Source organism: Natrix helvetica (assembly GCF_964273705.1).
Source record: "Natrix helvetica genome assembly, chromosome: 6".
Taxonomy (NCBI): Eukaryota; Metazoa; Chordata; class Lepidosauria; order Squamata; family Natricidae; genus Natrix; species Natrix helvetica.
The window spans coordinates 44670841-44815019 of record NC_138553.1 but is presented as its reverse complement, the minus strand read 5'-3'; the positions used below and the strand labels follow the sequence as shown (position 1 = coordinate 44815019).

Below are 144179 nucleotides of genomic sequence, written 5' to 3'. Positions count from 1 at the left end.
GCCCTGATTTGCTTTGGAGATTAGATTGCCCCTCTCTTCTTTGTGGCAGCTCCTCTGATATTGGAATACTGTTATCACGTCACCCTTAGTCCTTTTCATTAAATCAGACATATCCAATTCCTACAGCCATTCTTCATATGTCTTTTCCTCCAGTCCCCTAATCACCAGCTCCTTAAATTTCTCTCAAAGAAGGAGAGGACTTGGGATTGTCCCTGATGGTACTGTAAAGTAGTGCTCTCCAATGGGTTTTAGAGCAATCGTCTCTTAATCACTTTTATTGGAAATGCCTTAAAACTTACTTTTTGGTCATGAAAAACATCCAGAAGGACAAGTTTCATTACACTGGATGATTTTCCTCCAACCTGCAGCAAAAGATTTATGTAAGTTCAAAATTTAAAGGAAAGCTTATTTAACTTGGAAATGAACAGCAAAAGGGTGATTAGAATGTTGATTTTGGAAAGATTTTAAACTGACTAGGGAGTCAGATTGACTGGAAACAAGACTGAAAAAATATAAATTGTTTGTTTAAAATCCTATTAAAAATGTATGAAGGTCTGTGTTGAAGTGTAAGAAATCTCTTCCTGGGAAATGTTCTGGGTGAAAGAAAAACATGATAAGAGAAGACCTTGCAGGCTGGTTACTAGAGGCAACCAGGAAGAATTAAAGATTATAATTAAAGGAAAATTCCCACTAATACAGAATATAGAAAAATTTAAAATCTCGGGAGGAGTTTAAGGAGATTTGTCAATAATGTTCTCAGAACTTACTTTTTGACAATCTGATAGAATAAAATGGGCTTAAAAGAAGAAAAATAAGGCTGTTTGAGATATGGATTTAAAACTGATAGGATATAAAATGACATTGACAAAGATTTTATATAAGACCAACAAATAAAACCTCCTGAAATTGTAATAGTTTAAAAGAGCAAGTAATATAACAGAAGACTGGCTTGGATGTGTTGATCTTAACTCAGAAAAGTAATAAAGGAATGCCTGAGAAAAGCAAAAGAGAAGAAATCAACTTTGGGAACATGACCTAAAAGAAATAATCAAGACTCTTAAAGCAGACTGATTGTGTACAATGTCACGATCAAAGATTTGCAAGAAGCTTGGGTTCGAATGCAGCAAACATGACTGGGAACACCAAATTGATAAAGTTCTTGAAAATGAGCAAGTTGAGATTCTGTGGGACTTTCAGATCTAAACAGACAGACATCTGGCCAACAGCATGCCTGACATCACTATTGTAGGAAAGAAAAAACTCTGGTTCATTGATATTGCAATACCAGGTGATGCCCGAATTGAAGAGAAACAGTTAGAAAAAATAACAAAATATCATGATTTGCAAATTGAAGTTGAGTGACTATAGAGGAAGAAATCAATGGCTGTACCAATAGTAAGGAGTCCTTGGAGCAATACCCAAAGGGCTGCCTATACACATGGAAATTTTGAACTTATTAGACCCGAATATCCTGACTTTGCAAAAAGCCACCCTACTTGGAACTGCCTATATACTCAGCTGCAACCTTAATAGCTCTTAGGTCAGTAATGGCTAACCTTTTTCTAAAGACGTGCCAAAATTGTGAACACATGTACCCCATCCGGGCACACCGGTGCCTGCCGGGAGCACTGGGTACCATTCCGGTATGGTGCTCCGGAGGGCCCATCCACCCGCCCACGTTCCTTACCGGTATTTGAGCTCTTCGAGGCTTCCGCGCATGCACATGGAGCGTACGGTGCCTGTGCAATGCTCTGCCGAGCAGCTGGAGCATCATGGAGCATCACAGGCAGTAAGTACACATGCGTGCCCAGCGCGCGTTCATGTAGTGGACACCAGGCCCGTTGCACTGTACCGGTTGCAACAGGATCCAGAACCCACCACTGGTGTGCATGTCCCACCCACCTGCGCGTGCATGTGCAACCCCCCCCCCCCGAGGCTTTCCTGAAGCCTGGGGAGGACAAAACATGGCCCAATGGTGCAACCAGAAGTTCAGGAACGAACTTCCAGTTGGTCTCTTGGGCCTGTTTTTCATTCTCTCAAGGCTCCGGAGGCTTTCCTGAAGCCTGGGGAAGGTGAAAATGGCCTCCCCTGGCCCTCCAGAAGGCCAAAAATCAGCTGGCTCAGGGCTGCCGTGCCAGCAAATATGGCTCCGTGTGCTAGCTGTGGCACGAGTGCCATAGGTTCACAATCACGGTCTTAGGTCCTTGATTAGGATTTGAACGGTTTAGTTTTTACCAGTCCTAGACTATGAATAGAATTGAAGATTAAATCAGTAGTAATAGTAGTAGTAGTAGTAGTAGTAGTAGTAACAATAACAATAACAATATAAAAATCTTAGTATCCAAGGTTTTTGGGAAGGACTTGATGATAAAAATTACAAAATCAATCTAAACATCTAGCTCACTGTGTGATGAATCATGATAATGATAATACAAACAAAGATTATTTATCCAAAATTATCTTCAGTTGTCAAAAGCAAAATATTTTTTATAAAACTGAAATAGAACTGAATATTTTTATTTTATTTTTGTAAGCCTTTTAGAACTTGTATGATAATCCCTTGTGGGAACCATGGAAGTAAAATGAAAGAAAAATAAATATAAATCCTACTTAATAAGTTATCACCATATTCCCAATTACAGCCACATATCACTGTTTCACTGTCTGACACATTAAATTAAAGTACTCATAAGTAAATATCTTCTTCCTTATCAATGCAACCAAATTATCAGTTCTATACTAATTTCCCAAAAGTAAAATCTTATTACCTCGCATTACCTCGTAAAATCTTATTACCTCTTATTACCTTATTACAGACAAGATATGCTAGGTTCATTGAATGAATCATTAAAAAGCATTTTCTGTAATCTAAACTCTGCATAAGAATTCAAAATTATTCTGAAATTACTCCTGCTATAAACATGGCCAAACTAATTATCTTGCATGACACCAAATTTTAGTCTGCAATGTTGTTTACTTTGTTAGTTTTCCTATTTTGCATTAATAATGTTGCCACATTCTCTATGATGCAAATAATATCACTGTTTTCTTAATTTCTATAGCCATAATGGACTGGTTTTCTTCTTAGGTTATACTAAATGTTCTAACAACATCTCTGTATGTAAGATAATTTAATATAAATATATTTAAAAATACCTCTATTTAAAACCACAACATGAGGATTGAGGAGATGGATTAAAGAGTATTTACATATGTTTCCATCTCTCATTTTTGTGGGTTTTATTTAAAGCCCGGCCCTGACGTCACCGCCCACTGTCGCTCCCAACGAGTTGCAGTCAGGCATGTGCACTGCCCTCAAGCAGAAGACTGTCTGCCACAGAAGAAGGGCAGTGATGTCAGGATCGGGCTTCCGATGCGGCCCTCTCACCGCCCTCCCTCCTGTGGCAGACAGTCTTCTGTCGCTCCCAATGCACCGCCCTCAAGCAGAAGATGTAAATGCGGCCCTCCCACGGCCCTCACTTCTGATTGAGGGCGGCGCGTTGTGAGCGACAGAGGGCGGTGATGTCAGGATCGGGCTTCCAATGCGGCCCTCTCACCGCCCTCCCTCCTGTGGCAGACAGTCTTCTGCTTGCCGACCTCAATCAGAAGGGAGGGCCGTGGGAGGGCCGCATTTACACAGAGCAGGGAGGGCTGTTAGAGGGCCGTATTAAACCGCCCCGGGCCGCAAATGGCCCGCGGGCCGGACTTTGGACATGCCTTGTTTAAACAGTTCATAATCTTATTTTATTTTTTAGACATTCCGTTAACCTAATAACTGTATTGCCTTAATTCCAATTTCCAATTGTTCAATAGTTCCATTTTAGAATGCCTTAATCAGACCCAGTTACATAATTAACATGGGCTCTTTAAAACACAAGCTATATATGGCAAGTTTCTATGTTGCAAAAGAAAACACGTCCTTTCAATATGAATAAATAAAAAAGGTCTGTAAATGAAGCAACTTGGCCGTTACAGCAGAATGTGATTAGATTTGGCAGTATTTGTCGATGTTTTTCCACTCTTTCATGGCACACATTCATTAGATGAAAACTTTCATGCCTGAGTGGATTTCTCAGTCTCTAAAGATCAAATGTATCATAAAAAATTCAGATGGTACAGAAATATTGCAGGCATGAAATTATGTAACTATCATTACCTATAGATCCTCATGACTGTTTTGTAACCTGTACTTCCATATTCTATTTATTCTTGAGAAGAAGACATTAGCGTTTCAGAAGATATTGTATCTATAAAGCTTCCTGTCTTCAGTGGCTGCCTTGAAAATCTACTCTAACATGTGGGGAAATGTTTATATTTTCAGAAATTATGGGCACATAGATTCATATTTTATCCAATACATCAACCCAGCTAAATCATGCTGACCTCTATTATACTCCTTAAAGTATTAGAGCTACCTCAACCTGAATTTTTTCTAATTTAGTACTACATTTCTAAAAACACATTTCTATTCCTTCTTTCTTGTTTTGCTTCTTATTGATTAAAAATAATTTTACTGCTATTTTTTACTGATTTTTGAGATTTTTACTTGATAGATTGTATTATTTCAGGTCAAACAGGTTAACATTTCTATATTTCTTTGCTTTTGTAACTTCCTCTCATATCAGTAAACTGGGTAACATGGAATTGAACTTTATCCCAGCTGAATATATAAATGAACATCTAGTAGTTTGATTTTTCCCTTGTGATGATCCATAACTCTATCACAGGTATTCAGATCTCTTTGAATCCTTATCTAATGTCTTCCTCTTTTCCTTTTTTCTTCAGTTTTTCCAAGTAGTTATTTCTTCTAATCCTCTTCATTGCAAGCCAAATATATTAATTTCTACTTGCTGATTATCACACCATCAATATTCATGTAGCCCAAAACGGTTTGATTAGTTTTTCTTATAGTTCACAGTATTCACAATAATCATCTTTAAATGTATCATACAAAGACCGGGCTCTGGCATTCTTTCCAAATGTTTAGCTTTCACAACTGTATATGTTCAATGGGAAAAAAACCACATTGCTTTAATTTTTCTGATTTTTGTTGCCACAAAAATATATATTGAACCTCTATAATTTATTCCAAATAAATAATTGCCCCACCCCACAGGAACTAAACCCTGTTATTTCTCCAGTCCTTATTTATCTATTATGAATGCAAGAAATCAAATATATTTACCACAATCCCCTTTTCAGTATCATTTTTGAGTTCTCTAAGCATGCTGATTGAAACTATTTTTTGTGTTTACTTTTCACTTTCTACTTTTGCTTTCATAGTGAGATCTTCTAAGTCTTCTTTACTTTCATTGAATAGTTTTATCTTTTAAAATGCAAACTATTTGAGATGCGCTATTTTCAATTTTGATTTCAATTTCTTTGTTCAACCTGCTGTTCCTATTTTACAAGATAAACATAAAATAATAATTATTAATATTATTAGTTACCCTTTATTGGAACTGAGACCATCCTGCTATTTTGAAGATGTTTCAAAGCACTAAATTTGACAGCCATTTTTAATTATGATGGCTACTTCATTGGTTTTATATTTTTCTTATCCATAATAGAAGTTTTGATACTGCTCTGATGTGACATGACCCATTCCAGTCCATTTCAGTTCCCTGATTCCAAAAATGTCAATGTTAAATCTTGACATTTCTGCTCTGACAACTTCATATTTGCCTTGGGTCATAGTTCTCAGATTCCACAAGCGTAATGTTGCGAAGATATACAAATCTTTGCAACATTAAACTTTCCTTTTGCCTTTGGGCATATTAGTAGCTGGATATTCTTTCAGCTTTAATTCAGCCACATAGTAAATATAAGTGAAGATGTATTTAGCCTCTGCTCTTCCTAGGAGTTCATTGCATGTTCACTCAATTACCTCATCGTCCAGTGTCATGCTGATATTATCCTGATTGTGAATGTCCATTTTCTCAGCAAAACACTGGAGTAAGCTGATGTTTCCTTTTCCTTGGATAATGTAGTCTTCTCTACCAAATTATAGTTAAGAGTATCATTGAGATAGGCAACCCCTCTTTAAAACAAGGTGATGATTCATGAAGGAATGCAAAATATAGTTGGCTGCAAAAGAAAACATCAGCCCCCAGGAACATCTTTATTTCCATGAATGACCATGGATTCTGCCTAAAACCTCTAGAAATTCTGAAACAGTTTAAAAAATGAAAGTACTGAAAGTGTTAAGGAGGGATAGTGAAGAGCTGGAAACCCGGCATTCTAGTAGGTCTGGAATTGGTCACATTCTTTCCATGAATCCAATGTCATAATTGCTCTTAATAGTATTTAATTCTTAAATAAGATTGATAGAGAATGGAGTAAAGTAAAGTCTGTCAATCTTATCATTTTCCATCTTCTGGAAAGGACAGAGCAAATGTATTGAGCCACCAAGCAAAACTGCTGAGCCACTGGATTTAGAAGCAATAAATTCATAGCAATCCATGTCCAAGGACTTACTTATTCCTGCACTTTCATTGTGATGAAGGAATTATGTTGATTGGACAATCTGTGTCTAGATGTTAGTGAACACAGTCCCGGGTTAAGCTGGCATCAAATCAGTCACACAAATGTGTCAGGACATGATGTTTTGCTGTCAAATATATTAAAAGGGTTTTATTTTAAGAAATGTCATTGGACATCTTAATGAATTTACTCAGAAGGAAGTCTCAATAAAGTGTACTAAATCTTAACTATATCTAGAATGAGATATAATTTTAGGAAGAACAGTACTTACAGTATGACTTAAAATTATAACAAGTTTCTTAAAAAGTAGATTATGTAAAGAAGAGTGAGCTATGAAATTAGGCATATATAATATGTCCATGATGGCAAACCTATGGCACATGTGCCACAGGTGGCATGCAGAGCCATATTTGGTGGCACGCCAGCCATCAGCTCCAGTGCGCACGTGCACACCAGCCAGCTGATTATTCACCCTTCCAGAAGGCCAGGAGAGCAGGGACGAACTTCCGGTTGGGCCGTTGGGACTATTTTTCACCCTCCCCAACCTCTAGAGGCTTTCCTGAAGCCTGGAGAGGGCAAAAAACAGCCTCAACAGCCCAACTGGAAGTTCAGAACTGATCTGTTTCCAGCTTCCGGGGGGCCTCCGAGGGGCCAGGGAAGGCTTCAGGAAAGCCTCTGGAGCCTGGGGAGGGGTCATGCATGCATTCATGGGGATGTTGTGTGTCTATGCGTGGGGGTGCATTCGCACGTGTGCAGGTGGGCAGGGAGGATTGAGTGGGTAAGAAAAAGGTTTGCCATCACTGGTATAAGTGGTGAATTTTGAAAAAGATTGGTTGATTTGCAAGATAGTAACTTCAGGTCCCTCCTTTGACCAACAGCCTTAGTAGTACAGCAATAATAAACATCTTATGGATTGAGAGAATCACACTCTTGACACCATAGTTACCACAACAGGAATATCCAATAGGATAGCAAAAGGCAAAAAGAGAAAATCTCTTGTGCCAGCAGGTGATAATGTAGGTTTGAGCAATATGTAGGTCTCCAACAATGTTTTGGTTTACCTTTCATTATCTTCACCATACGACATGTTAACGAGGAATATTTAGGCAATGGAATATAACAATGGGCATCACTTTTTCTGAAAATGTAGTTTGTTTCTAGATGCTTCTAGATTAACAATAGGAATCATGATTGCAAATTTACTCAGTCCATTGCTTGGATGAGAAGTAACCAAATCAGTGCTGGGTTCCTACCGGTTCAGACCGGTTTGGCTGAACCGATAGTGGTTTGGTGGCCTGGGTGGCTGGAACCGGCAGCGACCCAGGCCTGCCATGCCCCCAAACCGGTTCCCCAGGTGGCGCTGTCAGCACCGCCATCTTGTTTTTCGGTTATGTGCATGCGCAAAACAATTTTAATTGCACTGTGTATGTGGGCACAGTGCGCATCAAGCGCACGCACAAAGAGCACACACGAGCAAACCAGCAGTAATGCCTGCTGGAACCCACCCCTCAGCCAAATATCCAAAAATCTCCTTTATCAATGGTCAGATATTCAATTTCAGCTCCATTAATCAAATTGTGGCAAAGTAGAAGGAATACTTTAGCAATTTTCTATTTTATAATCTCAGCTCCAGCCAGTCATATATTTTTCTATTTTTTTTTCTTTTTTTTCCCCATTCAACAGATTGAATACACTCCTTGCAACATAAACAGTGTTGCTCATTTGTACCCTGTACTTTCCCAATAAGCTATTTTAAGAAGCCCAATCTGTTACAATATCTGCCGTCCTCATATGTGAATTGCTGAATGGATTGTACCCGAAACTGCAGAGATGAGTACACAACAATTATATATGATGACACAGTTATATTTAATCAGTTTAAATGGCCTGCTCCATACAAGTAAAAGACATTGTTTATTGGCTGTGATGGTGACCGGCCCAGATAGCATTCAAAAGTAAGCAATACTTTGTCAGCACAGATCACGAGCATTGACTATGTTGCTATGGCATAATCTCATGCCAAGAACCATCATTCCCCACATTAGTAGAGTGGTACTGCTAAACCAACTGTTTTGGGTCTTAAGCAAAAACTGGATTGTTTTAAAAAGGATGACGAGATACCCATAGCTATATGGGACAGTTTTATTCTATTCTTTGGTGAACTCATTTTTTATTTGCCAAAGGGCTACCACAGCTGCACTGAAAAAAATCGAGACAATTCCTTTGATAGTAAAAAAGAAAAAAAAATTATACTGCATCTCTTTGACACCATCTACCTTTCTTCAGCCCAGATGTGATAGAACTACTCTCCTGAAATTTTGTTGAACAAGTCTTGGAGGTAGTAATAGCAACATAGGTGTATATGTGTGTGTTAGTATGTTCTAGTATTTCTTATTATACAGACAGCCCAAGCTGCATCTTCTGCCTGAATCTGAATCAATTTGGCTATATTTCCATCAGTATGATAGGTACACTAAGCTTTTATCTGGGCTTCTGAAAGGTGCCTTAATTGCATCTAGTGCAAATGATAACAGCTTTTCTGTTTTTCTTTAAAATATTGGTTGCTCGCTTATTAAGGGAATAACACTCTTAAAACACTCTGCTCATTCCCAAACCAGCAGTGTTTTTATGTCAAGAGCTGCTCTATAACATACCCAGGAAAACTCACTTATCATTCCTGAACTGGCTGACACAACCCTCTGTTCTTCATTGAGATTCCAATTGTCTCGTGGTTAGGGAAAAAACTAACATATTTCTTTTTCCAGAGAATGCTGTTCTTTACAAATTGATTGCCAGCAGTTCTCTGGAAATCTTATAAATGTAGTAGTCTTTGATTTATGATCACAATTGGGACCAGACTTTCCATCATAAGTGACACAATTGTTAAGTGAATTGCACCTGATTTTGTTACCTTTGTGTCATGGTTGTTAAATGAATCAAATGGTCATTAAGTATATCTTGCTTCTCCCATTGACTTTGCTTGTCAGAAGCTGACTAGGAATGACAATCATATAATCTCAGGACACTGCAACTGTCATAAGTACATCCCAGTTCCCAAGCACCCAAATTTTGATTAACTGCAGGGATGCCTCAAATTATGCAGTCGAGTTTCCTGCATTTGGGGAAATTGCAGGGGTCAGCACACACGAAGTGCAATGGATGAGCCTCACCCTGGGAAAACCTCCTTCGTGATCAAGGTATCTCCCCTGCCAGGTAAGGCCAGTTGTAAGAAACTTTTTAGTACCATCATAACTTTGAAATGTCACTAAATAAACAGTCATAAATTAATGACTACCTGTATATCTACTTTCCTTTTTAAATCCTGCAATATTTTTTAAAATATACACATTCTACTGTTTATTAAGTGTGATGCTCAAAATCTCTTGATTGGTGGAAAATGGAAGAAAAAACCATGTTTAGTGGAAAATGCAACAAATTGTTGCAGGTCTTCAAATATTCTTTTAATCTGTATTCATTACCCAAATTCTAAAATCTGCCCATAGAATCTGTAAAACTGGTATTTGTAAAAGCAATAAAAGGTTTTCTCTATGTACTACAACATCAACAGGTCTGCCTTTCTTTTTTAAAAAATCAGCCTCTGAACTCTATATATTCATCATATAGGTTTTCATCTCTGTGATAAACATTCACTAAAACTAAAAGCAGCATATCATTTTGTGAAATCACAGTAAACCACACCAGTCAAGGATGAAGCGGATATAATTTATGAAATATTGGAAATGGACAACAGGATATGTTATTAGAAAATGAAGTAGTGGAAATAGTACCAATTAGTAAGGAACCAGGCCATATGCTTCACCTCTTTTCTTCTGAGGACAAAGGACTGTACTGTTCCTACATCTTCACTTTCCTTTGGAGTAAAAAGACCAGCTCTTGGTTGGGTGGGGGATTTGAGACTCACAAAGTAATTTAAAATGAATTTAACAAAATAGGTGCTGCAGATTGAGAATTGAGAGAATACTGATATAGTTTTCCACAAATGATTTACAAACCACATTACTAGCAACCTTTAATTCAAAGGAATATGGTGTACAACAGAAGTACGGTATGTGTTTTCCTCAAGTAAAGTTATATTTGTTGTTGGGAGCTGAAATAAGTTCAAACATTGGTGGCCCACTTTTTCTCTCAGAAAAATGAAATGTAGAGGCCAAAATAGTTATATAATCAGTGTCTGTCAGGTAATATTACCAAACAGATGTATGTCCAGTGCCCTGTTGCTTGAGATAAGACAATGTCCCACTTGTATTTCTCTCCTCATTTGGGTGTATACAGGTAGTCCCTAAGACAGGGGTGTCCAAACTTGGGAACTTTAAGACTTGTGGACTTCAACTCCCAGAATTCCCCAGCCAGCCATGCTGGCTGGGGAATTCTGGGAGTTGAAGTCCACAAGTCTTAAAGTTCCCAAGTTTGGACACCCCTGCCCTAAGACCACAATTGAGCCTTAATTTTTTATTGCTAAGCAAGATAGTTGTTAAGTGAGTTTTGCCCCATTTTATGATCTTTCTTTGCCACAGTTGTTAATTGAATCACTGAAGTTGTGAAGTTAGTAACACAGTTGTTAAGTGAATCTGGCTTTCCCATTAACTTTGCTTATCAGAAGTTTGCAAAAAGCGATCACAAGATTCCGGGACATTGCAACCATCAAAAATTCATGCTAGTTGCCAAAAGTCAGAATTTTGATCATGTGACCATGGGGATGCTGCAATAGTCATGAGTATAAGTAGTATACTCATATAGATATGTGTAGTCATATCATTTTTCCCCCGTGCTGTTTGTACCTTCAAACGCTCACCAAGTGAATGGCTTGAAGTCAAGGACTACTTGTATTGCCTTACAGCAATTTTTGAAGAGGGAGCATGGTTGATTTCTTAGAATTCTCTAGTGAAATACATATTGTGGTCCATGTGGCTCTAGAATCTGTTTGCTCTACAAGGCAATATCCTAATGAAGAATCCCTCTTCAAGCAAAGGATTTGGAATTTCCAAATATATTGAACTTCGGTGTTAGACAAGAGAAATATTGGGACACAGATGAGTGCATAGGGCAGAAGCTTGGAGATCTTGAAATTCTTATTACATAAATTCTTTGGACTTTCATTTTCCTGCTGTCATGTTCTGTCTTCCAGGGTATCATCACCTGGTGTCGTCCCTTTCTCCACAATGCGAAAGAAAAGGCTTTTATGCCTTGGACTTTTTGGCAATGAAAAAGAAAAAGAGGGGATGAGAAGAAGAAGAAGAACTAGTCTTGTGATTCTTCAATTCCTTCTCTTCTTCCAAATGTATATAAAATATAAATTTTATATTTTTAAATTTTCAGTACCCAGAATATAAGCATTCCACCTCAAAGAATACAAATACAAATATAGCTGCTTCAACATAAATTTTAAGAACAAAATTCTAAACTAAATGTAATACTCTAGTTGGCAAGAATCTGGTCCTACCATTAGTGTGCCACAGAAGAATCATGGTAGCACAGTGTTTAAAGTGCAGTATTGCAGGCTAACTCTGCCCACCGCCTGGAGTTCAATCCTGACAGGGCTCAAGTTTGAATCGGTCTTCCATCCTTCCATGGTCAGTAAAATGAGGATCCAGACTGTTTGGGCAATATGCAAATACATATTACAGAGAGTGTTGTAAAGCACTAGAAGGAAGTATATAAGCCTAACTGCTACTGCTAATAATAAAGAATTCGTTGTAAAGATTGGAATAACATTTCAATTTCTTATTCCAAATCATAACAGATTCTAAGGAAAAAATATTTCCCATACCCAAGTGAGGATAAACATAAAAAGCTGTAATGCACACAGCTTTTGCATGTTTTCTCTCAGTCAACCTAGAGAAATAAAAGCAGGAAATGTACATGCCACAGAAAAATAAACGTCAACATTCTAATGCATATTCTTTTCTAGACTTGTTATCTATTCCTTCAGAAGCAGTATTCTCTTGAAATTAGATGTTTCCATTTGTATCCAAATGTCAGTTTGGGCCTCTGGGGATCAGTTTTAGTCCCTTTCTATTTTCAGCTCTTCTGGCTTGGTTTTAAAAAGAAAGAAAAAATGTCCCCCACACAGAAGGATTTGTTTGTTATGTCTACCTGACAAAAAGAGCAACTGTATCTCAGTGCTCTGGGGTTGTTTGAATTGACAGTCTGTCTATCTGTATCAGTGTCAGTAATCTGTACACTCATAACAAAAACGTCAACACCACCAACCTACAGCCAAGACTAATACAATACAATAGCAGTGTTGGAAGGAACCTTGGAGGTCTTCTAGTCCAACCGCCTGCCTAGGCAGGAAACCCTATACCGTTTCAGACAAATGGCTATCCAACATCTTCTTAAAGAGTTCCAGTGTTGGGGAAGTGAGGCTCTCACCTTGACCAGAGGGAAGGCTAAACCTGAATCTAAGCTTAATTAATGGCACTTAAATTCCATTGCTATCAACCACACCTAAGATTTAATGCTCATTCCAGTGGAGTCAATTTGACTCTGATATATGATTTCATACTTTCTGATGTTATTCCTAGCAGCTGCCATGATTCAGATCCAAACTGAAATTAAACATTTGAATATAGTGAAAACAAATACATCTTACTTTGTGAATTCAGACTTTTGTAAAATAGTACTATTTTCAAGTATGTTGCACAAAATTAAATCCATCAGAAAGATTGGTTATAAAGGCAGAAATAATTTTAAAAAATAATTTCTGAACTTTTAACTGAACAATTGAAAATAAAATAATGAGCCATGAATCTCAACCATTGAGAAGCATCTCATCCTGTCATTTCAGAAAAATGTTGCGAAATGTGTTCATTGTATTTCTTCTGGAGCAAAAGCTGAGCTGATTTTACTCTATATAAGCTGATAATCACCCCATAGCTCAATTAAATTGAGACTGGTGCTACCCAAATTACAAAGATTCCATAATTCGTAATCAAATCACATACTGTAATTGTTGGCACTATTCAGAGGGCTCACTGGTCAGTGATTTTAGCCACACTCATAAGGTCAGCATTAGATAAATGTGTACCCTAAAATAAGTCCATAGCCTGCTTTTTGCAGGGCTGCAACTATGTGTTGTGTTAGTTTAAAAAAAAATATTTTTCCAAAAATATGTTATTCAGTTGAAAATAATCTAATAACATGTGAACTCAATGATCATATTAATTCTTGAGAGCTGAAGCATATCCTGATTAGATCTGAGATGTGATAAACATCCAGTTTATTTTCAAACTTCCTAATGAATCCAACTAAATCCAAAAAATAACAACCAAAAACACTATTCAATATATACCCTAATGTTGCAAAGCTAAAAATAACCTTATGCAGTGGATTCTTCCAACTTTTGCCTCAAAAGAGTATTGGAGAACACACACAATATAAGCATGGCAGTACATTTTAAAAAGAAAAGAAAGGAGCAGTGTTTCCATCTGAATGATTTATTTGATCACAGAGAAGTTAAACCAAGGTTAGCCTCTGTCAGGATGCAAGTGACAGTGATTTGTTGCTCCTATTTGTTGAAGTAGGGAAAACTATATTGATGAAGACTTCTTTATTATTTAAATATATAAAGCTGTCCAACTGAATAGCTATACAATGAACCGTAATTCTTCCTCACCTGGTCTTTAAATCATATGCATCTTACTTCAAGGCACAAAATTGCAAGGAAAGTACATATTAACAGTTTAGGATATTTTTCACTGATTTGTAAAGCTTTCTTTGTTTGGTGATAATTAGCACTAGTATCCTAGCTGGCCTATTTTTCACTGAGATTTTTGCATAGAATAGGAATTCTGAGTATAACCTCCTTCCCTAGCTTCTACCTTTGCTCACTTATTGGATGAAAAAATGACTTCACTTATTCAGGATGTCTGCTTTAGTTCATGGTTTTGCATATAAAAAGGGTTTAATAAATATTTGCATTCAAGAATCAGTTAATTTATTTATTTATTTATTTTTTATTTACTTCGATTTATAAGTCGCTCCCTCTCCACGAAGGGACTCGGGGCGGTGTACAATTAAATATACAAGCATGTGACATGGAGGAGGAATATACATAAAACATTTTTACAATTCATAAATAAAATAGCCATAAAGTTAAAAATAGTAACAATAAAACCAAAACAATTAAAATACCCTAAAATTTGAAATTTATCATTTAAAATTGCCAGGGGGATTAGAGAATATAGTTCTAGTTTAATTTAAGCCAGGCCGGCTAGTCGGAACAGGTGGGTCTTGAGTTTCTTGCGGAAGGAGCGGAGATCGGTAGTTGTCCTAATGTTGGGGGGAAGGTCATTCCAGAGGGCTGGGCCCATCACAGAGAAGGCCCTACTCCTGGGCGCCGCCCTCTGGCACTGCTTAGTGGACGGCACCCGGAGGAGTCCCTCTCTGTGAGAGCGAATTGGTCGCAGGGATGTATGGGGCAGGATGCGATCCCGCAGGTAACTAGGTCCTGTGCCATGGAGCGCTTTAAAGATGGTAATCAACACCTTGAAACGCACCCGGTAGACTACAGGGAGCCAGTGCAGCTCGTGCAGGAGAGGTGTTACATGGGAGTACCTCGTACTCCCCATAATTGCCCGCGCGGTGGCATTCTGGACCAGCTGCAGTCCCCGGGTGCATCTCAAGGGGAGCCCCATGTAGAGAGCATTGCAGTAGTCCAGACGGGACGTCACCAGCGCATGAGTGACTGTGCGAAGGGCATCCCGGTCCAATAGGGGGCGCAATTGGTGCACCAATAGTTAACTATTCCTAAGAGGCCTCTGCAAGTAATAATTTTGTTTTATCTTTTCAAGATGATACCTGACAACATCTTTGTTGAAACTGTCCACAATCACATCAGTTTGTAGGACTCTGGACTTTATTTTTAGTGGCAGATTCCTTGAAAAAAGCATGAATGGAATTTTCAGGGCTACATTGCTCCAAAATTATGTGTGGCTGTTTGGGTAAAAATTAGAGATGGAAAGGGTTCTCTGATGTTGCAAAGTAAAGAGAACTGAAGAACATAGGTTCAGATTGAACCCAAGCTGTTCCTATATCTGGGTTCTTCTTTGGTGCTAGTGTTATGCCTAGAATTGGTTTGAAATTTGGGGTCCTTTTGGATTTGAAGTTTCTGCTTGGTCATGCCTTGGGGTGAGGGAGCTGCCTTAAAGGACTATCTGTTAATTCCAATTAGTCAAGAATGCTGAAACCATGTGTTAACTGGCTCTTTACACTGCGAGCATATTATATCTATACTGCAGGTCCTGCACCTGTTACTAGGTTAGTTCTGAGTATCTGTGCTGTTAATTATGGATTGGAGCATGGGTATGTTCTCAAACAGATATAGTCTGGCTTATTAGTTCATGTAGGGAGAGGTCTCTGTCTGCCCCCCTCCCAAATTTCTAAGATGTCAGGGTGCTGAAACTAGAAGTTACCTACAGCAGTACTGACATTGTAGAATTAATTCCCTACTGTGCCATTACTTGGTTGCTTGATGGCTTCTAGGAAGTTATTAAAAACAGATTTTTCTAAGAGTCTTTCAATAATATCTGCATTTCTATCCAACTTGGGTCTTGGGTTTTATTTCTGTAATTTGAATTGCATAATGTTTTAATACTATTGTCATTTTTATTGTGACAGTATAACTGCTGAGTATTATGTGACTGTGATAGAATGAAAATCAAATAAATAAATAAATAAATAGGATACACAATAAAACATTTATAAATCCAAAGTGAACATGTCACCAGGACTTACATTATCCAGCTCAGAAATGTCAGTTGCAGAGCTTTAAATGTTCAGGTTGTAGTTTCACAATTAGCCCCAAATCCTTCTCCTATTAGATTTTCTGTCTTCTACCGTGTTTCCCCGAAATTACGACATGTCCTGATAATAAGACCATGCCATATTTTTCCTGTGGGCAAAAATATATGCCCTCTCCCAATAATAAGTCCCCTGGACAAACCCCCTCCAGCCAGGCAGACCACCACTCACCAACCTAGCGATATCCCAAAGACGCAAAGACGCAGGAGCCAGGGGGTGCAAAGGTGCTCATATTGCTTGACGCCTTTTGGATACCGCTAGGTTGGTGGGTGGCACTGTGCCCAGCTGGAGCAGGGGGTTGCCGGGGAGCTGCTCTCACGAACAGCCATCCGGCAACGGTCCTTTTCAGCCGGGCAGAGCGCCACTCACTGACCCAGTAATATCCCAAAGGCACTAAGCCGAGTGGCGCTCTGCCCAGCTGGAAAGAGAGGTTGCCCGAGCACTTGTTCTACCTCCAACTCGCGTGCCTCCCAGCCTCACCATGCCCAGCTCTCCCTGCAGGGCTGGGCCAGGGTGCCGGTGACACCATGGCCCCACTGCTGCCGCCACCACCATGCTCCAAGCATAACCGGCTTCCAAACTCCAGAGATCCGCTGCCAAGTCTTCTGGCAGTGGCCGCTCTGGGAATACGCTCTATAGTTGTGGGCTGGCTGTTTGAAGACTCTGATGGGACAGAGAGTCTTCCCGCAGCCAGCCCACAACTATAGAGCATAGTCCCAGAGTGGCCGCTGCTGGAAGACTCAGCAGTGGATCTCCGGAGTTTGGAAGCCGGTTATGCTGGGAGCATGGCAGCGGCAGCGGGAGCATGGCGGCGGCAGTGGGGCGGCGGGAGCAGGGTGGCGACAATGGCAGCAGCAGCGGCAGCAGAGTTGTGATGGCGGCAGCACCCTAGCCCAGCCCTGCAGGGAGAGCTGGGCATGGTGAGGGTGGGAGGCATGCGAGCTGGAGACAGAACAAGTGCTCACACAACCTCTCTTTCCAGCTGGGCCGAGCGCCACGCGGCTTAGAGCCTTTGGGATATTACTGGGTTAGTGAGTGGCGCTCTCCCTGGCTAGAAAGGGGGCTTGCCAGGCAGCTGCTCATGAGCGTGGTCACCTCATGGTGGCTTTGTTGCGCTGCTGCGACAGCGCAACACAGCCGTTTTCGCCTGAGGCTGTGCCCGGCTCTTCGGGTGTCCGCTCGCAAGAGAGCAGCCACCTGGCAATCCCAAACCAATAAGCCCTCCCCAATAATAAGGCCCAAGCAAAATTTGGGGGGGGGGGGTCAAAAGAAAATAAGACCCTGTCTTATTTTAGGGGAAACACAATATAACATCTAGAAGTTGTAAAATTTCACTAATTTTTCCAATTATAATTGGAAAATTATTAATGAACAAAATTTGGGGAATATTTATACTCATCTTTAACCCAATTATATGAAAGGTAATAGTTATAGACTTTGTAAGAGGAACCAGATATGAAGAAACACTGATTAAAATAGAATTACGGAATTTATCTATCTATCATCTATCTATCTATCTACCTACCTACCTACCTACCTATTTATCTAATCTATAATTCAACCTCCCTCAAAAATATTTTAAGTTACTTTTATATCAGTTTAGCCTTTTCTATAGGGAATGATTCCAACATAATGTTGTTTTCAGTTTTTTTTAATTAAGTCTTAAGGTTTTAGACATGTTGTTCCCTTGAAAAGGTCTCTTTAAATCATTTATGACAGGTCTATACATTCCAATCAAAATGTTGCAAGGATTTACTTAAAGGGAGATATTGCTCCATTTTTCAATGGTTTGGTCTGGGCAGGTGCTTTTGTCCCTTCCAGCTGAAGCATGGGCTGATGGAATTCGACAGGACTTCCCCTTCAGTGGCATGCTAAATCAAATGAGTTAGACTTATCTTTTGGTGGCAGCAGATATAAATGACAAGCAACTGCCAGACCACAGCTGCCCTTATGCAATAATTATCTGGCTTTGACAGAATGCACTTTTTCCAAAAACCAAGGAAAGATTTTTTTTATGCATTTGGACTTTTCTCCCTACATAATCTTTTACTTCTAAATTAAAATTACTACTTGCACCAAAAAGGACTGAAGAATATAGTGTTGCAGAAAATGACAGTCTTTAGACTTCTCGGGATACAGGAGGAGTTTATTTGGCAGTCAGGTTCAGAAAGTTAGCACATGGCTAACATTGCAAATTCTGAACAACCTTCTTTATGAAAGCACGCATTCTTATACATTCTCAAAGACAGCGTAACACGGAAACACTTAACTCATTTCTCATTGGTTACCTTGAGGAAAAAGCCTTATAAGGAGATGGGGGAGTCTTACTTCTCCTTTTGTTACAGCTATGGACTACGTGTTATTAACGAACTTTAATTGAACCTTGTGGTTTTGGACTTTTGACAGAGGGACATTTGCTGGAACATGTTGTGGTTGAAGGCTGATGACATTTCCCTGTCCCTTTAAGCAAGCTTCTAACTGTCCCTTTTATGCCACGTCTTCATTCTTATATTTTAATCCATATTTTATTCTACTTTAATAGAACTTCACCAGAGTCAATTTAGTCCAGTGGTTAAGGTACCAGACTAGAAACTAGGAGACTGTGACTTCTGGTTCTGTCTTTTCAAGGGTTTCTTTTTTTAAAAAAAAGCCTCTCCAAAGGATCTTGAAAACTTGTGAGGTTGTTTTGGGAGGGGGAGCAGATGGCCAGCATTTCCCCCCCTTCTCTGGGCACCTGCAGCCTCAGAGCCAGCGGGGAGCGTAAGCAAAGGAGGAGGTGGAGAGCTGGGTGGAGGAAGGGAAAAACTACTGCTACTGCTGTACCTGCGTTGCCCTACTGGTTCGGGGACTTCTGCCCCGCGTGCCGTGCTTTGCAGCCACTGGAGCCCTGCAAGGGGGGCAGAAGTCCCTGAACCCAGCGGGGCAACGCACCTCCAGCAGCTCTCCACCTCCTCCTTTGCTTACGCTCCCCGCTGGGTTCAGGGGCTTCTGCCCCCTCATGCCACACTTTGCAGCTTCCAGAGCACTGCACGGACCTCCTCCTCTGGCAGCTGCAAAGTGCAGCATGGGGGGCAGAAGTCCCCGAACCCAGAGGGGCAATGCAGCTCCAGCAGTAGCAGTAGTTTCCCCTTCCTCCACCTAGCTCTCCACCTCCTCCTTTGCTTACACTCCCCACTGGGTTCGGGGGCTTCTGCTCCCTCGTGCCACACTTTGTTGCCTCTGGAGCCCCACATGGACCTCTTCAGGGCACTGGGCAACCTGGTGCTGGGGATTCCCCCCCCAAAAAAAAAGACCAACCGCACGTCTCTCCACATCTTGCAGCTTTTTCAGGAGTTTCTTTTTAAAAACGCCTCTCCAGACAAACTTGAATGGTGCTGCCCATCTGTCCCCCTCCCAAAGCAACCTCACAGGTTTTCAAGCTCGTCTGGAGAGGCATTTTTTAAAAGAAACCCCGGAAAAAGCTGCAAGAACTGGAGCGATGGGTGGTCGGTCTTTTGGGGGGGGGGGATTCCCAGAACCAGGTTGCCCAATATCCCATAAGAGATCCACGTGGGCCTCTGGCGCATGCAGTGTGGCACGAGGAGCAGCAGCACACCACCCTGATCAATTGGCTTATAGTTGGCGGCAGGCAGCCCTCGCTAGGGTATCCCCCTTCCTCCGCCCAGCTCTCCACCTCCTCCTTTGCTTAGGCTCCCTTCCCGCTTGGCACAGAAAAGGGGCTCAACTTTACAATGGGGCACCTTGGTCCTGGGCCACCGCAGGCTTTTGTCCGCTAGCTGCGTTTCGCTTTGGGTAAAGGAGGAGCAAAGGAGGTCATAAGGCAGAAGAGAAACTTCTTCCCCCTGCCCTCTGGCTCGCCAGCATGAGCATGGCTCAGCAACAACATGAGTAACAACAGCAGCTGCCCACACACCCGCTTTCGGTTGAGGGTAGGCTTGTTTTGCAAAAGCACAACACAGCCGAGGGTTGAAGAAACCACCCGAGATGCTTTTTGCGGGGGAGGGGGATGCCATAACCACAACTTTTATCCCTTTCCCACCCACCTACCCCCGCCCCCCGCATGTCAAGGCACTACGTTGGGGGAACTTGGGCATTACTGGTCTTGAATGTACATGTCCCCCCGCCGACCTCCACACTTTTGCAGATTGGCTGGCTGTGGAGCATGGGTCCTTTTAAAGCCGGGTTGAGTCCTTCCTTGGGATGGATGCCCATACACAAGGGGCACAAGCTAGGACCAGGTGCCCTCATCTGTTTCTCCCAAAGGTGCTTTTTTTCCTCCAAGAGGCAACTGGACTTTCTGGTTTTTCTTTGAAGATGTTTTGCTTCTCCTCCAGGAAGCTTCTTCAGCTCTGAGGAAGCTGCTAGAGGAGATGAAGAAGCTTCTTGGAGGAAAAGTGAAAGGTCTTCAAAGAAAAAGCCGAAGGTCCAGCTGCCTCTTGGGGGAAAAAAGCATCTTTTGGACATCCTGGATGACCAAGAATCCCCATAGACATCCCTCATCCTAGCTTTCTGATGCCTCCTAGCCTTGCTTGCCTTCCATCCCTTGTAGTGGCCACTCTCCCAAAGCCTATGATAGTTGAGCATCAATAAGTCATTTTGTAGTATCAAGGGTGGATGAGGGTTCAGAGGTGGCACACACCCATGGTTTCCTGATTGCCAGGGTTGTTTGGGAAATCTAAGCTGGAAAGACCTGGTCTGTCCCGAACTTTTGAAGCTGGTGGGCTCTGGATAAAAGTCAAAACCTGAGCTTGATGCTGACCTAGAGGTTTTTGTTGAAATCCTGGTTCAAGTTTTAGAGAAAGACTTATTTCACCCTAAACTTGTGACTGCTTTCATCAAACCTTAGAGTGATTTAGAAAGAAAGAGAGAAAGAAAGAAAGAGACAGAGAAAGAGAGAAAGAGAGAGAGAAAGAAGGAAGGAGGGAGGGAGGGAAGAGAGGAAGAAAGTGGGAGAGATACACACAAGAAAGGAAGGAAGGAATGGAGGGAGAAGGAGAGAAAAAAAGAGAGACAAAGATAGAAAGAGAGAGAGAGAGAAAGAAAGAGAAAGAGAAAGAAAGGGTGAAAGAAAGAGAAAGAAAGAGAACATATGACCACAATTGAGCTCAAAATTTTGGTTGCTAAGCTAGAGCATCTTTAAGTGAGTTTCACCACATTTTCCAAGTTGGCCATGCCCATGTCACATGACAGCCAAGCCACTCCCACCCGGTCACGACCACTGAGCCACTCCCACAAAACAGGCCACACCTACAGAAGAGGTCCTAAAAAAAATTGAAACCCACCACTGGTTATGGGTTAGCTGAAGTATTATTATTTGGATTTCCTGAAATCTTGGCAAGTACTTGATTCCTGGTGTAATAAGAATTATGTTACATTCCCCACATTTAAGGCAAACACATTTCGACATTATTTGGTTCAAAACTTAAAATTTGATTCTCATGAGAAATTCTTTGGAATAATCCATATTTCAAAGTAGTTTTAAAACATTTTGGAAAATATTTTGGCAAGGTAAGTCTATGCTTAATTGGGTAACACAACTTCCTAAATCAGGTACCTCGAGTATGAATTATTTACAAGTGAAAAGCCCTCTTATGTCCATGGCTTTTTATAAAACTGCTGAATGGATGCCTCAGGGTACTAGTTTAGTTTCCTTGCTTTAACACAATACCAGGCTCATGTGATTAAAATTAAGTAGAACGCGAGATTCCTAAACTAGTAACATGAGGAAGACATACTAATCTAGATATTCTGCAATGATCCCTCAGCATCATAATATAGTTGATTATTCCATGAAAGAAAAGAATGGAATTTGCTCACTTGAACTAATAAGATGTTGCACAATATTATGCTTATTCGTTTTATAAAATAAAGCAATTTTCATTTCAAACTGGTTCATTTGTTTCAATGAGAGGGAGAGATAGAAATCACTAACCATTTTCGGAAACAGAAAATATTACAAAATATTACTTAAATTGTTATCTATTAATATATTTCAGTTTTAAGAAACATTTTCTGGTTTCCTAAAGCAAGAAAATGCAGCTTTATTCACTAGCAAACTCTGTGGTACAAAATACAATATTATTAACTAGCAACAACAATAGTGAAGGTCAGGTGTACACCTTGCACTAGTCATTATCGTTGAATAAATCACAATTGGACATAAATACTATTGTACCAGGTTCTGACAAACTACAATAACTGGCTGATTTGTTACCATATACAAACCTTAATCAAAGTACAATGTGACTTTGTGTAACATGTCAAAATGTGAAGCCAGACCTCTATTTTAATTTATTCTCTGAGCTTAAAAATCATGTCTGGGAAACTGAATCATTTGATCCACAGAGAAGGAAGTGTACCTACATGAGTAATCACAGTGAAATAAGAGCACTTAGACATATTACGCTCTTTTCTCTTCCAATCTAATTCAAATGGAGCTACCTGTGAAGACCATCTGAAACTGTCAAGCAGTCTAGAATTCAACAGTGCACACACTTCTCATGCCTAGAGTTTTGCTCATGTCACACCACTGCTGCATGAGTTGTACTGACCTCACGTTTCTTTAAGATGTAATTCAAGATGCTGGTTATTTGTTTGTTTGTTTGTTTGTTTGTTTGCCACCTGTCTCACTATGCAGAGTGACTCTTAGCAGCTTACGACTGCATAAAAGCATAAATATAAAAGCATTAGAAACATTAAAATTAAGAACAGTTGAATAAGGGTTAAAAACCAGGAGCACAGGTAGTACAGGGATGGAGTTTTGTCTCTTATTCAACCAACCACTTCCAGCATAGTACACCCTCAGCAGTGCCTCAGGCCAAGATGTTCCAGAGACCAGTGGCCATAGAAGAGAAGGCTCTTTTCCTTGATCCTGCTAGCCAAAATTCCTTGGCTGACAGTGTCCATAGAAGGCTTCTTCTTCTGGAGTGAGCTCCAGCCTAGGAATTTTCAGAACTATCTGTGCCACTGCATTCTCAACCAGCTGTAGCTTGCAAATATTCTTAGCTATCACATTTGAAGCCTTGAATGACATGGGGGCCAAGCTATTTGAGCGACTGCCTATTTTAAGGAAATACATCCATCTCACCAAACTGAATAGATTTGGGACACTAGATTTACCTGTATTACCTGTGGTCATTTGATGGAACCTGGAAATAACCATTTTCTGTACTAGCATCTACTCTATGAAATAGCCTCCATCCAAGGTATAGAAGGCCCCTATCTTCCTTGCTTTCCACGCGACTGTTAAGACACCTTTCTCATCAGGCATTGGGCCAGGATGTAAGATAAGTCCAGCATTTGTGTTCATGAGATGGAATATTAGGGCAGTAGTGCTATACAAGAGTTTTAATTTAGTTGTATTTGTTGTTCTTGTTGTTATATGTATTCTGGGTTATCAACCTAGGCTTTTTATATATAACATGAGCAGCCATACAATTTTTTTAAAAAAAAGGTAAATCATATTTACCTTCAAAAATCAAAGCACTTATCCTTTTAAAAAATACTTTTTGTTTCTGTGCAGCTTTCTCAACATTTTCACATTAAATGTTTGGATGCCTCTTTCCAACACACGTTTTGTACAATGGCAGGCAGTGCTGGGCCTTGGCAAGGTTTGCATGACCCAGTAAATCATTAAATGGGCAGTCATATGGGTTTGATGTGTGAACCCTTTCCATATGATTAGTCTGTGGGTTTGTGAATTGTATGAATGGAGTTACTTAGCTAAGTTCAGCATGGATAAGCATGTCATGTAAACAGCTTTTGTCATCCATTTGATGTAAGAGACTCTATATGCCAGATCATACTATATAAAGCTCAAAGAAAAGCTTGCTATATTTATTTTGCATTTGTTCACAAGGTAGCTGGACTCTGTTCTGCTTGCACAATAGGTGAGGCATCAATATAAAGACAGTTGGTAAGAAACAAGGTGCAGCCTTTCCCTCTGATACATGCAGGATTTTTCTTGCTTACCATCTTTTCTTACTATTTTGTAAGGCCTGTAACCTTTTTACTCCTCCAGGCTATACATACACACATTCAGGTCAGCTATCCAATCACCATTTCCTTTCCTTCTTTCCCATGGCAACCATCCTCTTTCAACAGGCTGTGATTGCTTGAAACATCCCAGCTTTTCCCTTCATCTCATTCTGCCTATTCGATCTTGTTGACTTAATCTCATCATATCTTTTCTAGTGTTCTCAGCATGAGATGGTTTCAAAACCTTCCTTTCTTCTGATTTGATGCTTTGCTCGGTACAGCCTTTGAAGCTATAAATAGGTGAATGTAATTCGTATGTGTAGCTCTTAGTTTTAGGGAGAGCACTGCTAAAATCATCATCATTATATCTCTATGAAGGTAATTCTATATAGAAGACAAAATATTCTTTTGAACATTTTATTCTAGAAGCACTTTCCTTTATGGTCAGTAAAATTCAAAAATATTATTTAAGTTCTGTTCCATTATTGGCTCAGGACTAACCATGTTACTTGGACTATAAGCACTATGTGTAGAACTATATGTAGAAATAATGGTGGGGGAAATTCTCCATCAGTAACAAGGCAGCATTTGCAATGCTACGTATTAAACAAAATGCTGAAGGATACCAAGTGAATTTTGGTTAAAATATAACTGGAGTAAAGTAGGACGTAAAATGAGATTTGGACATAAGAGTGAGATGATTCGGGGTCAGATTAGATGATCTTCAGTCATCTTTATCTTTGCTCTTTGTAAGGTGCAAAAGTCTTGGAAAAAGAACAGGAAACTTGAACTCAGGAAGTTTAAAACGTCAGATCATAGAGCTAGTTTTTCTCACCTAGTCAAACCACATAAGTTAATATTTCCTGCATGATAATTGGCTTTTGCCTAACAATAAGGAGCTTAGCCAATAGAAATGTTTTAAGATATTTCCATGTTTTGCTGGTTTTGAACTATAAAGAGTGTGTCTTAATCAAGATCTTTTGTTCAGGCAAAGATGTGGGTTTACACTGTCTGAGCCTTTCAGCCCAAATAAAGCTTTTCTTGATCTCGAAGTCTGAGTCCTTTGATTTTCTGCAACATTTCTAGCAACTCCTCCCGGGACTTGGAGCAATATTTCACTGAGGATGGAACGGACCGACCGGTGCCCAACTGGAGCCGTCCTGCCCAACCTTCAGGCGCCGCAGAGATAATTTCTCTGGAAGGGGGGCACACGACACCCTTAGGCTACTGGACGGACACCACCGATCCATCAACTGCATGAGATCAAGACAAGCCAATAAACAACCTTGGCTGAGAAAAGAAGATACCTGCAGGCAAGTATTGTGGGAATTGTAGCCCCATTTGGTTGAGAGTGGAAGAGGGGGCCTGATCACCCCCCTGGGTCCGGGAGTGTCCCTTCCTAATGGAACCGGCATATCCTAATGAGATCCTAGAATTGTGTGGCTGGTTAGGTCACTGCAGTTCCTGTTGGTGACCATGATTCTTTGGGACTGCAGGTCAGTGGCAAGTGTCCTAGAACATGGGTGGTGAAGAAAGCATTCCTCAAACGCCTCTTCAATACATGTTACTCTATACATCTTGATCTTTAAAAATATGCCAGCGCTTGCTGGGAGCTCTAAAGATAGATATAGAAAACTTTGGATCTTTAAAAATAGGCCAGCGCTTGCTGGGAGATCCAAAAAGTAGAAAAGAGAAGACACTGAACACCCCAGAACAAAGAAGAAGAAGAAAGAGTTGTATGGTGTGTAGTCCTGGGTAGACAAGATACAACACTCTTAGAAAAAACCCTGAGATATAGTCAGTTACCTGGATGGGTAACAAGCCTCAAGGAGGGAAAGAAAAAAGAAAAGGAGAGTCTCAATGAAACATTTAGTTCCTGTGTTGTTTTAACTTGTGTGTTTGTCTTTGTTGACGTGTTTAAGTGTTTTTTTGTTTTTGTTTTACAAAAAAGAAGAGAGTCTCTGACATCGTGCTCTCCACCTGTGTATCTTTGACATGAAATGGTTGACACTGAAGAAGTAGGAGACCCAGGAAGACAAAAGGTTGAATCAGATATTGGTTAGAAAAAACAAACGGCCCCATTAGGTGTGGCCAGGAGGAAGAAAACCAAAAAGGTTCCCGAGGGGACAGATCAAGTGGCCCACAAACTTGGTCCAAGGGAGCAGTTGAGACAAAAACTCAAATTGCCCCTAAGGGAATTTTTATTGCCAGGAGTTGGGGGGGGGGAGCTACATAAGGTGTGAGTATATGCTTCATTCTCAATGGCTGATTTATATAATTGGAAAAATCAAATTCCTAATTATAGAGAAAATCCAGATGAGATGCATGTCCTTTTTGCATCCATTTTTCTGAACTCACCAGTCTACGTGGGCAAACATACAAAGTCTGATGGAAATTTTATTAACCCCAGAGAAAGGAAGGCTGGTGAAGGGAACCATGAATAAGCCTTTGCAGAAGGATCATGCAAAAGATCTGGACTGGACATGGTTACTGAAGGAACCAGATTGGGAACCTCAGTCCATTCAGCTGCAAAACTATTGGACCTTAGTTTTGTTAGGACTCAAACAAAAGTCTACTTAGGGAAAGTCTATCAAATTCAACAGAAACAGGATGAAAATCCAGGGGAATTCCTAGAATGCATTTATCAAACCTTTAGGTAATATACCAAATTAGATCCCAAGGTTGAAGAACATAAGAGAATGGTCAATATGATCTTCATTGGTCAGTCTGCAGATGACATTAGAGCCAAATTACAGAAGAGGGCCCCAGGAAAGGCATCTCTGAACTTGTGGAATTAGCATACAAAGCATATATTAATTGGGCCCAAATTTCAGAAAAGAAGGAACTTCAACAGGCAAGAGGAAACACATTTTTTCCTCACCAAGGCTCTTAGACAGAAAGAGTGGGAGGCCACGGGACCTGCCGGAAGAATTGTATGAGGAGGGATCGGTAGTTAGAATCCCATGCCTGGTTAGAGGACCAGACCTCCAGTTGGCAAAAGGAAAGATGGTTAATGTCTACACAGACAGAAAATATGTATTTAGAGTTTTACATGCTCATGGGGCTATTTGGAAAGAAAGTGCCTGTCTCTGTTGTGCACAAAACAACCTAAAGACAGGATGAAATGGATCCCAAATTTTACCCTATTAGCCAAACTACTCTATGAATTTACAAAGGAGGTGGTGAAAAAAGAACCCTTTGTTTGGGAGCGGGAACAGAAACAAGCGTTTTAAACCTTGAAGTAAAAATTGTCTCAAGCTCCTGTTATGGGACTTCCCAACCTTGAGAAACCTTTTAATTTGTATGTGGAATCAAAGAATAATACAATGCCACTGCTCTTCTGATAGAGGAAGCTAATAAATTGACTTTTGGACAACCAACTAATTTATAAGTATCAAACTCTCCTCACTCATAATCCTCAAGTGACATTGAAACAGACAAATGCCCTAAATCTGGCCACCCTCTTGGCTAACTAGGGGCCTCATGAGTGAGTCAGATGGTGGGAGAATTAAACAAGCAAAAGAAATCCAACAATATTGTGTGTCCCTTAGCCCACCGTTTCTGAGCACCTCTAGTCATAATATTCAGGTGGAGATAAGTATAGGTAAAACACTGGAAAGGAGAAGAACTTGAAACCCAAGTGGAAGGGCCTGTATACTGTGGTCAGATATTATCCACTTGCAGTAAAAATGTTGGAAACCAAGTCTTGGATTCATTGGACACGAATTAAGCCAGCTGCTGAGGAGTATTGGGAGGCAGACCAGGACCAGGCCTGACTCCTAGGGGTACGCTTGAGGAAGCGCCCCCTATAACTGTCCTATCGGCAACAGGCACCCTACATACAGGCCAACTACATACGGGCCAGAAGAGGCCTTACTGGGTCACACCGGAAGCTGACTCTCCACGTACAGCCAAAGATTTGGAGGAGGAAGACAACATTCCATTTATTAGATATTAAATTTATTAGAAAATCTGGGCACCTGTCAGGAATGGAAAGTCGAACATACATAGCCATAAGTGCAGTTTCTCTTGCTTTAGTGAGTTTGCTCACCCTTATTGTGATTTGCTGTATTGGATATTCATTCTTCTGGAATCGCCCCCTCCCCAGAAAGACAGGTGCTGAGCCTAAAATCTTTGACCGTGACAGACAGCAGTATGAAATCCCTGGAAATACTTATGTTTGAGGAAACCTGGGAGTGGGCTCTCTGTAGTGCTGTATTAGTCCTAGGACTGTGGACATTGTATTTTACAAATAGGGGTTGGTTTGGGGGAACACCTAAGACTGATATTGCCCTTTCCCAAGTCACATATAACCTGTTCAGGATGTGATAACATCCTGAACAGTAGTTCCCAATATTGTGAGAATGCCCGAGTGACCCACCTTGCCGTTGAGGAAGGATCTGGGGATGTTGAGAACCCCAAGGAACAGGGCAGGATCAGGTCACAGGGTGTGGATGCTTTGGGACAGGTCCGCTCCCGCCAAAGGCGCATCATCTATGCATGGGGATGGAACCGTAGGCCAGCCCCAAGACCTAAGGACAAGCCTCTGACAATCCTGGTAAAAAGTGGGATAGAACAAAGGGAGAACAGGCCCCTGCAACAATTGAGAAAAGGGAACTATATGTTAAGAATACTGGAATTGGGTCAAAGCCTAATTAATCAATCTGACACTGCCCTAGGTCAAAAATGCTGGTTGTGCTTGTCTGCTGGCCCTTCATCTTACAATGCAATTCCAATTGAGCCAGATCTTTGGGTAAATACCAGGGCCACGGTAGTCCTTGAGAAAGGTGGTAGATGGAGAACCAAAGCAGCAGAAGCCAAGTAGCAAGGTGACTTTTATAATGCATTCAAAAGGCTGTGCATGAGCTGCCTCCCCATTGTTGGCCCTATAGCTGTTGGTGTGGAAATCCTAGGGTCACCCTCCTTGTGTGTCAAGCGGTATCAGGAACCTGGCATTTCTGTAGGGTCACTGGCAGAAGAACAATGTCCATCAGAAGTATACCTTGGCCTTAGAAAGACGCCCATGGACATAAAATTAACCCACTGTATGTCTCCATCTGCCCACAACCTCTTCCAACAGAAGATCACCTTCTAGCTTCTGCCCCCCCGCCACTAGTAATCGTTGGGAGGGGAATTTGACTACTGAAAAATGCCCAAGGCCATTTCAGCCACCCCGATTCCCAATTTGGTTTTCAATTCAATCCATCACAGGATTATGTTTTCGATTTCCCCCTGGAAACACCAGTTCCCATTATCTGTTTAAAGGTCCAGTTCTCAGGGATTAGCGAAAGGACCCTAAACAAGAAGCTCCATTACAACCACTAACTGCCATGTTTTTGGCAGGAACCTTGGGGGTTTGGACTAATGAAAAGAACCAATGAGCCCATGCCTTTTCCATGAACATAGGTGTGTGTGTAGGAGAAAGTTGAGTCTTCTTCTTATGTGGGAAAATATGTATTTGTGTTTACCTACAAACTGGATTGGGACATGCACTCTGGTACATCTTTTCCCCAAGATGGGTGTGGTCAGTGGAGAACACACTATTCCAGTCCCTCTCATGGGGCATGTTCAGAAAAGGATGCCGCTCTTAATCCCACTGTTAGTAATCCTGGGGATAGGAACAGCAGTTGGAACAGGTGTAGGAGGAATGACACACTCCATAATACAGTTTAGGCAACTGTCAGAGGAGTTGCAAGAAAGCCTGAATCAGATTGCAGGGACCTTGGTTGAGGTCCAAGATCAAATAGACTCTTTGGCAGCAGTGGTCTTACAAAACCGGCATGTCATAGACCTCTTAACAGCTGAAAAAGGTGGTCTGTGTGTATTCCTGGGAGATGATTGCTGTTTCTACATGAATAAGTCAGGCGTGGTCAGGGAAATTGCCAAAGATTTGCAGGAATGGGCATCTAAGATTGGCAAGCGGTTATAGGTGATAGACATGTGGTTTTCTTGGTTGCCTGGGACCGACTGGATTAAGCAAATGTTATTTCTGTTGTTATGTGCTGTAGCCGGCCTGGCCTTTATTCCATGTGCAATTCCTCTGCTCAGGCAGCTAGTTATGAGGTCAGTGAAGGAGATAAGGGCTGAGAAAAAGTTGGTTTTGATGGAAAGTCTTATTGACTGTAAGATTGGCTCCGATCCCTTTGATGAAGATGAAAATTCAGATTCAGGGATATATGTACGACTTGCACCCTGGGGACTGGAAAAAGTGCCTTCAGAAGATAAGATCTGAGAATCATTCTATATGTATCCCTTGTCTTTTTTCTTCTCACTGCTATATATCATTATCCTGAAGTGATTATGTTATAACAAATATTATATGTTTGCATTGCTAATATATACTGCTGCAATATTAATCTTTCCATTTGCTATGCCAAATGTTATAATAAGGCACTATAAGAGGCAAGACTCAATTGTAGCTAAAATAGAGTCTTGAATGGGGGAAGTAAAGTAGGACGTAAAGTGAGATTTGGACATAAGAGTGAGATGATTTGGGGTCAGGTTAGATGATCTTCAGTCATCTTTATCTTTGTGCTTTGTAAGGTGCAAAAGCATCTTCTGAGTCTTGGAAAAAGAACAGGAAGCTTGAATTCAGGAACTTTAAAATGTCAGACCACAGAGCTAGTTTTTCTCACCTAGCCAAACCGCATAAGTCAATATTTGCTGCATGATAATCGGTTTCTGCCTGGCAATAAGGAGCTTAGCCAATAGAAATGTTTTAAGATATTTCCGTGTTTTGCTGGTTTTGAACTATAAAGAGTGTGTCTTAATCAAGATCTTTTGTTCAGGCAAAGATGTCGGTTTACACTGCCTGAGCCTTTTGGCCAAAACAAAGCTTTTCTTGATCTCGAAGTCTGGGTCCTTTGATTTTCTGCAACAGGAGAACTTGCGTGCCTTTCACACTCTCTCACAATTAGCATTACTAGCATAACGTACTAGGAAGTTATGATTCAGAAGCATCAAGTTGCTTAAAAGATGACCAAAAAAACCATGCAAGTAATAGCTCCTATAGATTGCTACTTGTCAATGAAACCTAAGCTTCTAAATCAGGGTGTGACAGCTGTCTTCCTGATTTATTCATACACGTCAATGACATCTGAGCAAAGTATTTATTTTTGGTGTAGATGTAATATATTGTTCTTGTAATTATCTTTCACATAGGGCAGTATTTTCTATTTTATAAAATAAAAAGATTTATGACCTTTATTTTGGTCTTTTTTTAAAATCCAAGGCTTTACTGTTATTTCAGAACTGTGGTTGCTTCTTACTTCGAGTGGGCCAAGGTAAAGTCCAAGTAACCCAGCACCAATTGTGTTGGCCATATAAGAGCTCAATACATATCTACCAAATTGTTCTCTTCATGGCACATTTTAAAAAAAGAGAGATTCCCGCATCCCGCTTTCTATCTCTATTCTGCTGCCTCTGTGTACTTAAAAATAAACGTTGGAACAACCAAAATCCAAATGTTTGGGACTATTCATGCCCATTACCCACACTATTATTTTCCAGTGACTCTTTTAACAGAGATAGTAGTTACTATGAATTCTTCCCTGTGGTTCTTTTTTCTCTCTTTCTTAGTTTTGCTTGCCTTGTCTTATTTTGCCAGTTAACTCATCTTATTGTTTATTGATGTTTAATAAATAAGCTGCAAGTGATATTTTGGCTAGTGATATAAACTGAATATAGTGATTGCTTGTGTGGGATGCAAACTAAACTAGAAAGTATCCGGGGGAGGGGTGTGTGCTACCAGCTACTAACTGCCATACTGTTGTTTCTTATTTGAGAGAGGAGGAGAAGGAGTCGGTTTTTTTCCCCTTTGCCGTCAACAATGTTAAGTTCCTTTCAGTCAGCTCTTCAAAACTGTATAAAAATGTAAACTCATGTTTACAAAGCAAAGGGAGGAGGTCTAATTAGACCCATCCTATACTATCTGGCCAAGCAGGAGTTAGTGGCAGATGGCAACAGTTACATTTCCTAGAAAATTGTTTTCTCTGTGAGCAGGTTCCATGGATGTGTTATAAAAACATCTCCCCCTCCAGATTGAAACTGATAAGAATCAGATGAGAGAACATATTTGGGTGATTTCATGATGTGTGTTTATGGATGGTAAGATGTATTGATTTTGACTGCTTGACATCTGCAAGCCAGAAATAGACTGAACCATTTTTGTTGTAACAAAGAACACATATTTCTATCTCATAATATCTCTTTGGCATTTGGGAAGAAGAACTGCATTGTCTGAAGGAAGATGACAGGAAATTTAAAATAATCCTCCAAAAGGGAGCAATACATATACGTGTACATGTCTATCAAGAAATCTTTGTTCACTAAATGTATACATGTGACACATGCTCATGTCCGTGTCAATGGCAGCAGCCACACTGGGGAAAAAATTGATAGGGCCAGGATAAAACTGTACTTTTATATTATTTGAATAGTCATATTAAAACTGCATGTAAAACACAAATTGATCACTGTCTACATCCATCCAACATTCTCTCACACACATTGAAACCATTTGCACACACATACATGTACAAATACACACTCACACACACTCCTCATTCTTTGCAACAGAAATAGCTAAACATGAAAGGAAGGAAAGATGGAGATAGGGTAAAAGTAAAAGGTAATGGCAAAGGTTCCCCTCGCACATATGTGCTAGTTGTTCCCGACTCTAGAGGGCAGTGTTCATCTCTGTTTCAAAGCTGAAGAGCCAGTGCTGTCCAAAGACGTCTCTGTGGTCATGTGGCCAGCATGACTAAATGCCGAAGGCACACAGAACACTGTTACCTTCCCACCAAAGGTAGTCCCTATTTTTCGACTTGCATTTTTACGTGATTTTGAACTGCTAGATTGGCAGAAGCTGGGAAAAGTAACAGGAGCTCACTCCATTACGCAGCTCTAGGGATTCGAACTGCCGACCTTTCTGATCAACAAGCTCAGTGTCTTAGTCACTGAGCCACCCTAAAGTAAAAGTACTACAGCATAAAAGGAAGAGATGTGATAGAATAAAAGGTTATAACAGGGAAAGAGGGGAAATAGTACTGGAAGAACTGCTTATATATTTAGTAAGCAAAGAGCATCTCTCTAACAACAGCCAATCTTTAGGCTAAGCTTCAAAGCATCTGTGCTTTTCAGCAGGAATGTTTGCAATTATTTGGAACCACTTCTTTCCTTTTATTTTTTAATAATGTCTCCTAATGTAATTGTTGGAATACATGCTGTAATGTATTTTCTATTGCTGTAATTATTCAGCTAGTAGACGGCAGTGTTTAGTTTGCATCTATGGTTATAATCTATGGTTCCTTTATGTTCTGAGGAGAGTTTCCTGTGATAGCTGAATCCATTAAGCAGCAAGGCCCAGGGTGGCTGTACACTGTACACTTTATTTTGATCTGTGTGGCTATGTAACCATCCTCTACTTTCAATCTGTATGGATATTCAATAATCCTCTGCTATCATTTCTATATAATAAAACAGAATTTTCTAAGAATAATTAATGAATGTGAGACATTGCCAATTCACCAGTTTGCAGGAAAACAATGAGCTATAATAGGAAATGATATATTCATGAAAAGAAAAATAATATTCTGGAAATATCACAATGTTGTGAATCTAGAACACAGACTTTTGTATCAACTGATTATCTCACAAGTGAATCTGGCTCTGTGAAAATGTTGGAGATGATGGAAGAGATATAGGGTTTTTAAAAAACTTTTCATTCTGCTTCTTCAAGCCCCTGATTTTCTTTTTGAATAATAAACTGATAAAGAGCCTTTGCTTCTTTATTAGCTAGAATCAGTTCTTTCACATTCAGTATTAAAGTTATAGCATACTTATTTTTCTAAGAAGCTAATGCAACTATGTATGTTAACTTTTGTACACCAATTGTATGCTCTGATTAAATCTTTTAGGAAACATTTGAAGTTTCCATAAATACAGACAATAGAGATACACTTGAAAGAACTATTATTATATTGGAGAGAAAGAGTAGATTACATATATTATAACAATATAAAGATTAACAGCACAAAATATAGCTGTGCACATTATAGATGTGATTATGTTTACGTAAAAGGAAAGAACAATTAGCAGGAGTTGTAGCTTTCTTAATGGAATTGTTTTCCTTAAAAAGCTAGAAAGATGTACCAAAAGAAAAAGAAGAAGATGCTTACAAAGACCGTTGATTAGAAAAGATAGGAATCTATACTAAACCATTGCTGGGATCCTACAACTCTCCAGACAGTTGGCTGTTTTGTTCAACTCTGCATAGCCCAAAAGCCTAAGGCAGCAAACAGCCACATAATATCTCCCAAACATGCTTGCAAATTGTATTAAGTTTTGAAACTTGTATTAATATTAAATATCTGTAGAATTATCATATCAAACTGAATGTTGATCATATCATTGCCCTTGTTAGCAGGACAGTTTTTTGGATGCCATTGAAAAAGCAAATTCTTGATCCAAAAACATGGCTATTATTCAGAATTTCTGATTCCTTGGATCTGTGATACTTCTCTCTGAGTTTTTGTTTACAACTTTTACCATTCCTACTAATCTGGCAAAGGCAAGTGAAAATCCACTATTTTTGCATGTCATCTTTATTTGTATATACTGCAAGCTGTCTTGTAATATTGGAAAGCCATAATCTTTTCACCCTCTATTTCAAATGCAAAAATACAGAAATTTCCCCTCAAATAAGCTGCCTCACTTACAAAGTCCAATATATCCTATAAATGTTCTGCTATATATTGTTGCTAGGTTACCAACAACTTCCTTCAAGTGATAACATGTCACACTTGAACTTGTTACACAGAAGTAAAGATTACAGTAAAAGGATTAGTCACAGCCCTTCCTTTCAAATCTGCTGGTGTTCCCTACCTAAAATTCCCCATATATATTCTTCTAGTTTTTCTGATATTAAATTATACAGTATTTGATATATTGTTGGATTGTCCTTAAAATGCACATAATTCTTTGCTAACTCTGTAAATGATGACAATATTAATGAAAATATTTCTAAGCAGAGCTGCTAGTAACTGTTGATCTTCATTATTCCAGTAGATTAACTTCCTTTGAGAAATTTGAGAAGGGTCAGTATGAAGGGGAAAAATGAGACAACATTTTCAGAAAATATAGTTTAAATTTAGGTTTCAGTGACCTAAAATAAATTCAGCAATGCCCTCCCTGTTACAGCAGGTCCTGGTATTAAGACAATATGCCATGTAGCTGCTCTGACATAAGTGCTTTCTCATATATCATTAAGAGCACTGTTATAAATATCTGAACTTCTGACCTTCTTTAACATTATCTAGACCAGTGGTAGTCAACCTGGTCCCTAATGCCTACCAGTGGGCGTTCCAGCTTTCATGGTGGGCGGTAGGGGTTTGCTGTAACTCTGCTTTATAAATTTCATAAAGTAAAGTTACTTCCCTACTTTATAAATCACCATTACTGTGGAACTGGTGGGCAGTTAGAAAATTTTATTACTAACAGAGATACAAAAGTGGGCGGTAGGTATAAAAAGGTTGACTATCCCTGATCTAGACTATGGTGACAGGGCATGGCATCCTTAATTTATTCAGAGATGGAGGTCAGTGTATTATATGAATACCTAAAGTCGATCAAATGTGATGTTAGGAAGACAAACTTTTAACCCAATGTAGTCCCGTTTTCACCATTTATTTGGGTAAGAAGCCATCCCTGGTCAGTTGTATAATCTGAACTCAATTAACAATGGGGAAGTTGCCATGTTCTGCCTGCTCAGTTCTTCAAGAAAGAATTTGGGCTAGAGAGCAACTGGAGAAGCCAGGCTCTTTATTATATAATTCATTGCCAAATTATTACAGTCAGTGAACACATTTTCCTTATACTGATTAATTGAATAGGCCAACCACATATCGCCAATTTAGGTTACCTTCAGCCATACTTTCTCACTTAAGCCTGGAAAAATTCAATTGTAAATATAATAATTAACACTGTTTGAGAATTGTGTTTGCATTCCCAATGTAGATCATAGAAAAGCCACTGGGTGTTCTGCTTGCCTATCAATTCTGGTTATGAATTGGGAATGTTTTCTACATTACTTGCATACATTTCTGTATTCCTTTTTCTTCCCTTGTGGATTTATTGTAGCTAGGGATAATTTTTCTTTGCTGTTGATAATATCTGGATGGGAGGGGGATTTTTCAGTTCTCTCTCTGGCATCTTCTATTATTCTTTCTTACAGTATTCTTTCTATTACCTACATTTAGATCACAAGTTCTTTGTGGCAAGAAAATTATGGATTTGTTTCAAGTTGGCTTTTGACTGTAGAAAAAGAAATTCATTCAAGGATTTTGTGTTTGGCGTCAAATAAAATAGACCTCAAATAAATTTCAGCAGATGGTATCAGGGAGAACTCTTTCCATAGGTCTGTATTTGATCCTTGCTGCTTCACACCCTCTGAGATCTGGACCTACAATATTCCTTCTTTTAAGGATAGCATAAGGTTAGCCAAGTTTTGGCCGGGGAGATAATGTTGCAGGAATTTAGGTGATAAGACATGAAGGATCTGACAATCAACTTTGAATTGAACCCAGAAGCAGATTGGTAATCAATGTAGCAACTGCACTATTAAATCTGTTATTCCCAGATCAACTGCTGTATTTTGGGTCAATTATAGCTTCTGAGTGGGGTGTATACTATATATGCAAAATTAGAGCATGAATCATGGTTGAATGGAGATTTCAAAAAAAATCTATAAATGGCACATAAGGTACAAGCACTATATAGCCTGAATTGATCTGTTCCAGTGTGATATGTTTGATACTCTGTTATATGTTGCCTGCATCTATAAGGCAACAACTATTGTTTTGTTTTTTTTAAAAAAAAGAAAATACTTTGCAAATCTTCTATCTTAAATCTGTCAGTCTTTTATCTATGGAATGGGAAGAACCAATTATAAGTTGCTGACGAGCCAGAAAATTATTTAGAAATAGTTTTGTATCATTACAATTTCAGTGATTGTCTGAAGGAAGAAACATTAAATATAAGGACCAAAAAAAAAAGATGAAACAAAAATCTGTCAATGTTAAATTTGTAGATATTGAAAACAGAAGCAGCTGCACAATCTGGAGATATTGGCATATAACAATCTGCTGTTCTCCCTTGCTTCATCTGAAAAAGAGTCTAATGATGAAGCAAACGTTATGTATAAATAAAACATGATGGATTGCCAGACTCAAAAATATTCTCATCAAAGCTGGTTGTTTTTCACATCTAAACAGCTTCATTTATTGTTTTAATTTATCTGTATTATTTTGGGATAATTCTACAATAAAACCAATTACACTGCTCTGGTACAGTGAAGCTTAACTATATTGCATGCAATGGAAAATTATGTCTGAATCAGAATTATGATTAAATAGCTTCCAGTAGATGATGATTCATTGGCAGATGATGGGCATCTGCAAATATATTTCTACAGTGTCTGAACTAAGAATAAAACCCTGACAGTTTTTTTTCTTTAATTCTGAAAAAGAAAGACCTAAGCCAGGGATGTCAAACTCAAAGCCCGGGGGGCGGATGTGGCCCACGGGTACTTAGATCTGGCCTGCGGGGCCACCCTGGAAACAACAAAGGACTGGACTGTGGTGCTTCTGCCAGTGAAAACGGAGCTCGGGAGTCCGTTTCCACTGGCAGAGAGCTCAGGCCACCAAAGGCACCCCCGACACGAGTGACATCAAGCTGGTCACGCCCACCCTGGCCATGCCCACCCTGACCCCCAAGGTCAAAAACAACCCTGATGTGGCCCTCAATGAAATTGAGTTTGACACCGCTGACCTAAGTGATTACTGAGCCATATTTATGCTCTTAGAAGACATTTGACTATTAATTTCTCCCTTCAATAAAAAAAAAACCTTATTCAAAGTGATCAAAGAAGAATCTTTATAATTTTTATAAAGATTGATGTACAAAAATTACCAAACAAAAACTAAAGCAAGGCATTATAACTAGAATTATCCCAGACCAAAAATACCCTAAAGTGTACAAAAGAAAATAATCAACAAAATAATTCACAAAGAAAGAGTATAAGAAAAACAGAAATTCAGAGATATTTTAAAAAGTAAAAGTTTGTCCATATGGAATCAGATTGATCACTCTTGCCATTATATCATAAAGTGCCAGTGAGAAAGCTGAGAGTGAATATATTTCAATCCAAAATTTTAGGCTGGAGTGTTAATTTCTTTCCAAAAAATCCAAAATATATTTGAGCTATCATTAGAAATAATGGACAAAAAATAATTCTACCAATTGCATCCAATTTTCCTATGAACGAAGGAAGCCTATTATGTTATTTTATATGCTATTTTTCAATTATTTCTTCAGAATATGTAACAATAGTTATACAAAGATTATTGTGATTTTATTTCTAATATTAGTAATTCAGTTAAATATTGGCAATAAGAATCAAAGAATTCCTATTCTATTCCACTGGAATTTATTTAGCTTTTTGTCATATGGTTAATTAATGCTTGAGACAGGCTATCTATCTCTTATATATATGTGTGCTTTTAAAACAGTTTTAAGTTGCATCTTCTATATAGGAGAGTTGTGTCTATTTCTGTCTTTAGACACCAGATGTTTCTTACCATTTTTAATCTATTAATACTTTCTCATGCAGGCACTCTACTGCTAATTTTTCAGTTTTAAAATCAATATTTAAGTTATGCTGAACCTCCCTTTCCCAATAATTTTCATAAAAATAAATATTCCCACCAGGCACCCCTACATGAATTCTAACATTTTGCTTGAAAATTACTGATATGGTTTAAGCAGAAAGCTCAAAATACCTGCCTTTTTTATCATTGCTTCTTAGGCAATAACACACTCCCATTGGTGGACTTATAGGCAAAACCTGCATTTAGATTTATAAAACAATGCCTTATTAACGTTTCATTCTTTTATTTTCCATAGTAAATTGGAAAATGCCAGTGCTCCATCATTACAGCGCAGCTGACAGAAGGGAGTAAATTAATTCCAAAACCTCTAAAGAAGCGTTTTATTATAGCTATTTAGGGGAATGCAATGGGGCAGAAAAAATCTAGTTTCTATTTAAATGATTGGGGCAGTTTATATTGTGCAAACTTTCATGGACTATTCAGATGTATCAGATGTTCCAGGACCAATTTCAGATGTATCTTCATGAAATGGAGTTTAAGGTATGAAAAGACAAATCTGTATCAGTTACTAAGTTTGCTGTCAGGAGCCTCTTAGCACTGGAAAAGGTTAGAGGTTGGAATAGACTGAAAAGACCGCTATTACCTGTGGAAACTCACTGGGTAACTTTAGGTTCTATCCTGTCTCGGAACCACCATTAACCCAGGGTTGTTATTATGGAGAAAAAATGGAGATGAGTGTGCTATGAATGACAGCTTAAGCATCCGGAGAAAGGTAGAATGTAAATCTAACGAACACTATTTAGAAGTATTCGTGTTTATAGTGCCTACAAATTGTCCAAAGTAATGCAATATACTGAATGTGGATATTTTGTAAGAAATTATATGTGGTGAGTATATGAAAGAAAAATAGCAGTGACGTTGGTTAGCACCTTGAAGCTCCTCTCCCCTTTAATGTTTAATTCCTGTTTTAACTGCCTCCTATGGGAATATATTTATAGAGAGAGTTTTATGTTTTAATTGTCCACTATCCAGAATGAGAAGGGTGGTCTTCAAATTTGATATATTACATAAATAAATAAATAAATAAAACAACGGTAGTAGAATACATATCATTTTGGAATTCTTAAATGAGTGAAGAACATGGGTATTTTTGTTATAACTTGTTTGTTTTTGGAGTTAATTATGAATACTACTAACATGCACATACCTCAAGATTCATTTTAAATTGACATCTCTAAATGATGATTTAACTACTTTGTATCATGACAACAGTTCCAGAGTTACCTTAATATGCTAGGATGAACTTGCAGAATTTACATCATAAGCCAGTATATATTTTTAATAAAAGCTTTACTTGCTGAGAGGATTTCATTGGAAAGACTGCATTTCATCTACATGAGCTATGAAATGATTCACAATGATTCAAAGCTTCAGTGTTTTAACATAAATGTCGTATTTATTCCTCTGGCGTTCTTGCATGCCTTTCAACATGATGCCAGCCAGTGGGAGCTAATCTATTTCTCTTCAAGAATTTGCCTTCCTTCTTCAGGCTTGTTTGTCTACCTCTCCTCCCATACCATATATTTTGTCATCTCTCAATTACCTTTGTTATGACACCAGGGCAGAAATGACTTCAGAGAGAATGAAGTTCCACAGGATAAACGTATAAGTTTGTTTTAGCTAACTTTTTAAATATAAAAATAGCTTAAAGAAATGAAATATGAAAACTCAGATCCTAAAAGGATAATTCATAATACTAAAATGTTTTGGTTTTTAGATTCCAGGATGCTTCACTTAGTTCCTGATTCTAGGTGGTTGAATACTTGGCAATTAAAATGACAACAATCTTTGCAATAGCAGCTTATTTTACAATTGGCTAAAATATTCTAAAGGATTTGAAATCATTCTCCTATGATCTGTTGATTGTCTGGGAAGTATTACTGCTTTCAAATTTGTCAACATGCAAAATAATTCAATGTGTATATTTCAGAAAGACATTGAGCATTTTCAGAAACTTCGAGGATCCTGAAATACCCAGTAGAGATTATCAGGCAGGGATCAAATGTTTGATTATCTCATTAAGGAAAAATACATTTTCTTGTAACATCATGTCTACTCTGTGGCCTAAATGTGATCTTGAATACAGCATTAAAAGCTAAAACTACAAAATGACACCCTCAGAGGGTCCAATTCAGCTTTAATGAAACATCATAGTTTCCAATTATGCAAATCATCTTGCATATGCCTCTCAGTCGCCTATCTCCCCACTGCTGCACTGTTTGAAAAAAGTTCTGCTTTAACATATTTCATTTTCCAGAATAAAAATACAGAACTCAAGCAAAAAAATTATAATCACAAAGAAGTTGCGTGTATATACACATAATGAAAGAAAGAGACTTGAAATGATCAGATAGGAAGACACATTTCCCCTTCACACAAACAGAGCAACTACTAGTGAATTGATTAGATTAGGGTTGTTTTACATATAAGAACAGAAGAAATTGGAAGAATGGGAGAAAGATGAACAGGCGAGATTTCAAATATAGCGGCTGATATTGTTGCTTGGGAAAGATTGCTTGTCTCCTTACATTTAAGTTTTTTATTTCCTCTTACTCCTTTACCTCTTTCCCTAAACTTCATCCTGTTTTGCTCATATCCTCACAATTTTCTTTCCTTTGTAAACACGCCCTTCCTGTTTGGTTCTTGGTTTTTTGGTCTGCTGCTAGAAGAAAAATAATTCATCAGGAGATAAACAGAGCATTTTATTTTACAAACAATTTAATTAAGAAATACTAATTCAATTTTTGAAATATATAATTACACACATGCACACAAATGTGGGACATGTGCAAATTTACTGGAGAGAGGTAGGGCTTATTTTAGCTTGAGTTGGCAGTTTAATTTTACAGATAGGAAAACTGAGCATTGAAAACTGCCACTGGTTTTTGGTTTTGTATCTACACTATCTTTTAGGAGCCAGAATCTTCTTACTTTTAGTGTTGCCATCTTTTTGGGCAGCTATGATTCAGGTATACATACAAAACTATGAAAATACATTTGGTATTACAACAGAATACAAACATGCCATCCATATTTAACATGTTAATCTAGAACAGCATATATATAAGAGAGGCTAATATATAGGGAACATATTATTTCTATTAAATAATTATGGTTATTAGAGAATTGTTCTTCGTTGTACCATTTTTCATCATTCTTAGTAGTTACAGTAATTTTATGCTACAGTTAATTTCTCACATTTTAATACCACTAATCCAAAAAACTATTTATTTTAGTTTGTAGTGTTTTGTAATAATAAACTTAGCAATTAATATGGAATAATATATTATGCTTTGTGATTTTATAGGCATTAGGAACTAACAACAGCATTCATGGTGAAAGCTATTAGGAAATCAATGTTAATCAATTCATCCTCAGTTCAGACAATATACATCACATCATTTTTTTAAAAAAAATCCTTACTTGAAGGAAACTAATGACTGAAACTAAACAACCTTTAGTATCTATTCACTAGAACTTCAAAAAATAATAACACTCTTTGACCCTAGTAAATTGCAATAAATATCACTTATATGAATAATTTGGGTGTTGAAGATGGGTACCGTCTGTACCAGCAATTTTTCTTTTAGCCATCTCCCATTTTCCGCTTAATTTTTCCTATGTACATAAGAGTCTTAAACTTTGCATATAAGTGTTTTACAATTTTCAAACTTCAGTAGGTTGAGATATTTTAGATCATAGGATACATCTTATATAAATAATCACCCTTTCATATTGCCACTAAAAAGAAATGATTTAATCCAGTATACAACCACTTTTAAACACTATTTAGTAAACATGAAGTATCTTTACCTTATTCTATGTTTTGGAGCTGATGGGTTCCATATTCTGATCTCAGGCTCACTCCCTGGGCAGATGATCAAAAGGCTGTGGGAAGGTATTTCTTTTTTCTTGGACAAAGAAATCCAAGATGGGGCATTATTTGTCATTTAAAAGCAACAACTGCACTTCTTCATTCATCAGATGTATTAATGTTTCTTTTATCACTACTGTCACTCTTACATTTTCTACTATGTGGGTCTTCTGAATTGACCATTTCAATTTGCAGCATCGTAAAATTATAAGGTGCACCATTTTGATATCAATACTGCATGTCCTAATGCAGAATTAAAAGAAGATAGAGATAGAGATGGGGGGAGGGCAGGCTCCTAGTTGTGAGAGTGATCAACCATGGATTTGAAATTGCATTTACAACCATCAAATGAATTAGAATTGAAGTATGTTATAGACAGTGATTGGGCTATTGATGTACAATATAGAAAGTCAATTTCAGGATTTGTTGTAATGTTTGCAAACACATTATTTGCTGGAAATCTAGAAAAAAGATTTCAGTTGCCATTTCCACAGCTGAAGCACAATTCATAGCATTGTCAGAGTTGTGTTCAGAGATAACATGGTATATACCCGTGATGGCGAACCTATGGTAGCCCTTTTTGCAGGCACGCGAGCCATCTTCCACCTAAGATCCACCGCTCATACCCGCGTGCCTACCAGCCAGCTGATTTTGGGGTCTGTAGGGCTGGTGGGAGATGCATGTGAATGTGTGGGGAGTAAGGGGAGGTCATACGTGCATGCACGGGGGGAGGGGATGGCACAGCTCCCACACACCCCATTTTTGGACTCCCCCTACCCCGCCTCATCCTACTCATGTGCATGCGACCTCTGTTTTGGTGCTAGCAGGCCTTCCTGAAAGCCTCCTGGCACCAAAAACAGGGATGGCTTTGGTTCTCTCCTAATGGGAGAATATCAGAACTCAACCTTGACTTGAAGTGGGGAGCTGCTCTGGAGCCTCATTCCCCAAACAAGTTTGCCCCATTCAATGTGGTGGGCAGAGGCCTAAAAGAGAGCACCAAAGCCATCTCCAACCTATTTAGCTGAAATATTCCAAGCGCTATGAATCACATGCTCCCTTCAGCTACTTGGAAAAGAGATTGGGAGTTCTTCCTCCCATTCCATTGCAGGAGAGGGGGCCAGACAGGTGGGCTCTCTCAGCTGCTGCCGGTGAGGATAACTGCCTAAAAAGTCCACTTGCCTCTTCTTCCCACCCTCGAGTGGGAATTGCCAAGAAAGGGGCCAGGAAAGTGGCAGCAATTGGCTGTGGTGCATTTGCAAGCTGCCTGAAGTTGAGCCGTCCATCTGGCGACGCAGGTCCAGAGAAGAGCAAGAAGGAGGGGGGTGTTTTCCAGAAAGAGGGGAGGAGGACAACAGCCATTGCTCCTTCACACCTTTCTCCATCCGACCTTTTCCCTTCCTGAGTGTGCATGCACCTCCTAAGCACCTTTGGCTTTAAAAATGGCAACAGGCAAAAGCTCCACTGATTGCTTTCGAGTGCTTTTGGCCATTAAGACGGGCAACGATCAGTTTTTCTCATCCATTTCCTCTGCCTTAAAGGGCAATGTGGATGTGTACATGTATGTGGGCTCATACATGAATGCAGTTACTTGAGGAATAGTACACAGGGTGCCAAAGCCATCCCCATTTTTGGTGCCAGAAGGCTTCAGGGATGCCTGCTAGCACTCAAACAGGGGTCGTGCTTGCATGCGGGGGGGCACTGGATTATGGGTGTCAGCACGCACACGTGTGCTTTTGGCACCCGAGGGGAAAAAAGGTTTGCCATCACTGGTATATACATTTGTTAAAAGATTTGGATATTGAAGTGAAAGAAGCTATACCAATATTTGAAAATAACACAACATGTATACAAATAGCAGTAGGTGACAATAAAATCCAGAAGCAAACATGTTGACAAAAAAAATATTGTAATTATCAAAGAAGCAATGAAAGAAAATGTAATAGATCGAATTTATTGTCCATCGGAAGATAATTTGGCTGACCTCATGATAAAGCCATTGTGTATATAAACCTCATGACAAAGCCATTGTGTATATAGAAACACAAGGATCTTATGAAACAACTTGGTATAAATGCTGTTCAGCTACAAATTGGATGGATGATATTTAAATTTAATACCTGAACAGTGGGATTGTGCAGTGAGCCAGAACACATAGTTATGGTTGATTGGTTGGAGAATGCTGGCTGCTGCATGAGGCAATCTGCATTGTGATTGGTTGCTGTGGGTATGGAAGGTGAGTTCCCCCCCCCTTCCGTTTTTTTCTTCTGTGTGTTCTGTGATTTACATCATAATGTAGTGATGTGCCTGTCTTACTTGCTGTATATATAGGTGTAAATATATTTGTTTATAAAAAGCTACAAATTCATGTCAGCATCTCTGACTTCATTTGGACATCTGCTGCGGAATTCCCTGGCAAGAAGCTATGGCATTTTGGAAGCATAGAGCTTCTCCAAGGAGGAGGGAGTTTATTCCATCAAAAAGAAGCCAAAATTAAGAGAATGTACAGTCCAATCTGGGGGGAGAGAGGAAAGAGGTTCAGGATAGACACATCTGGAATTTCTCAAGATATATCTTGTAGGTTAGAAAGTTATAACTTTAGTTTGGCAAGATTCTGTCCATTAAGTGTAAGGAAGTAAACAATTGGACTCAATTGGATTTTGTTGTGTCATCTTTGGGTTTGAGCCTTATACATTTGCAAATAAACCTCCTCCTATTCAACACACATAAGATCTTAATGAGCAATCCTTGGTCTGGAAATTCCCAAACATTGATTTAAATAGTGTCTATGCACTTTTCTGATATTCTGCTTCCCTGAGACTTTTTAAACTTTCAAAAAATAGGTACTGCATTACAATGTGATATAATGCTAAATAAATTTAACAGGTCACTTTTTATATTATGTTTGAACAGCAGACATATAGGTAATCAGCCAGAGGCTTCCAAGAGATATGTCAAAGCAGATAAGGTGAGTGTCACAGCAGCACGATTGAAGCCTGTCCCCATTGAAAATATCTTTGACATAAACACATATACAAAACAAGTGCTAATTTAATTGTGCTGCTGTGATCTTGGCTGTTTGGACTCTCCAAACTTCATTGACTTTAATCTGCATGTATTACAAGAGGAAGTGCATATCATATGCCCATTGTTAGCCACAGTTATTATATTCCTCCTTCATGCATAGTTACCAACAAAAGGATAGTAATATTCCTTTAGACTTCCTCTTACATAAAAGGAAATATATATGGATGTAAACAATTTCTTGAAAAGCTAAACTTCTTTCCCTTTGATAGTTGTTCCATAGTTAAGTATTGAATATGTGAGTATTATGAGAATTATAATACCACAGTCTTACAAAGTATTACTGAAACTAGTTGCTATGTATTTGATATATGTATAGGATTGCAGTGTAATGAACTGTACAGAATTCGAACATAATTTAGAGGCAGGAAACAATTTGTTTCAGAGATAACAGGCTGGTTGTAATTAAAAGAGAGATGCATGACAGCACTGTCTCTCTTCATTCATGCATTTGGCATCTTGTTTTATGGGACACTTATTTCATCCTGAAATAATCTGTATAAAAGATACCCATTGTAATCAGAGTGGCCAAATACTGCTTAAACGAAAGAAGGGACAAGAAAAAGGACACAGCAGAAAAAAGAAAATAGGAGCAACTTTGTGAGTTGTGTTTCAACGTCCTCCCCAAGATCTTTTGCATTTTATTCTCCATTTTGGTTAGTTACATGGCCACTGGCTCCCACCAGGCTTCGCATGCACCTTTTGACAGCTTCACAAAAAGGTCCACAATACAGAGTTTCATATGTGGGAAACGTTCTTACATTCAAAATAGGGTGACAAACAGTTTCTGGAGAAGGTCTTGTTAAACAGTAGGGAGAGAACATAAGTTATCACACAGTACCTGGCAACAAAGCATCATAGACGTTGAATAGACTAGAACAATTTTATCACAAAAATCACAAAAAAGTAAAGAATCTCTCTGTTATGCAAAATATACATTTTAAGTTCTATTTCATATTTTCTACTTTATATTTACTAATATTATTTTGTGATCATTTCAATAAAAAAACTATAATATATTTAACTGCCCATATTTTATTTCTTTCAATATCTATGAGGTAACAATGAAGTAAATCAAAACGGCAACAAAAAGCATCTATACAAGTCTCTGATTTTTTTCTTCAGCTTACTACTTTCACCTACATTCACACATCTCTGATCCAGATCAAAACTAAATAATCTTTTGGCACATTCACTAGGATTCATAAAAATATAGATACGGCAAACTGAGAGTGCAAAGACTTCTTGCAAAATCCTATGACATTAATGTTCTTAAGTTACAAACTTTGCAAAAATACAGTTGCTATGAGGAAACGTATGTGCTAACATCACTATTGTTAAATTGTGTGCCTTTTATGATCCACAGTATGGCCTGTTGTAATGACCAAGAAGAATACACAAAGAGTTGTGTTGATCTTTTTTCATGGGGTTTCAAAGATGCAGCATCCCTTGGTGTAGATGTCTAAAGCTGATATTCCATGCACACACATCTTATTTACAGTTGACTCATCAATAGTGACTAATAACTGCATCTGCTGGCAGCAGCTGTTAAAATTGGTCCTTAATCCTCATAACAAGCTCAACTTCCATAGAAAATTAGAAGAATCTCTTCAAGGCGTTAGGTGATGATCAGGGCCCATTCAGGAGGAGCAAACTCTTTCCAGTACAGTCCTTGGTATGGCTAAATTCCATTGTCCCTTTTTCAGCAGTCAAAAATCCTTGATAAATTCTGTATAACACTGTAGCCAATAATAGCAGCATCAGATATTAATTTCTTGATGAATCTATTTTCATATTAAACATATATACTGTACATCTATATCTGTAAGTGCTATTACCAAAACAAAATGTACATCTCCATGTATAAGAAATATAAGTATTCAAATACAACCTTGTACATTTTTATATAACATGCATTTTATACAAAGAATGTTACATATTTAAATACACCAGTTTCCCTAGCAATCCTAAACGTACAAAAATCTGGGAATTTTCAACAATCTGAACGGTCTCTTATAATACTTTAAAAAAACTTTAATGTCTAAGTCCTTCACATTATTGGGTGTTTTTCCTCACCAGCCCACAATATCTGCAACTAAGTTCATGAAGTTGCTTAAACCATGTTACCTTGTTTTTAATATAAAGAAAAGGCAATTATAGAAAATAAAATTTGAACATAAAAATGAATGCAGATTGTAAAAGTGTGGGATTGAAGCAGCGAAACCATTGCTAAATCCACCTTTTGAAAAATGTTAAGGAAGTGGCTATACTTGGCATATGCATAGATACATGTATCAAAAAGTGGGGGAAGGAAGCAAATACTTTTAGCAGCTAAACTTACACATGAAAAGAGCAGCTTTAAAGAAGGCAACTGTGGAACATGAAGACAAATGAAACAGTAACACAACACACAAGACACAGCATTTAAAGAAAATAAAATGAAGAAATATTGACAAATAAATTTTGAAAGCCTTAGAGTTAGAGGTTTAAGGATGGTCAAAACCCCATTTTGAAACTATTATCCTCTTACAGCTATGATAAACCTTATATATATATGTATATATTTACTTGGTGCTCTGCATCTAAAAATGTTGAAGAATCCTGGAGAAGAGAAATGACTGCACTACCAAGCAGCACTTGCTAACTTAATATTGCAAGCCTGGACTGTGTTTACCTTTCTTTCATGTTTTGTGCCTTCCCCAAGCCATTAAGAAAGAGATCTGGCCTCTGCTTGCGTGTACCCAGTAATGACAACCTCTTTGCAGTTATCTGTGTGCAAACAACCGGAAATATTCAGAACTCTGATATATTAACCCAGTACTAAAATAAATCAATTAAGAAATAACATTTTTGAAAAAAATAATCTTAAAATAAATCAAAGAGAATCAAAATAAACACAAACTACCCAATCCCACATGCAGACCCATTGAACATCGCTCTGATTTCAATAAGATGGTACAATTAAAACAACAACAAATCTACACAGTCCTAGGTCATCTATGATTCCAACTAATCTGCAAGATGGATTTCAGGAATGGAAACAGAATGGTCAATGAACATGATTAGACTGAAGTCACGTCCTATGCAATTATGACAAGATCTCAGACATATTCAGAACAGGTTGGAATCACAAGAAATGAAAATCCAATGGAATAATTATTAATGGAAGCACATTTATTTAAATATACCTCCCTGAAAATATGGTCATTTATTTACACTGTTCAGGGTTTTTTTATTGCTGTGGTAATATAGGACAATAACAGAAAGACGAGGAAACAAACCTACTGTACTTTAGAGGATCTTACAAGCAAATTAGGATCTTCAGCTATCCAAGTGCTACTGCTGGACACAAGCAAGTATAACATAGATTTATACTTCTGCAATAGAACTTGGTTAATGCTATAGCTATTCTGTTAGTTAATGAGCAGCATTTAAATTGCAGAAATGTAATCAACGTATAGCCTCTGGTTTACAAGATAGATGGGATGGGAGATCGAGAGCGTCTTAGACAAGGTGAGCTGTAAGGTGATATTACTGGAGACAGTCTCAAGGCATTGCCTGCCATGCCAGTTATGTTGTTTAAACTTCTGGATTTTTCATAGCCTTTCATGAGAAAATGCAGACATTAGTTGAGTTCAGTCAGAAAATAGACAAACAACACAATACAATGTAATAATATGTTTTCAATGAGTGCCTATAAAAAGTCCTAATGTTTTCTTAAATGATAGACAAAAAGATAAGATGCCGCTTATCAATAAAACATATTTTCATGTACATTCTAAGGGCAAAGACCACTGGCATATACTTGACATGCCTATTGGTTCTGTCAATGATAATTAAAAGAAATATTGTAACTGGCTCTCTTGTAATATAAGTCAGTATCATAATTATAGAACAGTTTTCCCCATCCGGCAATCAGATACACCAGGGGAATTTTATTGATAAGTATAGTGGCACCAGACTAGTTTTGTGACCTAGAACATTCTACACCTAAATTCATGAAGCCTATTTTTTTATTTGCAACCCCAGAGGTTACGTTTATTTTGTTAAAAAGTTCCATTTGCAAAGTGTTCCCATCAGGCATCCAACATTCTATATCTAATACTATTTTAAAATTTGATATATTTGAAGTATTTACAAGGAGTGAAATTCATTAAAATATGTGTATATGTTAGTGTTTAATTATTCAGTAAAATCATAGTATTAAAATTTTCTAATGGCTATTTAAAAAATAAAGAGTGAATGTGCACTTAAGACACTAAAATAAACAGTATTTAGATGTTATGTAATCATTACATCTAGAGTTATAGAAACTCTCTTGATGGATCATAAAACCATGTTAGAAGTGAGCATTAGGCTGGGTGCCCGCCCCTCCTTCACTCATAATAGGATCCTGCTGTATTATCTAAGCTAGAGGCTACATGGGAATAAGTTCGATTTATTTTATAAAGAATCCATTGTGAAGCAAATACAATATATTGTAACTGAATTATACACAAAATAAATATAATTCTTATAAATTTCAGAAGATGTGGACTAATAGTCTCTTTAGCTACAAACTAATCTCACTCTTATGTAAACAATTATATATTCCTTATTTTTTGTTAAATTTATATCACTCCTTTTCTCTGGGGTATCAAAGCAAAATATACAGTACACCTTTCTGAAATTTCTCCTCACAACCATAATCCTCTAAAATAGGTTGGGTTGGGTTGGGTTGGGTTGGGTTGAGAGAGAATGAATGTGACTTTCCACAGCAGAGGTTGGACATGGCCCAAAACCTCCTGGTCTTGTTCTATAAATTCACTATGTGGATTATCTAGTCAATAGGAACTGTAGAGAATGAGATGAATATAAATACAAATGCTATTTGATCTCAGAAGCAACATTCCTTTAAGATAGCACCCATAATTGCTGCAAATACACCAGGGTTTCCCACAACAAACACATAAAATATGGATGACATACCTAGGGATGTAAAAGAAATCTGTGGGAACAGATTTGCAAGATTCCCCAGTACGGACTCTGTTGCAATAAAGACAGTAGCACTGAACTGAGTCCACTAGTGTCCATCTTTCTCTGGTCAAAAATCCGCATAAAAATTCCATTTGTTTGTGAAAGATGCATCTGAAAAAGAGTGTTACGTTTCTGAATGTTGCATACAAAAAGGGGTAGTTACATAAATATTAAGGATATGTACATTTTAAAAAGTACTTGGGAAATTTATGAAATAAAGAATAGTATCATGGAAATTTGCTTTAAAAATGATTTATTGGGGAATTTATATTAACAACTAAGTGCAGCAATAGAAAGTGTATACTAAAATGCCATATGTTATGGAAAACTGTGAACAAAAGTGGATATGGATTTTCAAATACTGCTTCCAGATCCTAATGCAAAGTAGTATTTAATTTTTTAAAACAAATAAAGCAATAAATAACCTTTTTGCGGAGGAGGGGTTTAAAGATTGGATTGCGATTCAAAGATGCAAGTGACTAGGCATGCCATCGAACTTTCATTAGTTTGCTGCAGGGAAAAACATAGTAACACCGGTGTAGCTGAAGCAATTTTCTATTCAACACAGTGGAACTATCCTTAACTTAGTGACTTTGGGTAACCATGTTCCTTCTTTCAATACAAACACTTTGTAAAAAATAGTAATTTAAAAATTTTGTTTCTTTTTCAGAACTTTGTTTTATCTACCTCAGAGTTAATTAAATCATCCTTCTATGGCATGACTGTCAAACTCCCGGCCCATGGGCTGGATGTGTCACAGGCTGGCCATGCCCATGCCTGGTTTAGCAAGGGGGGGTAGTCCCAATACGTCACATGACACTGCCATGAGAACATGAATTTGACACCCCTGTTGTACAGCATAAACTAAATTACAATAGTAACTAATTTACATTTAAATTATCCCACAGCAATTTCTAATTATTTAGAAAGCGATTTAATGAAAATGGTCTAAGCTACATCTATATTCTTTCAGGTAGACAAATGAAATCATGAATGAAACAATAACATATTTTCCCATGAATTAATGAGCCAAAGACATTTTTAATACGAAACAAGAAAGGGACAAAAGAAAATATGAAGGAAAAATACTGACTATAGTAATTCCTATAGCATGTATTCACATCTGCTTTATTCCAGGATTATTTGTTCAGAAGAATAGTGATAAAATTTATAGTCTAAGGAAAGAATTCATACCTTTTCTGATCCCTCCATCAGCAGCACATGGGTAATCACCTGCTGTCAGTAGAAAACATGTTCCCTCTCTTCTGTTTTTGTCTCTGGTACTAGAGCGTCTGATTGGTGGGGGCCTTTCCACTGGTGACAATGGCTGCTCATTTTCTGCACTGTCTTCACCTGATAACACTGGTCAAAGCACCACACCCATTTACATCATATAGCCAATGAATAAATGAGACATCACAAATAACTTGCCTTATACTCTTACTATTGAAGGTGGAAAAGAAGAATAAGTAGTAATAAGTTATGAAATGAAAAAAAAGTTTGCTCATAAAGTTGAAAATCTATGATTTCATAAGGAACAAACTGGCCATTTACATGCATGCTGTCTTCAGTATTATATATTGCCTCAGTGTCTTCCGTATTTAAAAAATACAGCAAAAAAGTTTGCTCATAAAGTTGAACATCTATGATTTCGTAAGGAACAAACTGGCCATTTACATGGATGCTCTCTTCAGTATTATATATTACCTCAGTGTCTTCCGTATTTAAAAAATACAGCAAATGTATACTATAGCATTTCATCCACTACTCAAAGAAATTAATTAGCTAGCAGTGAGACAGTATGTTACACAAGATAGCCTACATAATGTCCACAGCTCTTTCTAACACTTCACTATTGCTTTTACATATGCAATACCTGCAGTCTAAGGCCAATCTGTCACTCAGCATAATGTTAGACAAAGACACTAATGAGTAACTTAATGTTTTTCAATTGTAAGTCACAAATTTAAATGCAGCTCGTGAGCCCATCATCTGTAAAATGTTGGTAAATATATTACTTTGTAAAATATTCATAGGGAAGCAAAAGCAGGCATTAATGAACCTGCAATATATGGCTAGTGTCTAAATTCAGCAGGTAAGTCCCAAATTGTATAGGTACAATATGTTGCAAGGTTTATATGGTAGATAATCAGCTAGTGATCCTTAGCAATTCACAGAGATCTGCTGTTTTAACAGATATGTCTAGGTTCCCTCTGCCTCAAATTCTGCATCTTGAAAGGAAATATTTGGTTTTTCTAGGTTGTCTGTTAACACGCTCTCCCTTCTACATAAAACTCTTAAAGCTTCCCTATCTTCTTACTAACACATTAGTCTAGATTATTTTCTATGATGGCTCATTTTCAAAGAAAAATCTGTATTCAAGGATCAAACCATATTTTAGCTCAACTCTGGAGCAGATGATATTTACAGAAAAGGCTAAGCTATCTTCTCCAATCATGGTGCTCCCAAGATAAAGCCATTTTATTTGGAAATTATAAGGTATAAATCAGATTTCAAGAATACATGGTTGGGGAAGACTGTGGTTCTTTAATATTTAAGCCTTTTCATTAACCTCTTTGCACTGAAAATAATATTATTATGCAATACATTAATATTATGATAGACCTATTTTACTGATAGCAATGGAAACTGAGGAACGTATAGACATTTGAAAAAAAAATCAGCTCTGATAATCTGTTTTATTTCCCCCTAATTTCTCCTTATCAGCACCCATTATTCTACTCACTTGTAAACTGTGCCCTCTCCATGTTAGAATACAATAGAATAGGGATGTCAAACTTGCAGCTTGTGGGCCAGACACGTCACTCACTGGCCATGCCCAGCCCCATTTTAGTGAAGGGGGAAAAGTCACATGATGACGTGATGATGTGATGACGTGAGTTTGACACCCCTCCGATAGAAGAAACTCATGAACATGAGCATTGTTTCTTCTTTTCTGCATTTTTAAATTCTGCATTAGTGTGTGTGTGTGTTTATGTATCAAATTTATTAAAATTATATCTTTAAAAATTGCACTTTTATTATTTGAAAGACATTTGGTTGAAAGAAAGTTCCCCTGAATTTATCAGTATTTATATCCAAACAAACACCTGGAGGATCGCAGTGTTAATGACATTATGAAAATCCTCTACGGATTATTTACTTCAGACAATTCCAAATGATAATCTTGTAGCATTTATAACTTAGACTACTTAAGGTAAGGTACTTTTAAGTTTCGCTCCTAATCGAAATGAAATACATGATCTTAATTTATGGCAAATTGAATTTATATTTGTTTCCTAGGTCAAGGATAACAGCCATAATTGTAAAACAGAGAAGTGAAACTTAGATAGACAAAATATGTCATTATTCTTATAGAATTTTCAAACTATTACAAAAAATTATTCTGCTTCTGAATATCAGATAAATTACTATCTACAACCAATTTCATTTTATTTAAGTACAATGACAATAAAGATTATACTTATACTATCTGTTTTAAGTCATGAAAGTATACTATTAGTGTAATTTTTGTATTATTTTTGTATTATTGTTCTATTGCATGTAAATTAGACAGCCCTTTTCTTAAGATCCATGAATCCTTGACTCTCAGAAAGCTTTGGCTTCAATGGTGGCTGCATTGTATGAAGTTCAAAGACCTCAAGCCACTCATTTGGGATAGGCTCTCATTTAGATAACCTAAGCTAACCTATGTTTAAGTAATGTAAAGATTGCTGCTAGTATTTTGTAAAACACCAGCAAACAAGGAAAACATTACATAAGATAAAAATTCAACAGAATGAAAGCACAATTGTATAGCACAAACGTGAACTAAACATCTATACAATGCAATAAGCAAAAACAGAGGAAGCCACCACTAGAAAAGAAAAAGATGGAACAAAAAGCAACTTAGCATTAAGAATACATTTAGCAAACACTATATAGAAAGCAATTCACAGATCCAAGATCTAGCTACTTTGCCATTTATGGGACTGGCACACAAATAATGGTTGAAGGGGAAAGTGTATGATCTATCTCTTTCAGCTGAAGAAAGTTTAAATGTTTTTTCATTCTTTATATTGCCAGACATACCAGACATGCATCTGGAATTGTGTCCTACCTGATTTATTATGTTCCATCAGCCGGTTGTCTTTGCCAAGACAGACTTCTCCCTGTGTACTATTGCAGGCCATATTCAAGTCTGTCTTGCAAAATGTAGGGGACCTTGCCTGAGGAGCAGGTGGGATGTGCTTCTTTCTCTTTCTTGGAAGCTTCTGTTTCGCCATGGCCAGAGAATAGTACATTCCAAAATTGTTGACAATAACAGGCACAGGCATAGCTATGGTCAGCACTCCAGCTAAAGCACACAGAGCCCCCACTAGCATGCCTGACCAAGTCTTTGGATACATATCTCCATATCCAAGAGTAGTCATGGTGACCACAGCCCACCAAAACCCAATGGGAATGTTTTTGAACTCTGTATGTTCACTAGCTGATGGGTCATTGGGTTTGGCACCTATTCGCTCAGCGTAATAGATCATGGTGGCAAATATCAACACTCCTAATGCCAAAAATATTATCAGCAGCAAAAACTCATTGGTGCTTGCACGGAGTGTATGACCAAGCACCCTGAGACCAACAAAATGTCGAGTGAGCTTGAAGATTCGCAATATTCTCACAAACCTCACCACCCTGAGGAAACCAAGCACATCCTTAGCAGCTTTAGAGGAGAGCCCACTCAGACCCACTTCTAGATAGAAAGGCAAAATTGCCACAAAGTCAATGATATTCAAGAGATTTTTTATGAATTCACATTTGTTGGGTGAAAAAACAACACGGACTAAAAACTCAAATGTAAACCACACTACACAGACTCCTTCGACATATGTTAGAGCTGGATCTGTCTCTATTTCATACTGCAGAACTGAACCTTTGATAGGTTCAGTTTTATTTTTGATGGTATTAAATGCTTCATGGGTTTCCAGGCAAAAGGTGGTAATCGAGAGTAGGATGAAGAATAAAGAGGCAAAAGCAATGAACTGGAAAGGAAAGGAAAGGAAAATACATTAGAAAAAGACAATAAAATCCAAAAGCAATCCCCAACAATATTACAATTAGAACCTTTGCCTTAATTTATATTAATTAATAATTAAGTATTATAAATGAAAATTTAGAACAGGATGTATGTCATTTGGGTTATTGCTGATATTAATTAATTTCACTTAATTTATGTAGCATCTACTTGCCAAAGAAGACATTACTAACATTCTCAAGAAGAATTGACAAGTTTAAAGAATAAAAAACAATGAATAGAAAACTATGGAATAGTTATTGTGAATTCTGTGATGCAAGGCACATGTACCTATACTTCCCTTCCTTTTTTTTACCTTGTGCTTTTTATTTCCATACTACTTCTTTCTGCATTTTACACAACATTGATTGAAAAGAACATGATATGTATGCATGTAGGTGGCTGACATTATGTTTATCTGCAAATAGTAAGAAAATACTTGCTTCTGACAATGTACTTAAGCAAATTAATATTTACGCAGTAATGCAATAATATTTACACAGTCATATCTTTTATTAAATTCACTGAAGCTTATGTCAAAGTAGAATATTTACAGGACCGACTCTTCATTCTTTCCAAAATGACCCAACATTATCCTTCTTCTTTGAAAGCTTTGTTGGAAGGGCTTTCAATTTTACTCTATATAATGGAACTAGGATAAATGTTAAGGTCTAATATTATATACTTTCTTCCTCTGGCTGAAAAAAAAAACCAGTGGGAAAAAGTCGCAAGGAGAAAAAATGTCCTCACATGTGGAACCAAATGTAATATTTATTTAGGGTTTGAGTAAAAGATAAAATAAAGGTAATCTTGAATGGAGCTCAGTGTCTAGTGACTACATGGACACAACAATGTAGTCACAAGCCTTTTTTGCAGATGTTAAGTGGTTTGCCATTGCCTTTTCCAGCATGTTTTCTACTTATAGATCTAGAAATACAAACTGGGACTGTAGAAATTTATCTATAGGGTAGTTAAATAACTACCCAAACACTACTTTTTTCAAAAAGGGGAATTATTATTGCAAGCTCCAGTCCCTCAAAATACAACTTTGCTTGATCATAGATAGTAAGGCCACAATGGAAATTTACCATTCTTATTATTCTTAATTAGCTGGGGAAGTAGAGCAGGGATTAATTCAAACTAGAACCTTCCACTAGTCTTAATTACTTAATGTAATTAAATGCTTAACCTCTGCAATCATTATCGCTAGCTAAGCAGATAATTTTCTGCAGTATAGTGGGGCTCCTTTGATTCATTATGTATCTCTATAGTTCCCTAAAATACCTTTTGTCAATCTATAGTAGGATGCAATATCCAAAAACATAATACTATTATTAAGATGATCCATTGTGACATGCCAAGAAAAGGTCATTGGTTCCTATTGACAAAGTAAAATATAATCATGCCTTTTATATTGACTGTTTACCTATATTTAGGAAATTGTTTGTAAAGTCTCTTATGTTTAGAAAACTCTGCATAAGTATTAGACTTTCATTAGCATTATGGGCATTAGAGTTGGCAGTGAGTGTTTTCTTAAACTTGGAGATGTTGTCTTTATTGTAATTTGACCTTTAGAGTGAATGTGGATGGCATCTTCTCTCAGATTGATTAACAGTACTATAAACAGTAACCCTTTCACTTCTACCATTATCTTACAGCTATAAGATGCCTCAGTAAAGAGTGTATATTATCATTTTCCAAGATTGGAAATCTTCCTTAGAGATAGAAAATAATGTAACTCTATACTTCTTTATACAGTAGTTCCTCTATTTTAAGCTGTTTAGAATATGCATAATTTGTCTGTGGTTCAGAGCTCTTTCTGAATTGTTTGATTTATATTTTGCTCTTGGACTTAATTTATCATTCTTCATTCCTTTATTATTTGTAATTTCCATTTTTTGTAGTAAAATGGTTACTTTAAGAACAATGAATAAATATGCTATCCAGTAGCATGTGTGTTTTTCTTTTTTTTAAAAAAACTGACAAGTGTAATATAACCATAAGAAAAAAAACGATAGCTTTTTTAATCTCCTTAGGCAGCTAGTTTAACACCTTCTAGCAGATTTGACAGAAATTAAAAAAAATATTGTTGAAAATGTGCCATATTATCCTTCTCTCAAACTATATTAATTTGCCAATCATCAACCTAATTCATTTCAAGTCCCAGCCTAACACAGAGCTCAACATTCAGTTCACTTTGCCATGTTGTGCCATCTGTGTACTGTTCCAAAATCCTTACCTAATTGTATTCACTCTTTATAAGAGCTGGAAAAATCACATACTAGCTAACTTACTACTAACATTTGGGATTATGAATTACTTTTTCAGCAATTATTCAATAATTTTCATATTCTATGTTGAGTAAATCTACATATTAAAATGTTTCTTCTGTGGATATGATTTTCTGTAATATATATTTTAGATATCCCTAGACCATTAAGATAATATTCGGGGGATCAGCTATTATATAGCAATTTAATGATATTAGTAAAAAGCTGCATTTTCAATAAGCTGCTTTGATGTTCCTACAAATATATTTTCTTTATTACTTAGTAACCTTTGAATAGTACAGTGCCTTCTATTCTCATGACCTCCTTTTCTATTTTCTTTCTAATATAATGCAATGCTATTTCAATCACAGATTTCAACTACATGTTTCACAAGCCATTGTTAAAATTCAGTTAATTTATTTGTAGAGTAAAGCAAATAACAATGCAGATGACTGCAGAAACATTGCTCTTACAGTTTTCCTAAATTATATCAAGGTCAGATGATTACCGAATCTCAGAGAAGGCTGTTCCAAACCCTCCCAATCTCTTGAGTGAATATGGAAGGATTCTTAAGCACCTTTTTCCGAGATAAGTATACAAGATGGGCCAATTCTATATGAAGGTGATGGTCCTGAAACTATTTCAGAGCCAAACCATGAAAGATTAAATCCAGCATTTTGAATTTCAAAAGCTAATACAGGAACCCCCAAACTGGTGTTATATGTTTGAAATAATTCTTATTGCCAGCATGGTTCTGGCCCACTTTGTGTAACTCGTTTTTGAGGCTAATATTAAGCATGTTGCCTATATATAACTTCAAGATGATACGGACATGAGTTGCTATAATCAAGCCTTTCAACTCTTGTAGGACCATAATTACCTTGCAGATACCCTGGTAACCAAGGAACCTAGAGAGATTAGTCCAGTCCAGAAGTGGCAGAATTAATTTTTGTCAATACCATTGAAGAGCATTAGGTCAGAGAGCTTAAAGAATAATAAGCCTTTAAAATATTTATAAATTCAAAGACAAATAATGTGCAGAGAATCCATGAACAGATCACTTCATTCCAATTTATCAAATATGAAAAATTTAATATCCATAGTATAACAGATTAGATTGAGTTCTGTAACCTCATTCTTGTTCAGACGCTACTTGAAATCCTAACCAGAATTACACATAAAGTCTAGGAACTCTCTTTTAATAAATGAGCTTAGTTAATTTATTTACTAATGAATAGGAATAAATTTAGCTATGTTGGCAAAAGCTACAGAGAGTATTATTGTATTATGAATTCGTTGATCTCAATGTTATTAAATAGAGCAACAGAAAATGCTAATAGAAAATGACTGTCCTTTTCCACATATTGTAGAAGGTGGAGAGAGTGGCTTTGAGAGAAAGGCGGAAGAGCTACTACCAAGGCAACAGTCAAATAAAAGGGGGCTAAGATCTTACTAAGAAAATAACAGAGTAAACTTCTCAGACAACCCCCCTAATTTTTCACAATTATAAAGAGTGGGAGGGGAGAGGGAAGTACTTTGAGAGGCATATTTAGCTGGGGGGGAACTATAGTTCTACAGTACATACCATATTTTCCGAAGTATAAGATGCACCTTTTTCCCCCAAAAAAGAGAGAGAAAATCTGGCTGTGTCTTATACACTGAATTCAGCATTTTTGGCCTCCCAAAACCCCACCCCCACTTCACAAAAATGGACGTGCAGAGGTTTTGGGAGGCCTGCAAAGTGCTCCTGGGGGCTGGGGAGGGCAGAAATGAGTGAAAATGGTCCATTTTTGGCTCATTTCCCCCCCATCCCCCAGGAGCACTCTACAAGCCTCCTAAAGACTATGCATGCCTTTTTTTTTCAAAAAACAGGTCCGTCTTTGTGAAAAACAGGCCTTTTTTGCTCATTTTTGCCCCCACCCAGCCCCCAGGAGCACTTTGCAGGCCTCTCAAACTCACTGAATGCCCAATTTTTCACAAAAAATGAGGCATGCAGAGGATTTAGGAGGTCTGCAGAATGCAAAAACTTTTTTTTTTAATTTACCTCTTCAAAATCTTGGTGCATCTTATACTCTGGTGCATCTTATACACTGAAAAATATGGTACATCCCTTTCTGCATTCATCCAATCTATTAGAAATTCAGTTTCTAATCCAAATTTATTGACTACCACCTGTCTTTTGCTTTATAATACCAAACTGAGTTGCTAACATTCCTTATGAGCATTAAGAATATTTTTCGTTAATTCCATAAGTGAGATAATGGCAGGCAAAAACGTGACAGAAAACATGCAAGTGAGAAATGCAATTTGGCCTAAGAAAATCTTAAATGTTACTGTTGCAAATCATGTGTTCATGTTTCAAAGCACACACACACAACAAAAGTACTTTGTCAAACCCTCTGTTTGTTGTCTCAAAAGCTCAGGGAAGTATTTGAAGGGCATGTTCCTGTTGTCTGATGCAGAAGAGACTTTTTACTACCAATGTGAGGAAATCCCAACAGAATTATCTTCTATGGATGCATAGACATATCGAGACAATAGAGGTAGTCCATATTAACCCTTTGAAAAGATTTGGAATTCCAACACTTCTAGAAGTAGGTTCAGTAGAGCATTTTAGTCAGTTTCTGAAGCACCTGTACAAACGATTCATACAGACCTTATAAATGTACACTTATGGTCTCATGTTTTTCCTTTGGTTATTATTCATGTTTCTAATTGCATTCTTCAAATAATCAAACAATAATCAATCAACCAGTATTATATGCAAAACTTTCCTCCAAAAACTCTGTTCACCTTGGTGAAATTCCCGTTACAAAGTTCCTATCCTCAGCAACTTTGTTCATTATACAATCATTTTGCAGTATAATATAATAACACATCAGTAAATGTGATAGTCACAGTTCCAAAAAAAAATTTTTCCACACGAGCTGGTATTTCTTAGAAATTTTGTAGCCATCCAAACATTAGAAACATTAGCATCTGTACTCCAGATATAGGTAGCTGTACATTGAGATAGTGCAATATTTCAAGAATGGTGTTTATTTACAACTTCTTAAATTTAGAAACTTTTTCTCTAATATGAACAAAGTCTACAATGTACATCATTCCCTTCCTATATAATTTCATTTTATATTCCCAATGTCTTCTAGATAACAGTCGCAATACCTTAAGCTGGCTAGCTTAAGTATTAGTCATGTTGTTTAGTAATTCTGTGAGGTTTTTGTTCAGCACATTTGAAGAAAAAGAGGTGACCTTAAAGAAGGATCTAGTAACAATGAAACAAGTTGGTGAGAAATGAAATTATATAGGCTTAGTTGTTAAGGCCCAAATATTTAGCATTTCTGGTACTTTATGTTTGAGTAAGAAGCATAGTGTCATCATTTATTCATTAATTTTTGAGTGATACCGAAAAATACAAGTCTTATCTTAGCAATACATTATGATTCTGAACAAATTCAGCTCTGACCACCTTCCTCACAGCCATAATAATGGTGATGCTTTGACTTCAACATACATAATCAAAGATGACACCATTATCCATGCAACACACTTCTTTCTAAGTAAAATCTGATTATTCCCACATTTTCTTCTACTCCTTGAGTATCATCCACTCACTGCTTTAATTTATGATCAGATTACTAAAGCATATAGATAGGTCCTATCTACAACTAACCCTTCCATTACAGATTTCTGATCCTTTCATGGAGGTAAGTACTTCTGAGAAAAGTGGAATAATGGCGTTATAAATTGAGTTTGAAATTTCCCTAAACTTATTTAAGGGCAGGGGGACTCCTAAATAAATTCAATAAGCTCAAAAATCTCTAACCTTATTGGGGGGGGGGCTTTTAAAAATTCAAACATACTCTTGGCCATATAGCAAGGCAAGAAAACTTTCCTCTTAAAGTGTTATGAGATAAACTTTCACTAATATGGAATGTTAATGATGAAACTATTATATGTTTGCATATAATACAGTGCAATGATTTCCATATTTAATTTTCAGCTGGGAAAAATGTGACAACACAATTCAGCTCTAGTGATCTAGAAGGAATTAAGTAGCATTCTTTGCATAAACAATTTATAATAAAGATTTATCTTCATTTTATCTATAATTTAGTAAGACAAACTATAACAAAATTAACATTTAGTTAGGAAAATTTGAAACATGATTATAAAAGGAAAATACAAATAATAATTCATATTGAGTCTCTTGATACATTATCCAAATTATATTTTGAAATAAGAAAATAAAACTTTGATTTTGTTTTAAATATTTTGATGTTTATTCAAAAAATGCTAACAGAACCAGTAAAGTAATAGAAGAGCCAATACAATTTTATTCAGAGAAGTTACTATATATATGTTATGAAACAGAAACTCCCCTGGAGAAATTATATTGAAAACAGTTCTTTTCAAAATACTTTAGAAATAACTCGTCTAGGAAAAATTCTATATTTACAAATGGCAAAGAAACATTAGAACCATATGGAAATTTTATTGGAAATATATATATATGAAAGCTTTCCACAAAAGAGGGATCCCAAACAATAGAAAGACAGAAGTTTTTATAAATTTTGAGGTTGAGAGGCAGGAAATTTTAAAAAGCTGGTTCACGAATACGTTTTGAGCAAGTGCGATAAGCGTTTAAATAAAGGAAAATGCATTTTTCTAATGTAAAGCAAAGCTATGATTTTGTAACAAGACAGCTGAGGTAAGGATTCCATTGTGAAGAGGATGCCATGTTGAGATAGTGAAGGGTACATGCTTGATGAGAATAAAATATCTGCCGTTTCTAACCTCCTGTTTTCTAGATGAACATTTAGATGAGGGCTTTTTTATTGTATTCCTAGTGATAGGAAGCAGAAACATGGCCATGTTATACAGTAGTCTGGACTGATCCAGTTTACATATGCAAGTGGAGAGAGAGCAGGGACAGCAAAGGGAAATGAGGGGAGAGTCTACGGGGGGGGGGGAGAAAGAGGCAAAGGAAATAGTGTATAGCTTTATTTTACATTTTTTTCTATCGTAGTTGATATTCTTCCAGGAATTCAAGCAGCATACAATAGCAGCCTCTCTTCATTTTCTCCCCACAGTAATGAAACTGCAAAGTAGGTTAGATGTTTCTAGCCAAGTCATTCAACTGTGGCTGAAGGAAGTTTTTATCTGGATCTACTCATCTAGTATAATATTACTTCTCACTAGCATTCAGAAACTAAAAAAAGGAAAGTAAACTTTCATCTGTGAAATAAATCTTTTAAATTAGATTACCTTAAAAATGAAATTAAGGTAGCATCTTTAAAATCCTCTGCTAATTTCTGGATAGCAAAGAAAGCAGAGGTGGTTTTCTACCAGTTTGCACCGGTTTGGGCGAACCACTGGTGGTAATTTGGCCTGGGTCACAGAACTGGCAGCGACCCAGGCTGGCCATGCCCCTGAACCAATTCCCCAGTCTCCACTGCCATTGCCGGCATGTTTTTTAGTAGTTTTTCATGTTCTTTGCGCATGCACAGAACAATTTACAGTGAACTGTGCATGCGTGAAGCAAACCAGTACCAACGCTGGTAGGAACCCACCCCTGAAAGAAAGCGTTTGAAAACATACGCTATTGTTAGTATTTTAAAATCATAATTCTGATCATTATTCTAACAGGCAGAGCACAACATCATTTCCAAATGATTCATATAAGAACCTGACATTATGAATAAAGGGGGGGGAGACACCACATGTCTTTAAGAAAACAAGCAATTATCTATCTGCTTTACATAGTATATTATAAGAGTTGTCTCTTTTTCAATATTCTGATGGAACACATTATTCACATTTCTAATACAATAAATATGCTGAGTTATTGTAGTTTAATAGTACAGATTGCATAATATTTATATCACTTGCTCTTTTTATTAAAAAAAACAATGGTGTTGGAAGAGAATAGCTGTGGATGTAGTTTATCTGTCTTAAACTAGTATCCCTTGGTAGTTTATAGTGTGGGTTCATCTTTGAAGATCATGTATGGAAACCTGCTTTTCAATATTCAGCAAAGGGCAGTGACTAGATCCATTGTGACATGGAAAATGGCCAACTTCATTAACATATATTCAAAGTACAGTACAAAGTTTTCCACAAATACATATATTTTTGCAATATAAGAATAAATAGTGACAGAGAAGCCAAATGCTAGATGCCAGTATTTCGACTACTTTGAGGTGTCCTTGGTGCTCTTGGAGTTTGTTTGTTTTCTTGCAGATGTTTCATTACTCTAACTAGGTAACATCATCAGTGCTAGTAAGGAGTTGGTCAACTTCAGACCAACAATCAAGTAAGCAATACCCCAATCAAGAAATTGCCAAAGAGCCATCAGTAAACAGCCCAATCAAAGAATGCCTAAGATCGCCCCCACCCACATAGAGAGGCAAGACAACAGAATATAAACTGACAGCAAACAGCACACCTCACTAGCACAGATGATGTTATCTAGGATAACCTGGGTAATGAAACATCTGCAAGAAAACAAGCAAGCTTAGAGAGCACCAAGGACCCTTCATTTCAACCCTTAGCTACAAATATTCTCCTTCATTGGCTCAACTACTTTTTAAAATGTACTGTTATGTACTTAATTTTGTATATATTCTTATAAAGCTTAATTATACTAATATGACAAAATTCATCTGGACAAAATGGCAAATTACTCTTTATACAATCATTTAGCTATTTTTAATTTTAGCTGTGTATTTGATTTGAACTGAGAATTCTAACAACAAAACTCTTAAAATCAATTGGAAGTACTTTGATTCCCTGGAGTTCTCAGGAACGGCAACAAGAAAAATCATCAGCTTATCATTCTTAGCAGACTGAGGCAATTGATCCATTTGCAGCTGCATAAGATACTCTAATGTATCCCTGATATCAACAACCAGACAAGGGGTGGACAGCTGTGTCCCTTTAACTGACTTAGCTCTAGATAATTGAAAATGACAAACCAGAAGGAACTAGGGATGGAAATGACCAAAGGCCTAATCACTCTATCAGATATTTCATCTAACATTTATAAAAACTCTTGAAATAGAAAGTGAAGATATATTGGGGAAGATCCCACGTAAACATTTAAAGCCAAAGGTAACTGACAGGGTGGGGATATTATTATCCTGGGATGAGCTTAGATGCTTAAAACAAAGGGCCATTTCTCTCCCATAACAATGTCTCCCTGACTTTAGAGAGTATGTCCTTTGAGTTCTTGCAGGGCTCAGCAGCTAATGTCAAATGCAAGGAAACTGGAAACAGAGATTACAATATCAACTAAGGATGTCCCAACATTCTCAACACAATCATCTCAACCTGATGTCTCTATCAATTTCTAATATCATGATGGTTTCAACTTATGAAGAGGCTACATTAAATGCTTGGAGGTTTTCAAGAAAAGATTGGACAATCATTTGTCTTGGATAATATAAGGACTCCTGCCTCATGCAAGGAGCTAGAATTGGACTAGAAACCTCCAAGGTCCCTTCCAGCCCTTTGATGTTATATAAACCTGTACCAGGAATATAATATAGTCTCACCAATACAGATTCACACCATCATCATTTGAAGATTCATAAATCAGAATCAGTCTCGCAGGAATCAGCAAAAGATACATTGGTGTTTCCTTTGCAGACATCACAGAGAAGAAGATATATGGGGCACTATTTTTCATTATCAGGTGTTAGCTGTTCTCATCTGCAGGTTCTATCCTGTCATCAAGTGTTAGATTCTTTTTTTTTTTAAACAAAATTTTATTGGTTTTTTAAGAAATAAAAAAGGAAAGGGGTAATGGAAAGGTTACAAATTTTGGCAGTTGCAGTGTGCGGCAGGTGTCCCCTCCCTCCATACTCATAGTATACATTTACAGAAAATTCAATACTAAATAGCAATATATAGTCAGCATGTAGATTCAGTTAATGATTTCAATCAATTTATATCAAGCAGGTTTTCTTATTCATTTTTGTGATCTGAGTTTTCTCGGTATTGCCCCTTCTCCCCCCGCCAGCAGAGCTCCGGCCCCTCCCGTGTCCTGTATGTCTGTTATAAGATCATCTGGTTGGGTTCTGGTTCCGGCGGCGACGGCAACGGGCAGCTCTTTGCCCGCTCCGGCTCCCCGGTGGGCTTCCCCACTCCTTGAGGGGCACAGGACACCCCGCAGAGGGGTCCTGCCGGAGGGGCGGCATCGCGGAGGACTCCTGCAGCGGCGGCGGGTGGCGGGAGGTCTCTCGCGCGCCCAAGGCACCGGGGAGCAAGCTCGGAGGGCGCTTCGCGTTCCTGCGCCTCGCGCCTCGCTATAAGCCGACCGGAGAATGCAACAATTGAAGGAAGCAGCTGCAGTGCGGTGAGGTTGCTTCTCTCTTCATCCCTTATTCTGCATGAAGAATTACTCAGCTTTTTAAAACTTTAAAATAACTTTCGGAGCATTTTGGAGGTGCGGTTGGAGGGAGGGGGGTTTCCCCCCCCCTTGGACAAGCAGCGAGGAACAATTTTGCTCTCAGCCCCCGGGGAAGGAGGAGGGGGGAGAGCCAACGAATGAAGCCTCACTCAGGCTGAGATGATTTTCTTTTCAATTTAATCCTATATATTACAGTGATTTGAGGACTTTTGGAACTTTTTAAAACTTTGTTATGCCTCTGTGCCCAAAACTGGCAGGGCAAGATGGCACACTTCCGTTGTCTTTATGAACTGTGAAACCTGACTCCACCTTTAAAATTCAGGCTTCCGGTCTTTGTCTCCGTGTCTCCCAAAGGAATCTCTTGTGGATTGGTATTTTTTAAACTTTCTAGGGGAAATTTTCTATCTATTGCCAGACTTATTGGAGAGATTCTCTTCTGCCTGATTCTTCTGCTCCCGGATTCACCTGGCTACCCTTCTTTTCTAACTGTTTATTTCATATTTGGACTGAACTTCTAACGTTATAAAGGATGGCACCCAAAAGACCTCCTCCTGGAAAACCTGGTTTTGCCACTTCTGCTCCAACATCCGCAACATCCAGTCCAGCCACACAGTCAAAGATAACAGAACTGATGCAACATAAGACTACAGAGATGGACTTTCAACAAATGCTTCAACAAATTTTACAGGGCCAGGAGGAAATCAAGAAACAGCTAAGGGAAATGAAAGATGAAATTAAAGAAAATCAAGCCCAAATATATAAGAACTCACAAAGACTGAATCTTGTGGAAAGGGGGGTGGAGGAGGTGAGGGGGGGTGTAGAAGCTGTGCAGAAAGGGAACAAAGATCTTGACATCCAACAGATGAAAATAGAATTTGAGAGAATGTCCTATTACCTTAGATTTCAAAATGTTATAGAAGAAGATGGGGAAAACATAAGGGACATCATGATAAACATCCTGGCTGACTATACACACAAAGAAAAACAACAGATGGGGTGGGATATAGACCTGGTTTATAGAGTGAATTCAGCTTATGCTAGAACTCACAATGTACCCAGGGAGGTTCACATTAAATTTCTTAGAAAAAGCACAAGAGATGAAATTCTGGGTGTACAAAGGGGGCAAGCATTGACATACCATGATATGGAGATAACCATTCTGAAGCAGATCCCTAAGAAGATTAGAGAAAAAAGGAAGAATTATTCGCAATTAGCGAATAAATTATACCAGAAAGGGGTGTGGTTTAGATGGTTGATGCCTGAAGGTATGCTGATATTCTGGGAGGAGACAAGAATTAGAATCAATTCACCCATAGAGGCGCAGGCCTTTATGGAAAAAAACAGAACACTCCTAGAAAAAACACGAGACACTACAGCGGACACGCAGGACACAGGAGGGGCCAGAGCTCTGCCAGTGGAGGGAGATGGGGCAATAGCAAGAAGACTCAGATCACAAAAATAAACAAGAAAATCATATTATTATAAACTGACCGAAAGTGATAATGGAATTATATCTGGATTTTATACTATAATGTCTAATCTGATTGAATTTAGTAATAGAACTAATATGCTGATTGTAATTAATTATATAACAATGCATTATATATAAATGTATACTATGAGTATGGAGAGAGGGGCGCCTGTCACACTTTGCAACTGCCATAATTTGTATACCTGTCCATTTACCCTTTTCCCTATAAATGTTGAAAAACCAATAAAAATTTTTGTTAAAAAAAAAAAAGATCATCTGGTTTATCTAGGAGTGTTTTATTTTTTCCCATAAAGGCCTGCGCCTCTATGGGTGTATTAATTCTAACTCTTGTGTCCTCCCAGAATATTAGTATACCTTCAGGCATCAGCCATCTGAACCATATCCCCTTCTCGTAAAGTTTCTTCGCTAATTGCGAATAGGTTTTTCTTTTCTCCCTCACTTTCTTGGGGATCTGTTTCAGAATGGTTATTTCCCTATCTTGGTATTTCAAGGCTTGCCCCCTTTGTGAACTCAGAATTTCATCTCTTTTGGTTTTTCTGAGAAATTTAATGTGTACCTCCCTGGGTACGTTGTGTGTTCTAGCATATGCTGAGTTCACTCTATAAACCAAATCTAGTTCCCACCCCATCTGTTGTTTCTCTTTCTGGATGTATTCAGCCAAAATACTTGTCATAATGTCCCTTATATCTTCATCATCTGCCTCTACCACATTCTGAAATCTAAGATAAAAGGACATTCTCTCAAATTCTGTTTTCATCTGCTGGGTCTCAAGTTCTTTGTTCCCCTTCTGCACCCCTTCCATCTCCCCCCTCATCTCAGCCGTCCCCCCCCTCCAAAAGATCCAGTCTCTGTGAGTTTTTACTGATCTGGTCCTGGTTCTCTTTAATTTCTTCTTTCATCTCTTTTAGTTGTCTTTTTATCTCCTCTTGTCCCTGTAGAATTTGTTGAAACATTTGTTGAAATTCAGTCTCAGTGGTTTTAGGCTGCATCAGAGATGTTATCGTTGATTGTGTACTGGGACTGGATGTTGTAGATGTCAGGGCAGAGGCAGCAAAGCCGGGCTTCCCAGGAGGTGGTTTTTTGCGTGACATTATATATGCAATAAAGAGTTCAATCAATGTAGAGAGTGATCAGTCAGAGAGGTAGAGCCGCCAAGAGAGTTCAGGAGACTAAAGGTTCAGGCAGAAGAAGATTTTTCTAATCACACTGGCAATAGAGTAAAGTTTTTCAGTCCAGGGAGGCCAAAAAGTCACAATCAACAAGAGATTTATCTGAGTAGCACGGAGACAAAGACCGGAAGCCTGAAGTTTTATAGGTGGAGTCAGTTTTCAGTGTTTATAAAGACAACGGAAGTGTGCCATCTTGCCCTGCCAGCTTCGGGCTTAAGAGGCATAACAAAAGTTTCAAAGTTTCCAGATCATCATTCCATTATAAGTTTAAATCCGAAATTCGCCTTTGCTATGAGCGTGGCGTCATTAGTTGGCTCTCTCCCTGCCTCCTCCCCCTAGGGCTGAGAGCAAAAATAATTAACAGCCGCCTGTCCGAGGGGGGGGGAAATCCCCCTCCCTCCAGCCGCGCTTCTCAAAACCAAGTCGAAAGGAGATTTTAGGTAGCTGGCAATTTCTTTCGAGTAAGCAAAAGGAATGGAGAGTGGATTCAGCCTCACCGCACCGCAGCCGCGTCCTTCTGATTGCTCATTCTTCCCGCTGCCTCGCTGCGAAGACGCCGGAGCGCCTCCCCATCATGCTCCCCAGTGCCTGGGGCAATGCGGGCCCCCCGGCCGCCGCCGATTTGGAGGATCCCCCGCAGTGCCACCCCTTCGGCAGGAGCCTCTATGGGGCATCCTGTGCCCCCCAATGAGTGAGGGGCCCACCGGGAAAGCGCGGGGCGAGCAGAGCCTGCCCGTCGCCGTCGGCAGCCGGAACCGGAAGTCATCAAGTGTTAGATTCTATCTCATTGCTGAAGCTGCAAGGATTTCTAGAGAACACTCCTTGCTTTATTTGGCAAGCAAAGTGACTCAGATTTCAAATCCCATCCCAGTACTTTGCAAAATATCATCTATCTTGATGTATACTATTGCCATATAATCTTTCCCTGATCTCATGGAGCATGGCTTGTTAGCAAAAGATCAGACACTTCATTATACAGTTGTACAGTTATTATACAGAATTTGATAGATAAAATGGATCACTGCTTCAACTAATAAGAAGTGTGGCAGAGTAAGTGCTGGGCTAGATCTGTTTGTCTCCACAGGTTACAAGCAGAAACTAATAATCTTTCTCTATGTGACCATTGAGCTATAGCAGTTCCAATTGAGTTAAATGCTACTTCTTCCTAATAACTATGTATTTATCTCCCTCACAATGTTTACATTTGGCAGTTAAGCAAATGTGACCTGAATTGAAGTATATTGATAATTCACTATCCATTTGCCCAGCAGCGTACCTCAATTATGATAGCAATTTGAGTTCCAGAATAAAACCTAAAAATAAGAGCCTATTTTTACAAGATCATAATTTTCTCCCTACAATGGAGAAAGGTTTATTTTCCTACACACCTCTCCAAAAAGATGATTTACAATTTGGCAGGCTTTTGCTTAGCGTACCTGGCAAACTGATTTAATTTATTCATTTTAAATGGAGTTAAAGCTAGTTAACTAGTGAGGACATTTATCTTTTGTCCATCTCTAAAATGACAAGTTTTGATTATTTGATGATATTGTATGGGAAGTCCTTGATACCCTGTAACCTTGGCTTTTGTAGATGTTTCATTACCCAACTAAGTAATATCGTGTTAAGTGTAAGGTATGCTGCATGTTTATATCCAGTTACTAGTTCTGCCAGTCTAGGTGGGGGTGTGATTTTCTCCTTGGTAGGTTGTTGATTAGAGTATTCTTTTCTGCTTGATTGTCTGATATTAATTCCTGCTTATCAATGGATAAGCTGTTGCAGAGAAAGTGGTGGGGTTTTTTTTTGGTTCCTTCTTAGCTTTTTGTTCTCTTTTTTGAGTGGTGTATAAATACGACTTACTTCTGATTTGTTTATTGATGACATATGGTTTAGTAGTGCCCATTCACCACTTAATAGCCAGTACATCCAGGCAATGATTACTTTCTATCATACTTTAGTTTTTTCCAAGGACTATTACTGTGCATGGTAAGAGTGTTCCAAATGGATATTGATGTAGAGTGCAGATTTGCATAGGATATAAATGATTGCACTGACTACCCTTATAGTTTAAGATGAACAAAATAATTGGGCATGTCCTGAAATAGGGATTTATATATTAAATTTGTTATACCTCCATTAGCAAACTTTCAGGTCATGTGAATAAAGTATTTTTTTGTAATAAAAAAATATGTTTAATTTTCAAAACAAACACAACACATAAAATCTTCCTTCTTTATGTACTGTAGAAAGTGTATCAGTTGGTTACAAAAAGGCTTTCGTGCATCTCTTTCACAGTCATCAAACATAATTAATATTAACTCTCAAGTATTTTAACTCCGATATTTATACATGTTACCATCATCATACCTCCATTTTCATTTGACTATAATCGTTTAAACGTCCTTCATCATAAAATATACCAAGATTTAATACATAACCACAAACTGGCATTTCATTTACTATTTCTAAAATCCTCCAATAACACTAAATCCTTATGTCCTATTCTAGCTAAACATCCATAATATTTAATAACAAAATTTTCTAATCCTCTTTTCCAAATCACTGTTTACAATTTACATCCAGTTTCCTTATGTTATACACATACATACATACATACATACATACATACATACATACATACATACACGTTGTTATCATTATCCCTCCTTTATTTAACTATATCCTGTATCATAAAATTTCCCCCCTAATAATCAAGACTTAACTGTATCTAACTTAGTTCTTTTTAATTAACCTTTATATATAATCCAAAAGGATTCCTAATCTTCCTTTCATGGGTACCATTCAATATTCATATCCAATTATTACTTATCATAACACTACACATTGTATACATTATTATCATTATCAATTATTTATTTAACTATATCTATTGTCACTAAATTTCACTAAGTTTAACTAGTTTTAAATTATACTCTTCCATCTATCAACATGTATCTTTCCAGCAGCAAAACAGTCTCATATCTTCTGTCATTTGTGGTGTCAGTCCTCTAATCATCTCCTTAATCAAATTTGTATGGACTCCTCTTAGCAACTCCTTGCTTATAAAATATCTCATGTAATTTCGATACCCTTCTTCTGTTTCCTTAATCAGCTTATCTTTGATTGTCAGTAGTGTTATCAATGATGTTGCTAATAAAATTTCTCTCTTTAAATCCATAAATTCTTTTGTTTCTTCTTCTGTATCTTGCCATCTGGGGTAGATTTCCCCTCCATTTAATTCCTCTTTCAGTATTCCACTCTTTCCATTTTCAGAGACAAACCGATCACCATAGATATCAGCAAATTTAATTTCTTTATATTCATTTTCCTCTTCGATTTTTAGGATTTTAACCACCTTTTCCACTTGATAAACATCTCCAACTTCTTCATCATATTTTACTGTTAGATGCTCTAAGTCTTCCAACTTCTTCTCTGTCCTCTCATATGTGTTTGATAATTTCTGTATTTCTGAGAATATATTTTGCCGACTTAAAATTTATTTCTGCTGTTGAAATTGTGCCATTATCTCCAGCTAATAAACACTGCTGCTCTGGCTTGGAAGGTTTTAACAAGATTAAGCATAGATTCACCATAATGTTTTATTTTCACTTTTCTCTGGTTAAAGATATACTTCAAAGGGACATCTGTATGCTTTTCTTCTTATCACTCTCTATAAACAAGCAGTGAGACCTTGGAGTGCCAAGCCGGGATAATCAGTGAGAAAAGTAAGTGTTTCATTTCCAATACACAAACCTCCAGCCTCTGAGTAGCAGTGTTATTGTTGCAATTTTCTTTGTTTCTTTTTGTATCTTTTTTGTATTTCAAGTTTTAAAAAAGTCCGATTCTTGAATGAGTTAGAAGAACACCCACAGTAATGAAAGAGGAGAATTTTAGTCCATAGGTTACAAAGAATAATAAAAGAAAAAAAAATAGAAGAAGAAAACTTAATCCATTCATTTTAAAAGTCTTGCATAAATTCCATCCATGAAGATAGCATTTAAAAAGTAAGATAACCCACTGTCCAAAATCATTCCAAACTTAATTCTGCTGCTTATTTCTTCTGTTCTCCAATTTAAATTAATTTTAAGTTTTTTATAGGCAGTCTCTTTTAAAACGGTAAAAATTCCTCACCAGCTGGAAACACTTTCTTTTCCATATCCTTCCATTTTGGAGCCGCCCCGACTTCATCAGCCTAATGGCTGGATTTTTTGTTGCCGGCTTGAAGAACTTCTCTTGGATCGATCAGAGACTTTGTGATGTCCCTGAGATCAGCAAGACGTATTCTTCCTGTTCACTGTCTCTGTGGGATGGTTTAGGTCCGATTGGACCACCCAGCGGCAAAAGTATTGGCTGCGGTCTCGGAGCATTGAGACCGCACGTCCGTATCGTTGCAACGTTGGCTCCTCCTCCATGAATAAAGTATATTGTGTGTAACTATATTGCTCTGTCTCCAACCCAGCAGAATTTGATCAGATTCCTTTGGATTGGAAGTAGTGACCACATTAGTATGGATATTTAAAACTTTATTCCAATGTATATGTGTGTGTGCACATACACACAGAGAGAGACATAGTGGAATCAAATGACAGCAACCTCAGGAAAAGGAGCATGAGAAGCTGCAGAAATACCAGGGCATGAAAGTGAAACTGGAAGAGGATGTAGGAAGTAAAAGCCAAAGTGATATCAGCGGTGGTAGGAGCATTTGGGGCTGAGACTCTTAAGCTGGCAGAGTGACCGCAACAGATACAGGAACAACATCAGAGTTCTCTGTCCAGTGTTAGGAACAGCTATGATCCTATGGAGAACCTTCAAACACCTATGGCTCTGGCAGAGGACCTGAGATTGAAGAAGTCACATACCACCAAAAGGATGAAAAGGGATTTTAAAATTTTCCATATATTACAGTTGGTTGGATCTAGATTAACACTGCCTTGGGTTTTATAGAATCCAAAAGGTAACATTCTTCTGGAAAAGGTTCCCAAGCATTTTTTTTTAAATCATCAGGGCTTAATTTCTATAAAGAATTCTCCTTCCGTTGCTGCCTCTAAAGAAAGACCTCAAAATAAAATTGAAACCAATTAGCTGTTTATAAATTCATATATTTTATTCAATGTATGCATTACATTGTTCTAAGAGGAATCTTCCTCACCAAGACAGAATAAGCCATAGAATTCTATCCAGGGTGGAACATTGATACTCCTTGTTCCACAGACCTGTAAGAAGATTTTTATTTCAAATGTATATTCTAAATAATTTTGGAATTAGCTTGATTGTAATGGTTTTCGTAGTATTTTTATGAGAGCCCTGGTGGCACAGTGGTTAGAATGTAGGCTAAACTACCAGCCAGTTTGATTCTCACCAGCTCAAGTTTGACTCAGCCTTCCATTCTTCCGAGGCTGACAAAATCAGAACCCAGATTGTTGTGGGCATTATGCTGACTCTGTAAACTGCTTAGAGATGGCTGTAAAGCGGTATATAAGTCTAATTGCTATTGCTAGTGTTATGATGCTATATTCTTCTGACAGCCAATGTTATACTGATTCTGTTATTTTTATAGCTTTTCCCATTTATGACTACTATCTTTATAAAAAGTTAGTCAGTTCATTGTATTTTGCATATTTGATGAAAGCTATAGCTGAGCTCCCAATGGTACATATTGTTAACAGACAAAGCAAGAAATTGAGTTGACTTCTGTTGCTACAAATGGGGTACATATCCCCCACTTTGCAATGCATGCTATCTATTAAGAAAAAGGATGAAAAATCTCCCTGTATTGAAATTCCGGGTGCATAGTCATCTGTTTACAAACACCTTGTTCACCGTTACTCCCATTTCAGTATTTTCTTCCAAAGGAAGAGAGGAGGGGAAGCTGTATTTCACCTATGTGGTTTTGGATTGCCCTTGGTTACATCTATTTCAGCAGCCACTGACATACATTTGTGTAAGTTTAATGATGGATTTTCCATACCATGTATATTTTTCCTCAGTGAAAGGAAAATGAATAGTACAGGAAATGAAAATATTTCTATAGTAGTCCTATTATCTCCCCCACTGTTATAATATATATGGATATATATATATATATATATATATATATATATATATATATATATATATATATATATATATATATATATATATATATATATATATATATATATATATATATATATATATAATCCATATTATTGTAATTTGTTCAACTGCAGACTTTGATTTATGCCAGGCTGGCATGCCTTTTAATCAAAAGTTAAATACACTTTTTCTTTCAAGCTGTATGGTGTTATGATCAATTTATCCCTTGGGAGCCACTTAGATTTTAATATATTTATTAGTGGTTATGGAACTGAAGGACACTGGATACAAAATAACAATTTTACCAGTTCTCCAACAAAATTCAATATATGTCACATGTTTTTCAAAACAGAACCTGATTCTTATCAATTAAATAATATTACATTGTGATGAATCAGGTTTTCATTGTTAAGAAATCTTGTGACTGTGTCTTCAACTATCAAACAAGAGCAGTTTCTCTAACTCAGGACAAGCCACAATGGAAAAAAAGAGTATCCATAAATAGCTAAAGATAGTGTCAGCAAAAATTGATTCATTTTTTTCTAAGTTCTCAGAGTGAGAAGGAAAAGAGATATTTTGTGATTGACAGCTTTGATATTTAGTTTTTCCCGAGCTCTCTAAATACGGTACTTGGAGCAAGAGGAATATTAAAGCAAATTTCATAGAATTGCTCTTGAGTTTTGCTTTTTTTCTTGAAATAATATGAAAGCTTTAAAAAAGTTAAATTTGTGAGATATATAAAAGGTCTTAGATCTTTCTTTAAAAGGGCAGGTTATCCTCCTACTTTTGCCACTGTTTGTTATACTTTTATCATGCATTTTTATGTTATTGCAAATTGTGTGTTTGGTGCAAACTGAGCAGAAAAGTTGTACTATCTACCATTTCAATGCTATTAGTCTTTATTGTAACCATTATTTTTAGAAAATAGAAACATGCACATATACAGTGCATCTGTCAGCATGCTAACCAATTGGTTTTTAAATCTTCTCCCTTCTTCAAGTGGTCCAAAACCATAACACAGAATAGGTAAAACAAGTGTGCAAAAGAATCTAAACTACTTTATTTTCTTCTTGTGTCTTTGTTTCCACTAAATAAAGCACTGTGAAATTGTCATCTTCACTGCAAAGTGGGCAAATTAAAAAAAGGACTATATTGTTTATTAGTTTTGAACTATTTGCTATACATCTAAGAAGTCCCAAATGTGTTGCCTGTCATTCATCAATCTAAATTGATACATTTGTTTCAACTGGATTGGATAATTCCAGTAAAGTGCATCATGCAAAAAAAATGTCACACAATTGAAAAGAATTTAAATAATTTAATTACTTCCTTCACATCAGTTCTCATGTAAATATATATTTATGACCAACTATGATGAAAACAGATGGGTTGACCTAGCTCAGGGTTGTCAAACTGGCAGCCCACGGGCCAGATGCTTCACGTGCAGGCCACGCCCACCACAACTTCCTGAATGGGGACAAGGTCGTAAAACATCACGTGACAGCAATGTGATGCGGCAAATTTGATACCCAGCTGATTATATATTGAGCCTTCCATCGATTCCTTATTGTTCTTCATGTTTTTTTGTTTGCATCAACTTTTTTTGTTTTTGTTTTTTTTGTTTACATCAACTAAGCTGCCATTGCCATGCTATACTTTTTAATAATTCAGCTTGAAAATCTGGGAGGAAATATTATTTGAGAAGCAATCAGCAAATTTTAAGACTTGGCTGAGATACATCTAAATTATTTTCCACTTACCACTTCAAAATATGAATCCTATTTGCCTATATTTTATTTCTCAGCAAAAGTATTGTTTCTTCATAGAAACCAAGCTAGTCCACCATTTCATTTATTTATTTAAACACACACACACATTTTATATGCACATATTCTATACACTTATTCACAAACTTAGATTTGCTTCTGTTCATTTTGGAAAAATAATTCCAGAAGTTGACTTCTCAATCTAAAAATCACTAATGAAATCCATATGTACATGAAAACAATGGTAAATTCTCAATACAACCACTCTATACTTTTAGCACATGCCCTGTTGACATTTTTTTGAACTTCCCTGAGGCTGGTGATTGGAGCTGTTTTCTACAAGGAGGGAGTCAGAGAGACAAAGGTAGGGCCCTTTAACTCCATTTCATTTGAACTTCCCTGAGGCTAGTGATTGGAGCTGCTGGCTACAAGGGGGAGAGTCAGAGAGACAAAGAGGACTAGGTAGTAGCCCTTTAACTCCATTTCATTTGAATTTCCCTGAGGCTGGTGATTGGAGATGTTTTCTACAAGGGGGGAGTCAGAGAGACAAAGGTAGGGGCCCTTTAACTCCACTTCATTTGAACTTTCCTGAGGCTAATGATTGGAGCTGCTGGCTACAAGGGGGAGAGTCAGAGAGACAAAGAGGACTAGGTAGTAGCCCTTTAACTCCATTTCATTTGAATTTCCCTGAGGCTGGTGATTGGAGATGTTTTCTACAAGGAGGGAGTCAGAGAGACAAAGGTAGGGGCCCTTTAACTCCACTTCATTTGAACTTTCCTGAGGCTGGTGGTTGGAGCTGCTGGCTACAAGGGGGGAGTCAGAGAGACAAAGAGGACAGGGTAGTAGCCCTAACGGCGCACGAATCGTATATCTATAAACCAAAATAGCAATAATACATTCTGGATTAGTGCGCTTGAGCTTGTGATTTTATTTTATTTCAAAATGTCCGGCTTAGTTCAATGTAAAAGCTGTTTTGCAGTCTTTCGCAGTACTCTTTTCAAATTTGAATACTGTCCCCTTTGTAAACAAATTACTAGTCCACATTGACAGATTACCTATCTAGAATCTCTAATCTGTGCTCTCCAAGCAGAAATTAGGTGCCCAATTCGGCCATTCCACACTATGGAGATGCCACGCTATCAGCCCCCTCTACTACAAAGATCCTGCATGAGAAGAGCAGTCTGGACAACCGTAGGATCTGGCAGGGTAAGAGCTGTGAACCATAAACACAAAGCTTTTGCTGTGACCCAGCATAACAGATATAGTGCCCTTGCTGACCTTAATGGGGACACTAAAGAGACAGGTCAAGGTAGTTGTGATAATGATGACTCAAATAAACAGGGGATCATGGTCCAAAATGAAGAACTTTCTTTGGAAAGGCGAAATGGGGACCTAGGTATCACACATCAGTCGCACAAGAAGATCAAGGTATGTAAAAATAGAAGTCACCTTCTGGTTGGTGATTCAATCATAAAGAATGTAAATTTAGGAAAGGATATGGAAGTTTTAAAAGAGGTCAGGTGTCTACCAGGTTCTACTGCCAGCAGAGACAAGAGGCATATTATTAAGATAGTCAAGAATGCAAGTAAGGACTGTGAGGTTGATGCTACTATACATCTTGGCACAAATGATCTGCCCCCAAAAGATGTACTTTCTGTGAAGAATGATTTCCAGAGCTTGGGTATGAACTTAGTAGTACAGGTTGTAGGCTTATCTTTTCAGAGGTTTTACCAGTCTATAAGGAACAAAAAGGGAAGGCCAGCATGTAGCGGCTAAGGAGTGGTGTAAAAGGGAAGGTTTTGGTTTTATTAGTCATGATGCCTGCAGATGGTCCAATGAAAAACTGTACAAAAGAGATGGTTTGCACCCATCCAAGAAAGGGACTGAGTTACTTGGCATTAAATTCACAGATTTTCTGGATAAACATTTAAACTGAACAGGGGGGGGACAGAGAATTAATTGATACAGAACATTTCTGTCCCCAGCAATCTAAAATTCATAGGGTTATCAGTGCATGTAACATAGATGTTTGTGCGGGTAATATTATCACTCCTGCTGTCAAGCAAAACCAAGCATTTAATAGTGAGTGCCATACCATGTGCATGAATCATACAAGTGGCAAGAAAATAGGGGCAGTCAGGCATAACACAGGTTATGTTGACAGTAAACACAGGGTCAATCAAAATAGACTCAAATATCTATACATCAATGCACAGAATATGAGGAATAAACAGGGCGAATTAAAAATTCAAGTAAATGAAGGCAGATACGATATTGCTGCCATTACAGAAACTTGGTGGGATGAAGCCAACAAATGGAACATACAGCTAGAAGGATTTAAATTATTTAAAAGAAATAGACCAAATAAAAGAGGAGGTGGAGCTGCACTATATATAAGAAATAACTACATCTCTACAGAAATAGAGCACAACATTGATGAGAAATATCTTGAATGCATTTGGGTCAATATTAAAGGTTGGGGGGAAAATGACATTGCCATAGGACTACAGGCCACCCAACCAAGCAGAGGAAGCAGATGAACGTTTTGCTAGTCAGCTAACTAAGGTATGTAGGAAGCACACCACAATAGTAATGGGGGATTTTAACTACCCCGACATCAACCAGGAAACAAACTCTGCACCAAGTGCAGAGTTCCTAACGAACCTAGCAGACAACTTTGTTTCCCAAAAAGTAGAGAAGGGAACAAGGGGATCAGCCATATTAGACTTAATTCTCACTAACAGAGAGGAAATGATAGAAGGTGTTGAAGCCACAGGAACCCTGGGGGCAAGGGACCATGCAATATTGGAATTCAACATTATGCAAATGAAGGTAGTAGAACAAAGTCAAACTATAGTCTTGGATTTTAAGAGAGCTAATTTCAATAAACTTAGAGAGAGCTTGGGAAGAATTCCATGGATGAGAATCCTCAAGGGGAAAACAACTCAAGAAGCTTGGGAAATTTTGAAAAATGAGATTACAAAAGCTCAGTTTAGCACAATACCAATGAAGAAGAAAAATAAGAGCTCCCAAAAGAAACCAGCATGGCTGCATAAAGAACTCTCTGACAAATTGAAAAACAAAAGTTAAGTATAAAAAGTGGAAAGAGGGGGACATAACTAAGGCAGAATATCAGCAAATAGCTCGAGCATGTAAAGATGAAGTAAGGAAAGCTAAGGCTCACAATGAAGAAAGGCTTGCCACAAAAGTAAAAATTAACAAAAAAGCTTCTTCCAACATGTTAAAAACAAGAAAAAAGTTAAGGAAACAATCAGTCCATTGCTGAGAGAAAGTGGCAAGAAGGTGACAAGTAACAGGGAGAAAGCAGAAATATTTAACTCATTTTTTACATCTGTCTTTACACAAAGGGATAAAACAGTCCAACCTATCAAAAACAGCACCACAAAAATCAGGTTAGGAACACAAATTGAAATAGGGAAGAAAATGGTAAGTGAGCATCTATCTACCCTAGATGAGTTCAAATCACCAGGACCGGACGGATTACACCCCAGGGTTCTGAAGGAACTAGCAGACGAGATCCCAGAACCACTGAACTATATCTTTCAGAGATCCTGGAGCACCGGGGAACTGCCAGAGGACTGGAAAAGAGCTGATGTGGTTCCCATCTTCAAAAAAGGGGAAAAAATAGATCCAGGAAACTATAGACCTATCAGCCTAACCTCAATACCAGGAAAGATTCTGGAAAAGATAATCAAGTAACGAATTAGCGAACACCTAGAAGTAAACAAAGTAATAGCCAAAAGCCAATATGGGTTTGTCAAAAACAAATCACACCAGACTAATCTTATTGCATTCTTTGACAAAGTAACAAAATTAGTGGACCAGAGGAATGTCGTCGATATAATTTACTTGGACTTCAGTAAGGCATTTGATAAGGTAGACCATAGCCTACTACTAGATAATGTAGAAGAATGTGGGTTGGACAGGATCACCACCAGATGGATTCGTAATTGGCTGACCAACCACACTCAACGTGTAATCCTTAATGGAACTACATGGAGGGAGGTATGCAGTGGAGTACCCCAAGGCTCTGTTTTATGCCCAGTACTCTTCAACATCTTCATCAATGATTTGGATGAGGGAATAAATGGGGAACTCATCAAATTTGCAGATGACACCAAGCTGGCAGGAATAGCCAACACTCCAGAAGACAGGCTTAAGATACAGAAGGATCTTGACAAACATGAACATTGGGCACTATCTAACAAAATGAAATTCAATGGTGAAAAGAGTAAGGTTCTATATTTAGGCAAGAAAAACGAAATGCTCAGGCACAGTACAGGTGATACCTTGCTCAATAGTAGTAACTGTGAGAGTGATCTTGGAGTCCTAGTGGACAACCATTTAAATATGAGCCAGAAGTGTGCAGCAGCTGCCAAAAAAGCCAACACAGTTCTAGGCTACATAAACAGAGGGATAGAATCAAGATCACGTGAAGTGTTAATACCACTTTATAATGCCTTGGTAAGGCCACACTTGGAATACTGCATTTAGTTTTGGTCGCGATGATGTAGAAAAGATGTGGAGACTCTAGAAAGAGTGCAGAGAAGAGCAACAAAGATGATTAGGGGACTGATGGCTAAATAGATATAAACAACAGTTGCTGGAGTTCGGTATGTCTAGTTTAATGAAAAGAAGGACTAGGGGAGACATGATAGCAGTGTCCTAATATCTCAGGGGTTGCCACAAAGAAGAGGGAGTCAAACTATTCTCCAAGGCACCCGAGGGTAGAACAAGAAGCAATGGGTGAAAACTAATCAAGGAGAGAAGCAACTTAGAACTGAGGAGAAATTTCCTGACAGTTAGAACAATTAATCAGTGAAACAGCTTGCCTCAAGAAGTTGTGAATGCCCCAACACTGGAAGTCTTTAAGAAGATGTTGGATAGCCATTTGTCTGAAATGGTATAGGGTTTCCTGTCTAGGCAGGGGGTTGGACTAGAAGACATCCAAGATCCCTTCCAACTCTGCTATTGTATTGTATTGTATTGACATTCCTGTTCACTCAATTTCTAATAAAAAAATTAAGGAACATAATAAAATATGCAAGTAAATCCCATCCCTTTTATCTTGCAATTTTGCACTTATGAAATGATATAACAATCAAAGCATGTTCTCTGGTAAAGTATTAACATAATCAAAGTGAAATGAATATATAATTTATGAACTTACGTTAAGAATTCTAAAATCAAAACCAAATAGATTATAGGACAGGTATTACAAAAAAAACCGAGTAAAAATGATGAGTACACTTTCCTGGCTGGTCAAGACCTTGCAAAAGGTCACATGTTCTTGGATCCATGTAGCGTTTTCGAGTAAAAGGGTGCTTCACTGGCTTTGAGAGTGGTGAGGTTTTGCCCAGAAACCAACCTTTTTAATTTCAAAGTATCTTGCAGAAAAGGGACTGTCTGAAGTTCTATTAGTGCGGATTCAAGAAAAGACATAATATACTAAAACAACATTGGATGCACTTTTTGATAATCTATGATAGACTGAAGATGTGAGAATTATATTGCTCCTGGATCTCCTTGATAGTATCTTTTGATACTATCACCACAGTGTCCTTCTACATTAGGTTAAGGATTGGGAGTGAGAGGTACAATGGTTATGGACATCAGTGTTTTTCTTTTTCCAAGGTCAGAGGGAAAGATGTTGTTTGTCAGCATCTTCAGTATTATCATCATCTGTATTATCAGTATATCTTGCTGGATGAGAAGCTATTTTCCCCTGAAACAATAGCAGACATCCTCCAAAGTGAAGAGTGATCTATTAAACAAAACGATCTGCAAGTTCTCTCATGTTTCCCTTTGTCTTCATGAAGTTGACCACCAATCTTTATAAAGACAGCTGTTGATGGAATGTTATCCTCAGCATAAGCTGTAAAGATTATTGAAGGATCTTTTTCTTCTCACACTTTTCTTTCAGAAAAAAAAAACTGGTTGGTGCAAAAGCCAAGCTAGAAGAAATAAATTGTTAGCCCTACTAGTTCACCCACTCAATTGATCAATCTTCCCAGAACCTTCTCTCCAGCTCTCTTCAGCTAGTTCTCCAGTGCACCACTAACCCAATTGCTCCAATGCACCATCCAGTCTTCCTTAACATCTTGTATTTCTCCCTTCAACATAAGTGCCTGATTTTCCATAGAACTACAGATCCACCAGAAATTCCTTCTCTGGAATTTAAATATGAAGCATGTCCATAACCATATCTGTTTTTAGCAGACCATAATGACTACTGTCAAACTGCTTCTCCAAGTAATGACTATATCATTTAATTCAAGTGCTATCCAGGTGACCATTTTAATTTTAAAAGAAAAATGTAGTCCACTAAATTGAGATCCATTAAAGTGATGTACTGAAATACATTCTAACATTCCTAGTTGAAGCAGAGTACAATGATGTTACTATGTTAAAAAGGAATAATGGACCAGGTTGAAAATCACCGTCAGCCCAAAAAGGTTCTGGTGACATTGAACCAAAAATTATTTCTCAAGTTTTTGTTGGGGAGAAAAATTGGAAGAGGGAGCTCTTTGTAATCATCTTTGTGTTTTTGAAGACAAGGCAAGATTTATATCTGATGCAATAAAAATCAATATTCCAATTTGACTTGTGCATCCTTTATTCTTTCATTATATTTGATCAAAGGCTTTTAATGTTCAAAGTTTTATTATAGTGTAATAATAACATTTCAATGTATTTAATTATGCACTGAATTGGAGCTGCAATAGCATTTCAAAAAGGAACTGGGGTATTAATTTGGGGAAAAAGGAAGAACTTGGTGATACAGATTATTCTCACTATATAAGCACTGCAGCTGCAAAATGGTTCTGTTCCAGTATCTAAAATAACCCTAATCATTCTTGGATGCCTACTAATATACAGCTGCCAACCAAGCCACAAAGTGATAATAATGATGTCCCTTCCTTCTAACATCTCTGAATATAAAATTCCATCTAATTTGCATGTATAAGCATAGAATATTAACATTACTTTCCCCTGTACTTGGGGTGAGAGTTCTTTTTTTATATGTAAAATGAAACAACATCAAAGAATTATATCCATGAAAACATTTAGAAGGAAGGAGGGAGAGAGGGAGGAGCTAATTGATTGCCTTTATAAGTATTTTTAAAGGAGTGATATTAAAAAATACAAGAAGATTCTTAATCTAAGATTTTTCTTGTTAAACTAGTTCAGAAACCATACACTTCAAACTTCTACAATAATGAAGCAGATGTCTCTGGGACATTCACAAATAAAACCTGATTCATAAATTATCGGGGAGAAATGTTTACAGCATTGCCTCATCTGACTTTATAAACTCAGAATAAAGATACTTAGCTCAATGATACAGTAACAATCCACTTTTATTTCTATCCATGTAAGAAATAAAAATTTAACACTCAGTTACACATATGATTGTGCAAGAACTGCTTGTTAAATCTTATAATGACCCAAATATCTAACATCCATAATTCTTCTTAGGAAAATTAGGACTGCACTCTATGCCACCTTGAGCTTCTTAATGAAAAAGTAAGATATAAATATCTTGATAAAAGCATTTATTAAAGACATAAATAAGACTTAGGTGGTTGAATAAATAATAAATAATTATGAATTTCAAGCTCTGCTGTATTTCTATGTAGCTGAACACATTACCCACATGAAATCTGAAAAAATCATAATTACAAGTAGTCTACAAATTACCACAACAGTTGAGCCCAAAATTGAGTTTTGCCCAATTTTACAATCTTTTTTGCCATACTTATTAAGTGAAGTAGTCGTTAAGTAAAGCTGGCTTCCCCCATTGACTTTGCTTGTTGGAAGATTACAAATTTACAAAATTGATCACATGTCCCTGGGATACTGCAACTGTCATAAACACATGCCAGTTGCCATGTGCCCAAATTTTGATCCCATGACCATGGCCATGCTGCAAGTCGTAAGCGGGAAAATTAGTCCTAAGTTACTTTTTCAATGCCGTTATAACTTCAAATTGATGCTAAATGAATGGCTGTCCCAAAGGTGGTTTTTCAAGTGGCAACTGGACATTTGGTTTTTCTTTGGAGACATTTTGGACAGAGTGGACCTCTGGTTTAAAAGAGGGGTTAAAGAGGCTATCTGTGTCAAAATTGAATAGCCCTCTCTCAACAGAGAGGGAGGGATACGACATCATCTATCTCTAATCTACAACACAGTCCTTTCAACAGTTCTAAGAAGGCTCCACACCCATTTGCACCACTCAGGTGATTCTGAGGACACATACAAACCTCCAAGTGGCCTCAATGACTCTCTAAAACAGTGGTTCTCAACCTGTGGGTTGGGACCCCTTTGGGAATCGAACAACCCTTTCACAGGGGTCGCCTAAGACCATTGGAAAACACATATTTTCGATGGTCTTAGGAACCGATACACCAATTTTATGGTTGGGGGTCACCACAACATGAAGAACTGTATTAAAGGGTTGCGGCATTGGAAAGGTTGAGAACCACTGCTTTAAAAGAATGCAAATGACCAGCTGTCTGCAAGGAGTATAGATCCTTCCATTCCCCACCATCCAGTCAAGAGCTGAAGAAGCTTCTTGGATCAGAATCAAAATGTCTTCAAAGAAAAACCAGAAAGTCCAGTTGCCTCTTGAAAAAGCACCTTTGGGACAACAATGACCTCAATTACTGAGAATCTCCATAGACAATGGAGGGAATTGTTTTCAGAAAGGGAAAAGAGACACAGTATTAACAAAATTGAATAAACATAAATAAATAGATTGGGAAGGGGTGGGAGAGAAACATCTAGGAGGCATGACAAAATAGTCATGCTGTTACACTACTTGAATGACCTATATCCGATATTCAAGACTGAGCCAAAGTTTGGAAACTATATTTTAGAATGCTGGCAATGATTGCTTCCTGCTGATCTCTGGTTAACACATTTCTCCTGTTTCTTAAAGGGCTTATATACAACTGTCTTATCAGTGCTTATCAGGGTGTCAGAACTGTGTCCAAAGAATCTTCTGATAAAAGAATGTGATGCATCTTCAGGACCAGGATTCACAGGATACAGGGGAATCAGTGTCACCCCTCAGGAAGTAACTGAAGAGAATTGTTTTCTCCTGAAGAAAAAATAATTAGAGGTGAAGAACTGTTAGAAACTATGTCCCTTCTCAGTCCTATAGAGCAGAAACGATTCAGGGTGCAAAAACTGGAATGTAATGAGGCTAATGGCTGACGAAGCAAGGCTATCCTGGCTGATTTGTTAAGCAGTACCTGCGAGAGATGCCCTACTTAGCAAATATAATCAAATAGGACACACTGGCTGCTGTGTATCTTCCTGGATCTCAATTAAACTAGTTGGACCTAACAAAACCTAATAGATTTGGGGTTTATTCACATTTTGCTTGGTTATAAGAATGCTTCCAATTAGAGGCCAGATGGCTAACAAATATGGAATTTGTTTCATTAAAACTCACAAGAAGAATCTGCATTTTAAGAATCTAACAAATTGGTATGATAGCTACAAAAGTAAAATTATTATCTCTACAGTATCATGGTGAATTTTAGTTTTTACCAGGCAAATGAATGTGTCTATGATCCAGTTCACATGCAAAAGATTTCTGCAATAATAATAAAAGCCTCTAATATAATTTCAGTTTACCAATTAAGACCAATACAAAAAAATGTATGAAACATTAACATCTGTGAATCATCAGCTGCAATCTGAAAATATCTCCATATAATGTATATTAAATTATTGAAAAGGTGATGACTGTTAACTTAGATGGCTTTGAAAAGTATTAATACATTTTCACAAGAGGAAGATGAGATTATCCATAATTATTATTAGCATGACAGGAAAATACAACCTAAGTATTCTAAAGCAACTTCCTCTATATCCTGTTTAGTGTAATATTAATGCGGTATCAGGGGTTTTCAATTCAATTGTATAGAATGTGAAGGATATTGTTTTTGTTTTATTTTTATAGTTTTCTTATATATGATGTACACTGAAAACGGCATTTAATTTTGTTGTATGCGGTTCAATGACAATCAACTTGTTACTTACAATCAAGGACAAACAATATAGAGACTCTATAAGCCTGATGTAAGCAGGGGATTATGGCCTGAATGTCTTGCTAAAAATAAATTGTGGGTAATTATGGATAGTTCCGTAGCTTGCAATGAAGGGCAAAGATGCTACTAGACATAAAAAAGGAAACAAAACCTGTAATGCAAGAGATGTTCAGCAAACAAAAAAAAAAGGCCTAATCAACCACAGCACTCTCATGTGAACATTCACTAAGCCAAATCTGCACCTCGGAACTCAAAATTCTAGGAAGAATTGGGAGTTCCGGTTCCGGCGGCGGCGGCGACGGGCAGCTCTTTGCCCGCTCCGGCTCCCCGGTGGGCTTCCCCACTCCTTGGGGGGCACAGGACACCCCGCAGAGGGGTCCTGCCGGGGGGCGGCCTCGCGGAGGACTCCTGCAGCGGCGGCGGCCGGCGGGAGGTCTCTCGCACGCCCAAGGCACCGGGGAGCAAGCTCGGAGGGCGCTTCGCGTTCCTACGCCTCGCGCCTCGCTATAAGCCGACTGGAGAATGCAACAATTGAAGGAAGCAGCTGCAGTGCGGTGAGGTTGCTTCTCTCTTCATCCCTTATTCTGCATGAAGATTTACTCAGCCTTTTAAAACTTTAAAATAACTTTCGGAGCATTTCGGAGGGGGCGGCTGGAGGGAGGGGGGTTTCCCCCCCCTTGGACAAGCGGCGAGGAACAATTTTGCTCTCAGCCCCCGGGGAAGGAGGAGGGGGGAGAGCCAACGAATGAAGCCTCACTTAGGCTGAGATGATTTTCTTTTCAATTTAATCCTACATATTACAATGATTTGAGGACTTTTGGAACTTTTTAAAACTTTGTTATGCCTCTGTGCCCAAAACTGGCAGTGCAAGATGGCACACTTCCGTTGTCTTTATGAACTCTGAAACCTGACTCCACCTTTAAAATTCAGGCTTCCGGTCTTTGTCTCCGTGTCTCCCAGAGGAATCTCTTGTGGATTGGTATTTTTTAAACCTTCTAGGGGAAATTTTCTATCTATTGCCAGACTTATTGGAGAGACTCTCTTCTGCCTGGTTCTTCTGCTCCTGGATTCACCTGGCTACCCTTCTTTTCTAACTGTTTACTTCATATTTGGACTGAACTTCTAACGTTATAAAGGATGGCATCCAAAAGACCCCCTCCTGGAAAACCTGGCTTTGCCACTTCTGCTCCAACATCCGCAACATCCAGTCCAGCCACACAGTCAAAGATAACAGAACTGATGCAACATAAGACTACAGAGATGGACTTTCAACAAATGCTTCAACAAATTTTACAGGGCCAGGAGGAAATCAAGAAACAGCTAAGGGAAATGAAGGATGAAATTAAAGAAAATCAAGCCCAAATATATAAGAACTCACAAAGACTGAATCTTGTGGAAGGGGGGGTGGAGGAGGTGAGGGGGGGGTAGAAGCTGTGCAGAAAGGGAACAAAGATCTTGACATCCAACAGATGAAAATAGAATTTGAGAGAATGTCCTATTACCTTAGATTTCAAAATGTTATAGAAGAAGATGGGGAAAACATAAGGGACATCATGATAAACATCCTGGCTGACTACACACATAAAGAAAAACAACAGATGGGGTGGGATATAGACCTGGTTTATAGAGTGAACTCAGCTTATGCTAGAACTCACAATGTACCCAGGGAGGTTCACATTAAATTTCTTAGAAAAAGCACAAGAGATGAAATTCTGGGTGTACAAAGGGGGCAAGCATTGACATACCATGATATGGAGATAACCATTCTGAAGCAGATCCCTAAGAAGATTAGAGAAAAAAGGAAGAATTATTCGCAATTAGCGAATAAATTATACCAGAAAGGGGTGTGGTTTAGATGGTTGATGCCTGAAGGTATGCTGATATTCTGGGAGGAGACAAGAATTAGAATCAATTCACCCATAGAGGCACAGGCCTTTATGGAAAAAAACAGAACACTCCTAGAAAAAACACGAGACACTACAGCGGACACGCAGGACACGGGAGGGGCCAGAGCTCTGCCAGTGGAGGGAGATGGGGCAATAGCAAGAAGACTCAGATCACAAAAATAAACAAGAAAATCATATTATTATAAACTGACCGAAAGTGATAATGGAATTATATCTGGATTTTATATTGTAATGTCTAATCTGATTGAATTTAGTAACAGAACTAATATGCTGATTGTAATCAATTATATACCAATGCATTATATATAAATGTATACTTTGAGTATGGAGAGAGGGGCGCCTGTCACACTCTGCAACTGCCATAATTTATATACCTGTCCATTTACCCTTTTCCCTATAAATGTTGAAAAACCAATAAAAAATTTTGTTAAAAAAAAAAAAAATCTAGGAAGAATTGTTTTTGGTGTTAGTGCTCATATTCAAAAAGTAATAGGCTATACAATTTCAGTTTTATTAACACATGAGGAAGACAAGGTATTAGACTAGGCTTAGCCTGAATTAGCTAACTCTGTTCTTTTTTTTTTTAATGGCGCAGATTATCAGTTGAAAACTTGTTTCTCAAGCATTCCTTATTCCAATGTTTCCCAACCTTGGCCACTTGAAGATAACCGGACTTCAGCTCCCAGAATTCCCCAGCCAGCATTCACTGGCTGGGGAATGCTGGGAGTTGAAGTGCGGACATCTTCAAGTGGCCAAGTTTGGTAAACATTGCCTTATTCAATAAATCCTTTCTTTAAGACAGGGGTGTCCAAACTTGGGAACTTTAAGACTTGTGGACTTCAACTCCCAGAATTCCCCAGCCAGCTGGCTGGGGAATTCTGGGAGTTGAAGTCCACAAGTCTTAAAGTTCCCAAGTTTGGACACCCCTGCTTTAAGACATATGGCAAATAATTTTAAGAGCAATTGGATGACATTTTACTGTGGACAACGTGGTATGGTGTTACAGCACAACATTTTCTGAAACAGAGCTTTATAGGGAAACTTAACTCTACTTCCAAAGAACTAAATTGCATGACCAAAAAGCTACACTGAAGGACTCCCATCAAACTTATTTGAACTGACAGTGTCCACTTAGGTTAAAAAAAAAAATCACAATGCATAGGATGACTAATACAGGTTGGCTGCCTAAATTACTTTTCCTAATAACTGCTGGTCTAAGAAATAGACTATGCTTCTCATTTTCAGTATAAACGCAACTGACCAGAGGCTAAATTATGTTATATTAGTTAAAAGTACATTGTATTTTCATTTACAATAAATTTCAGACAGACAATAACAGAATGACAGAGTTGGAAGGTGTTAAGTTGGCACAAACACGAGCGGAGACCGTGAGGCAATTAAGATTGTCTTTATTGAACAGAACAGCTGTAACAGCAATACAGGAGAGAAGCACGGCTGGGCTAGTCTGACAGCTATTTATGTGAAGCTGTCAGACAAGCCAGCCAATCCGAACACCGGATTTTCCCCGCTCTCAGCCAGGTCGCGTCTTATCCAATCAGGCGCGACCTGGCTGTTGCTAGTGCAGATGCCGGCCGTCAGGGGGAAATCCCTGACGTCATCTGCCAGGATACAACACCCCTTCCCCCCCAGTGAGTGCGCATGTGCGGACGTCGCACAGACGTACTCACGCAGATAGGCTGGGTGGCGCCGGACCCGCCCAGAGCGCCTCAGAACAGCAGAAGACGCCGGAGGAGAAGGAGGTGCCCGTGGAAGCTCCTCCCGCAAGGGAGTGGAGCTCCGGGCGCCATCTTGGGGACCTACCTCAGGAGGTGGACTACATGGAACAGGTAGGCTGGGCCGAGGGGGCACGGCCGAAGGCGGGCTTGAGAGGGAAACATCAGGGTAGGCCTGGCCTGAATTGGGGAAGGCCAGCGGAAAACCAGGAGGAGTTCTCCAAATGGGCGGAACATCCCCAACATTGGACGGCCGGGAGGCGGCGTCCTCAACAGGAGTGGCCCAGGGCAGCTGGACTGGGTCGACTGGTTCTGGTGGAAGGGCACCAGGAAGCGATGCGGCAATGGGCGCCGGCGGAGTCACGACGACGGTCGACCCTGCAGGGTTGTTGTTGGTGTTGGACAGTTGGCGGCGCCTCAATTGATCCAGGTGGTGCCGCCATTCGGTCCCATCATGCAGCTGGACCCTGTAAGAACAGGGGCCGGTTATGGAGGTGACGGTGGCAGGCACCCACCTGACAGCCCCTGAAAACGCCTGCGCCCATACCAAATCACCCACTGCAAAATCTCGGGAAGGGGCCCCCAGGTTGCCAGGCTGTTCCTTGGAATAGAGCGGGTGCAGCCTATCCAAAGTGGTCCGCAGGCGCCGGCCCATCAGCAGTTCGGCTGGAGACCTTCCGGACAGGGGGCAAGGAGTGGCATGCTGTACCAAAAGGTAAGCAGCCACCCTTGATTGCCAGTCCGCCCCCTCCATCCTGCCCAACGCCTCCTTGGCCGAGCGAACCGTCCGTTCCGCCCGGCCATTACTAGCAGGATGGTATAGGGCAACTGGGGCATGGCGGATGCCCTGAGAGGCCAGGAACAGCTGGAAAGCGGTGGACGCGAATTGGGGCCCGTTGTCAGAGACGATGACGTCCGGCAGGCCGTGGGTGGCGAACAGCCTAGTCAGCTCTCTGACCGTGGCCTCGGCTGTGGTGGACCTCATGAGGATGAGCTCCACCCAACGCGAATAGGCGTCCACCACTACCATGAAGACCTGGCCTCTGAACGGGCCCGCGAAATCTACGTGCAGACGGGACCAAGGGCCTCGGGGCAGTTCCCATTCCCGCAGTGTGGCAGCCGGAGGCGCCGGTCAGGAAAGTTGGCAGGTGGAGCAGCCGGCCACCCAGGCCACTATCTCGTCGTCCATGCGAATGACCACCCTGTCACCCCACAGGAGGCACCCACTGTGGAGTGACAGCTCCAGCTGCCTGGCCTTGAAGGGGCGCAGGCACTCTGGCACCGGCCCTTCAGGCCAGCCCCTCTGGACCCAAAGCATGACCTGGGACAGGTCAGGGTCAGCCCTAGATTTTGCAGCCACATCTCCGGATGAGAGTGGCAAAGCCAAATCTGCTATGGCCAAAACCGACAGGCAGGGCACTGTCGGAGGGTCGGACACGGGAAGAGGGCAGTGGCTTAAGGCATCAGCGTGCCCTATGTGCTTGCCCGGACGGTAGAGCAGAGTGTAGCTGTAAGCAGCTAAGAACTCTGTCCACCTAGTCATGCGAGGGGAAAGAATGGGAGGGGTCGGCTTGTTTCCCGCCAAAAGCCCAAGGAGTGGCTTATGATCGGTGAACAAAGTAAAATGCCACCCATAAAGGTAATCGTGGAACCTCTTAATCCCTGACACTGCAGCCAGAGCCTCCTTGTCAATCTGGCTGTAATTGCGTTCCGCAGAAGTCAGTGTCCGGGGATAAAAGGCAATGGGGGCCTCCGAGCCATTGGGCAGCACATGACTCAGGACCGCCCCCAAACCCACGGGGGAGGCGTCACAGGCAAGAGTCAAAGGCAGCTTGTCCGTATATTGAACGAGGACTGCCTCTGACGTCAACATCTCTTTGACAGCCGCGAACGCATGCGCTTCGCGGCTGCCCCAGCGCCAGGCTGCCGATTGGTCGAGCAACCGATGCAGCGGCTCGGCTAGTGACGCCTTATGGGGTAAAAATGGCGCGTAGAAATTTAGCAAGCCAAGGAACGCCTGCAGCTCCGTCTTGGAGGCAGGCGTGGGGGCGTTCCTGATGGCTGCTACTTTAGAAGGGGTGGGGTGAATCCCCTGGGCATCAATGGTGAAGCCCAGGAAATCCACCCGCGGCACAGCAAACAAACATTTGCTCCGCTTCAATTTTAAGCCCGCGCCCCTGAAACGTTCGAGGACCTTCTCAAGTATTTCGATGAGGCTTGATCGGCTGCTAGCGGCGATCAGAACGTCATCGAAATACGGAACCACGCCAGGGAGCCCATGGAGCAAATGCTCCATAAGGCTCTGGAAGATCCCCGGGGCAATGGAAACGCCGAATTGCAAGCGGCGGCAACGGAAGGCTCCATGGTGGGTGACGATGGTCTGTGCAGCCGCCGCCTCGTCATCCACCGGGAGCTGCTGGTAGGCCTGCGCCATATCCAGTTTCGCAAAGATGCAGTAGTGGCGTGGCCACTACTTGACGTACCCCGTGCACTGATAACCCAAGTGCCGGGAACCAGTCCAGGCCCAGGAGGGCCGGCAAAGGCTTTTCAACTACCAAGAGGGGGAGGCACCCCGCAAAATCCCCATACTCCACCCGCACCAGGTAACAGCCCAGGGTAGGAATTAAAGTCCCCTGGTAGTCCCGAAGGGTTGCGTCTGGGGAGGAGAGCTGAGTCTTGGGAATGCCTGGGCAGAGGCGAGAGAACTCTGCCCACGAGAGGAGTGATCGGGATGACCCCAAGTCCACTTCCATGGTGCAGGGGGAGCCTTCAATTAGGAGCGACGCCTTGATGCGCTCCGCACCTGCACCAGTGTGGAAGGCCGACTCCACAGGGCTGGCGTGCTGGTCGGTGTCCACGGCGTAGCAGCCTCCGCGCAATGACTGCTGCTGTCGACCCGGTTGGGCTTCTGATCACGGGGCAGCGGCTGTTGCAGGCGATGGGTCATCTTGGCGCTGTGTCAGCGGCAATGGCGCTCTGCAGACCTGAGCCAGATGCCCCTTTTTAAGGCAGCAGCGGCACACGGCAGCCTTAAAGGGGCAACCTGAGCGGTCGTGGTTGCCTCCGCAGGCCAGGCAGGCAGTAGTGGCTTCTCGGGCTCGCTGAGGGGCACGTCTTCGGGCCGACTGGCCGATGCGGGCTACTGCTCCCTCTTCTGGATAGCCGGCCGGTAGAGGGACCAGCTCGTCCACTAAGCAAGTGCGGCCGGGCGGAGGCGGAAGGTGGAACATCTCCGCCATCGACTCATCTGAAAGTTCAGCCGCCCTTGCTTGCTCAATGGCCCCAGTAAGGGTGATGTCCACCTGGGACAGAAGCCGCCGGCGAAGGCGCAAGTCCTTCACTCCGCACACAAATTGTTCGGTGAGGTTGTGGTCCAGATCTGCAAATTCACACCTCATGGCCGCTGTGCGGAGTGACTGGAGGAATTGGCTCACTGATTCCTCCGGCTTCTGAACACAGCGCCTGAAGGCATAGTGCCTCGCGACCCAGGACGGCATCGGGGCGTAGTGGTGTTGCAGGCGCCCCGTCAGAGTGACCCAGTCCAGTGAGTGGACTGGTCGCGGAGCCGCGAGAGAGAGAGCGGCGCTGAACATTGGCGTGCCGCAGCAGCTTAGGAAGAAGCTGCACTTCTCGTCGTCTGGTACATTACGTTTGCCGTTAGCGATTAGATAGCACTCGAAGCACTCCAGGAATGCTTCCCAGGTTTCCCCGTCGCAGCCGAAAGGGGCGAACGTAGGCATCGCCGACATGGTCTTCCTGAGAGAAGAGCCAGAATCAGTCAGGCAGGAGAAAAAAAGAATTGCCCGGTCTGGTTGTGCCGAGGTGGTAACGTGTGGTGGGTCAGCGGCAGCTGGATCCCACCTTCGTCGCCAGTGTTAAGTTGGCACAAACACGAGCAGAGACCGTGAGGCAATTAAGATTGTCTTTATTGAACAGAACAGCTGTAACAGCAATACAGGAGAGAAGCGCGGCTGGGCTAGTCTGACAGCTATTTATGTGAAGCTGTCAGACAAGCCAGCCAATCCGAACACCGGATTTTCCCCGCTCTCAACCAGGTCGCGTCTTATCCAATCAGACGCGACCTGGCTGTTGCTAGTGCAGATGCCGGCCGTCAGGGGGAAATCTCTGACGTCATCTGCCAGGATACAACAGAAGGGACCTTGGACTCAGTGGTGGGATTCAAATGTGTTTTACTACCGGTTCTGTGGGCGTGGCTTGGTGGGCATGGCATGGTTTGGTGGGTCTGGCTTGGTGGGCGTGACAGGGGAAGGATACTGCAAAATCTCCATTCCCGCCCCACTCCAGCGGAAGGTTACTGCAAAATCCCCATTTCCTCCCAATCAGCTGGGATTTGGGAGGCAGAGAATAGATGGGGGCAAGGCCAGTCAGAGGTGGTATTTACTGGTTCTCCAAACTACTCAAAATTTCCACAACCGGTTCTCCAGAACTGGTCAGAACCTGCTGAATACCACCTCTGCTTGGAGGTCTTCTAGTCCAATACCCTGCTCAGGCAGGAAGCCCTGCCTATACCATTTCAGACAAATGGTTGTCCAATCTCATCCCAATGTTGGAGCATTCACAACTTCTGGAGGCAAATTGTTCCACTAATTAATTGTTCTGTCAGGAAATTTCTCCCCTTGATTAGTTTCCATCCATTGCTTCTTGTCCTGCCTTCAAGTGCTTTGGAGAATAGGTTCTCCTTTTCCTTGTGGCAACCCTTTAGACTTTGAAACACTGCTTTAATGTCACTTCTTTTCATTAAACTAGACATACCGAACTCCAGCAACTGTTGCTTATATATATATTTAGCCATCAGTCCCCTAATCATCTTTGTTGCTGTTCTCTGCACTCTTTCTAGAGTCTCCACATCTTTTTTATATTGTGGCAATCAAAACCGAATGCAGTATTCCAAATGCAGTATAAAGTGGTACTAACATTTTATGTGATCTTGATTCTATCCCTCTGTTAATGCAGCCTAGAACTGTGTTGGCATTTGTGGTAGCTGAAGCACACTGTTGGCTCATATTTAAGTGATTGTCCACAAGGTCTCCAAGTTCCCTCTCATAATTACTACAATTGAGCCAGATACCACCTATACTATGCCTGTGCATTTGGTTTTTCTTGCCTAAATATAGAATCTTACTTTTTTCACCATTGAAATTTATTTTGCTAGAGAGGGCCCAATATTCAAGTCTGTCAAGATCCTTCTGTATCTTAAGCCTATCTTCTGGAGAATTCCAGATACATCTTTCTGAAATAAAAAAATCTACTATCTATGGTCCACCCAGAGCCACCTTACAGCAGTGAGGGCGTACCTTTTTGTAAATGCGTGCCAAAATGTGTGTGCCCCACACTCACAATGCAATGCGCCCCACCCATCTGCGCAAGCAGCCCCTCACACGCATGCATGCACAACCCCCCACACACGCATGTGCGCACGACACACACACAGAGAAGGGGGAGATTTTGCCCTCCCCAGGCTTCAGGAAAGACTCCGGAGCATGGGGAAGGTGAAAAATGGCCCCAAGAGGCCAACTGGAAGTTCGGAAATGATCCATTTCTTGAATTTCCGGTTGGCCCATTGGGCCAGTTTTCTGCCCTACCCCGCCCCCCGAAGCCCTCCAGAAGCGGGAATGGATCCTTTCCAAACTTCAGTTGGCCCATTGGGCCTGTTTTTTACCCTTCCCAGGCTCCGGAGGCTTTCCTGAATCCTGGAAAGGGCAAAAATGGTCTTCCCTGGCTCCCAATAAAGCTGGAAACAGATAGTTTCTGAACTTCCAGTTGGCCCATTGGCCTGGTTTTTGACCTCTCCAGGCTCCGGAGGCTTTCCTGAAGCCTGGGGACGGCAAAAGCAGCCTCCCCTGGCCCTCCAGAAGGTGAAAATCAGCTGGCTGGTGCACTCTTGCACACTGGAGCTGATAGCTCGCATGCCGGCAGATATGGCTCGGCGTGCCACCTGTGGCACGTGTGCCATAAGTTCACCATCACAGCCTTACCGGGTGAACAATAATTTTTATGAACAGCATAAACATTTAATAAAATAAATGGTCTCATAAAACTCTTAAAGGTCTTTTTGATGGACTCTTATAATGTGCAACTTCAGACTGGAGAGTTGATTTTATGAAGCTTTAATTCACAAGAAGCACAAACTTCAACTGGAACTTGCCTTGAAGCAATGCATTCAGTTGTATGAATCCAAAGTGCTTTGAAGCCTTGCCAAGTGCTTTAGGCATTCAGTGGTTTCTCAAAATTTTGGGGACTTTTTTCAGGCAACATCCAACATTGCAATCAATTCCATATAGAATAAATTACATGAGATGAGAAGCTACCCAATCTGACATCATGTCTCCATCAATTCCTTCTTGGGAGTAGAAAGGGTAGCAGTACTTTCTCCTTTCATTTTCTCAGGTTATAAATGTGCTTTTATTTTTGTTAGCCTCTTTCTCAGTGACTTTCATCTCATGGCATTGTATCTTGACTAATATTATCTGGAGTGTAATTTGTGTATTGGTGAATACACAATATGTATTGGTGAATATTCATAGTTTGTACATATACTGTATGAATGTGATCCCCAATCCATATAGTTTTTCAGATATCATACCCCCTGGATAGCTCAGTCCACTACTGTACATTCATTCAGAATCCACATTTCTGTAAACTGAATCCATTTTTTTTCATATCTCTGTCTTGCATTATAGAATGAGGGGACCATATCTTTATCTTCCTCGGGTGATATCCATTCATATATTCAAAAGTGATACTACATCCCTGATATTTTCATATTCTAAAAGATAAATATTTCCAATTCCTTCCATCTTTCCTCAAAAAAAATTGTTTTTGGTATCCTTCTTGTTGGTCACTGAAACCATTCCAGCTTCTTCTTAAAGTGAATTGGCCAGAACTAGATGCTATTTTGTCAAAAATAGAATTAATAGTGATTCAGAAACTTTACTTCTTAAAGCAATCTAAATGTACTGTATTTTGCCTTTCTGCTGCCACAAGATCCTATCAATTCATGTTTAGGTGAACATACTTAGCTTTATTACAGGCTCAAATTAGCAATGATTTTTTCAACATCATATGAAAATCACTTGGTTGGGAGTTTTAACCAATCTCCCAAAATATAATATTCTGAATTTACATAAAATATAAATATTGTAAATAAATTACATATAATTAAATGTTGTGGCCCAGCAGCGGCCGGCTGAGCTGTTGCTGGAATCTGACAGCGATGAACACTATGGGACTGCCCTGGAGGCTGAGGAAGACTCTGGGAGGTGTTCGGAGTCAGAGCAGGGACTAGAGAGGCCTGTTGGCCACCAGATGGCGTCTGAGTCAGGGAGCAGTGAGGAAGAACAGAGGGAGGCTGTCCCTGACGTACATATGCGTAGGGCTGAGAGGAGGAGGGAGCAGCTTTGGAAAAAGGCTCACAGAAGAAAATAGGAATAGGTGTTTACTGACTGGGTCCTCCCGGAGGGCTTATAGGTGGGGCGACAGGAGGGAATTTTGCAGGAAACAATTTACTAATCCAGGGGTAGTGAAAGATTGGGAGAATTTCGTGAGTTCAAGCCTTGTTTTCATAGAGATAATTTTCTGGGCTCCTAGCCAAGGGGTTGCTTATCTCCCTCCTTAGTTGTGGCAGACAGGCTTGGGACCGAACAGTTAAACATACATATACACATCCTCCATGAACAGTAAATATATGCACATATTTCCTAATATAGGCAAGTGAATACCAATATATAATTGCCAATATTTAGTTGATATAAAAATGAAGTGAGTGACTCAATACATCATCTCTTCCATTACTGCTTTTTACAACTATCTAGAAAAGAATCAGATATCTTTTATGTCTAATCTATTGTGATTAAGGTTTAATTAGATATAAGGAAACTAAGTGAAAATAACAGTAATACTTTTTCTAATAATACAATTATCATTTGAGAATTATATTTAAAACAAAACTGCAATTCACATATTCCAACCTTACATTATTGATAATGTTTTAATAATTGCAATAATTGTCATTTTAAGATATGTACAAATTGAATAAGAGCTTTGCATTAAATTAAAATAAAATCTTACATATATAAAAGAAGATATGGGCTAGTTGGAATTTTAGTATGGATTTTTAATTGCTTCTATTTGCGAAATTAATTTTCAAATGAAATATCCTTTAAAATGGTCAAATATACATCTACACAACAATTCATAATAAATAATAGAGTATTTTTCTTACCCTTGTTTCCCCCAAAATAATACCCAATCTTATATTTTTGGGAGCTCCAATAAAAGCACTAGGGCTTATTTTCAGGGGATGTCTTATTTTTTCATGTACAGAAGGCAGCAAGGATGGGGACTGATGGAAATGGGAATGCTGCCACCACTGGACCAGCCCTCTCCATCCCATCTGCTTGCCTGCAGCCACAATGGGCCAAGCTCTCAGTGCTCCCCGGCCTCCATCCACCCACCCTGCCTGCTGGCCCTGCTGCTGCTGAGACACTGGAGCTTGAGTCTTGCTCAGGCTGTTGCTATGATGAGGCAGAAGGCAATGCAGTGCATTGGGATTGACTTCCCCGCTGTGCTGCTGGCCAGTTGTTGGACCTACTGTACCTGCTGCGGCTAGCCTCACAGGGTGTTAGGGTTCTAAATACCATGCAGAAATAAATCATTGTCCAAGGCAAAACATCCTTAAAGGTCCAATTTATTCTACAGGCATGTTAGCACCTCTATGGAAAAATTCCAACTCTGATGTACATCCTGAAAATCCACCCAGTTGAAAGTTCATGATCTATCCCCACACCCACAAATCCATCACATGTTCCAATCATCATCTTCCACGCTGGCATCTACACCCCTCTGGTTCCGGTCAGGTGTCAAGGTGCGGAGACAAAAGATGACCTTGGCTTCTACAAAAGAATGTCAACAATCCATTCCACAATCCTACTCCTTTCTATTCCCCCCTCCCAACTATTACACTATTGAAACAGCATAGAAAATTATAAGAAAGTGTGGCAGGCCAAAGATCCTAAAAAGAATATAACTACAGGCCTGACACAGGGACTCTTTGCCCGCCTGGCCACGCTGTTCTCAGATGCCCTGCTGATCTGGCTCTGCCTGGCATGGGGCATGTTGGCCTAAATCTAGGATCTCCAGAGCACCTTCCTCACTGCTGGCCTGCCAGGGCCCCTTTGCCAGCGGTCACCGGTGGAGCTGGACCACATCACCCACCGTCACCTTTAGACTGCTGAGCGCCGACTGCACACCTATTATGAAATGGTGGCACTGGGCTTTGGACAGAGCCCAATGCTCTTCAGGCCTTTATCTCTCCTGACTCTGCTCTGCTGCCGTCAATTGCTTTCTGCCCAGCAGGAGCAGCCCAGCATGGCGGCCAAGAGCAGCAAAGCCAGGAGGGTGAAAAGCCCATTTGGCCACCAGCAGTAGGTGCAACAGGCCCAGCAGCTGGGCAGAGGCATGGCAGGCCGTGATCCTGATGCGCCATTCAGCCTTCTGCCTCATCATAGCAGCAGTCTGAGCAAGACCCAAGCTCCAGGCTTGAAAGAGTGCAAACCATAGTCACCACCTGCTCCACAGCCATACAGTGATCTGCGAAAGAGAGGGGCCCTTGACATCGAGGTTGCCTGGTGCCACATGCAGGGCCAGGGCTCATGAGAGTGCACCAGAAACCCCTCCAGGGGCCCAGAAAGAATGAGAGTCGACTCCTGGCCCTTTCTGACTCAGCCGATCCATGGTGCCATGATTAAGGGGCTGAGTCAGCTCCAGGCCGAGCTCAGTGGAGCACTTTATCCATATTGCTGGTCCCACCACTACACCAAGTTGTGCTGCATGCACATGTGGAGATTGGTGCCAAGACCTGGCCACTAGAGTCACACTGGCGGGGAAGGGAAGGAACCGCCATGCTAAGTGCCAACTCAGGGATCTCTGCCCATATTTGTGAGGGGACATGTGGTTAGGAGTTGTTGGCTGTTGTGGGCCCAAAGGGCAGAGTTGGGGAATACATTTTCTCTTATAACTTCATCACCCCCTCCTTGGCTGCGGGGGGGGGGCAAATTATTGCTTCAACTCAGGCCTTCAGTTTATGTGGGCTTCTGAATCGGTATAACCAGAAGCAACATAGAACACCCTCCCTTTAGTTACTTCTTTTTGCAGTGCTTTATTTTCTGCCCTTGGGTCTGTGATTGGCCAATTTACACATGTTGGCCTGCCCACTCCATCCCACTGTTTCTCTGCTTGCCTGCAGCTGCTGCCAGACACTCCCTGCCTCCTATGCTGCCCATGCCCAGCCCTGCCCTCGGGCTGATGACGATCTTCACTAGGGCTTATTTTTGGGGTAGGCCGCATGTATCAAAATCATGCTAGGGATTGTTTTTGGTATAGGTCTTGTTTTCAGGGAAACACGGTAACACTGTCTTCTGATTTACTTACATATAATTTTAGAATATATTTACTGTAGTACCAAATTTTACTCCCCAAAAATGTAGGCAATATATATACTACAATATTTTTCTATACCACCCTACACAAAATTCTTCCCCTGCCACTTCCATATCAGCTAACACATTTATAACTGAACATATACACCCAGCTAATCCAGGAACCAAACGTATCAATATTTTACCAATAGCAAAATCTAACCACAGTACCAATAACTTTAAACTGATATTATATTTGCTAGCTTAGTAAATAATTATTATGCATTAAGGAAAACGTATGCTGGAAGGAAGCTGTAAATAAGATATAACTATTTATTAACTTTTCCTGTTTTATAGGCTTCTACAATTTAGCAAACTATAAACTAGTAATTCCATAAAAATAAAATCATAAAATCAAACCCCAAGCATCCAGTAATAGCATTCAATTCTTTAAATTAAAATTTCTGAAAAACAATTCAACCTTTACCTCTATTCTAAACAATAAAGGATTACATGAGCAGCAATGGAAAACAGGACAGAAAGTTGGATTGCTAACATATTTCCCCCCAGGACTGTTAACAATCACCATATTTCATGAATGAACACCCATAACAGATTTCACTCCTCTAAAATAAGATTATTAGTTTTCTGGGCAAATGACTATACAATATGGTTAGTATTCGGTGTGGGAATATATATTCCATATAGAAAGATATCAGGAATAGCAACTGAACATAGTAACCATACAACATAATAATTTATCTAACACGTGAGTAGAATTCATATATTCTAAAATTACTATTACCACAAAATTAAGAGGAATACAAAAGTCATTCAGTCTGCTTTAAAGGTGGAATTGGGAGCTATAAAATTAGCCTGGCCTGCTTTGGATCATTATCTGAAATGAGAAATTGGCCTGCAAAATTTGTTCTCACATAATTATCCTTTCATAAAATGACCGTTGTCTTACCTGAACGGTCGTTCTCATGGCGCTGCGGAGAGTACAAGGATTGGGTTAACACAGCCTGTTTGCCCATGGACTGAGTAGATTTTTCCCCTCTGGCCACGCCTCCTTTGCCTCTTCTGGCTCAGTTTTAAAAACGAGGTCTTGTCCGACGAAGACGTTCTCAGCTCACACCTGTGCAAAGATACAATCTCGGTGCTAAACAATCACCCTGGGTGGGTCTTGTACTCTCCGCAGCGCCATGAGAACGACCGTTCAGGTAAGACAACGGTCATTCTCCATAGCGCTGCTTGGAGAGTACAAGGATTGGGACATGCCCAAGCTATTGTGTCCCAGGGCGGGAAGAAGTGACCTTGTCCGGAGCCTCAATAACCTTCTGTAATACTCTACGGCCAAAGGAGGCTTCGGCAGAGGCAAAGGAATCGATCTTGTAGTTTCTAATGAAAGCCGTGGGAGACGCCCACGTGGCTGCTCTGCAAATGTCCAGAATAGATGCTTGAGTCGCCCAGGCCGCGGTCGTGGCCGCACTTCTGGTGGAATGTGCCGTTACACGAGGTGGAACCGGCTTGCCCTGAAGGTCATATGTCATCTTAATGCAAGCTCGCAGCCACCGACCTATGGTTGAAGACGACACCTTGCGACCCAGGGAACCTGGTTGAAAAGACACAAAGAAGGCCTCGGAGTGCCTGATATCCTTAGTTCGTTTCAGGTAAATACTGACTGCCCTTCGCACGTCTAATTTGTGCCACCTGCGCTCCTTGGCGTGTTGAGGGCTGGGACAGAAGTTCGGGAGGATGACCTCCTGAGACCTGTGAAAATGAGAATTCACCTTCGGCATGAAGGCGGGGTCTAACCGTAGGATGACCCTGTCTGGGTGGATGATGCACAGCTCTTCCTTGGCTGAGAAGGCCGCAATCTCAGATACCCTTCTGGCTGAAGTAATGGCTATGAGGAAGGCAGTCTTAAGAGTCAGAAGTCGAAGAGATACCTTCCTCAAAGGTTCGAAGGGAGCCGCTGTCAATGCCTGCAGGACAAAGGGTAGGTTCCAGGTCGGGTACCTGTGCACCACCTGGGGTCGGATGTTGTAGGCCCCCTTCAAGAAGCTCTTGACCTGAGGATGGAGACTCAGGGATTGAGGTTGGTGTCTGGCTAAGATGGTGGATAATGCGGCAACCTGGCGCCTGAGAGTGGCTGGTGCCAGTCCTTTGTCCAAGCCCTCTTGTAGGAAGTCCAATAACTGAGGGATGGACGCTTCCACACTGTCAATGTCCCGTTTGCTGCACCAGGAAGAAAAGGCAGCCCAAGTCGCGTCATAAATGCGAGTAGTGGCCGGACGTCTGGAAGCTTGGATGGTTTTAATGACGTTGTCTGAGAGGCTCTGGTCCTTCAGGAGCTGCCTCTCAAGTGCCAGACGGCTAACTGCAACCATTGGGGCTCTGGATGGTTGATGGCCCCTTGACGCAAGGATACCTGGTCTGGAGGAATTCTCCACGGTTGCTCCACAGACAGATCGACCAGGTCCGCGAACCAGGATCTCCTGGGCCAATGTGGAGCCACCAGAATGAGCTCCGCCCCCTCCTTCAGCAGCTTGTAGATCACCTGCGGGATCAGAGGGAGGGGCGGAAACGCGTATAGAAGCCCTGGAGGCCAGATGGACCTCAGGGCATCCGTCCCCTCCGCTTGTGCTGACTTGTAGCGGGAGAAGAACCGCTGGAGCTGTGTGTTTGCCGCCGAGGCAAACAGGTCGACCTGTGGGAGACCAAACCTCCTTACCACCTGTGCGAACAGGTCCGGATGAAGTTGCCACTCCGAGTTGTCGATGGTCAACCAATCCGCACTCACATTGCTGGTTCCGGAAATGTGATCCGCCCTCAGCGACGCTAAGTGGATCTCTGCCCATCGTCCTATGGCCTCCGCCTCTGACATGAGTCTTTTGGAGCGGGTCCCTCCTTGTCGGTTCACGTGAGCCTTTGTGGCCACATTGTCGGTCAGCAGCAGAACGTGGTGCCCCCTCAGCTGTTCTGCAAATCTCCTCAGCGCAAGCCGGGCTGCCCTGAGTTCTAGCCAATTGATGCTCCGGGCTGCCTCCGCGCTGGACCACCTGCCTTGCGCCAGCTGGCCTTGGCAATGCGCCCCCCAACCGTAGAGACTGGCGTCGGTCGTTACCACGATCCTGTCGGGTTCTCTGAATAGGCAACCCTTCTCCACTGCTCGAGACTGCCACCAACTCAGAGACCGAGTCACTCTTGGTGGGATGCGAACTTTCTTGGTGGAGTTGCTGATCTTTGCTCTTTGCATTGGAAGTAAGAACCATTGCAGTTCCCTTGCATGAAGACGTGCCCAGGGAACTATGTTGAGACAAGAAATCAGATCCCTAACAGTTGGGATAGCTGCACTACCTGCCAGGACCTGTTCCTGCGACACAACCGGATTCTGTTCCTGATGTTGCGGATTCTTTCCGGAGACAGGGACACCTGGCAAGACACCGAGTCTATTATGGCGCCCAGATGTTGTATGCGTGTGGCAGGAGTCAGGTTGCTTTTTTCCACGTTTACGGAAAACCCGTGGTCCTGTAAGGTGTGAACTGTGACTTTTACATCTCTCACCGCTTGCTGCTGAGTTCTTGAATGGATGATGATGTCGTCCAGATAGCACTCCAGGCGGACTGGAAGCTTGCGCAGGTGGGCCGCCACAGCTGCAAGAAGCTTCGTGAACGTTCTGGGTGCAGAAGAAAGTCCGAACGGAAGCGCCCTGTATTGGAAATGCTTTCCGTTGTAACACAAGCGCAGGAACTTCCTGTGTGCAGGATGGATGGGCACATGTAGGTACGCCTCCTTGAGATCGATGGAGGTGAGCAGATCCCCTTGTCGCATGCAGCTTAGGATCGACTGGAGAGACTGCATTTTGAAGCGCTTGTAGGCCAGATGCCTGTTCAGGCGCTTCAGATCTAGAATGGCCCTCCACCCCCCTGAATTCTTGGGGACCAGGAAGAGAATGGAATAGAACCCCCTCCCTTCCTGTTCTGGAGGAACTGCCTCTATTGCGTTGATCTGCAGAAGATGATCTATCTCTGCCTGCATGAGAGCCCTCTTTACCGGGTTCTTGGATAGTGGGCAGCGAACAAAGGTCCGCGGAGGAGAGGATAGAAACTCCAAGGTTAGACCCCTCCTGATGGTATTTAATACCCACTTGTCCGAGGTTGTTTCCTCCCAACGGTCTGCATAGAATTGCAGGCGGCCCCCGATGGGAGGAGACCCCAGACGGTCACTTCCCACGTCTAAACTGACGGTTGTGGGCTCCCCCACGAAAGGGCTTCCGAAAGGACCCCTGATTGGATTGTCTGCCCCTGGAAGAAAAGTTGTTTCGTTCCTGGGACCTGTCAGAGGACTGGTTAAACTGTCTTTGGGAGGAATAAGAAGAGGAAGAGGCCTGGCCACCTTCCTGTGCCCGAAAGGCCTGTTTCCTGAACGAGCCCTGACCTTTCCTGTCATGCTTCCTGAAGGTGGAAGGAAGAACCTTCCTCTTATCCTTTGTCTCAATTAGGAATTTCTCTAGGGAATCCCCAAAGAGGTTCTCTCCCTTGAAAGGAGCTGAAGCCAGCTTCCACTTAGCCTTCATGTCCGCCTGCCAGTGCCGAAGCCAAAGCAGGCGGCGAGAAGTGATGTTGGACGCTAGTGCCCTGGAGGCGAATTTCGCTGCGTGCAGGGACGCATCAGAGGCGTATTCCACAGCCGTAATGATCTTGTTAAGATCATGTCGCCAACGAGATGCTTCAGATGGGGGCTGAGATCTGAGTTGGCGCAGCCATAATAAGGATGCCCTCGTAAAGAACGAGGCCGAAGTGGAGGTCTTGATTGCCCAGGCAGCCGCCTGGTGCGTTTTGAGACAAGCCTTTTCTGCCCTCTTATCCTCTGCCTTTAACCCTTCTAATAACTCGGCCGGGAGATTAGAATTAGAGGTCAGAGAGACCACAGGGGCATCCACTTCTGGAGGCTTCAAAACATCCTCCAGTCTAGGTTCTAAAGGGTACAGAGATTTGTCTGCGCCACTGGGATTGGCCAGGGTACCAGGCTGTGCCCATTGGCGCTGAATAACCTCCATGAACATGTCAGGGACTGGTATCAGTTCTGGGTCAGGAGTTGTTTCGCTGAACAACCCTGCCATGAGGTCCTGGGAAGTAGAGGGGACTTCCTTGTCCTTAGGTTTGGCACCAAGCTCAGTAGAGGCTCTGGCCTTGTGTAAGATGGACTTGAATAGGGCTGGCTTAAAGAGACCAGTGAAAGAGGGCTTGTCTGGAGGCATGTCCTCATCCTCCGAGAGGGCAAAGTCCTCAGCAGCCTCCTCCTCCCACGTAGACACCTCTGTGGTGATAGAAGTGCCCGGGGAATCGAGTACTCTGGTCCTCTTTTCCCCCAGGGGGCGAGTAGGCCTAGAGGCCTTGCCACCCCTGCCTTCCTGTAGCCTCATGGCTTCTACCACACCCTGGGAAATAGCCTGCGTGATGAGGTCCCTCATCTCTGCTGACATAGCTGGGCCCCTGTCCTCTACAGGTCTGGCTTGGGCATAGGCCTGTCCCCTGGCACCCCTAGGAGGATCTCTCTGATCCTCTGCATGAAAACAATATTGAAAGGAGGGGAGATCCTCCCTGACTGAAGAGCTAGGAGAACCTGGGTAACCCAGAGAGGCTGCAGGGGATCCTGACATGGAATCCCTATCACAGAAGGATGGGGATCTATCCCCCATCTCCTCCCCCTGCTCTATCTCCCTCTGGATGGGTGGGGAAGGAACTGGCCCAGCCTCACTTGGTAAGGGTGCAGAGGGAACCTGGGGCCTAACAGACTTATCCTTCAGGGAGTCCTGCCCCTTGTCCCCTTGAATTTTGGGGGCCTTACTCCCAGCTGCAGAGTGGGAAGCTTTCCCCCCAGCGCCCTTGTTTCCCTTTCTCCCCTGGCCTGAGGGATCTGGCCTACTGCGCTTTGCAGATGGCCCTGCCAGCTCCTCCCTTCGCTCCAAACCTTCATCAGCCATCCTTGGTTGATCTTGAGTCGAAGAGGTCGCTGCTGAGGGAAGGGCAGTGGACGCTGGCCCGACGGCTCCAGAAGCGTCTGCAGACTCAGATGGGAGGCTGGATCAGGCACCAGGACACTCCTTGCCGCTTCCCCTTGGGTGGCTGGGGAACTTCAGGCTTGCTGGAGACCCAGACAAGCCCTCGCAATCCTCTGCGGCTGTCTGTAGAGGCGGAGAGGCTCTGCTGCTTGCTGCTGCTTTCCGGAGGTAAAAAGGACTGAAAAAAATGGCCGCCGGTTCTTCTGCGCGCCAAAAGCCTCACTTAAGGGCCAGGCGCTTCTCATTGGCTGCAGCCGAAAAGCGCGCCAAAGCAGCGCTTTTCAAAATGGCCGCCGCTCTCCCGATCGGCAAAAGACGCCGTTTGGAGAAGCAAGGGCTTTTTTAAAAGCCTCTCCTCCAAAGCGACCAGGGAAGCACGGGGATTGCCGTCCTTCCCTGCGCTTGCCAGCAGACGCCGGACAAGCGGCCTCGCTTGTTCCCCCAGCTGCGACTAAGCAGCTGTGGAACCGATCGCTGCCTCAGCCTTAGTTAGGTAAATCCTCTTCGATAAAAAATAGAAAAAAGGGAAAATAAAAAATCAAAATAATAAAACCTGGGGAAAAATCCTAATAACAGCTAAATATCACATAAAATTACTATTGGAGAACCCAGCCTATTTGCTCAATGCTGAGTGTTCCCCAAACTCGTCCTATCGGGCGGACTGAGTTTTTAAAACTGAGCCAGAAGAGGCAAAGGAGGCGTGGCCAGAGGGGAAAAATCTACTCAGTCCATGGGCAAACAGGCTGTGTTAACCCAATCCTTGTACTCTCCAAGCAGCGCTATGGAGAATACAAGCGAGTGTAAATGTTTTGTCGTTAACAGAATGGGATGAAATTTGCAAAAACCTAGAAGGGTGTGAAAGAATGAAATAATTTAAATATTGCTTTCTAAAAGAACACTTATCAAAGAAGAAGCATTAAACCGATTTTCCAGTATTGTAGAAAGAGTTATGAATTAAGACATTTCCGGCAATTAGATTCATTCAAAATTTCTAAACATCTCATATGCCTAAGGTTGATTTGGTAGTTAATGTTTACACCAGAAATATCGTTTAAACAAGAATAAAAACATTAAATATTCCCAACATCTACAATATACTGTAATCACATAAAATCTGATAATACACTGGACAACCATTTTTTTAAAAAGCTTTGCTTTCTGAAAAAGTTTGATGATTATGATAGACACCTTCAAACTGAACATAAACATAATTTCAGAATGATTCTATCTCATAGGAACCTTGGGAAATATGAAATTAACTTTTAATGGCTATCAAATATTTAATCACATGTTTCTGAAATGCTGCATGAATTCAACAGTTCAAAAATGTTTTGCTGCTAATTTTTTTTATACTCAATGTCCAATGCATCCTGCTGTAATGTCCAACCATAGTCACTCAGCATTGATGGATTCCAGTTGCCCTGATACCATTTTTCCATTGTGCCATTATCCTGGTAAAAACTTTCACCATGTTCATCACTGTCTCCATCTAAATTTTCAGGAAAGAGGTTTAAGCATGAATCCAAAAAATAAATCTTCAGTGACATGTTACACTTCATGATTTTGTATGCTATAAGAAGTTTGTCAACCAGCTGAATGTAGTATGGTGCGCTGTAATTGACAAGAAAATTCTCAATGACATCCTGGTTATTTACTCTGGCCTAGAATTGCTTTTTATTGATAATGTGCTATACCAACAAAAATGCCTTCAAAAATATTTTTGTCATGTCAAAAGTGGACCATATATCATGTTTTTCTATCAAAAATTGTTTTGGGGCAGCCATTTTTTAAAAATGCATGGCTGTTCCATTTGCATATGTAACAGTACTTAGTATATCCAAGCTGTATCACAAGCAGCAGAGCCACTACTTTTAAATCTCCACAGTTACTCTAGTTGTACTTGGTGGATATGCTTCAATGACAGATCCATGTTTTCGTATGTTTCTTTCATGTGTGCAACATGGCTATGAAGAGTATACATTGTCATTATGTAAAAACAGAAGATGTCTATAAAACATTAAGGGATAGGTTAGATTACACATTATTTTGTGCTTAGCAGCCAAAAATCTATAAAATACAATCAAAAGTGTTAAGAAAGCAAAATCTTTATTTTCCAATTATATTTAACTAAGCTTTAATTGGGATGAACTGTAGACAGGCAACCTTTAGCCTATACTTATTTTTCTCTATATGACTAGAAAAAGATAAATGCAGCAAGAAGACTGTTTAAAATGCAGATGTTGGATCACTGTGGATCATACTGATGCCAAGCATCTGCTTTTAGTATAACAGGTTATAATAAAACTGGCACTTCCAAAAATAAGGAAATTAGTGGTAAAACAGCCATTTCTGTTAAGTGACATTTCCTTTCCAAAATGTCATTCATTTGCATTTACACTCGCCACCAGTTACCATAATTCACAACATCCTATTTTCAAGGTTGCATGCTTTCATAATTTCAGCATTTTTCTGTCCGTTTCAACAAGGTTACATATAGTACTTGTTCTAAGCAGTAGTATTCTATATTAGAAATATTAAGAAAATACATACTGCTGCTACAAAATATAACTCTCATGTAACACTCCTGTTGGAATATCTGCTACTGCAAGTTAAATTTGAGAAGATTCTGAGCTGCATTTTCCTACAGTCATGTGTAAAACATTTATCTGACTCTGCCTTCATATTTATTTATTTTCATTAAGCAGGCAACTGAACTGGGGCATAATAATTTGAGTTCTCCGAAGACATACTGTGTTTCCCCGAAAATACAACCTGTCCTGAAACTAAGGCTTGCCACATTTTTCATGTGGGCAAAAATATAAGCCCCCCCCCCTGAAAATAAGCCCCCTGGACAACCACTCCTCCAGCCAGGCAGAGCACCGCTCACCGACCTAGCGGTATCCCGAAGGCACCAAGCCACGGGAGCCGGGGAGAGAAAGGCGCTCACATTGCTTGCTGCCTTCGGGATACCGCTAGGTTGGGGATGGCATTCTGCCTGGCCAGAGGGGGGAATGGCTGCTCCCTTGCAAGCGGGCTCCCGAAGAATTGGGCACAGCCTCAGGGGTGAAGCAGCCATGAGGTGACCACACTCACAAGCAGCCGCCCAGCAAACCCCCTCTCCAGCCAGGCAGAGTGCCATTCACTGACCTAGGGGATATCCTTAAGGCGCCAAGCCATGTGGCGCTCTGCCCACCCCCCAGCTCCCGCGGTTTGGCACATTCAGGATACCCCCTAAGTCAGTGCATGGAGCTCTGCCCAGCTGGAGAGGGTGGTTGCGTGACTGCCTGTTCTGCCCCCAGCTTGCATGCCTCCCAGCCTCACCATGCCCTGGCCCAGTTCTCCCTGCAGGGCCAGGGCTCCGGCATCACTTTCACCGCCACTGCTGCACTCTGAGCATAACTTCTTCTCTGGCTTCCAAACTCCGGAACTCAGCTTCCGATTCTTCTTCCGCTCTAGAGCATGCTCTATGGTTGTGGATCCTATGGCAACTGGCTCAAAACCATAGAGCGCATTCCTAGAGCGGCTGTTGCTGGAAGAATTGGAAGCCAAGTTCCGGAGTTTGTAAGCTAGAGAAGAAGTTATGCTTGAAGCGCCGTCATGGCAGCGAAAGCAGCGGCAGTGCCCTGGCCCTGCAGGGAGAGCTGGGCCAGGGCATGGTGAGGCTGGGAGGCATGCGAGCTGGGGGCAGAACAGGCACTCGTGCAGCCATCCTTTCCAGCCGGGCAAAGCTCCATGCACTGACGTAGGGGGTATCCCGAAAGCCGCAGGAGCTGGGCAGCGGGCAGAGTGCCACGTAGCTTGGCACCTTAAGGATACCCCTTAGGTCAGTGAATGGCGCTCTGCCCAGCTGGAGAGGGGGTTTGCCGGGCGACTGCTCATGAGTGTGGTCACCTCATGGTTGCTTCACCCCTGAGGCTCTGCCCAGCTCTTCGGGAGCCCACTCGCAAGGGAGCAGCTGCCTGGCAACCCCAAAACAATAAGCACTCCTCTGATAATAAGGCCCAAGCCATATTTTGTAGGTCAAAATAAAATAAGACCCTGTCTTATTTTCGGGGAAACATGTAACAGTACAGCTGGCATGTCCTATGAATATTCATCTGATTTTTTAATATGGTAGATGGGAAATTGTATTTTACCCATATCAAAACATTTTTGTCAAAGATGTTTTATAAGTAGATGTGGAACATATACAGTAGATTCAGAAGCTATACTTCTCTTTCTTACCTTGTGAAAGAAAAAATCTTTAACTATGGGATGTGTCATCTATTCTATTTGGAAATAAGATAATTTCCAGAATACTTTTTCAAATACAATATGTAAAGGGATAACTTAAGAACAATTATGCAATCAATTTAAATATATACAGTATGTAAGCAAATTTTAAAAAGTGAAATAGATAACAGTACAGAGAACAAATGGTCTATTGTATGATTTAATTTCTCTGTGATAGCACAATGAGGATTCTTAGGATATTATTTTTTACAGAGATATAATGTATCCACATATACAAAGATCAGAACTGTGCAAGCCATGGTATTCGTTGTGGCACTGTATGGAAGCCAAAGAAGCACATTGATGCCTTTGAATTTTGGTGAAAAAGATAACTCCTGAGAATACCTTGGATACCCAACAATCCAATGGCTCATCAAACAAATCAACCTAGAGTCCTCACTCAAGACACAAATGGCCAGGCTTAAATTAACCCTGTTTGGACACATTATACAAAGACTCAGCTCTCTAGAAAAGGTTCTAATTCTGAAAAAAGTAGAAGGAAATAGAAGATAATGACCATGTGAATTAATTAGGTTATGTGCCAATGAATACATCATTGAAAGACCCGAAGACCAGGTTAGGGACAGATTATTTGGGGGGGGGATCTATGTAGTCACTAAGAGCTAACATAGACTTGACAGCACATAATCAATCAATCAATGAATCAATCAATCATTATATTGAGACAAACCTGCTCTTTCGTGTAAAGCTCAAGACCCACCTTTTTCAAGTTGCTGGCCTGGCTCAACTTTGATCCAACTATATCGCTCCTGACGGGTTTTTTATTTGGGGTATTTTAATTATATTCAATTTATTTAGGGGTTTTTAAACATTGTGTTTTTACTTGTTTTTATCTATCAGTCCACCTCCTCCTTGTATATGTCGTATATATGTCTTGGTATATGTTTTGTTATATGTATGTCGATATATTTATTTCCTATGTTTTGTTGTACGCCGCCCCGAGTCCTTCGGGAGAGGGTGCGGCTAAGAAATAAATATTTTATTATTATTATTATTATTATTATTATTATTATTATTATTATTATTATTACCAAAAATTGAAAAATGAATTTTTTTCTTTAATAGAATTTGAACTACCTCAGTGCTTTTTTCAGCAATCCTGAAAAAAATCCTGCTTAAATTGCTTGGAAGGGTACATTCTGGCAGATGTGAGAGACGTAGTAAAAGTTGAATCTAAGAGAAAAGGGCGTACTTAATGAAGGAAAACCTAACTTTAACCATTTTTCTTTGTGATTCTACGGCTCATTTAAACAACTGTTCTAAAGAAGGAAGAGGGAAAAGGGAAAGCAGTGCTGGGAATAATTAAAATTAAAAAGAATTGAAGGTTTGACTGAAACATTCTTTTTTTCCCTCTCAAACTTTTAATTGGGTTTTCCACAAAAAATAATTTGTGGGAGGTGGGATGGTAAATGGGATGATTTGGATATGGGAAGATAAAGTACTTTTCTTTGCATTCTTAAATGGTCTGTACTTTGTTTTCTATCACTCTCATTGTATCTTCATTAGTTATTTTTATTTCCTTTTTTAACGGTCTGGAAAGACTGTTAATTCAATTGAAATAAACAACTTTTTTGAGTTAAATATAATTATATTTAATATTATTTTGTAGTTCTCTGTACTTTCAGTACAAGGCAATGAGATTTAAACAACCTAGATATGCACACAAAATATAAAAATATCTCCTTAAGAACCTACATGAATAAATCAAGGAAGGAATTGTTAGAAAGGTATTTTAAAGGTTAAATAATATTATTTATGCAGAAAGAAATTCCCACTCCATGTTAAAATTCAAAAATGAAAAGTTCCTTTTTTCACTGTGTACACAAAGCATCACAACTTGAATTTATCTGTGTCATTTTAAAGCTATTTCTTTGATAACTCCTTTGCTTATATTTCTGTCTAAATGCTAAGCTTGGGCTGCAATGTTTTTCATCTGGATTTCAAAGACATGTCATAATTAATGAGCCTCTTTCAAATCAGACTGTCAGGCTGCAGCTGGCTCTTGGTTCTTGGATACACATTCAAGGCAATTTATCTACAGAAATAGTTATGCTTTCTCTGTGTTAAAAGCAAATTGGTTTATATTTATTTCTCAGCTTTTTATGCCAGGCCTAGCTTTGTCAGATAAAAAGAATTGACCTCAAAGGCTACATAGAATATGGTTGTGGTCTGACAGATTACCACAAAACTGATCCCAGGGCATATGGGGCAATTCTGATTAGTTTTTAATGCACGCAAAATAGGTTAGAGATATCTAATTCATCTTCAGTCTGATTCACAATCCTTTCCTGAGGTTTCTCTCTCATATTCCAATGTGTAATTTGGGTATATAGCACACTAAGTAGCAGCCACATTCAACAGGAAAAATGTTCTTTAAAGACTGCCAATTTTGAAAGTGTCAAAACATTTTGATTCCAATATTGGCAGCTCCATTCTCAAATCAGAATGTCCTTGCAATCATTTATACTAATTTTGAATAGGTGGCAGAATTACAGAGTGGAACAACTAATTGCAACAGGATTCATTTTATTCTTCGCATTTCTAAACCGCCCCCTCTCCCAAAAAGGGACTCGGGGCGGTGTACAGTTCACACAACAAATAACACATAAAATATAAATATAAATATAAATATACGTATATACGTGGAGGAGGTAAAATTAAGAGTACTGTACAGAAGAATAAATATGGCTCTAAAAGCCCTAAAATCAATTAAAATTAAAACAATTAAAAATTAAAAGGATGAGTCCATAATGGCTAAAAACCATATTCGGAGGTTCAGCTGTGATGGTCTACATCAAACAGAGAACAAAAACCAGTAGGATTCTTATAGGTCTCTCTTGCTACAATATTATTAAACTTTTTTATGAACTGGATAACATGACTGTTGAATTGCTTATCAAATTTGTAGCTGTTGCAAAATTGGAAGGTTTGACCAATGCCCAGGAAGAGAGAATGTGACTATAATCTGGGCCACTTCGCCTCGCTGGGGGAGGGGTTCCTACCAGCCACCTTGAAAGAGGCGGTGGTGAGGCCCCTACTTAAGAGGCCTTCCCTGGACCCAGTAGAGTTAGCCAATTATCGTCCTGTCTCCAACCTTCCCTTTTTAGCGAAGGTTGTTGAGAGTGTGGTGGCGCAACAGTTCCCTCGACACCTGGAGGAAATTACTTATCTAGACCCGCGCCAGTCCAGTTTCCGACCCGGCCACAGCACTGAGACGGCTTTGGTCGCGTTGGTGGATGATCTCTGGAGGGCGAAGGATGGGGGCTGTTCCTCCATCCTAGTCCTGTTAGATCTCTCAGCGGCTTTCGATACCATCGACCATGGTATCCTATTGCGTCGACTGGAGGGGATGGGGGTGAGGGGCACCGTTTTGCGGTGGTTCTCCTCCTTCCTCTCCAGTCGGACGCAATGTGTGTTGGCAGGGGAGCAGAGGTCGACCCTGAGGCCGCTCACGTGCGGAGTGCCACAGGGGTCGGTCCTCTCACCTCTCCTGTTCAACACATACATGAAACCACTGGGCGAGATCATTCGAGGATTCGGGGTTGAGTGTCATCTGTATGCAGATGACACTCAGCTATACATCTCTACCCCGAACCACCCCAACAAAGCCGTCGAGGTGATGTCCCGGTGTCTGGAAGCCGTGCGGGTCTGGATGGGTGACAACAGACTCAAGCTCAACCCTTCCAAGACGGAGTGGCTGTGGCTACCGGCGCCCCGCTTTAGCCAATGTGTTCCATCTCTGGTCATCGGGGGGGAACAACTGCCCCCGGTGGATAGGGCACGCAATTTGGGCGTCCTCCTGGATTCCCGGCTGTCGCTAGATGATCATGTGACAGCCGTGGTTAGGGGGGCGTTCCACCAGGTTCGCCTGGTGCGCCAATTGCGCCCCCTACTAGAGCGGGACGCCCTTCGCACAGTCACTCATGCCCTGGTGACTTCCCGTCTTGATTACTGCAATGCTCTCTACATGGGGCTCCCCTTGAGATGCACCCGAAGGCTCCAGCTGGTTCAGTACTAGGTACTCCCATGTAACACCTTTCCTGCATGACCTGCACTGGCTGCCTGTGGCTTTTTGGGTGCGTTTCAAGGTGCTGATTGTCATCTTCAAAGCGCTCCATGGCTTGGGACCTAGTTATCTGCGGGATCGCATTCTACCCCACACATCCCTGCGACCAATCCGCTCTCACAGAGAGGGTCTCCTCCGGGTACCTTCCGCTAAGCAGTGCGGGCGGGCGGTGCCTAGGAATAGGGCCTTCTCTGTGATGGGGCCAACCCTCTGGAACGACCTCCCCCCGATATTAGAACCACCTTGGACCTCCGCTCCTTCCGCAAGAAACTCAAGACCCACCTGTTTCGACTAGCCGGCCTGGCCTAATTGTAATTGTAATTGTACTTACAGGGAACATTTACTACTGACCTTCCTGGATGGCTTTCTAAATTTTAAATTTTGGGGTTTTAAACTGGTTTTAGAATTGTTTTTAATTATTTAATTAGTTTGGGTTGTATATACAGACGGTATGTGTGCGTTGTTTTGTCTGATGTTTTATGTTATGTTTTGTTGTTTTATACACCGCCCCGAGTCCCTATGGGGAGAGGGGGCGGTCTATAAATTTAATAAAACCTAAACCTAAACCACTTTAAAGACTGGACTAAAAAGAAAGCTGGGGAAGAAAAAATGGGACAGAGACAAGCTGGGGAATTCATGGCTTTGGAGTATTACTTCACAAGAAAGAACGGTGTAGTCACTGACAGAAAGATGAATGCTGTCAATGTGAGACAGTTACTGGAAAAGTTAGCACAATTCTAGGTTGTATAAGAAGTGTTGCATTAAGATGAAGACCTTATTCCCCTCTGCTCTGCCCTAATAAGACCACACCTTGACTTGTATTTGGTATTTGCTTCTGGTCACCATAACTTCAAAAGTATTTACATATGTTAGAACAGATTTAGAGGAGATGGCAAAAGTGCTGGATGGACTTGGGTGAGAAAAAATTGAATGCTCAGCCTGGAGAAACAAAGATGATATCAATGTTCAACTACATAAAACAGTGCCATAGAGAGGAAGCTCAGGAACTACTCTGATTTTTCATTGTCACAGAAACTAGGATCAAAAATAATCAGTAAAAAGTGCAACTATTTAGATTGAATTTAAATATAAGGAAAACCTTCTAAAAAAAGGTTTGTATAATAATTTAAACAGTCCATCTTGACAGACAGTTGTCAAGGCCACAATTTAAATACTGTCAGTTCAGGATTTTTGTACTATTTCCACAGATAATGACTTTCTTTCCTCTACCTTTTAGTCAAATTCCAATTCTCTGCCATTTTACCCACTGGTTGTAGTTCTGTAGCTCTTCTATGGTAGTTATATGGAATAGCATATAACTTCTCTTCCACAAGTCAGCTTTTGCAATACTTGAATATTAGTGTTGCATCTCCCCTTGATTTCATTTTCTCCAGCTAAACATAGCAGGCTCTTTCAATCATGTCTCACTGATTTTGATTTCCAGACTCCTGGCTGTTCCTGTCTAGACACAATATGGTTTGCAAATATCCTTTTAAGATACGTTGCCCAAACATGGATGTCCACATAAGGATACTAAAGGGGAGGAAGAGACAAAATGTGTGCTGTGAAATGATTACAAAAACACTATCCTTTTGTACTTATGTGACAGTACTGCACAAAAGTACATAATGGGCAGAGCCTGCATTGTAACATCTAGACAAATGATTCATTGTCTAGATGTCATTTGATTCATTTCACTCCAGTTAGCTTGTGTAACCAGTGCATTTTATTCCAAATGCAGACTGAATAATGCAAAATACAGTTGCACTATTATTTATTGTAAATGGATATTATTATTCTATTAATGCAGATTGCAGAACTTACAGTATTCAATACTCCATGTTCTATTTCCACATATTATTTTCTCTATTATAGCTTGGAATTTCAAAGCTATTTCTCAGTTGGGAAGTACACTATGTAATTAAAACTCTATAGATTAATATAAGGAACTATACCCAAAAAAATCAGCTAAGTGGCCATTGCAATGGAATATTCATGCTACTTCAATCTATCTGTATTTTTCTGATGCTGTTAGGTCCTATAAGGTCACTTGGTGCTAAAGTTAAGCTCTTTGAGGGAAAAATGTTCCTTTAAAAAGATGATTGTGGATAGTTAATCCTAGTGCTTTTACTTTATAATCACATTTCAAAGCTGTGGACTTTTCTTCTCAAAAAGAAATCCACAAGTAACAATAAGATGTTGTCATGCGTATGAGTCATTCAAACAGCTGCATGTATTATAGAAGACAATGTGACTTGTGATAAAGTAAAACATGAATGCTTTTTAAGGAATGTTTTTCTGTTATCGCATCTCTAGTTCCACAGAACTGAATTTGAATTCTTATGTTTGTATTCATTTAGCAAATAGCAACTTTTCCCTGATGAAGTGTATCAGAACCAGAACTTTGCTGTGCCCAGAATTCCATATTCAAGATATTGTACATAATGAATTAGACGGATATTCTCTGCTTCTTGCTGTTCCCATGTAAAATGTACACCAATATGAAATTAAAAAGGCTGGGAAGATTACAAATGGTGATTACATGACTTCAGGACAATGCAATTGTCATGAACACATTCGAGTTGCCAAGAACCCAAATTTTGATCACATGACCTTGGAGTTCCTGCAATGATTGTAAGTATGAAAAATGGTCATAAATCATTTTTTTCAGTGCAGATATAGCTTCAAATTGTCATTAAACAACTGGTTGTAAGTCAAGGATTGCCTCTACTAAGCATGGCATTAACTAGTATTTTTACAGGACTGTTTTAGGACAGATAAGCTTTTTTCAAATCATTCCACAAATCAAAATGTTCCCATATAAAGAAGTAGCAGCATATAAAGGACTGTTCCAATCAACCATTTTCTCAGATATGATTGCATTATACATGTTTGCACACCAGATAAATGTTGAAAGCAATATCAAGCAATTTTAGAATGATTTGACCCACAGAGTAATCCTGTGCATGCTTATATGCAGTATACATTTATGTACTCTCCCAATAGGATAGACCCACCAAATTTTTTTGAAGTGCTATTTGTATCAAAGCAGACAGAATTATCAATATGATACTATAATGATACCAAGATAACCTAGCTCACTGCTAACTAGAGTCCCATAATAGTGATTTGGTGATAAGTGATAAGAGTGCTAAGAGATAAAAAGCTGTAGTAGAAATAATATAATTTTAATATGGATATTAAAAATGGTAGTGAAATATTGTGAAATTAATGGATTTCTTCTCTTAATAGAGTATATATAAACTTGTAATAATTTTAGAATTTCATTAGTGGTAGCTTCATGGGTTCGCATTGACTTAGATCATGTGGCATATTTTGTGATGATTTGTTTTAGTTTTCTTCTTTTCACATAAGTCCATGCTGCCTTTCATTTCTATGAATAATGTAACTACCATTTACGTTTCTTGGTATCTCTTTATTTAATACATAAATTCTTAAAAGATATTAGAGAATTTAAGAAATCAAAGAACTTTAAGAGATATTCTTTAAAAAAAAAAGAAATATGGAAGTAAGATGTTCCTGTATTTTTGATCTGTGTCTTTGAAATGGCTCTCCAGATTTTAAATTGTGTGGGATGTGGCTGTTTTAAGAGGAAAAACCTTTCAAAATCAAATGGTCTCCAACTATTTCCAAGCAATTCTTTCCTCCCTCAGCAGCCATTCACATCCAATCTCATTACTCAAAAAGATTACTTCAGTTTCTAAACAGACTTCTCAGAGAAATACAAAGGTTATGCCTTCCATGGGTATTGGATGTAATGTATTTAAAACAGGAATAGGAAAAATCCAGCTATGATAACTAGAATAGTAACAACCTTAACCTTTGTTGACCTCCTGATGTTCCATTCCCAGTTCATTAATTTACCAAAAGTTATTCTCATTTTTATTATTTCTGGTTCTTAGCTATGGTTGCTGCATATTCACTGAACATACATTTATTATAGTCTTTATCTTGTGGTTCATTTGTTAGCTGTCTATTTACTATGAAGATACTGTCTAAGTTATAATTATTTGTAAATGTCTGCTTTCTACTATGTACATTAGAATTTTAATAAATCCATTTATTAAACCTTCCAATATCTTTTATTACTAAATCATAATTTTATTAATAGTATTAGTAACATTGTGTTGTATTCTATTATGCTTCATTTTGTTTTGTTTTCCAGGTTGTATGTGCATCCTTGATTATCTTTTCTTTTATGGAATCATTTTAATCATTTAGATTTTGTATTTATTTTAGCAATCTTAACATGTTTTTATAATACGGTTGGTAAGTGAATCTGGCTTCCCCATTGACTTTGTCATAATGTTGCAAAATCACATATCTACAGGACACTGCAATTGTTATAAATATGAGTCTGTTGCCGAATGTTTGAATTTTGATCCCATACCATGGGGATGCTGCAGTGGTCATAAGTTTAAAGTATGGTCATAAGTCACGTATTTCAGTGCCGTTGTAACTTTGAATGGTTACTAAATGAACTGTTTCAAGTTGAGGAGTACCTGTAGTGTAAAGAAATAATGGATTTAATTCAGATCTGTGTCTTGTGGATTATTCATTTCAGGGAAATTCATAGAATTAATTCATGGTATCTTACAGCCATTCCATTAATGTTTACTTATGAAGGAAGTATTTTAGTTTAATTATAATTGTTAAGTAAAGTGATTTCTTTACTGTACAAACTGAAGTCAGTGAACTATGCCACATTAGAATTGAATTAGTAAAAGCTGTCTAAATATCTTTGAAATGCTGAATTTGAAATGCTAACTTTTAAATGAATGTCTATAAAGTATAAACTACATATTTCTTGAATATTAGTTTGAAGTCATTCATGACTACTGACATGCAGTAATAATAGTATCCTGCATTACTTTTGTTATGCTTTTTACACATAAAATAACTTTACAAAGCCAAACTAATGATATGCCAGAGACCCCAATGCTAACTCCTAACTTAAACAATTAAAGAATAGACTAGGAAGAGAAATGTTTGGTAGAATGCCAAATATTTTGCTTACAGTTGTCAGTACATCAAATAAGTAATCTGTTTTGCTTTTGCTTTACCACAGTGACTCCCTAAAAACAGGCTACAGTTTTATAATTGTCAATACTACATTTCATGACTTAAATTCTGAAACAGCCAATCTCAATGAATAACAGATATAGGTTATGTATTTTTTATACCTTCTAGATCAGCGATGGCAAACCTTTTTTGGCTCACGTGCCATAAGTGAGGGGGAGCGCAGGAGGGGCATGTGCGAGCGTGCCGCACCCATAATGCAATGCGCAACCACCAGTGCGCATGCGCATACTACAGGTGCTCCCCTCCCATTTTTACATGCTTTTTTCGCCCTCCCCAGGCTCCAGAGGCTTTATAGGAGCCTGGGAAAGGCAAAAACAGCCTCCCCCACCCCACCCCGGACGCCCCCGGAGGCGTCAGCGAAGCCTCCGGACAGTCCCTGAAGCCTTCGGAGCACTTAAAACGACCCTCCGAGCAAACCGGAAGTCACTTCCGTTTTAAGCATTCTGAAGGCTTCAGGGAAGCCTCTGGACAGTCCCTGAAGCCTTTGGAACGCTCAAAATGACCCTCCGAGCAAACCGGAAGTCACTTCTGGTTTGCTCGGAGGATCGTTTTGAGCGCTCCGAAGGCTTCAGGGACTGTCCGGAAGCTTCCCTGAGGCCTCCGGAGGGCTTCCAGGGGGGGCAGGGGAGGCTGTTTTCGCCCTCCCCAGGCTCCTATAAAGCCTCTGGAGCCTGGGGAGGGCGAAAAATGGCTTTAAAAAAGGGTGCGGGCGCTGGCCAACTGACAGGGCAGCGCCGCCTCGCGTGCCCTGACAAATGGCTCCGCGTGCCACCTGTGGCACACGTGCCATAGGTTCGCCATCACTGTTCTAGATATTCTGAGAAATTTGTAAAATAAATACATTTTAATGTGCGTTCAGAATACTGACTTCATGTAGTAAAAACTAGGGCAAAAGTAATTGCAAGGGTAGATTAATTATTTAGAATGCTTTTTTTACTTGACATCATCTTCACTGCACTCTTTATGAAGCTTAGAAAAAATCTTAACTAATTCTAGGTTACAGCATCACATTTGCAGTTACATTGGCAATAAAACAAATGTGTTTCTCCATCAGCTTCCCTTTCTTGAATCCCATCATTGCAAGATTATATCCTACACTATGGATGTTTGTGACTACAGTCAAGACTTCTCAGTTATTTTTATTGAGTTTTCCATTTTATATGCTCATTACCATGTAGTTTACATTTTAAAATATTTAAATATAAACAAATGTTAAACTCTGAGAAAGTGCCCATTATGTTTAGCTTTACACAGAGAGAGTGAGTCTGTGAAGCTTTCCAAATTAAAAGCCCACATTTTGTTTATCTGGAGCTGCTTATATGAACATTTAAAGCCAACTTCTGTTCCAGACAGACTTATGTAAACCATAGTTGAATCATGATTTTGAAGTGTTTCTCTGGATTATTATAGCATAGTTGATTGTGGATATATGCACATACGAAACCATTGTTTGAAATGACATTGTAGATAATCTACAAAACATTTATGGTAAAATAATGGGAAATATTTTCTACAACTTAAATGGCAGAAGGGTGCTATTTTTGATGAAAACAAGCCAGAAGCTGATATGTTTCCATGGCAACAAGAGGAGCATTAGACAGTTGAGCCAAAGATAGGGAAAATGCAGATGCTGGGCAGTAAGGAATCTCATTCTCTCCATCTCTCTAACAACAAAGAGTTGGCCTTCTGATTGCTTTCTCTCAAGCTATTTCAAAAATGTTAAAAGAATCCCTCAACTTTAATTTATACCAGCTTTGGAAATATGAATATAACATAATAAGACCCATAATAAATATTTTGTATTCCCATTGTTGTATATAATAATAGTCCTTTCATGCCAGACTCTAAAGAATAGTCCTTGTCAAATAGTGTGACTGAAAAATGATAGTCAGTGCTGATAAAACTCTTTTCTAAACAAGTATATTAAACTTGTATTTCATAATATATAAAAATGAATACATAAATGTACCCAAATTCATTTCCTAGGGACAATTTCAAAACCATTTTCTCCTAGAAAATATATGTAATCACTATTTAAAACTTGTTGAGTATGAAGCTTCTAGTGTCTTTTAAAGATATGGATTACTAGCTTGGGCTAATTAGCTTGGGCCTGCCTGATAGAATCATTTTACTGGGATTCAACTAAGGGGATGCAAGTTGGTTACTCCACCAAATAGATCAGACCAACAATCAACTCCACAAGAAACTAAGACTACTTTTATTGAGGGTGGCTATAATAACAGACTCTTGTAAGTCTAAGGTTGTACTCTTCTTATACTTAGGTGAATCAAGGAAGTGTCTAATGACACTCAGCTGCATTTCTCTAACATTAAAAGCTGGGAAGGTTAGACATGGTTTCAACTGATTCTTGATTGAAGTTGTGAGGGTTAGGATGAATTTCATTTATATGGAACCATTGTTTTACATGGAACCATTCCTTGGTTTCTGGACCAAGGAATTAAAGGAATGAGTTGTCATGGAGAGATTGTACCTTAACTTTCAAGAAGCATCTGGAGATATTTCTGGGGGCAGAACCTAAAAGTGCCAATTTCCAGATAAGACTACAATATCAATTGCAGGAACTTCTTGATATAGATAATCCTTTGCTCTCTGTTATTCAATCTCTAATTTAACAAAAGGGATAAAAAGTGAGGCAGCCAATGATTACAATGAAAAAGTTCTTAAAGGATCTTTTCAAACAGTGACAAAGTGCATGAAAGTGACAAATGATCACTATGGTAAAGGCAAATTTAGTTTTGTGTTTATTAGAGAAAAGAATTTGAAAGCAAAATTATCAATATTGTAATATTGTTGTGTAAATCTGTAGTACAAGAGCACTAAGAATGATACATACAATTTTGGATTTCACATTTCAGAAAAGATTTTGTTCAGCTGCAAAAAATGAAAAAAATGGCAATTACTATCATCAAGGAATTGAAACAATTGAGTTGGCCAAACTGAAATTAATACAATAAAAAAATCAGAATTATCTATTTTTAAAATGCTAGCTTAATGCTATGTTTTTAAATTTCTGCTTTTAATATATATGCCATGTACATGTTCAACATTGCAGTTTCATAAAGATGCCATAAATTTAAAAAAATCTTCCAAATTATAGCTAAGGCATAGAATAAGTTGTTTGGGACAGAAAAGACACCATTAGAAACTACTTTTGTTACAAAATGAAAGCAATTATCTTTAATAAATATGTAGCAAGAGTATGAGTCATGGGAAGCCTAAAATTGGTAGTCCGACCTCCTTTTTTCTATAGCAATTGCTCACTCTTCACTCACATCCAATCAAATGTTAATCCATGAGGATCAACTGCCTTCAAACATTGACCTTCAGACTCCTGATCCAAAATACTCTGCTATTCATTATAAGTAGTTAGTTGCAATTGTGTTTTTTAAAGAAAAATAATAATATATTAAATACTTGGTATGAAGCATGGAGATTAATTATTTGTTTTATCTAGGTTCAGTCGAAATGTATTGCTTGATGACTATTTAAAGTCATTCTCACTGTAGAAACCTTCCATGCCTCAAATCTGTTTGAGGTGAATCTCACTGATCACATGAACCATCATCTGCCTCTGGCAAATATAGCACTAGTCAATGAATTTCATATGGTTCAAGACGTTCATTCCCTTTGTGATTGCTTTAGAAAAGAAAATACAATCATATAGATTAAATGAAGGAGATCTGATATAGATAACTGTAGCTACATAGAATTTTTAAAAAGTTTAAGGTCAATACCATATTCAAAACAGGAAAAAAGGAAATTCTGACATTCTAATATACTGTAATCACATGTTCCTTTCTTTTTACATGTAATAGAAATTATATTACAAATCATCTTGTGAATCAAGGGCTCACCCAATATAACTTTTTTGTGTGTCCCTGCAAGTCATTGTTGATATTTGGCAGTAGTCTGACAAATACATACAATTTTTTGACAAGGTTTTTCAAAGTGGTTTGCCATTTCCTGCTCCCCAGGGCTGAAACTGGCTGAAGATTACCTAATTGGTTTTGTGTCTTAGGCAGGAGTAGAATGCATGGTCCCCCATGAGTTTCCAGGTTTCTAAGTTAGTGCTACAACCATACATTAAACTGGATCTCACAAATCTTTTATGTCAATATAAATAGCAATCTAAATCTGCTTATTCAAAACCACATCCCTCTGAATTCACTATTTATTCTCCAGTGAATGTAATAGATTTAATATTAATTAGGAATCTCTGTGGATCTAGAAATTAAATCAAGGCAGAAACAAAGGTTGTTATATGAAAACAGGACGTGGATATCAGTAAGGAAAATTGAATGGAAATCATCTGATATATTTTTTAAATTTTTAAGGATATATCTATATATTATAAAACATATTTATAAAATACAGTTCCTAATGAATAAAGAAATTCAACATTCTATCATGGAGGAGCAAGAACTATATCAACCAACCCTTTCCGGTTTAATAATTTTCACATTTTTTAATCTTTAAATGGTGGAAATCATGAGACAGGATTTCTGGAAGTTGTCAATTAAAGAAGAATGGTATTTATTTATTTTAAAATGTATATAGTTTCCCATCTTCCAGCCCATTCTGAGCAACTCCCATTCAAAAGTCTACTTCAAATTAGGCACAATCCCACTTCAATCAACACCTAATGCTGATTGGAATTATCAAACTTCTAAGTAATTATATTATTGTGCACTTTTAAATGAGATTCATATGCATTTTTTAAAAAAAAGTATGCGTCATTCTTTCTCATAATATTGTTGAACTATTTTATTTATGTTAATAGACATAATACAATTATCTATAATTTAATAGCAACATTTTATGGTATTCTTTCCTAGCTATTATATTCTATATACCTCAGAAAATAACAATACATAGTCGACTTTATACCTGTGACTTAAAATTAGTTTTGGAGGGGGCACTTCCTGGGATTTTTAAGAATGTAGACTAGGATCAAAAACTGAACAATATTCCTCTCAAAAGTCAAGGGAATAGATTCTATATTGTTCCTAAATTGTATTATTTCCAAGAAAACTATGGATGTGTCCATATAGTCACCAGATATCAAGCTTGACAGCTACACATATCTATTTCTTATATATATATATATATATATATATGTGGTATTTTTGAAAAGTATACTTCAGTAATCAGGTTCTATTCATATCATGCAGTGGCGAGTGTCTGTGTTATGTATGTATATATGTACCGTATGTGTGTGTTTGTGTGTTTGTGTGTGTATGTGTCCATATGTATATACACACACACACACACACTTTATAACTCTTTTGTCTTAGGTCACCACAGTAGGTCACCAGCCATCACAATGTGAGAAAAATGGGACCCCATTGTTCAACACCCTGTCTCTCCACAGTGAAGTTCAGACACTTTTGAAAGAAAATTATTTTACAGTACCAGAAAAATGCAGCAAGCAATTGATGAGATGAGATTTAGTGAAACCACTGAGATTTCTTAGTATTCTCCCTTCTACTCAGCCTCCAAGTCAATAGCTCAATGTAAATAGATGTTCCTTTCATATGTAGGATATGCTAGCTGGTCGTATGCAGCCATAGATAAGAATAAACAGGTTACCTGAAGGAAAGCTTAAGATGAAGTGGAAGATGGGTGACTAGCTTGCGGCAGTTCTTTTATACACCTATTGCTTACACTTAGAACAAGTGAGCTTGGGACAAATTTATCTTACCTATGGAATACTGGAGATATTCCATAGGTAAGGTATATAAGTGGTGGCTTTTAATATAACTAAAACGGCATTTTCCCACCCACACCACTTGTCCCTTGAGACAACCTTCCCAGTGAGGGTCTTTTCCAATAGGCAGTTAGTTTACATACATCCACAGTCCATCTCTCCATTACAAGTAGAGAAATGAAGTACTAAAGTTCACAGTTCCAACTGGAACACTATAGTAAAGAGTGAACAAAATAGAAATATCAGTTGAAGTTCAGAAATAACACTACCTAACTGACTATGACAATAAAGTGGAAGTGAAATTGGTTTAACTTTTTGGTTTAATTACAAAACTAATTTGTAATTTAAGTAAAACTGCTTAACTGCTATAACATTATCAGGGACTTTTATAACTTTTAATATCAGCTTATGCATTAAACAATCAGCTGCAAGGGTTAGCCTTTCAATGTTAATATGTCTTTTAATACATAAATGGCCACATTTTTGTTTTATTTCATTTTTCCTCTGTGCAACACTTTCTGAAATTGAATTAATATAAACTAATGTTCAATACTCATATTCTTTTGATTTCTTGTTCCTAGAAAAATCCTCCATTGTCATTTGCACCTCAATAATTAATATTCAAAATAAACTGCCTCTTAATATATCTCTAGATAGAGGTAGCATTTTCTTTCCATGAAAGTTTTAATCCATTAAATAATCTAAAACAGTGATTATTATTTTCACACTACACATCTGGATTCAACACTTTAATGCATCTGAACAAACAAATATTGTCACACCAAGATCCAGCTTATGGGCAAAGGATAATACTGAATGTTTCTCTAGCTTTCTGTGGATCGTTTTAGATGAGGAAGTACTTATTTCAAACAATTCAGGAAAACTCTTGCCACTTTATTGTGATTAATAATTTGACTGTTAGTTTATTTGGTATATTTGCATTTTTATCATTGAATGTTTATTCAAAAGTGTGCTAGCCAGTTATAAGCGCAGGTCTATAAGGTATAAGCTACCCATTCTGTTCTACTTTACTGACATAGCTATTCTACAGGATTTCAGATCAATTCTGTGTAAATGTAACTCATTCCTTTTTGCTGGAACTTATTCCTAGTATAAGGTATTCTACTGAGGATCAAATGTTTTGTTGCAGTAAAGGTAAAGGCTTCCCTGTCCAGTTGTGCCTGACTCTCTGTTTCTTGGCCAAGGGAGCAAGTGTTGTCCGAAGACAACCAAAGGCATATGGAACTCTGTTACTTTCCCACCAAAATAATACCTATTAATCTATTCCCATTTGCATGCTTTCGAACTGCTTGTTACACACTTAACACTTTGTTCCACTTAGGCTTACTTCAGTGGACAGGCCTATAGATTCTTCTGAAGTTTCCCAACTTTATTATTTAAATACATAGTAAGTGAACTATTACATAGCTTCATGCCGGTTTTTATTATTTTCCCACAGTATCTCTTATAAACAGTGTTCTCTTTTACACACCTGATTTTGTGGATACCAGAAAACTAAGTCATTTCCTTTATAAGGTGCCACCTCTTTCACACACAAAAGAAATCCAGATATCAACATATTCCTACATCTAACAACTGTCATCATTTTTTAAAAAAATTGGACAGGTGATCTATTCATACAAAATAATTTCACAAGCATATGCCAATCTGAGCTATTGGAGAAATAATCATGACAAATATTCAGATGTAAGAATTTGGACTTCTGTGCAATGTACTTAATGATGGTTAGCCTTCAATGGGAATGGGACCATGAGTTACTCTCCCTTTGTATGACAGGTATGCCTTCTAATTTCATACTCACTTACTACAACAGGGCAGGTATTATGCAACATCTGGATACCAAATAATGTGCATAACCTCCCTGGAGCACCATCATCATTCAGGCCTATTTTGTGTAATGTTAGTATATCACTATTCCAGCTGCTATAGCCATAGATATATGAGTCTAGTGTACGTGGCAAGAGCTTGTTTACCTGAGATATATATGCTGGCAAGACACTTACCTGTGTCAATGTAACATCCAATCACCATTATAAGCCTTGATCTGCCTTAATGGGGGGAAGGGGAAAGGCAGCCTTCCCCAAACTGGCTAGATTTTGGGCAGAAACCACACTGGGGAAGATACACTAAAGTGTTTTTTATGGTGGTTGTGGTGGTGATATATAAAATAAAGACAGTAAAAGTTGCAACTCTATTTCCTTCAGGATATTCTTTTGAAAAAGCACATGTAGGATGGTGTAGCAGGGGCCTTTCAAAGATTAGGAGCGCTTCCTACTCTCTGTCTAGGTGCGCTCTCCCTCCTTCCCCGGCTCTTCTCGCTTACCCTGGCGGCGCGGGAAGAATAGGGGTCCTCGAAGAGCGCCCACATGCGCGGTTGGAGCCTCTTCCAGCGGCCGCCGTTTCCATCAAGAGGGGACCCGTTAGCAGAGGAAGACGAGGAGGCGCCCAGAGCACCCACGTCCTCGATGCCCAAGCGCTTGGCTGCTAACTCGTCGTCGTCTGGGTCGCCAGGTGGCTCGCCGGTGATCAGGTCGGGCGCCTCGAAGATATCCAGCGCCTCCTCAGCGTCGCGGTGCTGCCTGTAGGTCATCCAACAGCAGGGCTCCACGTCGGTCTCGTCGATGCCCCAGAAAGCCAGCTCTTCCTCGAAGAGCGGCCCGCACACGTCGGCGGGGCAGTGCAACTTCCCGGTGCGGTAGTAGTTGAGCACGTAGGCGAAGACCCCCGGGTGGCGGTCGAAGAAGAATTCGCAGCACGCGCCGCTGCCGCCACGTGCGACGCCGCCGCCGCCATTGGCGCGCGAACTCCAGCCGCTCCCGCCCACAGTATCCAGGGGGCCGCTGCCGCCGCCGCCTCCAGGGTTGGGGGGCGGGTTGGGGGCGGGCAGAAGCGGTGGCTGGTAGTGCTCCTCTCCGCCGCCAGGGGAGTCGCCTTGGGACTGGCAGGCGAGCAGAGCCAGCCGGGTGCCCGGCAGCGTTTTCAGGGTGCTCCGGTAGGTCTCGTGCCTGGTGCCCCCGACGTTGAGGATCACCCTCTCGTTATCTTCGAGCTTCCCCATCTCTGTGACTCAGACATGACTGCGGGCGAGAAAGAGAGAAGAGACAGGCAATGTGCAAGGCGCTTATTTTAAGGCCGCCTGTGGAAAAGACAACAGAATACTAAGTACCAAGGAATCCAGCCGGGTGCCGGGGGAGAAAGGAGCCTCCCCCCAGGGCGTCCCTATGGGGAAAGGGACGGGTCTTAAAGGAAGGGCCAACACCCGGGGACAAGAACAATCTCAGAGCCATAGCACTGGGAGTCTTCTTTCCAACTTAGACACCTCCTTTGGAATCCGGCTCCTGCTTGTACCCACAGTGAAATCGTCCCACTCTGGAATCTTCCTTTCCCTTATTTTTCCGTTCCACACTCTTATCCTTGAGCAAAATCAATCCCTTACCGCATCTCCTAATTTGCTCCTTCAAAGTTCTTTCCAAAGTGGGGATAGCAGGCAGGTCATTGGACCTCAGCAGCGAGAAAGTTACTCTATAACTCAGGAACAAACCTGGCACTCCTAATAGCTATTGTCCTGAGCAAAATTCAGCGCAGAGTCCTCACACTCCTGCAAAAGCATCCTTATTTAGCTTATTATCAGGTGGCTTCTTTCCCTCATCCCTGTCTCCTCCCCTCCTTCCTGTTCCAATGATGGTCTGGACTCTTCCTATAAACGTGCACCCGCCCGCCCATTCCAATACAGTCAGAGCTAAAACGCTGTTTCGCTTTAGCAGCCGTCAGCTTGGTCAACCTTGCTCATATTTCCTCTTTGGAATTCTTGAGATCAAGTTGCCTAAACTCAAAGGTGTCATCTGTTCATCTTCTAATTTTAAAAGACTACCTCCAGGTGGAAAATACCAGAGCTTGACTGGTGACAAAAACAGTCTTTACGCCCCTCCCCAGCAAGTCGTTCTGTGGGCACACCCTAAATAGAACCAATGTAACCTTACCAGCACATTCCTATCCCCAACACTAGATTTTATTTGTCAATTGTTTAACAGAAACATCTTGTGATGGTCACTCCCCTCCCCCCTTATTTTCAAATCCATCCAAATACCTTAATCACGGAGAGAAAGAGGCTTTTCTTCACGCTCTTTGTCCTTTCTCAGTTGCCTCCAGACTCCTTGTGTGTCCGTTTCAAACAAAGAATTCCTCCTTGTGCGGCTTTTCCGTCCATCTTCAGGTGGCCATTCCAGCGCCCTTGACTGCCAGCTCCGAACGCAATAAAAGCAACCCCCACCTGCTGCTAGGAAACCTATCTTCTGTCCTTGTGCAAAATAGATGAGACGCTTTAGCATCAGGCAGAGAAAAACCACCACAAAAACATGGGGGGTGGAAAGCGTATCAACATAATGGGCTCCCAGCAAAGGAAGGACTTACTGCTGCTTTAAGCAGGCGACTCTTCAACTGGCCCCTGCTATGACTCCCAAGGTGAATCAGAAAGCTGCTCCTCGCTTTGCTTCTCTTTTTAAGAGACGCGGAGGGAGAGAGCTATCCTTTCAGCACCACTCTCCAGCGATTACTGTTCGTGGCAGGGACCTTTTGCAATTCTTTTTTTTGGGGGGGGGGGGTAGTGTAATTGCGACAATCATTAAAAACAATCCTCCAAAAATTAAAAAGATACAAAAACGCTCTAACTCTTTTCCCTTTACATGCTTATTACACCAAAATAGGAGCATCTAATTTGATCTGATAGCAGCAGCAAAGTGACACTTAGCTACAGGTGAGAACAACACAGAGAACCTGAATACTTTGGTAGAGTATTTAATGGTTTCAAAGATTCAATGACTGACCACCTTAACACTGAAGGAAACATGAAAGTGATGATGATGATGATGATGATATTTCTTTAGGTATCTGCTTCGAGTTTTACCTCTCTATCTCATTGATCATGCAAAATAATTTCTCTAGAATATTCTAGCTGTCCCTGTGAATAAATATCTTGGATCAACACAACCCTACCATAATACTTAGGAATTCAAATATAGTAGCATGCACTTAATGGTTCCAAAGTTCTACAAAATCCTTTAGAAGTACCTTGAAATGAAGAATAAGATGAACGCTTCTACCTCCTTCAGAAAATGGAAGAGAGAAATCACTGCATCACACAAATATAATTTTTAAATATCTTTCAGTAATGGATATTGAATCATAAAAAAGGAATATGATTCATTTATGATCATCTCCCTCTTTTGAGCAGGGTTCAGGGAATCTGAAGGAGGTCAGGTTGTAATCTCTGATATCTCCAAGATATCAAATGAAATGTATATTTTCACTGGATAGTGAAAATATACATAGGAGACCCTGAGAGAAACATCCCAAATAACCCTGAGGCTAGAGACTGCCTGCACCCAATAAAGTCTAGGGATGTATTTGCAGCACACGTAACTTTGCATTGCTTAAATCAAATTTATATGTGTGTTTGTTGTTCATTCCTTCCAGCTTTATTTTATTAGAAACATATTCTGTGACTATATGAGATGTTTTTGGATTAACCAGTCAGCCCAGGGGAAATTTTTTTGTTTCTTTATATCAACTTCTTTTTTAATAAAATTATTGTTAATAATTGATTTCAGAATTATATTTGCAATGATAAACTTATTAAACTCTTTCTTGCATATTATGTTTTTTCTTTCATTATTATTAGTGCTCAAGAAATCAAAACATAATATATTTTTAAAAACACAAACAGTCCCCAGTCTGAAGAATCCATAAAGAATTATTAATACATGAGACTCCTACTACAGAGAATTCAGCAACATATATTATTGAAAGATAGTTTAGAAGAATCAGCTTAGCAGTTTTTCATGTTTAAAAAGAAATTAAAATATGAAATAAATTTGTAATAGTCTCTGCTTCAACTGTATGTGAAATTATATTAAAACAAAGTAGACATATACACATGTCCATGTTTATTAGTGTAAGTAAAAGAAGATAAAAAGGCAAAACATGATGTATAACTTTTCTCCAGCACAATAAACATTTCCTAATGTTACATACATGTCTTATCCTAATATTTTCAGCTTCATAGTCCACTTCATTGTCCACTTTGATTTTCTTTTATGATTGTTTTAAAACTAAAAGCCTAGTGCAAAACAAACATTTGAAAAGAAATGTGGAGCATTTAGAGTTCAGGAAATTATTTGATACTGTACACCAACAGTGAATAGAAGTCACAATGCTGCCATGCAAAATCCATTACAGCCAAAGACCTCCTTAATTTCTGCTGTTGTTTTTAAAATAATCAAAACTCATATCATATGGGTAACTGATAGATCAAACCTATCTATTCAACACTCCTGCTCTGAAAGATAACATCAAGGATACATTGCAGAACTTTTTTCTTTTTTTTTTTTTTTTGCTCTCAGGCATCCTTATGAATTATGTCAGTAACTATCAGTATCTGTGAGAAGGGTCGTGTCATCTTGCCCTTTCTCGTATCTCTCCCAGGGCCTCTGATCCATCATGTTTTTGCTGAACAGAAATGCTACATATAAGAAAGCACAAGCTCACTGAAGCAATTGATATGTGGCACGTGGAATTATTTTGTAGGCTGCCCAACAATTCTGCTCACATTTACACTTTATTTCTTTTGAACTTCAATGGTTATTGTGCAGAGAGAACTAATTAAATATGTGCTGTTAAGGCTACATTTAGATCGGCTACATATTGTCATATATGAGGCTGAATGTCTAAACATTTTTATTTTCACTTGTGGAGCAATTCTAGTTGTTCAGAAAATAAATATAAGGATGTGAACACTATAAGGAGATATGACCATTCATGCTAGATCCTTATTTATACTTCTGCCTATTTCGGCATGGATTTCCTCACAGTAGGTGGGAACTATGAAGAGCCTACTTTATAAAGTTTTAAGAAATAATTAAAATACAAGTTGTTCAAGAAGGTTTTTTGATATCTGAAAGCGACCATTTAATTGTTTACTTCTCATTTTGGCTTATACTTGTAAGAACTTATATTTTTTGTTTCATTTTGTGATTTTTAGCTGTTTACTATGATATACTGTGGGTGTTTTTATTACAAATGACAAATTATAACCCACTGAGAGCTGACTGACTGTGGTAAGTTAAAACTGAACATATAAATTCTACTTATGTTCAGTTGAAAAATAAAACCCTTTATGTGATATTGTTGTTGTCTGAGATCATTCAGAACCCTTCGGGCTTTGCCATGCAGCCCAACAAGGTATGGCACAGAGGGATAGGAACAGATACATACAGTATCCCTGTCTCCTTTTAGTCCACACATAGAGCAGAAAGCAGGACAAGTCTTTTGCCCCCTTGTAAGCCTTTTCTTTCAGTGAAATGCCCATTCCAGAAGCATTTTTTTTTCTGAATCTGTCTCTCTTGTGTATTATGAATTGTTGGTTTCTAATCAATGAGCAAATCTACTATTTAGATCCAATGAGGTATTTGTGTTCCTTCAGATACTGCTAAAAGTTGGTTCATAGCATCTCTGAAATGGCTATGTTGGGAAATGTAATTCACTTGGGAAGCTTTAGGTTATATATACTTGATGGGGTAGGGGCACTTTTACAAGTAACTTTTTATTTAATGTGAAGGACCATTTCTAACTTTTATCATGCAAGATGTCTAGAATTATTTCTGAGAATAAGATCTATATATTTTTGCAAAATAAAGAAGGAAAGACATATAGACATAATCATGTTTTTTATTATTTAAAAAATTGACAAATATATTTTTTAACTTTGTTTCTCTATATAGATTACAATATTTTGCATATATTTTATGAACATATTCACAACACCTTTAATCATATCTGCTGAAAATTACTAATGGAAAGTAGTTTATAATTGCATAAATATTTGAAGGAACAAAGAAACTACCAGTTTCACTTTAAAAAAAACTGTATCATTTGAGAGAAAAAACAGATTCTTGCATTATCAAAAGTAAAGAATAACATAGGCATTTAAACACTATTGCATAGAATTCTTCCTGGAAGAAAAAGGAAAAGAAAAGTTTCCTGCAAGTTTTCTTAAATCCATATAGCCATTTTATGTAATGAGGCTTTCAATGCAATAAAAATCCAACAATAAATAACCTTGAGAAAAGGAAAAATGACCATGTTTTGTTAACTAAAATATGAATAAAAATATGTTTAATGTATTTAATGATCATATGTAAGTACAATTTTAAAACGTGATGTACCCACGCTATTTTGTTATTTTTCATGTTATCCACATTCATATCACTTCCATACAAAATACAATATTAAGAGATACAAAATAAAATTACTTAAATTAAAATATATACTTATTTTTAAACATTGATTTCAAAAACAACCATCCACAAGTATCGTTCATGAAAGGACAAAATGGATAAATATATCTAGAAATTGCCCAAAGCTACTTTTAAAAAGGTAACTGGACTTTCTTTGTTTCTCCTTGAAGACGTTTCACTTCTCATCCAAGAAGCTTCTCCAGTTCTCCTGGATATGAAGCGAGACATCTTCAAGGAAAAACAAAGAAAGACCAGTTGCCTCTTGAAAAAGCACCTTTGAGACAACATGACCTGGATGACCGAGAATATCCATAGACATCTAGAAATTGTTTACCACACTTCAAGGTTGGTACAGTTTCTAAAATTGGAATAAAGTTTTTCTATGTAAGAATTTTTAATGAGTTTTACTAGTAATTTTAAATGTGTACTTAACTCTTGGCTTTAGTGTTTTATGTTTTTTTCTCTTTTAATCAGTTATACACATTTTAGTATAAAATGTATACATATATACATTTTACTTAATTATTAGTACTTTACATGAATAATGTATTGAACCACAAGGGTAACAACAATACTAAACAATTCTGAAATTTACATATTGAATAGCACATTTTCTAAAACTAAATGCAATTTGTAGAATTTAACTAGAATTCAGAGGGGAACAAAACACATGCATATTATTTCTGTTCATACTATATATTAAGTAACAATATTATTCAATGTTAACTACAAAACCCATTGAAGAATATTATAACAAAAGTAATAGAAGAAAATTCACATATATATTAGAATAAGGATGTATTAATGAAAAATAATGATCGGTTAATAATAGTTGCAATGTCAAAATGCTATAGCTATTAACAATGGATAAGCAAAATTAAAACTAGAAGATGAGGTTTTTTTATTATATATGATACGTAATCAGGAAATTTGGGAAGTCAATATATAGTATCTCAAATGGATGTTACACTGCAAAGAGATAAAAGCCCTTTGACTTAGTTTATGTGCAAGTCATACCTAATAAGTCATACCTACTAAGTTGAATAGACCTTTTTAAAGTAGATGGGCACAGTCTGCTCTACTAAACTAAATATTTGAATATGTGCAAATTATCTTTATTCGGTACTGTATTATTTATCTCTATAGCAAATCTAGGTGGGACTGGACAGGAACATAATTTATGTAGCTTGAAGGAAGACTGTAGGCAATAGTCTGCAGCCAGAATATTTTTGAAAAGCAGTTGGGCCCAGAGGATGACCCAGAAGTTGGATGGAAGATTTAAAAAAAAAGAAAGGTGAGGCGGGGCCAAAGTCGCGATGACACGATGTGTGGTCTCAATGCTCTGAGATCGCAATTGACACTTTTGCCACTGGGGGGGGGGTCCAAACGGATCTAAACTGTCCTGTAGAGACAGTGAACAGGAAGAATACGTCTTGCTGAACTCGGGGATATCGCAAAATCCCCGAAAGAGGCAAGAGAAATTTCTTCAAGCCGGTGACAAAAAATCCAGCCAAGGCTGATGAAGTCGGGGCGGCTCCAAAATGGAAGGAATGGAAAGTGAAAGTGTTTCCAGCTAGTAAGGAATCTTCATTGTTTTAAAAGAGAGATTGCCTATAAAAACTTAAAAATTGATTTAAATTGAAGAATAGAAGAATCAAGCGGCAAAATTAATCTTGCAACGGTTCTGGACAGTGGATATCCCATTTTTTATATGCTATCTTCATGGATGAAACCTTTACAAGCTTTTTAAAATGGATGGATCTTCTGTTTCTATTATTTTTTTCTGTGACTCTCAGTGATTCATAGACCAAAGCTTTCCTCTTTCATCACTGTGAGTATTATTATTTTTTAATTCATTTAAAGACTAGGCCTCTTTTTCTAATTTGAAATATAAACAGATATTAAAAAAAGAAATATTTTAAAAGTGCTACGTGCCGGGATGTTTTGTTGATTGGAGCTTGTGTATTCAAGTGGAACTATTCCCTTTCTTCGTGGTTTGTTTTGACAGCTTGTTGCAGAGTGATAGGGGTAAGCGTGTTTTCAACCAGAGAGGAGAGGAAAAACAGTTTTGTGAATCCATGTTTTAACTTTAAAAAAAACCTTCCAAGCGAGAGCACTTTGTTTAAGATGGCGGAGTATCAGGAAAATGGAGAGATTGTAAGCCTGCAGACAATATTTTCAGACTTACTAAAATTAACAAGTACATATGAGAGGACTGAACAAAAACTGGAACTTTTGGATCGAAAATTTGATGATGTTCACCAAATGCAAAATGAGGGGATTAAAATTTAAAGAATAGAAGTGGAAAATGAATATAAAGCGATTAAACTTGCTGACATTTATGGTAATTGGTTTGTTTTTGAAAATGCAAAGAATGGGATACTGAAAGAGGAAATAAATGGAGAGGAAACCTATTTCAAAGGGCAAGACATAGAAGAAGAAGAAAGTAAAGAATTTATGGACTATGAAACTTTATTAACGAAAATATGGATAACACTGCTGACAACTAAAGACAAGTGGAATAAAGAAGCAGAAAGAGAGCATCAGGATTATATGAGAGATCTTACAAGCAAGGAGTTGCTAGGACTAGTTCATACAAAGCTGATTAAGAAGAAGCTTAGAAGATTGATATCACAAATGGCAGAGGATATAAGATTGTTTTGTTATTGGAAAAATACAGGTTGATAGATGGAAGAGTATAATTTAAAACTACTAGCTAAACCTAGTGAAACTCTAGTGATAATAGGTATAGTTAAATAAAAAATTGATAATAATAATAATACTGTATACAATGTGTAGTGTTATGATAAGCAATAATTGGATATGAATATTGAATGATACCTGAGATTATATATAAAGGTCAATAATAATAATAATAACAATAAAAAAGAGAACTTTATTTAGACACAGTTAAGTTTTGATTATTAGGGGGGAAATGTTGTAACATAGAATATAGCCAAATAAAGAAAGGATAATAATTATATATATATATATGGGTATATTATAAGGAAATTGTATGTAAATTGTAAACGGTGATTTGGAAAGGAGGATTAGAAAACTTTGTTATTAAATATTATGGATGTTTAGCTAGAATAGGCTATAAGGATTTAATATTAATGGAGGATTTTATAAATAAGTAAATGAAATGCCAGTATGTGGTTATGTATTAAATTTTGCTATATTTTATGATGGACATTTAAACAATGATAGTCAAATAAAAGTGGAGGTATGATGATGGCAATATGTATAAACGTTTGAGTTAAGATACTAGAGTTAATATGAATTATACTTGATGATGGTAGAAGAGATGTACAAAAAACGTTTGTAACCAACTGATACACTTTCTACAGGATGTAAAGAAGGAGGATTTTTATGTTTGTTTTGAAAATTAAAAATAAATAAAAAAGTTTTTGGCAAAAAAAAGGCAAGAAATGAACAAAAAAAAAATCTGAGAGCTAGTAATGGAATCACTCTCTACAGATGTCCTTTTAGGAGTTCTTGCATCATCTTGCTATCCACTTGGTATTCTGAGCCTAATGAGAACTTTGAGGGATTCCACAAAGTGTGACTTGTTACCTCACTCTGCCCTTTTTTGGATAGCCATCCAAACCAATTTAGCTTGGCTTATAGCTAACATTTGCTTACTGCTAGATGTCTTTGCTTAGTCACTACTTCTGTGGCATCTTTAGTAAATCATGTGATGCTGGCACTGGTTTGCCACTTGGCCTTACCTCTTTGCCACAACCCAACATACCTCTTTAGGCTTCCTTCAAAAGCATCTCAGGCTGACCTAGTCTTTCCCACCAAGTCCCATCAAAAGCTGACCTTTCTAGAGGCATTCTACCTCTAATCCATCCTTGATCTTACTGCTCTACTACTGCTAGGCTTCCACATATCCTTGGCACTGTTTTTTCCTTACTGCTTCTCTTGCTGCTGCAGGTGCAGATAGTATTTGCAGGGGTGCTGTTTTCCACGCTCTCCAATTCTCTCTGTGTGTACAACTCTTATTGCTGGCTGTTCAGCAACTTAACTTTCAGTTTTGTTCAGCTTTACTGCTCTATGGGATTGAGGAGCTTTCAGCTCTCTCCAGCTTCCCAAATGAAGGAATCTATTTCTTTTCAGCCCAATTTGCTTCCTGCTGTACTGTAATTTCTCTTATCGTGCCAGCATTGGTCAAATGGGGCATTTACAAGGAGCAAAGGAAACAAGAAGCTATAGGCTTTCCCTTCCTCATTCCACAAAGATATGTCCTGTCCCAACAGTGCAATCATGAAATGCTATACATTGAATTCCAGCTTTTTCACACTTTCCCGAGAAGCTGCTCAGTGGTACGCAGAGGAAGAATTAGAGGGCATGGAAAACAGCATCCCTGCAAGTATGTCTAACCATTTGCAGCTATGATCAACATCTGAGGAAAGTACTCTAAAATTAGTTTCAGAGTCTCCAAACATTGTCAAAAGATATTGTGCAGCTTTTTCATTTTTTCTACTAAAGGAAATAAACATTAAACATATGATAGAAAAAAATGGGAGGGTGGCTATCTAGCTGTCTCATGATATTCCATAGATAAATCAGACTAAATATGCCAAAATCCTCACCTAGAATTACTGCTTTTCAATATGTGAAATTATTTGAAGACAACCAAATCCAATGCCTAACCAAAAGACAATTCTAATGTGTTAACTTAAATTTATGAGTTAAATGCAAACATCCTCATCAGAATGTTTCATCTTTTGTCATTCAACTTTTTTTTCTGTACATATAATTTGCTCCTAAATTTCATAATTAAAATGAGAAACATACCTCCTTTTATCTCATTCTTCTATCTAAAAACTCCTGAGTAAATCAGTTCACTAGAATAGCCAATGTTAATTAGTATTAAAGGGGTCATAACTTCTGAAATGTACCCAAAAAAACCTGATTGACAATAGCAGAGTACTTAGGATAGATTTGTGTTTGTACCTGTGGACATGCACACATCCACGCCTTTGAATCAGTTTTGATTTCTTTTCATTCAAATAAAAATTCTCAATAAAAAGTATTGTTTATAAATGAACTAGACTTTATTTATGGTAATTTCCTGGACTAGCTTTCTTGGAAAGAATTCAAAAGTAGTTTGCCAATGCCTACTTCCTAGACTGAGGGAGAATGAGTGGCTCAAAATCACCCTGCTGACTTCATGCCTAAGGCAGACTAGAACCCACTGTCTCCTATTTCTAGATTGGTACCTTAAAGATATACCAAACTGGCTTTAGGATAGAAAATAACATAATGCAATAATTACAATAAAAAGAGAATTGAGACATTTTAAATATATATTTCATTTCCTAAAAATAAATTATATTTTTAGCTACCACAATAATGATAGAAGTAGACACTGGGAGAATGGAATACTATGTTTCCTATTTCTATTTTTAGAAATGAAAAAAATAGATCCCTTTCCATCAAAACTCATATTGGTGGAATAGCAGACACCTCCAAGGCTGGTCTGTTATTTTTTGGTCAACAAGAACATTTAGCAGAACTAAAAATAGTTCCATGAATTCAGCATAATAATTTCTAGTGCAAGTTGTCAGAGGTGGGTTCCTACCGGTTTGGACCAGTTCGGCCGAACTGGTAGTGGTTTGGTGGCCTGGGTTGCTGGAACCAGCAGACCTGCCATACCCCTGAACCGGTTCCCTGGTTGGTGCCATTGGCATCACTATCTTATTTTTTACTTCTGCGCATGCACAGAACAATTTTAATTCTACTATTCTACCATTTAATTCTACTACGTATGCATGCAAAGTGCGCACAAGAGTGAACCGGCATTAGTGCCTGCTGGTACCCACCCCTGCAAGTCTTCTTTAAAGTCTTTTTTAGAACAGTCAACAGTGTTAAAATTAGCTCAAATAAAAATTCCTATCAGCTGAAAGTGCAGTAGTATTATTTTTTAACATGATGTAAATGCAGCCTTTTGTTTTAAATGGCCATTCAATTTTTCAAGACTGGTCTATTACTTTCCTTGTGTGGGAAGAACCTTATGCTGGTATTGTTTGATCAGAAGCAAAATGTGTTTGTTCAAGTTAAAAGAGGATAATTTAAAGAAGATATTAATTAAGGATGTCAAAGAAAGTAAAAGAATGACAGAAAATACAGGGCGATTCTGCCAAGAATATTTGCCTGAAGCTATTAAGAGACATGTTAGAACTTTCCCTTTCTTCTCCTCCTTTTCATTTCCTTCTATGGAAAAAGAGAAAGTAAAAACAAATGGAAAAGGAAAATAAGAGAGAGATTGTGTTTGAGTGCCCAAAAAAGTATTCCTGATGTTCTTGGTACCAAGCAGAAAGAAGATACTAGCACAGTAATAATAATAATAATAATACCACGAAACTCTTCACAGATTATGAAAGTGATTTTTTCCTTTCTTCTAAGTTACAAAGCAGGCAAAGGATGATATAACTGCCCGTGTCATTAACAGAGCAATATGCATTTGCACTATAAGACATATCACCGGCTGTGCAGATCAAAGCTGTACAAAATTATTGAAAAACCTGATATTTATGGCAAATGAACAACCCTTCCTCAAACCTTTAACATAGTCACCCAAAGTCACCTTAGAGGGGAGATGGGTGGCAGATAAATTTAATTAATAAATAAGATAAACATGGCCAAGTCCTTTAACATGCTCAGACAGTTAAAGATTTTCACCAGCTGTCTATTTGTGTATATGGATGCTCAGTATCTTATTTCACTGATATTCTAAGAAAAATGTTGGATCTGCATGCAGGTTCATGTACAGATATCCAGCGAGTGAAGTAGAAATGCTAATATGTTCTGCAAAGCACTCCTAAATGCTTTGCCCAGCCATAATGCACATGTACATATCAAAAATGGGGAAATCTTTGTTATAATTCTCTTAAACATTTACAGCACAAGGAATATGGTTCCTGCATATGAACCACTACTTATAATTTACTGGATTGTGTCTCCTCCCCACTACTGCATCGCTTCCATTTTTTAGTTCTTTTTTTTTTTTTTGATAGAAAAAGCTGCCTGTGTTTGGACTGAGCTGTCTACTGCCATGGAAACCGAACTACGCACAACAAAGGACCAGTGGTGAGATTGCTCTGCTTGTTTTCAAGGAGTACAGTATTTTACACAAAATTCTGAAAGGGAAGTTTAAGTGGTTTTCTGCCATACCCAATCAACTGGACATTTTTGCTTTGCCATATAGAGAATAGTGGACTTCATCTGTGGGAATTACAATTTTTCATTTCTGGAAATATTACTGAGGAAAATCCAAAGAAATACACTTTTCATCCTTCATCTTTGCAGATACCATTACAAGATGAGGGAATAAGGGTTGCTGAGGCTTCATACTGGAATTTGTTTACAACCAATGCAAAGCATAACCAGATACATAGCTGTACCCGTGATCTTTATATATTATTCAAAGTTGTCCAAGGCTCAAATCCTCTGTAAAAGAGGTTCTTTTCTATTAATTAATAATGTATTTACTAAGTGGACAACATATGGCAACTGCAAACTATAGAATGTCTTCACACTTCACTAACAACATCACTTTGGCATTGACTCTTAGTCTCTCAGTTCCTGAACCTAATTTGCATCTTTCCCTGTGTATGATCCTAATTACCACACCATAGGATATTCACATGTGTTTCATTCTAGGACTATGAGGAACTGGTCAATCAACTAACTGTTATCTTATACACTTCCTCTTGCTACTCTGAGTAACAATATCTAACAAATTATTACCCAGTAATGTCAGTATACATGGTTAGAATTTTGTAAACATAGAGTTCAGCTTATTCAGGCATTAAAAATCACTATGCAAACCACAGCAATAAATTCGACCTCTGTTGATAAACCTGTAACATTGTCTTGACATTGGAATTTGCATGTCTAATTCAGATGTCTATGCTGAAAAGCTTTTTATATGTACATAGTCACTTGTATGTAAACATGAACTTGTACCTTGAACCTCACAAGTGGAAGACTTGTGAGAAAAGCAGTACATATCCAGAAGTGTACATAAATGTCTATTCAAGTACAGAGATCTAGCGAATCTTCCCCACAGTTACATTAATATGCATTTGTTCAAATCTGTAGTCAGCAAACTGTAATCTATCTTAGTGGAAGAGCTAATGACAGTGCTGTTTGTACAGCTTTCCTGGGGAGGAATTTAAAACCAGTGATTGGTGTATTGTTCTGCCTCTGTTTCTTCTCCCACCCTGTGCCATCTGCTGGCAGGGAAAACAACCGCTAATCACTGTCCTCAGCATGTGGCGGGATGAGCTTGAGTGACTCTGGAAAAGTGTCTGGGAGCAAGCCTTAACCACCATTCAAGTTCTCCAAGTGACAAGTTGCCATCACTGAACTTCTCTGCCCAATAACTTGTCACCTGGGCTATACTTGAACTCAGACTTATAATACTCTGCAAATCTGCTAGCTCTGTTTTGAAAAAAAAGTTTAATGTTCCTTTAAAATAACACTAAATGTATGTTTTAAAAAAACAGCCTAGCTGAACAGATCACACACAAGGAATAGGGATGAAGGCTAAAGCATAGAATGCATAGCTTGGTTAAGTCTGTGTCAGCCCTTTGAATGGGTAAATCCAAGAAACAGGTCAGGAAAGGCTTTCAGGAATGCAGTTTTTATTATTATAGGATAGATAACTCAATCTTAAAAGTCCGTCAGTTTTTCACTACACAATCATATGCTAAACAACGGCAAAGGAGTTTTTTTCCTCTTTCCTATCTCTCAAAATTGACAGATTTCTTCATTTAACTGTTTCTTTGCCATTCCCAAGGCGAGATTAACATTCATTTCCTCTCTACAGCTTTTGGCTGTTCATGTGATCTTTCACCCAAGAAAGGAAAAAAACAGCAAAATTCTTCAGTAGTTAATTCCAAAATATTCCAGAGCTGTTAAATATTGCAAAGGAATAGCACTGCTAACAGCAGGTGGTTCCTGGCACAGCCAGGGAGTAGCCCATGGCTAGCACTGGATAAGCAAAATGACCAACCCCCCCCCCCCGCCCCGAGAATCTTTAACATCACATAGGGAAAGGTAAGCTGGCCAATCTGTTCCTCTGGTTTCTTATACAGTAGATAGGTTGCATAGCACCATACCTAAAGTAGATGCAATTTCATAGCAGCAGCAATTCATTGTGGCCGCTCACAAAATGGCCCCATTTCTGGGTCAGCACCAA

General features: G+C 39.3%; 1 protein-coding gene across 8 annotated transcripts; it reads right to left on the bottom strand.

The window, feature by feature from the left end:
* Positions 1-46567: 46567 nt before the first annotated feature.
* On the bottom strand, positions 46568-131118 carry KCNC2 (potassium voltage-gated channel subfamily C member 2). Of its 8 annotated transcripts, XR_014175789.1 has the most exons (7): positions 130762-131118; positions 128998-129751; positions 55100-56018; positions 52174-52341; positions 50932-51090; positions 48638-48732; positions 47676-47702 (listed from the first exon to the last, which is right to left on the bottom strand). XR_014175789.1 is itself a non-coding variant. In XM_081958374.1 (6 exons), the coding sequence occupies exons 2-5, from the start codon at positions 129730-129732 to the stop codon at positions 48671-48673; spliced, it is 1884 nt and encodes a 627-aa protein (XP_081814500.1). In that variant the 5' UTR covers positions 129733-129751; positions 130762-131118; the 3' UTR covers positions 47569-47702; positions 48638-48670. The 8 variants fall into 8 exon arrangements, 5 of the variants coding, with proteins under 5 accessions (XP_081814499.1, XP_081814497.1, XP_081814498.1 ...); XR_014175788.1 differs by having other exon boundaries at positions 46568-48732; XM_081958374.1 differs by lacking the exon at positions 50932-51090 and having other exon boundaries at positions 47569-47702.
* Between the last annotated feature and the right edge of the window lie 13061 nt (positions 131119-144179).

What these genes read in the sequence shown, in the direction of transcription:
- KCNC2 (XM_081958375.1), bottom strand. Translation starts at nt 129,732, where the DNA reads ATGGGGAAGCTCGAAGATAACGAGAGGGTGATCCTCAACGTCGGGGGC. An exon ending in ATTCTTCCCGCGCCGCCAGG is followed by an intron (nt 56,019 to 128,997) that starts GTAAGCGAGAAG and finishes TTTCCTTTCCAG; the next exon opens with TTCATTGCTTTTGCCTCTTT. An exon ending in GATGGAACATAATAAATCAG is followed by an intron (nt 52,342 to 55,099) that starts GTAGGACACAAT and finishes TGCTTTGACCAG; the next exon opens with TGTTATCAGGTGAAGACAGT.